General features: G+C 39.5%; 1 protein-coding gene and 1 pseudogene across 2 annotated transcripts; one reads left to right on the forward strand and one right to left on the reverse strand.

Annotated features, from left to right (window-relative positions):
- The first annotated feature begins 37,435 nt into the window (after positions 1-37,435).
- SOAT1 (sterol O-acyltransferase 1) lies at positions 37,436-117,552 on the forward strand. 2 transcript variants are annotated; one of them, XM_036756438.1, is made up of 16 exons: positions 37,436-37,625; positions 49,788-49,920; positions 68,193-68,251; positions 91,691-91,839; positions 91,950-92,009; positions 94,526-94,633; positions 95,544-95,826; positions 96,688-96,766; positions 100,738-100,819; positions 102,834-102,879; positions 104,822-104,951; positions 107,843-107,940; positions 108,973-109,071; positions 110,451-110,586; positions 110,982-111,127; positions 114,932-117,552. In XM_036756438.1, exons 2-16 carry the CDS (start codon positions 49,797-49,799, stop codon positions 114,986-114,988), a joined length of 1,656 nt encoding a protein of 551 aa, XP_036612333.1. In that variant the 5' UTR covers positions 37,436-37,625; positions 49,788-49,796; the 3' UTR covers positions 114,989-117,552. The 2 variants fall into 2 exon arrangements, with proteins under 2 accessions (XP_036612333.1, XP_036612334.1); XM_036756439.1 differs by having other exon boundaries at positions 37,529-37,625; positions 107,906-107,940; positions 114,932-117,543.
- On the reverse strand, positions 72,841-74,294 carry LOC118847810 (annotated as a pseudogene).
- Positions 117,553-121,896: the final 4,344 nt, after the last annotated feature.

Below are 121,896 nucleotides of genomic sequence, written 5' to 3' on the forward strand. Positions count from 1 at the left end.
CTGTATCTCTTGTTTGGTCAATATTGAATAATATTTGTTATAATGGGCATCCTTACTACACCCTGATCTTACTGGGAAGGCTTCTAACTTATCCCCATTATAGATAATGTTTGCTGGTGGTTTTAGATAGATACTACTTGATCATTTTTAAGGAAAGCTCCCTTTATTCCTGTGCTTTCTAATGTGTTCCTTCTTTCTTCCCTCCTTCTCCTTCTCTCTCTCTCTCTCCCTCCCTCCTCTCCCTCTGTCCCCATAGTGAATCATATTCTTTACCTGTGGGTGCTCTGCCCAAAAGAATATAAATTTTGATCACTGAAACCTTGCAAGATATCTTGGAGTTTATGGGCTAGATTTCTTTCTTAAGGACCATTCCTTGATCTCACTCTGGGTAAAACGTGGCAATTGGTTCTAGCCCAGTGGAAATATGTAATGTGAAATCAAATAATGTGACCAGTTTGGGAGAGGAGGTCAGATTCATTATTCACATTAATTGGGACCTAGCTATAAATATAGTTGGTTTATTTTTCAAATGAAGTAGGTTAGAATGACTAATACACAAATACTTATATGCGTCTGTGTTCACATTCATTTGGATGGAACCATTTGGCGATCTTGATCGCAATCCATGCATAGTCATCCATCCTGTATGGCTCCTATCCGTATGTTTGCCATAGAGAGCTATACAACTGGAAGCCTTATTCTTTCTCCCAGCACTCTGAGGTTCCCAATAGAGTACTCAGGCTGTCCAGCTGTTTTCCTCTCTCCATATCATACATTTCCTTGATGATAATTTTTACTTCTCTTTTTCTTAGAAGTTTCTCATTACTTATGCATTGGAGCCTATCCACACCCACTATGCACCTCTCCTTTACCCTCTATGTGATATTAATTGTCATCTCATCATTTCATTGCCATGATAGAATGGTGGTATTAAAAAGATTGACCTTTGTTTCTTGGAGGAGCATGGGGATTATTAAAAGAATTTTCAACCTCTAATACATAATAGGGGGCAAGGATGAACTGAACACTATACTAAGAATTATTACATTATGTTTTTAAATAAGGCCATGTCGGGTAAACAATATTTGGAAAATGAACTGAGTACTCTGGTACATTATGTTATGTACCAACTGCATGGGCATGTTCTTATTCATGCACTGCATGCTTGACTTGAAAGAATGAATTTAAGAGGCTAAACTCCTTTACTAAAATTAATTACAAATGATTCATTACTGATGCTTAGTCATTTTTAATCAGTGCTGTCAAGGTAGTTCAACACACAAAGGATTATCATAAAGAACTGGAAACCAAGAAGGCATCGATCAGTTAGGGAATGACTGAATCAAATTATGGTATAGAATGGAATGGAATATGATTGCTCCATAAGAAATGATCGAAGGGCTGGTTTCAGAGAAGCCTGGAAAGACTTGTGTGAACTGATGCATAGTGAAGTGGAAAAAACCAGAACATTTTATGCCATTAAAACAGCATTGAAAAGAAAAAATAACTTTGAAAGACTTAAGAACTCTGGATCAACCACAGTTCTAGAAGATATGGATGATGAAGTCAGCTCCCCCACCTGACTGACAGAGAAGTATTAATACAGAATGAAACATATATTTTCAGACAGGGACAGTGTGCGAATGTTTTGTTTGACTATGCATATTTGTTACAGAGGTTTTCTTTTTCTTTTTCTTTCCCAGTGTGGATAGATATGGAAAAGGGGGGGGGGGGCCTAGCACTTGGGCTGCCAAGAAAGAAAGAGAGAGAGGGAAGGAGAAAGGAAGGAAAGAAGGAAGGGAGGAAGGAAGGAAGGAAGGAAGGAAGGAAGGAAGGAAGAAAGGAAGGAAAAGTCATTGAAGCATTTAAAAAAAAAATACACAGAAGAGAATAAAAAGAAGGCCATAAGAAAACACAGACAAACAGGATAACTGAAAGTTATATGTTTAACTTACCATATACTTAAAAGAAAAAGCAAACTGCTTTGATTTATAATTTCATGTACAATCTTCTTTTTCTGTTCTACTTCATCCTTGGAAATGTTCATTGGTCCTCATCAAGTTCAGAATATTTAGAAAAGGAGAACTGCTCATAATGATAGTACTGGAAAGGGAGCAAAGGAGGATTTCCGGAACCTTTCATAAAATGTGTGTTCCACCCATCATTTGGATCCTCTGTAGTGTGTAGGAGTCAAAGTTGACCTTAATTTGATAAGTGATGGTGCTTGGTTTTCTGACTTAGAAGGACAGGTGCTGTTAGATTGATCAGACATAAAAATGCTGTGCTCCTAAGTCAAATACAATGATTTTCTCTGGGAGAATAGAGTCTGTTTACAAGTGAAAAATTCCAGCTCTGATTTCAACATCTTGGTATACTTAGTTCTTACATATCTAAGAGATTCGTAGTCTTCTCCCTCACCCTTTGTCTACCAAAAAAAAATGCCTTATAGGCTGTGTTGTCAGAAATATGAGGACATTCTCTTTTAAGACTGTTACTGTGAGAAACACATGCTGTATTGGGACAGGACTGGCCCCATCAGTAGATGAAGTTGGCAGCCATCTCCATAGTGTTATTTTTAGAAGTGATGGTGGCCTGCTTAAGAGGTAGAGTGGTTTAGTAGACAGTGTTGGATGTGAAACCAGGAAGACCTAAGTTCAAATTTTGTCTCAGACGATCATTAGTTGTCTAACCAAGGACAAATAGTTACATCTCTCTGAGCTTCAATTTCCTGTAATACCTGTAAGACCTAACTCTTAAGGTTGTTGCAAAGCTCAAAATAGACATATATTAAATTTCAGAACCACTGATTTAGATGTTTGACCACTAATTTTAAGTGTATAACCACTAATTTAGACATGTGTAGATGGAGGGAAGAGAGTAGATAATTATATCTATCTATCTACCTATCTATCTTTCTGTCTCCTTATCTAGCACCTTGCTAACTTCGAAGCTCCTTATAGGCCAGCCATTTTAAATAAGATTATTATTCATAAATTCCTCCAAAATGGCTGCCATGGTACCTGGAATTTCCATCATTATCACCCCTCCTCTTAGAGTTATAGGAATCATGATTTCAACGTTGCTATGCTTATCTGTGTACAGCCTTCCAAAGGCCCTATTCAAAATGCAATATATTATCGTTCAGTTGTTCAGTCATGTCCAATTCTTCGTGACCCCATGGAAAAAAGCACTCCATGCACTTCTACCCTCCACTGTCTCTCAAAGTCTGCCCAAATTCATGTTTGTCTTTTCCATAACACTATCTATCCATCTCATCCTTTTCTGCCCTCTTCTCCTTTTGCTTTCAATCTTTCTAAACACCGATATTTTCTAGTAAGTGTCATCTTCTCAATATGTAGCCAAATTAGTTAAGCCTCAGCTTCAGTATTTGACCTTCCAGTGAATAGCCTTAATTAATTTCTCTAAGTATTGACTAATTTGACCCCCTTGCTGTTCAATGGACTCTCAAAAGTCTTTTCCAGCAGCACAATTCAAAAGTGTTGATTCTGTGGCATTCAGCTTTCCTTATAGTCCAACTCTCACAATCATACATTGCTACTGGAAAAACCATAGCTTTGATTATATGGCCCTTTGTCAGCAAGGTGATGTTTTGTTTTTTAGTATGCTGTCCAGATTTGACATAGCTTTCCTTCCAAGGAGCAAGCACCTTTTAATTTCATGGCCACAATTGCCATCTGCAGTGATCTTTGAGTTTCCATTTCTACTCCCTCTATTTGCCAGGAAGTGATGGGGCCAGTTGCCAAGATCTTAGTTATTTTGATGTCAAGCTTCAAGGCGTCTTTTACACTCTCCTCTTTCACCCTCATCAAGAGGTTTCTTAATGCCTCTTCTCTTTCTTGCCATCAGATAAATATCACCTGCATATCTGAGATTGTTGATATTTCTCCTGGCAATCTTAATTACAGCTTTCAACTCATACACCCTGGCATTTCATATGATGTACTCTGCACAGACGTTAAATAAATAAGGTGACAATATACAGCCTTGTTGTACTCCTTCACCAATATTAAATCAATCAATTTTTCCATGTTCTGTTCTAACTGCTGCTTCTTGGACTGCATACAGGTTCCTCAGGAGACAAGTAAGATGATCAGGTATTCCCATCCCTTTGAGAACTTGTCACATTTTGTTGTGATAGTGCAGTCAATGAAGCAGAACAAGTGTTTTTCTTGAACTCCCTTGCTTTCCCCATAATCCAGTGCATGTTGCCAATTTGGTCTCATCATATTAATAAATTATAATTCATTACCATATTGGAAGAGGTCCAATATATAGTATTAGGTTCCTCTGGTTTAATAGGTAGTATCAAAGAAGAAGTTTATCAGGTTGCCTAGGAAAAGAACCCAAGACAAACAAATTATAATGGAAGATAATAATAGCTGACTTGTCTATTTAGGAATGGGCAGATAGCTAGTACAGTGGATAGAGTGCTGGGCTTAGAGTCAGGAAGGACTCATCTTTCTGAGTTCAAATCTGACTTCAGATACTTACTAGCTATGTGACCCTAGGTAAGTCACTTAACTCTGTTTCCCTCAGTTTCCCCATCTATAAAATGAGCAGGAGAAGGAAATGTCAGATCAGTCCAGGATCTTTGCCAGGAAAACCCCAAAATGGAGTCATGAAGAGTCAGATGTAACTAAAACAACTGAACAACAAAAATATTCAGTAGCACTTACAAGTTGTCAAAGTGCTTTCCATATATTGTCTCATTTGGCCCTCACCACAATCCTGGCCTGTAGGTTCTATAGGTATTATCATTCCCGTTTTATGGAGTAGGAGCCAAAGCTTAAAGAGGTTAAATGACTTGCCCATGATTATGTAGTGTGAGAGGCAAGATTTGAACTCAGATCTTCCTGATTTCAAGTCCAGCACATTAGCCATATACTATGTAGGAATAGGAAAAGTTTTAAGCAAGAATTCTTCACTTAGAATCAACAAATAATTTCAGGATTGGATGGGGAGAAATTATATCTTTTGTCACAATAGAAATTAAGGTAAACTGAGGCAATAAAGTTCAGGGCATGTTCCCCTTATTAGCAAAGCCAGCATTTGCTAATAAAAGGGGTCAATGGATCCTCAGTAGCCAAAGACCCTGAGTTAGCAACCACTGAATCTTTTATAGTAATTAATAAGACGACAGAACAAAATCTCCAACCACATAGGTGTTTCTTCTTTCGATTGGCTAGATGCTTCAATAAGAAGCAGGGGATAAGTGTCATCTCAGCTCCTCCCCATTACATCATTGGGAGATGATGTAATCTCAGCATATAGAAATAGTCCTCAAGTGATAGGATTAGTCTGTAGGCTATGGGATTAGTCTGAAGGCTTTGGAGTTGTTATAAAAATTTAGACTGATAAGATTGACCTTTAGTCAAGTTTCTCCAGAATGTAGGTGGTAGGTGAACTTACGAGGCACACAGGGGAGCTAGGCTAGTAGGTGGCTCAGTGGATAGAACCTGGAGCCTGGAAGGGGGAAAATCTAAGTTCAAATCCAATCTCAGACACTCACTAGCTATGGGATCCTGGGTAAGTTATAATCCCTATTACTTTCCCCCCAAAATGTAGCATTTCCTTGAATTACTTTAAAACAATATTTTATTCACAGACTTCCATGGATTGCTGAAGGGGTCCATGACACAAAAATCATTAAGAACCCCTCGTTTAGAGAATAGATACATATCTCAAGTGGTTTGCCAAAGTGAAGAACTCAATTGAAGATTAAGGGAGAAAGAAGAAACAAACTACATTCAGCAATTGTTTTGAAAGAAATCAACTTTATAACAGTTAAGAAACAATATATTTCCATTTTAGGCTTAGTATTTTTGTAGTCCTTACAAGGGGTAATTCAGTGAGTGAAAATATATTAGAGGGTAATCTGGGTTTGCATTGACCAAAAGAAATTAGAACTATGGTTTACCAAAAGTGTTTAAACGTACTTTTATATGAAATAAATGATTGATTTTAGTAGCATAGCAGTGGACTTTTTGAAGTCATTCAAAAAATTTAAATGCCTATCTCTATTTTTTGACCTACCAGGCTATAATATGATCTATTGTAAGATATGCAAATTAAACACAGATCTATTAAGATCAATAGTTACTACCAGGAAGAATTCCAAATATTTCATACAAGAGAATATTGTGATGAAAGTCTACTTAATTGGCATGGGTCCAAGGTACTGTTGTAAACATGGATCCCCTAAGAGAGCCCACCCCACTTTTCAGAAATGTACACCCCATATTCTATTTACTCCTCATAGGCAAGAGACAATGAACAACCTTTGGCATTTGACAAAAAGAGAAGCAACAGGTTATAGTGTGGATGGGGAGTGTGTGTGTGTTTGGGTGTGTGTGGGGGGGTAATCTTGTGGTCTGAAAAAACTGGGTTCAAGTTCTGCCTGTAGATACATACTGGCTGGGTGACCATAGTCAAGTGACTTAACCTCTGAGTATCCTAGCAACTTTCTAAGACTAACTTGCCAAGTTAATTGCTTGATACCGTACAGGGAGAGTTTCCAACAGCCCTAAAATCACAGGTCTGGACCAAATAAAATCCTGCAAAATTGGACAAATATCTAATAGGCATATTGTACTGGAAGCCCATGATTATATTCTATAAGTAATAGTTAAATCAATAAACCTATTATGTGCCAGGCACTGTGCTAAATGCACAGACAAAAGCCCCTGACCTTGGAATTTACAATCTGTTAATAATAATATCATACATAACCTATTGTACATTAAAATAATATAACATATAATAATAGTATCCCCATTTTACAGAGGAGGAAACCCAGGCTTAAAGAGATTAAGTGACATATATAGTTAGTATCCTAGACAGAATTTGGACCCAGGTCTTCACAAAGTTAAACTAACTCTCACTGATTTGTAGTGAGATTTCTGAAGTATAAATATTCACACTGAAAATTTAATAATCAGCTCTCTAAAGCTAGTTACAGCTGGCTCCAGCATACTCCCACATATAAGGCAATGGAGAGACACAAGGTGGGTGTGAGCAGTCTGCAACATGTAATTAGCAAACAGCTCTGAAGAGCAAGGGTAAAAGATATCATCAGGGAAAATGTATGATAGGAAGAGCCAGATGGCCTGGGCATGTGGTGAGGGTGAGGAATGTCAGCTGGACATCTGGAATGTCCCATTGATATCCTCCTGATGTCAGGAGAAAAAAAAAGGAACAGCTCCAGAAATATGGGTGGACCCCCTGTGGGGACCTGGGGGGAAGATATGGAGATATATTGCATAGGGAGAGTAGGCATGGATAAGCTGGGGTCTGTGTCATTGGAAGAAATAGAGAAATTTATGAGATGACAGATTCATTTGAATGTCTGAGTACTGAGTGTCATTGCTATCATTATTCGTAGGTATCCTCCATGTACAAAACACTGTACTGGGCCCCAGGGGAGAGACAAAGATCTCATCCCCTCAGTTCTGTGTCCTTAGTGATCTACTCCAAGTCTGATCCACATAGATGACAAGGCTTTGCTGTTCTCTTGTGAGGAATCAGTGGTTCCATAATCCCTCACCATTTCTAACCCTTGGTAAGTTAATAAGCTTCAAGTAATAGCTATATTTTTATTAACCATTACCATCTGTTCATTTGACAGAAGAATCCTGTGGTTTATTGGTAAACTGTGAGCCTATAGTTTAAAAATGTGTACTCATTAATTTATGCATGTAACAGAGAAAGTGAGTTTTTTTCATGGTTAACAAGAACAACATATTTTAATACCTTGAGTACTTTGCCACTGTGGACTTCCCCTCTACCAATACAGATTACATCCTATCTATAACACAGCAGACAGTCTTACTGAATTGCTATGACCAAAGAAATTGATCAGCCTCCAGCTAGCCTCCAGCCTCCAGCTAGCCAGCCTGCTATAATCTGCCTGTGGGTTCCTCTGGTATACTCTTTGAGAACCAAGGGTCACCTCCATGGTACTATGAGGCATCAGAATAGAACTTTAATTAGTTAATTGGTCAATGACCATTTATTAAGCATTACTATGTACCTAGTATGGTGCTGTGCACTGAGAGCGTGCCAAGATAGGAAAATACATGATCCCTGACTTCAAGGTCCTCTTTCTAATGGAAGAGAAAATATGGAAATAACTGCATACAAAGAAGATATGTTAGAGGCAAAATATATAATCTGTGCTCTGAATAGAAACTGTTGTTTCCATGGCAGCAGGAGCACTAAACTTTGATATGTACTAATAGTGTGACCTTAAGCAAATTGCTATATATGTCACTTAATCTCTAACTTCTCCCTTAAAATGAGAGTGTTGGGCTCCAAGATCCTTCAAGGCTCTAAAGCCTATGACTTTGGATAGAAATCTGGAGGCTTGGATTCTTGTCCAGATCTGCAACTGTATATTCTTGGGCAATACTTAACCCTTACAGGCCTCAATTTCCTCATACCTATAAGGAAGGCATTAGGCTAGATGATTCATAACGTCTCTTCCAACTTTAACATTCTATGGCAATTATTACCTTTCCCACCCCAAAGATAACAAAGGTAGGGGAGAGGTATCCAGGATGAATAATAATAACAATATCTAGTATTTGTATTCACCTTATAGTTTTCAAAGGGCTTTCAGGTAATTATTTTATTTGATCCTCACTACTGTGTGAGGTAATGCAGGTCAGCTATTTAGTTTATAGGTGAAGAAATTGAAGTACCACGTGGTTGGGACATGCCCAAAGTCATACAGCTAGTAGTAAGTGGAACAGCCAGGACTGTGTCCCATCTTTTCTGATTCCAAGCCTAATGACACTGTGCCATTCTGCCTGGGAAGAAATACATTGAAATCTCAAGAACTCGTGATTTCCTCCAATGTGAGAACTCCCTCGCCCTATACAACTGCAATCTCTCTTTAACTTCTAGCCTTAGAGGGTTGCCTAAGACTCAGAGAAGTTAAGTGACTTGCCCATGACCACGCAGAAGCATGTACTAGAGGGGAAGTTTGAACCTAAGTGTTCCTGACTCCAAGTCCAGTTGTCTCTCCATTCTATGAAGCTGCCTTTCATTGGAAGAAAGTATGTAATAAAATTAAACTTCTCTGAAGAATCAGAATACTCTTCTTGAAAGTTTTCTGTCATTTAACAGGAATATCTAGGTCATTATGCTTTTCTGTCTCATTCAATTTTGTTTAGGTGTGCATACTTGATTTATCAGCTGGGATATATCAAATATATACCTAAGTTATACCTTATGGTAGAATTGATAGTGATCAAATGTCAGGAAGTTAATTGTAGAAGTCCCTTATGAATTTCATATATTCCCTAGTCAATTCGGTGAGATTATAAAGTAGAGGTCTTTGTCTTGAGGCATCCAAAGGGTGTCTTCTCATGGAATATGAGCATACCAGTTAGTGCCTGAGGGGACACAAGTAACTCCCAGTGACTGGTTTCCTGGGACTTAAAAAGATATCCTTGTTAGAGGAGCTATTCTCTTTTTTCTATAAAATGAACTTATTTGGATTTCCTTTTACCTTCCCTAGTTCAGAAAACAGAGTAGAATGTAACTGAATTCTGGGGTATGGGAAACTATGCTCTCACAGTCATCTTCTTCCATATTGACCACCATGCCTTGAGAAGCCCCACTCACACTGGTCACTTCATGCTCATTCTCCTATTTCCTGCCACCCAGAGGTATGCTGGTAAATGTTTAACAGGTGGCTCTCCAGAAAGAAAAAAAAAAGTATGCATGACATATTTTAATTTGCCTTATTACCATTTTCTCGGTCACTTTCTTAAGTCTAAACAATCAATGAAACAGTAAATCAAGCCCTAATTTATAGCATTTCCTTATTTTCCAGGTGTAAATGTTCTCACTGAAAATTTAACAATCCACTCACAAAAGCTGTTTTGAACTGGCTCCAGTACATCCATGGCTCCACCTGTATACAAGCTACCTTACCTTCCTACCCCAATTAGAATGTAAGATCTTGAGAAGAGGTACTGCCTTTTTGCCTTTTCCCCCCATGTTTTTGTAACACTAGCAGTTAGTTGTTGTTTATCTTTTGGACCAAGGACATAATGATGTTGGGGTAAAATAGTGGATGATGGGTGATATCTTGACTTATGCAAGAATTGGACTTGTAAGGCAGAATTGCACAGTCATCAGTCACACCCTGTTGTTTTCCAGTCATCAAAACCCAGTGGCAAGGCAAAAGTCAAAACAACTGGTGATGGTTCAGGATATAGTGGATGACCTTGGCGTCTGATGTCTGACCAAGCTCTGATCTCTCCATAGTGCCTGCCTCAGCAGCCTTCATGGCTGTTGGAACAAATTGTTTTCATCCACCCATCGGCCAAGGGAAGTCTTCATATGCTTGGGGTAGACACCCCCCTAACTCACCAATGGGTTTGAGGCCTGTCAGATATCCTCAGCCTGGTGTAGCTCACCAGCCAAGATGGTTTTACTGGGTGTGGCTGCTGCACATGCTACAGCTTCTTGGAGCTGCAGAAGAGAGATGGATGGGCACTGAAGGTAGATGAGCAGCCCCAAAGACCTCACACCGGAGGTGCTTGTTCTCCCGGAATACCTCAGCACTTAGTACAGAGTCCAGAGTCATTAGATAAAGATAAGACATTTATTAAGCACTTATTGTGGGCCAGGCATTACGCTAAGCACTAGGAGTACAAATACAAGGGAAAAAAAAGATAGTCCCTGCCCTTAAGGAGTTTACATTCTAAAGGGGAAAGAATACATTCATAAAAAGAAGCTGAAAAGAATAGGAGAAGATGAAAAGGAGTCAAAGTAGAAAAGTTAGGAAGATGTGGAGGTTTTAATATAAATGCTCTATCTATTTTTCTGTTACTGGGCTTTTGTGCATGTCCAGATCACCTAAGTTAGAGGCACTCATGTGGCAGACAGCATGTGGGTAGGAACAGACTCCTTCCATTGGCTGCACAACTGGAACTGTCTAGGTCTTTAAAAATACCAGCCTGGGACAATTTTTCTCTCTTTCCATATATAACCCAAAGTGAAGGCTCTATTCACTCACAGCATGCACACCATGTACTAAGTTGGGTGCTTGGGGAAGGTCTACTTCCCCCCACCCCCTTTTAGGCCCTGTGCCCCCAAGAATCAGATTTGATGTTTTTGGTCTGGTTTTTTTTTCTCTTTTTAGTTCTGGACCTAAGCAGTGGACCTAGGGGATTGAGCCATGGTGATGTTAGGGCCAGAATTTCCAGGCTGGATGACACTGCCAGCCCAGAAGGAAAGCTCTGAGAAACCAGGGTGCTGATACCCAAGCCCAAGGCAGATTTGAACTTTGAACTTGGTGGGACCATACTAAGTAGGAAATGAGTTAAGCTGTAATCATAATCTCTTCCTATTTGGAGAGGCTTAGGGGGCCTAAAGGAGGGATTGTTCTTCCCAGGTGTTTGGGTGGTGGGGGTAAAAAATGTGTGTATTTGTTCTTGCTATATCTTTGAAGAAGATACTTCTTGGTAAAAGTTAGTCCAACTGTTCAATGGTTAAGTGGAACTAGGGCATGGGGACTCCTAAAAATTGTAGGAACACAGTCAGAGGGGGCTTGATTCACTGGCAGAAATGAAATACTCCCAACTTCTCTTAAGGATACCAGAGAAGGGGTGGGGTATTGTAATTTGACTCCTACGTAGTGGGCACCATAGTAGCCACTGTTATGTATCTATCTATCCTTCCTGTTTATTTACCCGTTCATCTATCTGCCTATCCGTCCATCTACCTAGCTATCTCTATGAAATGAATAATGGTTACCTTAGGATTGAAGCATGAGATACAAAAATGAGAGAGAGAGAGAGAGAGAGAGAGAGAGCAAGTGAGAGTGCCTTCCCTCAAGGAGCTTACATTCTACTGGTTGGAGAAACATTTCCACAGATAGATATTTTGTATATAGATAGTTGCTTACATGTTTTCTCCTTCATTAGAATCTGAGCTCCTTGAAGACAGAGTGTTGCCTTTCTCTGTATCCCCAGCTTAGCCCAGTGCCTGACACCCTGTCTTAAAAGTGCTTTATAAAGGCTTACTGACTGACTGATACATTGCAAATATTTAAATATGAATATGTCTGTATAAATGAATGCAAAATAAATACAAACTAATTTAGGAGGAGAAAACTAAGGGGGGTAGGATCAGGAAAGGCCTTTTATTAGAGGGGAAACTTAAGGTAAGCCTTGGAGGAAACTTAGGGATTCCAAGAAATAGAGATGAGGAGAGAGAGAGAGCATTGCAGGCATGGAGACAGACTGCACAAAAACATGGAGTTGGAATATCACAAGTGGGGAATGGAAAGAATGTCAGTTTTCCTGTAACATAGTGTGTGAGGGGGAGTAATGTGAAATCAATGTCTCTAGATGGGAGGAGAGAAATAAAGCAGGAAGGAAAAAGAAAAAGGAGTATGACAAGTTGCTGATGTACATTCTACCCCTTTCTGCCTCTCTCTCTCTCTTACAGTTGAATACTCAAATGGATCTGTGATCTTATTGAATGATTGTTCCCTCCAGTAATGCAGACCTCAGCCCCTTCCTACCTGACCACTCTATATAGCTCTTGTCCTCTTTATCCCATAAGGTCGTCTGAGGGCCTCCCTAGCTTCCTCTTGATATCCATCATGAGGATGTGTCAGGCTATCTTCCTGACATAAATCATCCTTGCCCCATGAACAGTCCATTGTCTTTCTCAACCATAGCAGGGACCCTTTGCCCTGTCCCATGAACCACGATGATTTGTCGATTATGAAAAAGCATTTGATTTGGTAGAGCAAAATGCTGCCTGAAAGGCTCTTTTCCAATAGTGTTTCCCATCCTTACATCAAAATCATTCAAGATGCTTTGAAAAATATAGCAACAGAAATAACCTTGCACAATGACCCTCTGATATAAACAAAGGTGAGGCTTTTAAAGAGAGAGGCATCTAGAGTCACCATTCCTGTTTTGGGCAGCCATGCGGAAACTTAGAAGGAGGCAAGGGTTTGGTCCTGCTTCTGGCCAGCCTGCATGGTGAAGTGGTAAAAAGTCCTGTTATTGGCTGTGGAACTGGAAGAGCTGAAAACTTAGTACATGTATGAAAAGGAACTACAGAGGAGAGCTGCCCACTCCTTCACCCTCTCTTCTTTTGCTGTAGTGACTGTTTTGATCTCCAACCTAAGAGCTGGGTGGGCGAGGAGTGACTGACCCCATTTACCCAACTCAGCCTCCATGTGGCTGCAAACACACAGCCACTAAAGCACGTGTCCTATTCAGGCAAGCCTGATCTTGTTGCATCGTTGGGTTTCTTTTTCTCAATAGGTAACCTAGTATCAACCTTGAAAAAGACATGACCAGCTTTGGAGGTTACCTTATGAGTTCAAGAGGACAGCCACGAACAGGAAGACTAGCTCAAGACTTGTGGCTGTCCTCCCAAACTCTTTCTTCAACCCTCTTTTCTCTCTATGCGAACCCACTTGGTGATCCTATCAGGTTCCATGGGTGTGATTATCTTTGCTATGCAGATCCTTCATTTAGCTACCAAAGTAATTTTCCTAAAAGTTCAATCACGTCTCTCTTAATAACTCCAGTGGCTCTCTACTGCCTCCAGGATCAAATACAAAATCTTCTGTTTGGTGTTCGAAGCCCTTCAAATTTAGTTGGATTCGACAATAAGATAGAGTTGGCTAGGGAGAGTGGAGCCAGATTTTGGAGGGACTTGAATGTCAATATGTTCCAATAATTCAGTGTATTTGTGGTCTCACAGTGTGGGTATTCCATCCAACAATGCAGATCGCAACCCATCCATGACCATCCAAGACTTTCAGCCCTACGGTAACAGAGAAGTAAGATGTCTGGGCCACATTTGTTTCCTACAAGTAGATTCAAGGATACATTTCCCCTCCCTCCTTTACAGGGGTCATGTTTCATGTGTGTGAAACATTGAATTTAATGTCAGGGTTTTTTTTTAATGTGTTAATAATGCTTTGCTGGGTTTTTCCTTCTTTTTCTTTTTCTTTAAAAAATTATAATGGCAGAGGGCTTACAAGGAGGGGTAAGGGAGGGGTACAAGGGGAAATGTAAGCCACATAAAAACAAAAGGTATGGACGAGGTACCATTGATTACTTCTCAACGTTTATGCTACATGGTCTTGTAGAAGCACTAGGTTTTGAGTTAGGAAGATCGTGGTTTGAATTCCAGGTCCCCTGACTACTTGTATACCCTCAAGCAAAAATTTCTCTCCATCTGATTAGAGTGAATCCTAAGGTCCCTTTCATCTCTAAATTCATGATTCTAAGATTCTACATCCTACCTATGTCACCTCAGACAAGCCAATCTTTCTTGGCTTCAGTTTCTCCTTATAAAATGAGAAGATTAAACCAGATCAGGGTATCAAACTCAAATAGAAACAGAGGGCCACTAAACCATAAGAAGGATGGCTGTAAATGCATATTGATTTAGAAAAACATATATTAACATTACCTATGTTTTATTGTATCTTATTTATTGTGTTAAATATTTCCCAATTACATTTTAATCTGGAAGCATTCTTTTTAAGTGCTTGTCCTGGAGGCACTGGGGATGTTGTGGGCCTCCCTACCTCCAGAGGCCAAGTGTTTGCCACCTCTGAGCTAGATGACCACCAAAGGCCCTTTCAGCTCTCAGCCCTTTGATCCTTTGATTTTCTTCATTTTTTATGCAATTTAAACTGCATTGTAGGTGCTATTGTACCCCAACAACCACTGGCCATTTCAACCTGGAGGTATTTTAGTTTCAATGTGACTAAATTTTATTTGTATATTTGAAGATAGCCTTTGTACAAAGTGGTCATAAAATTCTCTGGGAAATTTATCGGATGACATAAATACTGTGAAAAATTGCTTCATGGAATAATTAGGATATGCCTCCAGCTTCTCACTTCTTCCCCTTCTGTTTTTCCTATACATATCTTCCTTATTCTTCCCTATTTCCCTGCCAACAGCTCTTTAAAATTTTTTTTATTTCATTAAATATTTACCAATGACATGTAAAAACTTTTTCTGCATCAATTGAGATATTCGTATGATTTTTGTTGTTATTCTTATTGATATGGTCAATTATGCTCATAGTTTTCCTAATATTGAACCAGCATTGAATTCCTGGTATAAATCTCACCTAGTCATAATATATAATCTTTGTGATATATTGCTAGAATCTCCTTGCTAGTATTTTATTTTAAAATTTTACATCGACATTCATTAAGGGAAATGGCCTGTAGTTTTCTTTCTCTGTTTTTGCTTTCCCTGTTTGGGTATCAAAACCATATTTATGTCATGAAAGGAACTTGGTAAGACTTCTTTTTTACCTATTTTTTTCAAATAGCTTATGTAATATTGAGATGAATTGTTCCTGAAATGTTTGGTAGAATTTACTTCTAAATCCATCTGGTTCTGGGGATTTTTTCTTAGGCAGCTCATTGATGGCTTGTTCCATTTCTTTTTCTAAGAAAGGGTCTTTTAAGTATTCTATTTCCTTTTCTGTTAATCTGGGCAGTTTATATTTTTGTAAATAATCATACATTTCACTTAGATTGTCAACTTTATTGGCATACAGTTGGGCAAAATAACTCCTAATAATTTCTTTAATTTCATCTTCATTTGTGGGACATTTACTCTTTTCATTTTTGATACTGGTAATTTGGTTTTCTTTATTTTTAATCAAATTAACCAGTGGTTTATCTATTTTATTAGGATTTCCTCCCCCCCTCATTAAAACCAGCTCCTACTTTTATTTAGTTCAATGGATTTTTTTTTTTTACTTTCAATTTTATTTTCCCTCCTTTGATTTTCAGGACTTCTATTTTTGTGTATAGTTGTTGTTGAGTCATTTCAGTCATGTATGATTCTCTGTGACTTCATTTGGGGCTTTCTTGACAAAGACTGGAGTGGTTTGCCATTTCCTTCTCCAGCTCATTTTACAGAGGAAGAACTGAGGTAAACAGGATTAAGTGACTTGCCCAGGGTCACACAGTTAATTAGTGTCTGAGACCAGATTTGAACTACTACTACCACTACAACTGCTGTTGCTCCTGCTGCTGCTACTACTACTACGATTACTGTTGCTGCTGCTGCTAATACTACTGCTGAATTTGTAGTCGTAGGAACCAGGTTCATTTTCCTCATCTGTAAAAGGAGGGAATTCTAGATGTCCCCAAAGACCCCTTCTAGCTCTTAATTTATGAACCTATTAAGTACTTACTGATGAGGGTTTGGGGTGAGAGGTGCTCGACACCCCAAAGTACCGACACGCCGGGTCCTGCCGAAAGAATTCGACTCAAGCCTTCTCAGCCAAGGGAAAGGGTAAAGTTTATTAAGAGTTAGCCAAATAAGCCTGCCCCGAGAGATCCCACCCCTTGAGACGCCTGTAAGGAAAAAGGGCCAGACCCATCTGAGCTAGATTGGTTCTGACCATCCTCATGGAGGCAAGATGGAGATTATATACACAAAGGTTGTGGGAGGGATTGAGGGGTGGTCTGGGGTGACCAGAAGAGGGGTCTAGGGAGGGACTTAAGGATGAGGTCAGACTCCAGGGTGGGGGAAAATAGCTGAAGGCTATATGGAAATGACAGACCATAAAGGGCTAGGGTAACAGAGCTAGGGTATAGATATTTTGATCAGGATTAAGGATGGGAAACAGGATTAAGGGTGGGAAACAGCTGGACAATAGAGGACTGGGCAAGGTAGGCATTTGGGCTTAATGGTTATAGCCTCAGGCCAAGGCCAGGTCAAGTGGCAAGATTCAAGGAGAGTTCAAGGGTTCAAGGGGTTCCCAGAGACTGTGCCCTCATCACTTACTATTTACTAGGCATTGTACTAGGCAGTAGAGATATAAACAAGAAAGAAGCTATAGACAACAAGCATCTAATAAGGCAGATAACTTTAGGCTGTTATTAAAGAGGCATCCTGCTGGGTTAGGTCAGGTCATTCCTAAAAGGAATGAACAGCTTTGGAAAGTTGTTTGATATTTTGGCTGGTCTTTCTGTTTCCCTTCTGCCTGCGTGGTCCATTCAAACAATGCTAAGATTTATTTACGATGCTGGAGGGAAGAGTGGGAGGTGGGGAATTGTTTGAGAATTGGAGGAGGGGAGAGGAAACAGAATTTGTGAAGAAATTGTTCAGGAGTCAGCTAAGGAGGCCCTATTGCTCTCTACCCTAGGGCTTCAGGTCAATTCTCAGAGGTTCTGACTTATCCTAACAGATTTAGAGCCTAGGAAAGTTGAGGCCCAGCAAGGTGAAGTGATCTGCCAAAGATTACAGAGAAAGGTAAATATCAGAGCTGAGATTTGAACAAACACCCTTTGCTGTTAAATCCAGCCCTCTTCTCACTGAGGACATATTGTCCTCATTTCTCAATTTGAAGATTAGTTAATGAGCTAACATTAGATTCACTGAAAACACTGAAATTAGTTGAAGAATAACAAAAGTGCTCCTCTGCCCAAATTTTGTTTTTAATTTTTTATTGCAAATTTAAGTAGAACATTGTCTAGAACACTTATCAAACTTAGTGTTAATCTCTCATTTAGAAATTTTATTTTTATTAAAGCACCTAGGTCCCACACAGTCTCTGCTGACTCTTGTTATACAATAACCGAAGTTTTATGCAACTGCATGAGTAAGTTGGGAAAAAGCAATGAAAATATAATCACGAGAACATGTGCCCCATTATCTTCCCATAAAACTGGTGAGGAAACAGACTTCCTAGTTTTACTAGGGCCACAAGGTTCCCCAAACTAATACTCAGGACATATTTTAAAATAAGTAAAGTCTGTCATAAAGTTTGTCTCCCCCTCCCACCTTATTCCCTCTTCTGTAATCTTGACCCCTGGCTGCCTGGTGTTCACTCTTGTCTCCTGATTGCCCCTAGACTGTCCACTCTGACTCTGCATTCAAGCTCTTTACACCTATGCAAAGCCTATGCTTCAAAATGACCTCTATCTTTCCTTTTCAATCCACTCTATGCACCACCTTCACCTGATAATCATAACCCAATTCCCCTTCCTTCAGTATTAAGATCTCACCTGCAAGCTAGGAGGATTAAACTGAGTTGTGAATGAAAGAAGCTTTTTAAACCCAAATGACTCTCTTTTTGTTGGAATTTCTAGCTGAATAATAAAGTGAGATGACTAACATGTTGGTGGTGGCAGGTAGGGAGAGATCTGGGGGCTTAAAGGCCTCAGTAAGTACAGGTATAAGTGTTTTCTCCACTTCCTGTGAGTGAAGGTAGGCCTATGAGAGTTTGCACTCAAATGGAAATCATTTTCGAGTCTCTAACTTTTCTTGCATTTCCACATCTGAAAATTTTATTTTAATTCAGAATATGAGTTTGGAGAGCAAGAAGTACTATAAAGAGTATCCTTTCCCATAGTGCTTAAGGGTAAAGGAGAAACAGACCTGATTTACGAGCCACAAGGTATGGTTTTGAATCCACCTTCTTCCATTTCATCACTATGCAACTCCTTCAATCTTCCCAAGCCTTAATTTCCGTGTCTGGTGAGGGAATTAGACTAAATGATCTCTAAGGACATTCCTCCTTCTGCTAGTTCTAAAAACCTTTGATCTTATTGTAAAGTACAGATGTGTCAATGTAAGATGTGTATGTCCACATAAGTAATTTAAATATGCCTCGCGAGAGGCATTGATGGATATATCTGGAATCTTGCCCACTTTCCTCCATGCGAGACAGAGATTCTTACCTTAAAGGGAATAAGAGAAGGGCCATAAGGCCCTTGAGGATTTTGATTATGTCTTCAGTGAGGTGAGGAGTACTCTTTGCCTGGTACTCTAAAATTTAATAGTAACTCACATTTCCAATAAATGCTTTCTTTCTTTAGGACTTTAACACATCTATTTACAATTTTTGGGAAGCAGATAGTATAGTATAGAATATAGTGTAGCAGATAGGCCCTTACCCTTTCCTTCAGTATGTGAGCAAGGTACTGGACAAGAATTATATCTATCTGTTTCTTTAAATATTTTTGGTCTAGGGGCACATTTTTAAGATTCAAATCAAAAAGCCAATTCCCTGGTCACTAGCCATTAGCTTCTACCTTCTGACTTGCCTCCTTCCCATCAAGTGTTAGTTAAATAAGACCATCACAAATAGTGAGCAAACCCATTTCTTTCAGCAAAACAGAAACAGAAAATGTAATTCTACAGATTACAGTATAACAGAAAATACCCAACAGTGAATAAATTCTTTAGATAGAAAATTGAGAGCTCAAAGGTCAACTAAATGAGAGTCCACGATCTCATCTAAGGGGGAATTCCTGAAAGTTTCTGTGGACAGAAGCTTGAAATCTGGGGCATGCTGAGGAAATGGCTTTTTCTACATGTTTAGAGAATCTGAAGTCTTTTTCTCTCTCTCCATTTGTCTGGAGTTTAATCCCAAAGAGCATATGACACCACATGTGACTTTCTAGAAGAATGAATGTCTCTCACTTCAACTCAGGCACACAACGTCACATCTCTACCAGTCTGTACCACATGTTTATTTGGAAACCTCAGTTATATTCCGATTACAAGATAAAGAAAAGTTTAAGAACTAGAAGCAGAGTCTTAATAACTAAGAAGTTTTCTAGATTGTATTATCTATAGCAAAGGTACAATAGGTGAAGCAGAAACCAACACTTGTAGAGAATCTTAAAGTTGGAATGACCCACTGAAATAATTTAGAGATGAATTGGAAATGAGGCCCATAGAGACGAAATAAATTTCCTATAGTTACATAGCTAGTTACTACCTATTTTTAAGTGTGACAATCTCCCATACTTCTATAGAGGGCAAGCGTAAAACTTATCTTGGTCAGGACTAAAGAAGGTAAAGGATGACAGTTTTCATTAGGATTTTGATTATGTCTTTAATGAGGTGAGGAGTACTCTTTGCCTGGTACTCTAAAGTTTAATAGTAACTTACATTTCCAATAAATGCTTTCTTTCATTCTTTAGAACTTTAACACATCTATTTACAATTTTGGGGAAGCAGATAGTATAAATATTAGATAAGGGAATACCTCAAAGCTTCTCAGAGAATTTAGAATGGCCCTGTCTGCATATGAAAGGGCCAAGAATAGGCAAAGTAGAGTGGAGACTAAGACTTTTTCCCCTAGGTTTGTTAGTGTCTCTCTAGGAAAACTTGGAACTCTAAACCCCTAGAGCTATTAAGTGATTATTAGGCAAATAACCCCTAACTAGTTTATAGTCTAGCCCAGGGGTAGGCAAACTATAAACAAAGGACCAAACCTGGCCTTCAGTTTGTTTGTGTAGGGCCAGGCCTGCAAGCTAAGAAGGGTTTTTAAGATTTTTATAAATAATAAAATGTTTTTTAAAATATAAAAAAATTCTTAACTCTTAGGACTGTAAAAAAAAAAAAAGGCAGAGGATTGGAACATAGTTTGCCAATCCCTGATCTAGCCTTTGGAGAGTAATACTAGGAAATATAGGGGGAGATCTTTGACAGAGGGTCAACCTCCTGGACCAGGAAGAATTCATAGAAAATATTATACCTGGGGGCCTTGGCTAGCTTGGAGGACCCTGCAACATGTTGGTGCCTGGACCTGAGACCCCTTCCTCTGGAAGGGAGAGACTACTAGTCAAGATTCTAAAGGAACAAGACAGCAGAACCCAAATAAAGATCTCAGGTGAGGGTTTCTGCCTTTCCAAAAAAATGTTTTAGTGAGAAAAGGCCTATGGGTTTTTAACTAAAAGAGGAAGAGGTAAACTGTTAAGTAAGAGATAGTCAAACTGGAGGTGTGGGCAGAGTGTCATACAATGACAACTCTAAGTCTGGCTGAGCAACATCTGAGCATCGTTTGAAAGAACCAAGACAGGTGACAAACACAGTTAAGCAGGTCTGGTGGGAGCAGCATTATGACATCACGAGAAGCCATCAGTGATTCTAAGGTACTGGAGACATTAGTAGCTCCCACATGGTTTTATAACCAGCCCTGGTTCCACTTGCTTCTTGTGTGTGCTCCATTTCAAGTATCCACTCTCTGTGTGTCCACTTTTCCCACTGTTGTGTATATTTGTGAGAATGTGTACTCCAAGTGTTTGGATGGGAAATGATCTGTTGCAACTTTCCTTACTAGGACATTTTACCATCACATGGGGAACTGGCTAGGACTGGCCAATAAGGACCCAGACCTTAGATCATGCACAATATGCTCTGTCTGGTATGAACCCACATAGAGACTTAGTGAACCATTTCTAGAAATTCGTCATGTGATGGAGGGGTCCTCTCTAATTTGGATAATAGACAGATTTCCTGTGACTCTTTCCTGTTGCCTTACTGCTACTGGAAGAAAAACCTTTTAATTGGCTGCTGAGTGGGTAACTGAGTGGCATACAAAAGAGCTCTCTCTTCCCTGGTGGCTTTTGAGTGAGGAGGAAGAACTATTGTAAGTTCCTTGGTGGGCAGAGAAAGAGGTAGTGACTGCCTTATGCTCCAACCCCTGCCTGCCATGTGGATATGAACTCATGTCTGCCTCTGTTTCTTTAGTCCTGGTTGGATTTATTTTTCCTAATCTTAGTTGAATAAGTATTAGAGATAGAACAAAGCAGATTATGATACTGTGAGATTTGTTAGAACAGCTACAAAAGGTCCAGCAATGGAGTATAGTGTGGCCACAGCAGCCAGAGCAGGTGAAGGGCCAGCTCTAAGGAAAGACTAACTTGGTGGAACCCAGTAGTGAATCGACCAGGCAACCAAGACACCATGACCTGCAAGCAAAAGAACAATACATCCATTAGTCTTGACTAAATCTAGAAGTGGATATGGTGGGGGGAATGTGAAATAGAAGATACCTCCACAAGCTCTGAATTCAGGCGGGCCCCTACATCACATCACACCTTTCTGGAAGCAGGTTTATCAAGCCTTCACATGGGTTAATACCATGCAGAGAATATTGGATATGTTATAAGGATGGGGGCCTTATTGGCCAGCATCCTGTTACAGTTAAATGCCTTTACTTTGAATGAAGTCACCATGAATACACCTCCTCACTCCCTAACCTCACCTCATTCAATTTCTCTGTTCCTGTTCCCAGGATGCTGAGTGTTACTTGAGAAAGCCACAAATGACATCACAGAATCACAGAATTTGAGAATTCAAAGGGACTTCTGCAGCCATCTAGTCCAACTCATATACAAAAGAAATGCAAAGTCTAACGTGGCTGACAAGGACTCCCACAGCCTCTGCTTTCAGACCTTTCAGGAGTGGGAACCCAATTTGACACAGCTCTAATTAATGGAGAATTCTTACTGTCACTGAGCCTAAACTGGGCTTTTTGCAAGTTCTACTCACTGCTCCTGTCTCACTGTCCTCTGGTGCCAAGCAGAACTTTCATAAGACAACCCTGAAGATAAACGTAATAATAATAATAATAGCTAACTGTTACTATGCATCTGATGCTGGGCTAAGTGCTTTAGAAAGATTACCCCATTTGTTTCTCACCACCACCCTGAGAGGATGTGTACTCTTATAATCTTCATCTTACAGATGGGGAAACTGAGGCACACAGAACTTAAGTGATTTGCTCCAGGTATGCAGCTAGTAAGTGTCTGAGGCCACCATAAACTTGGGTTTTCCTGACTCTAGGCCTAGTGCTCTACCCACTGAGCCACCTGGCTACCCATTTCCTTGAACAGGTCTTTATATATTTTTTATTCAAAGCCCTTGTCAACCTGGTTGCCTTCCTGTGTGCACCCTCTAAATTATCAGTGTTCTTAAACCATGACACCAGAATGGAACATGATGCTTCCGATGAGGTCTGTCAAGGGGACCAACCTTCTTTTTCCTAGAAGCTGGACTTCTTTTGCTGCAACCTAAAATCTCATTAGTTTTTTTTGACCACCGCATCATATGGATGACTCATTTTGACCTTGCAGACCACTGAAAACACCAAGTCTCTTTCAGAACAACTGCTATCTAACTAACTATGTCTCTTCCATCTTAGCCCTGCAACCCAACCTTTACATTTATTCTTATTGAATTTCATCTTATTAGATTCAGCTCAATGCTCTCTAGATCCTTTTGGATCCTGACTTTGTCAATCAAGTATCTTATATATATTGCTACCAGATTACCGTTATCTGCAAATTTAATGAGCATGCCATCTATACCTTTATCTAAGTTACTGACAAAAATGTTAAATAGCTTTGAGGAAAGCATACACCTGTGAGGTGCTCCCCAGGAGACCTCCCAGCCACCGGGATATTGAAGTATTAACAATTAATTATTCTTTGATTCTGCAGATACAAACAGCTCACAATCTTGATTAATTACTATTTTTGTCATCTTTATCAATCTGATGAGTGTGAGGTAGAACCTAAGAATTGTTTTAACTTACATATTCCTTATTATTAATGATTTGGATTAACTTACCTGTTTTTGAAAACTGCCTGTTCACATCTTTCAACTTTTTATCTTCTGGGGAATTTCAATTCTACAAATATTAAGTGTCTACTGAGTGCCAGGCAATGTGCTAAGTGCTGGGGATACAAAAAAGAGGCAAAAGACAGTCCCTGCCCTCAAGAAGCTTACAGTCTAATGGGTGAGACATCATGCAAACAAATATATGCAAAGCAAGCTATATATATATATATATATATATGTATAATATATATAATGTGTGTGTGTGTGTGTGTGATAAATAGAAAATGAAAGAGGAATAGCACTGGAATTAAGAGGGGATGGGGAAGACTTCCTGAAGAAGGTCAGATTTTAGTTGGGACTTAAAGGAAGCCAAGGAGATAAGTGCAGGAGGGAAAGCATTCCCAGTAAGGAGGACAGCCAGAGAAAATGCCTAGAACTGAGAGATGGAGTGTCTTGTTCATGAAACAGCCAGGAGGCCAATGTAAATGAATCTGAGTACAGGTTGGGGAGTAAGGTGTAAGAAGCCTGGAAAGGTAGGAGAGAGCTAGGTTAAAAGGGCTTTGAATACCAAACAGAGCATTTTGTACTTCTTTGGGATTTGGAGTTTATTGAAGTGTGTGTGTGTCTGTGTCTGTGTCTGTGTGTATATGGGGTGGGAGTGGGTGATAAGGGAGAGGGGATGACATGGTCAGACCTTTACTCATATATATTTGAATCATTTTCCTATATATCTGGAATATTAGACCTTTATCAGAGAAATTCTTTGCAATGTTTTTAGTGTTTCTCTTTTGATTTTAACTGTAATGAGTATGTGGAAAAACTTTTAAATGTTATATAATCAAAATGGATAGATAAATGTCAATGAAAAGAGGAGAGAGGACGAAACAGAAGGATGAGTGATGAGTGCCTGGATGATGGCTTTAGCACAAAAGTGTTGGACTAGGAGAAGCAGGTGCCAAAGTGGTGCCAAAAAGAGGTTTGCTAACCTCTTAAAAAACCAACTTTGCTTATGTCATAAATTTGTTTGGATCTTAACCTAGTCAGAAACAAGGATAAAAAGTAAAAGTGGCAAAGAGGCAAAATTGGGCCAAGTGTAAGGGAAAATATCCTAACAACTAGTTAGGATATGGAATGGGCTGCCTTAGGAGGTAGTGCATTCTTCCTCACTAGAGGTCTTCAAAGACTGAGAAGGTTAAGGAAGGGATTTTTCATTATATATGAGTTGATCATTGGCTGTCCATCTCTAAACCATGCCACCTGCATTGTCTGGCCTTTTCTCCCTCCCACTGGAATTTGGACTCCAATCTCTAAGTAGGGCCTTGGTCTTGCTTCCGAATTGTATGGTCCCCAACCCACCTTGCACTTCATGGCCAGTTGCCTCCAAGTCTACACTCTGGCTTTTTCTTCTTCCCACTGGAGCTCAAGCTTTCACCAAGGGCCCTGGGCTCCAATAGTTGAGTTTTCACCTTATTTCACCAGGCCCAGTCCCTTATATACTACTACCTCTGCTCATACCCTCATTTCCACTCACTTTTTCATCCTCTTTAAGTCTTGTCTTTCGCTATTAGAATGAAAACTACTTGAGAGCTAGGTCTGCCTTCCTTGTTTTCATATTCCTAGGCTTAGCACCTTAGTGCCTGCCACATAGTAGTACTTGATAAGTGTTGTCCTTCCTTCCTTCTGTCCTTCCTTCCTTCCTTCCTTTTCTTTCTCCCTTATTTTCTCTTCTGCTTCCTTCTTTTTCCTTTTATTTCTTCCTTCTGACTAGTTTTGTTCTGCTCTTGTTAGAACTGGACACATAATCACCCAGTTGTCTCAGCTACTAAAAGATGCTTTCCAGCTTTAAGGGAGTTGTATTTATATGTGAATGAGTAAAGAGCTTTTCGGTTTCAATGACTTTATGTTAATGAAAATACAGCTGAACCTAATCTTCAGGTCTTATGATTGTAGATAGACACAGAGAGCCCTTGATAGGTGTATCAGGGACCCCAAGGGTGAAAGAATGCAAACCAAGGCAGATTTCTGGAATTGTAGAATCCTCTTACATAGGTTCCCAGAGTTGACCCATACCACCTCCCTGGGGAGTGCTGGAACAATTTGGCCAGGGTGGGGTAGGGGGGTTGGGGAAGGCGGGGTAGGGGGGGTGGGGGGTGGGGAGGTGGGGACAGGGACCGTAGTAACCTCAGGTGCAATTGAGGGGTGTTGAATAAAAATAAGGGGGAGGTGGAAGCATAAGGAAAGAAAAAAAGATAAAATTTTGAAAAAACATTCATACACGTTTCATCTGTTGTGTATGAGTTGAACATTATTTTCCAAATAAACACACAAAATGCAAGTTCTAATTGATCAGTGGTCAAGTGCGCAGACAGTTCTTAACAAGCAAGTGATGGCAGGAGAGTGTGTCGCACATTGTTGGGAAGTCCAGCATGCATCAGCAGGAATATATGAGTGTAATGACTTGTTTACAATATAATACTATATAGTTACGTGGTGCAATATTATGTCATCAAAATTTCAATGCAGGAAAAAACCCACAAATTTACAATAAATTATTAAATTTAAGATGCATCATTTAAAAAAATTGTATGTTTTTGAAATGACACAAATTTCAAAAAAAATATGTTAAAGGGTTAAAGAAAGTAGATTTCCAGGACGGTACTGAGTAATTTTTTTTTTTTAAAGAGGGTGGTAGGCCGAATAAGTTTGGGAACTTCTGGTCTAATAACTATCCTGAAGAAATTCTTTTGTTTATTTTTTGATTTGGCATTTGAGAAGCCAACCAGAATTTTGCTACATGGATTTTGTTGTGATTCTTTGATGCAAGCCATTGGGGAAGACACTTGAATAAACAAGGCTAAATATTCCCCAGGACCCCAGAGACAATTTCTAGAATTGGGGATGTGGACAATTGTGCCAACTGTACCCGATTTAATTAGCTGAGGACAAGCAGAGATGCTATATCTGTTTGAAAAGTTTCTATTCTTGTTCCTAAACTATAAACCATAACTCTGTCTTTCTCTGTTTCTCTGTGTGTGTCTCTGTCTTTCTCTTTGTTTCTCTGTATCTCTCTCTCTGTGTGTCTCTTTCTGACTCTCTGTCTCTGTCTGTCTCTCCCTATCTATTTCTTTCTCTCTGTCTCTGTCTCTCTCTCTCCCTCCCTCTCTTTATCTATCTCTGTCTCTCTGGAACTTTTAGTAAGTAGTCTCTGCAGAGTATAGAGCACATGGCAGATGGAGCACCCATACTGGCTTAGAGGTGTCTTGTTGCCCTGTGTCTTTTCCCCACCACAGGATGGCATAGTCAGGCCCTAAAAGTAGTAGCACCCATAGCATTCCTGCAATGCACAGAAGGCCAGTGGACACCTAGCCCTGCAGAAACCTTCTACATGGATCTGCCATTGTAGGGGCAAAGGTCAGCCTTCACAATAGCAGTGCAGTCATGACCAGGCCTCAACAACACTCTGTCTTCTCACAGAGCAGAAAGGTTCGGGCCCTAGCAGTGGCCATTGTCCTGACCATAACAGGGGTCAGCAGCTGAGTCTGATGGGGGGTGGGGCGGCGGGAAGCAGGCAGAAATGCATGGTCCAGTGGCCAAAGACAGCAATGGACTGTGCAGTGACCAAACAGTGGGCACTGGCATGTGCAGTAGTAGGTAGACCACTGTAACCCACTGCTTACCATAAAGTAAAACTGGTTGGCCCCTTCACATTGCTGCCAATATAATGCCCAGAGATCATCTGAGAAATTCTCCCAGGGGAGGACCTGGAGGTTTAAGGTATGGCATTGTTAGGAGGAGGTTTGATTTCTGGAAACAAAGGAGAGTTGAAAGTGTCTAATCGGTCTCATATCAGAAGGAGATAGCCTTTAAGGACCATAGATTTTGCAATCCCTCCTACTGCCATAGGGCTCCCTGGGAGGAAGAGCTTGTGGGCCAGGGAACATTAAGTGGGTAGTGGAATACGGCAATTCTCCCTGACTTGTGATGAGGATCAGGGATGGTGAAGGAAGTGCCATCATCTGGTTGTAGCCGGAATCTTCTTGGTGTTGCTTCTGCTTATGGCCATCTTTTTACATGGAGAGATACATGGTGAACTACAAACCATCATCAAAGGATGGGATCATTTAGACCTTAGGACCTGGGACTGAGTCCCACTACACATTCTTTTCTGGGACTTTCCTAGATTCAGTCACTCCTTCAGGATGCTGTTTTACTCTTTGGTTTGCCTTTGTTTATTTTTATTTTTTTTCCTATTTTAGTTTTTTACTCCCTCCTATAATGTTGTCTAAAACAGGTTTATATTTCATGCATATGTTATTAAACACTGACTTACTGTTCTCGGTTTGTTGTGTGTCAGTCCTGACCACCTGCATTATGCACTCTTCAAGGTCAGGGAGCACTTCCATCTTTATTTATCCCCACATGGTTTGGCTGAGTATAGTGCACACATTAGGCAATGCTATGTTGAAGCTTTATACTAAAAAACTGACCAAAGTTAACACATAACAGTTCAGAACAAGTAGAGTCTATTTTTGTATCTGAATGCAGAGTACCTTTGTTTGAATCCTGATCCTGCTGCTCTATACCCTGTGTTACCTTAGGAAAGTCATTCAGATTCTATGGACTTTAATTCTCTGCAAGGGGTTGTATTAAATGATCTCTAAGGTTTCATCCTTAGAGATTTCATTTGAATCTACTAAGGTGGGAATCAGGAAGAGAAGAAAATAAGCATTTATGTGGGGCCTGCTCTGTGGCAGGCATTGTGCTAAGCTTTTACAAATGTTATCTCATTTGATCCCAAGGAATTAAATCTGAGGAAGGTAAGAAATCTATGACCAGAAATGAGTTCCCCAACCTACATTCTTTTCTGAAGTTAATGAAAAACTTCTCAATGGAAAAAAAAAAAGATCTTTCCCTTGTAAGCTGTTTTTCTGTAAAATCATTGATTTTATCACTTCTGAGGTGCAGGGACAATAGCTATCCAGGCAGAAAAATACCTAGTGATGGACAAGGAAAGGGTCCTCCCATGCTTACCTGCCATGCCCTTAAATGTATCTGGAGAATGTAGGAGCTGAAGAACCATGTGTACCCTTCTCTGTTACTACTGTGAGAAGGACAAGCATTATCTACCCAACCACATTCCATGTATACAAACAAAAGACTTATTCACTACCCTCTGTGCATTTATGCAAATCTGTCTTTTGACCTGTAAGTCAGAGAACCTGCATTGTTGTTTCATAGTAACATTGCATCAGTTTAAAATTAAACAAAGAATGGATGGTTTTCCAGCTGACAGCTGGCTGGTGAATGAATTGTTGCTTAATATTGTTTATAACATATTTATTGGGCCCCCACAATATGTTAATTTCAGTTCAATTCCTAATGTTTGGTTGATCATTCAGTTTCTCCTTGAAAACATTCAGTGATGTGGAGCCCACTACCTCTGTAGCAGCCAACTTCACTTTGAAGAAGTGCTAATTATTCAAAAGTTTTCCATTATTTTTAGGTGAAATCCATTTCTTTTTTTGCAACTATAACATAATATTTCTATTTCTCCCTGCTGGGACTAAGAAAACTGCATCTAGTCTTTCTCTCTCTTTCTCTCTCTCTTTCTCTCTCTCTTTCTCTCTCATCTCTCTTTTCATCTTTTTTTCTTTTCTTTTTAAAAAATTCTAAACTTAATACCAATTAGTATTTCTATATACATTATAGAAGAGGAAAGGAATGTATATGAAACTATGATTGTTATGTAGACCCTACCTTTTTTGGTAAGTATATAATAAATTCAACTCTTTATCTCTGGAAGCTATCTTGCTTGTCTGTGCTTCCTTTTATAATTTTCTATCACCCTTATCCCTGCTTTCTACTTCCCAAATTTTTTTAAAAAGCACAATAATATTCAATTAATTTATATACCATGGTTTGTTAAGCTATTCCCTAACTGATTGGCACCCTCTTGGTTACCAGTTCTTTGTCACTACACAAAGAGCCGCTGTAAATATTTTTGTAGATATAGATCTTTTTCTTCTTTCTTTGATATCTTTGAGGTATAGGCCTAGTAATGGTATTACAGGGTTAAAGGGTATGCCCCGTTTAGTTACTTTTGGGGGCAAAGTTCTAAATTGCTTTCCAGAATGGTTAATCTTATCACACTTCCACATGATAGCCCTTTAAGTGAAGATAGCTATCATATGCCATCCTTCCCAAGTTTTCTCTTTTCTGTTATCTAGGCAGCTAGGTAGTACAGTGGACAGAGCACCAGCTCAAGTGCTAGACCTGCAGTCAGGAAGACCTGAGTTCAAATCACTTAATTGATCACTCAAAATTGATCTGTGCCGCCAAGGAACTTACATACTATTTAGAGAAGACAATGTACTATCTATCTATCTATCTATCTATCTATCTATCTATCTATCTATCTATCTATCTGTCTATTTATCTATGTATCTATGTGTGTATATATATATAGGTATATATGTATATACATACATACATACATATATATGTATATACAGGTATACATATGTATATATATGCCTGTATGTATATATACACATAGCAAGAGACAGAGAGAGAGAGACATAGAGAGAGAGACAGAGAGAGAGAGAGTAAAGACAAGGTAATTATGAGTGGGGAGGTACTTGTAGCTGAAGGATGGGGAAAGGCCTTGAGTAGGAGGTGTCATTTGAACTGAGCTTCATTTGAAGGAAGCTAGAGGTTCAAAGAACCTCAATCAAGGAAAGAGCACATTCCACAGGGAAAGGAAGCATCCTAGGCATTTGGAACAGAGCCCTGGAGATAACAGAGAACATTGTATATGAGGGATAGAGAGTCATTTTGGTTTGATTTTAGGTTGGGTCAAAGGGAATAATGTCTAATAACCTGGAAAGGTTCGGGCTGAGTGAGATTGGAAGGTCTTTCAATGACATACAAAATAGCCTATAGTTGATGGTCTCTAAAGTTGCCCATTAAGAATATTACTATGGCAGTTCTATGGAAGATGGATCACAAAGTGGGGAGATTTGGGGCAGGGATATGAATTAGGAGGTTAAGTTAAATTGGATGAAGCATTGTTATGTGCCAAGTACTGTGCTAAGCTAGGTGGCTTAGTAGGTAGAGTGTTGGACCTGGAGTCAGGAAAATCTGAGTTCACATCTGGCCTCAGATTTACTAGCTGTGTGACCTTGTTCAAGTCAATTAACCTCTGTTTGCCTTAATCCACTGGAGAAGGAAATGGCACAAAGCACTCCAGTATCTTTTCCAAGGAAACCCCATGGACAGTAGTGGTGTGCTGTGGTCCATGGGTGACTGAAGAGTCGAGATGATTGAACTACTAAAGAACAAGTGTATTGAAGACAAACAAAAAAAGAAAGGCAGTCCCTGATCTCAAGGAACCTACCCTAATGGAGTTTTTCTGATGGGAAAGGGCAACAGGACAGGAGAGAACAGAAAAAAGACCTGAGGAAGAGGCATTAAAGTAGTCAGGAGAGTCAGGAGAAATGGAGGCTAGTGCAGTAATCTGGATAAAGGTGATGGGAGCCTGAACTAGGGGAGTGGCTGTATCGTTTGAGAAAAAGGGCCTGAGGTGAGAGAGATTGTGAAAGAAGGATCAATGAGACTTTAAACTCTTCATAAACTGGCTCCCTCCTGCTTTTCCAGTCCTCTTACACGTTGTTGTTGTTCAGTCACTTTGGTCGTGTCTGACTCTTCATGACCCCATTCAAGGTTTTCTTGGCAAAGACACTAGAACAGTTTGCCATTTACTTCTCCAGCTCATTTTACAGATGAGGAAACTGAGGCAAACAGTGTGAAGTGACTTGCCCAGGGTCACACAGCTAGTAAGTGTCTGAGGTCAGATTTGATCTCATGTCTTCCTGATTCCAGGGCTAGTGCTCTATCTACTATGTCACATTTATCCCCTTCAAAATCTCTATAGTCCAGCCATACTAACTACTTATTGTCCCATATACTTGACATTCCATCTGCTGCCTCTGAGTCTATACCCCGGTTGCTGCCCTTGATTAGAATGTTGTCCGTCCCCCTATAGTCTAATCAGAATTGCTAGCTACCTTCATGTCTTGGCTAAAATGTCATCCTCTACAGGAGGTCCTGGTCCTCCCAGATGCCAGTGTCTTCCCCTCTAAAGGCTGCCTTCTGCTTACTCTGTATGCATTTTGTATGCACCTACTTAAATACATATTTTCTCTTTCACTAGAATGTAAGCTTCTTGAGGTCAGGGGCTACTTTAGCTTTAAAACAAAATTTCTAGAGTTTTGCACAGTTTGGCTTATAGTAAGCACTTAATAAATGCTTGTTGATTGACTTCCGAAGTGTACCAGAATCACCTCAAATCTGTGCTCTCAAGAAGCTTACATTCTATTTAGAGAAGACAACATATAACATATATAAGTATGTATGTAGCAAATGGCTCACAGAGGTGATTGTTAAATTTGCAGTGTGAGTATTTATACCTTGGAAATCCCCAAATGCTACAAATTAGGACTTGATTTATTGATTTGTTAATTGTCTAGATTTAAGAAAGTGATGGAGAAAAATGTTAATGCATATTAAACTGAAAAGTGTGCCTAACAACAGGGAAGAGTCAGTTGTTAAATATTTACAGCATATTGTGGATTGATTGAAGTAGCAATAGATTGGCTATGTAAGGTGAGAGATAGTGAGAAGTTGAGGTTGCAAACCCAGGAGACCAGAAAGACAATAGTTCCTTTGACAAATAGGAAAGTTCGGAAGAGGATCGGGTCTGGGAGGAATGAAAATCAACAAGCAAGTCAACTACCATTTATTAAGTGTATACTATATGCCAGGTACTGTGCTAAGTGCTAAGGATTCAAAGGAAGGCAAAAACAGTCAGTCCCTGCCTTCAACGAGGTCACCATCTTATTGTGGAAAAAGCATGCAAACAACTGTTCACAAGCAAGATATATACAGGATAAATTGGAGGTAATGTCAAAGAGAAGGCATGACATTTCCTTGCATTCCCCCTACTCACCATCCAAGAAGGACCAGGAAAGGCTTCCTGTAGAAAGGTGGGATTTTAGCTGAGACTTGAAGGAAGGTAGGAGGGAGAGGTGAGGAGGGAGAGAATTCCAGGCATGTGGGAACAGCCAGTGAAAATGCAGAGTCAGATTATGCTGTTAGTTGTGGGAAGAACAGCGGGCCAGCCTTTGTCACTGGATTCTAGGGTAGGTGAAGTGGAATAAAGGGCAAGGATGAAGGAGACCAGTTATGAAGCGCTTTAAAGTCAAACAGTAAGTTCTGTTTTGGATCGTCAAGGAAAATCAAATAATCAAATAAACATTTAAAAAGGGAATAACACATAAAACCTTTCATGTATTATACAAACATTTTAACAAAGTAGGTTCAAATTTAAAAATTGATTGTTCTGTGTCTCCAGACTGAGTCTATCAAAAATTACCTGTGGATATGACTTAGCAAAGAGTTTTGGTTCTATAAGATTATCTAAGAGGAACAGAAAGAATGAACATGAACTTGGTGGGGGGGGGTGTGGAGAGTGGTGCAGCGAGGGCAGGGGAAGGCATTTTGCTTCAATGGAGAGAGAAAATGCTTATCCTCTTTTGATGGTGAAGTGCAAACAGTGTGTTTTCCAGGGATCAGTCTTAGTGTAGGGGAACACCAGCTTGATGGCTGATATTTATATTTATAGTAGGTAACATTTATATAGCCTTTTACAAATATATCATTTTAATCCTTGCAATAACCTTGGGAGGTAGGTGCTATTATTCTCTCCATCTTACAGGAAACTGAAGCAGACAGATTGCAAGTGACTTGCCCAGATTTACATGCCTATTAAGCATCTGGGGTAAGATTTGAACTCTATTCTCCTTGATTCCAGAGCCAGTGGTTTATCCACTGTACCACCAAGATGATGGGAAAGAAACTACTGGAAAATCTTAAGAGTTTATGTCTTAAGAGTTTGTTTAGGGGTAGAAAAGGGACAGAGGTGCTTCAGTGTCAAGGGCAAGATAATGCATTTGAAGGAAAGCTATGCATATAGGGCTTTCAGTCAATATTTTTGACCTAAGAAAGGGATCATGGATACATCAAAACTATTCTCAGAAGATATTTATCCTAAAGTCCTAAAAAATCCTGGGCATCATCAGGAACGGCACCTGGAAAACTATGTGGATATTTGTTTGCTGTGTAAAGAAAGATATATAAGACACTGTAGAAAGTCTAGAGAAGTAGTCTGGTCAGCCATAGGGAGTGGATGTAATAGTGGGCTAAGTGAATGAAAAAGCTGATGTAGGCTAGACAGCATCTAAAATGATGAAACCTCTTCAATTTGGAAAGAAGACTAAGAAGGAATATGATTGGAGGTCATAAAATCCCAAAGGGCATATAAATGAATGCAGAATTGCTTATTAAATCTAGGTCTTAAGAACTGGAGGGTAGGGGAGAAGCACTCCTTGAAATGTGACAGAAGTGACTTTAGAACAAATAAAAGGAAATATGACTTTGTTAATCAGGTAGTAAATTTATGAAACTTATTGTTTCATAACGTTATATGGACTTAAAATATCAATAGGTTAAAAATGTTCAGATAACCAGTAATCATTTATTGAGTGCCTACTATGGATATTAAATCTATCCCATGCTACCAAGGAAAATTTATACATCCCTTGTGTAGCTAGGTATAGCCTTGGACAAAACACAGGCCCTGGAATCAGGAAGACCAGAGTTCAAATCCAGCCTCAGACACTTACTACTTGTATTACCCTAGACAAATCTCATTTGGCCTCAGATACTTACCAGCTGTGTGACTCTGGGCAAGTCACTTAACCCCTGTTTGCCTCAGTTTCCTCATCTGTAAAATGAGATGGAGAAGGAAATTGCAAACTACTACAGTATCTTTGCCAGGAAAACTTCAAATGGGGTCATGAAGAGTGGGATGTGACTGAACAACAATAATAGCCCACCTCCCTAACCTATTGAGGAGCAACCAGCTTCTCCCACAAAATGTTATTCAGTGCCTTTGCAGGAAAAATTATGCTGTACTAGTTGACCAAGTATGGTAGTTCCTATGTAGGATAGTTAACCACTAACATTTACTCACTTGGCATAATTAAGTTGGATTTAGAGATGTCTCCTTGTGCCTAAGTCCTTGGGGGTATACTTACGTCTGTGACAATACATATCACATATCTTACTGCCCATATGTGCTTATAGCTAAATAGGGGACAACAGTGACCTGACCTGAGCCTCCAGAACACCACGCTTAAGTGGAATAAATGTCACAGATTGCTGCCTCCCTCATATTTAGAGCAGAGTGTTAGCCCGTGGAGAAACACGTTATGACAAAGCATACTAGTTGACTGAATCACTGAGACTAGAGACAAAAAAAAAAATCACCCTGACTTTCTACTATCTCCGAATTCCACCCACACTTCTCTTGGCACTTACATCCTTATAAATGGATTTGACCATTCGTTTTATTCATCCACTCAGCAAACATTTACTGGGAACTTTACTGTGTACAAGAACTACAACGAAATATAAAAATGAGTAAGTCATGGCTCCTTAAAGAGCTTATAATCCACACTAGTTGTATGCCAGTCTTTTTCTTGGGTTACATGGGTCGTATCTGTAACTCCAACAGCAGCCTGTATAGGACTTTATGTTATCTAAGCAAATCAGATTCCTGTGGTAGGAAAGGCACTCAATTTAAAATTTTGTCTACACATTTTGCTTATGTGATCTTCAGAAATAAATGAGTTCTCCATTCTGAACCTCAATTTCCTCACCTGTAAAATGTGGATAATGATATTTATATCACTGTCTTCCATCTGGCAATATGTAGGATGATACATTTTTTTAACCACAATACCTTTTGAATATCAGATCTGAAATTCCGGAGAAGTTTCAATTTGTGTTGGAAGAGGCAACAACTGAAGGAATAGAAACACTATTAGGTGATGTAGTAAACAGAGGGTACAACTTGGCATCAGGAAGACCTGAGTTCAAAGCTTGTCTCAGATACTATCTGTATGACCCTAGGCATGTCACTTAACCTCTATCTCCCTCTATTTCATTATCTGTAGAGATAATAATAGCCCCTACCTCCAGGGTTGTTGTGAAGATCAAATGAAATATTTGTAAAGCACTTTGTAAACCTTAAGGTACTCTATAAATGCTAGCTTTTATTATTTAAATAGTTAATCAAGAAGTTAAGGGGTATTCTTCAACTAGACCTAAAACACTCTGGTTTTAGGATCCTGGTCAAGTCACTTTATTTCTGTGAGCCTCAGTATCTTCATCTGTAAAATGGATATAATACCTTTACAGCACTACCTATCTTGAAACTTTATTGGAAAGAAAGCTCTCAGCAAGTTAAAACATCCACTATGTACAAGCGTTTAAAAAACTATACTAAGACTTTTGGGACACCCCGTGTATAAGTAAGCAATTATTATTATAGTAAGTTCACCAAGGAGCAGGAAACTTTTTTTAAAACACAAAGCCAGCATCATAAGATCCTAGATTTAGAGCTGAAGGGAACCTCATTTTACCAGTGAGGAAACTAAAATCCAGAGACGTTAGGTGTGTTGTTCAAGGTCACAGAGCTAATAAGTGGTAGAGGGTGAATTCGAAATCAGGTCTTCATTCCAGATTCAAAGCTCTAGTCACTGCACTAGGCTTACACAGCGAGCAAGCAGTGGAGAGGTATCTAGTGGGGCAGGAGTAGCTTTCAACATTTTATTCTGGTCAATCAATCAATAAACAGGCAAAGAGAGATGGGGATACAAAAAGAGACAAAAGACAATTCCCGCCCTTAAGGAGCTTACAATATAGTGGGGAGGACAACATACAAACAAGATATAGACTGAAATTAAGAGAAGTTAGGGATGGCTTCCTGTAGAAGGTCAGATTGTGATTGGGACTTAAAGGAGGCCAGGGAGGTCAGCGGTCTAAAGGAAGTAAGGGAGGTCAGCAGTCTAAAGGAAACCAGGGAGGTCAGTGGTCTAAAGGAAGCCGGGTGGGGGGGGGGAGGGGTCAGTGATCTAAAGGAAGCCAGGGATGTCAGTAGTCTAAGTCGAGGAGAAAGAATATTCCCAATCTGGAGGACAGACAGAGAAACTGGTTGGAGCCAGAGATAGACTGTCTTGTTCATGGAACAGTCAGGAGGCCAGGGTTCACTGGATCTAAGAGTTAAATGGTGAGGCATAAAGTGTAAGAAGAAGGGAAAAATAGGAGGAGGCTAGGTTAGAAAGGGATTTGGGTGCCAAACAGAGCATTTTGTATTTGCTCCTGGTCAAAGGGTAGCCGGTATAAAGATATCATAAGATGGAAGTATGGCCCTAAAAAGTCGCAGGCAGCAGGGAAAGGGGTGGCTCATTGAAGCCCATCCATCCCTTGGATTTCATTGGCATCTACAGAATGGCCAGAGGAAGGCATCCAGCGGGTTGGGCGACCCCTTGTGGAGGACTTGGGTAAGTGCACGAGTCATATGGGAGAACAAGGCACGAGTACTTCTGAGCTGGACTGCGGGATGTAGACGGATGGAAGGAGGAACGCTTGCAGGAGGTCAGCACCGTTTTACAGATGAGGAGACCGGACAGACGTTGTGCCCACGGTCACTAGTGGGCAGATTCACACCGTGTGTACGGGTCACATGAAACCCTGTAATACGTGCTTCGGAGGAAGGGCCTGATGGCCTGGGGTAGTCAGTGCGAGCTGCGGCTCGCGCAGGTGCCAAGAGCTCTCAGCTGGACTGCCCAACAGTGGGGCAGGACGTTGGGAACCTCCAGGGAACCGAAAACACGTCCACACCACGCTCCCAAGGCCAGGACCGCGGGGCGGAGCCCATTCAGAGCCCACTTCCTTTGCCCCGAGGCGCCGACAGCCCGACGCTCACGTGTTCTTGGTAACCCGGCGCAACCACAAGCCGGGGAGAGCCCCGGCATCCGGGGAAACCGAGGGCTCCTATTGGCTGCAGAGGGGAGGGCGGGACCCAGCGGCCTCGGGGGTTCACCAATGGGCAGGGCGGGGCGGGCTGGCGTCACGCGCGTGACGTCAGGAGAGGGACGGCAGCCGGCGTGGGGGGGCGGGGGGCGGGAAGGACCGGGAGTAGTGCTGGGTGCTTTATCTGCTTGGCCTCGGGGCCGGCGGCGCCAGAGTGCGCAGGGGCTTTGGCGGGACTGGACGGCTGAGTGCGGAGCCGCGAAAGCCGCCGCCACCCAGGTGAGAGCCTCCCTTCCCTCACCTTTCCCCCTTTCTCTCCTGGGCAGCCGGCGGTTGTCGGATCCCTGTCCGTTGCCCTGGTCCGGGGAATGGGGGGCGGGGGGCCCGCACCACGGCCACGGTCCCCATCTCCGCCTCCAGTCCTAGGGCATCGGTGGCCCGGGTGTGATGGGCAGCGATCCCCAGCTGGGGCAGGCGGAAAAGTTCGCTCTGCCCCGCAGCGGGACAAATGGGCAGGGATTTAAATTCCGGCCACGTGCCGGGACCCCCACCCCTGGGGTCGCTCCCGGCGTCAGGTGACTGCCCAAAGGAAAGTTGTTTCTGAGCCGGCCGGTTCGTCTTAAAAGGGAAAAAGCCCGAGCCGTACCCAGGCTTGCAAAAGCCCCTTGGTCCCCTACGCGCGCCCGCCGCAAAGTGGGTGAAGGTCGGGAGTCAGGAGGTCTGTTGGTCCGCAGGGGGCTGAGCTCCCCGAGGCATTCAGAGGAGACCCAAATCCTATTTTTGGTTTTTCTCAGTTAAATTTTAATCACATTGGTAGCCGACCGGCTTTTAGAGAGTGTCTTAAAAGTTACGCGTGGATTAAGCGTGTACTGTTGGGCAAAGTAAGTTTCCCCAACTTTTGTCAAGGAACTCAGTCTAAGCGAGAAACTGCATTGGCAAACTATGTAAATAAGCTAAATGTGGCATGAATTGGAGATAATCAATAGAGGGAAACATGAAGGTGCTAGGGAAAAACTTGTTAAAAAAAAAAAGCCGAGATTTTGGCCGAGACTTGAAGGCATTCAGGGAAGCCAGGAGGGATACGTCTATGAAAAACATAAAACTTGGGGAGAGGCTAGGAACGCTCCTATTAAGTAAATATAGACTAAGTACAGTTGGCAGGAGTTAATATTTGACAAACCCCCTCTGTGTATGCTACAGTCGCACCTGTTTTTATTTTTACTTTTCCATTTATGTTCTTTGAGGCTAAAAGAGTTGCTATAAGTTGGAACAAAGTTAGGGGGTGTCTGAATGACGTGGCTATAATGACCAGGATATATTGATTGGGGCCGGGCCGGGGGGGGGGGGGCGGGGAGGTGATGCTAATGTAAATAAGTGAAGACTAAAGGGCTTTAGAAGGGAAAATGCAGTTATTAATGGGTGTTCCTGTCCCAGCGTCCAGGCTTATAAAAAGAATAAGTGTACATTGTTTCTAAAAAGAGGAAATATCCATGGTTGCATTACTTGGATGTATGTCAAAGGTGAGGCCTTTGTTTGCTGTGGAAGGAGTGTTTGCCGTAACAAGATGGGAATACCAACTTTTTGTCAATATGGAAGGTTGGGTTGAAGCATGAAAACCCCCAGAGGAGAGAGTATCCGACCAGAAGATGAGGGTGGTGGATGGCATTACAAATCAGAGAAGGATTGGGACTCAAAAAAAAAAAACCCCATCTTTGATAATTAAGAGATAGTTGGTAGCATTGGAGAGCTGTTTCAATTGAGTGAAGTGGGAAGCCAGATTTTTGAGAAGTTGGAGAAAAGGAAGTGGAGGCAGGATGTGTAGGCAACTTTTTCAGAGTTTGACTGAAAAAGGGAGGAAAGATTTAGGATGGGGAGATCTAGGCATATTTGAAGTCAGTTGGGACAGAGCCAGTTGCTAGAGGCTGAAGAATTGAGAAAGGGAATGATTGAGGATGCAGTCTGCTGGATAAAATGCAAGGGAGTAAGATCAAGTGCACATATAGAAAAGGGTTGACTATAGGCATTTGAGGTGGGGGTGGGGTGGGGAGGAGGATATGATGAAAAGAATAGAAGAGGGTCCTCATGTCAAATGGTTTCAATTTTCTTGTCAAATTAAGAGAGGCAGGGTCTTCAGCTGAGAGGGCAGAGGAAGTATGGGAGGCTTGAGGAGGGAAGGAGTTTTGGAGTAGCCTCTGTGAGGAGCAAGAAAGAACCAATTAAGGAGTAATAAAACAAGCCTTGCTGCTTACAGTGAGGGCCCAGTTGAGGTTGGATGACTTGAATTCCTAATTCCTCTAGCCGCCATGGTTGGGAGACTTCCAGCTGCATTTTTTCCACTCATTTTATTTAAAAATTGTTTTTTTTTAATTCTGTACTTAAAGAGCATTTCCATATACAAAGAATAACAGAAAAAGGCATGAAATCGTGATTTGCTTTATATATAGGTTGGTTTTTTATTTAAAAATGTAAATTGCACATGTTACTTTCAAAGTGTCTTGCTCATCTCATTCCTTCTGAACTTTTCGATTCTGTACATTTTCTTTGAACTGATTGATTGACCTGCTTTTTTTGCCTTCTCTTTGGCACAGTATTGCTAGTTCCCTTTCTCCCTTCCCGCCCCCCCCCCCCCCATTTCTCTAGTGGAAAAAAAGAAAAAGAAGATCCTTGTAACAAGTAAGCATAGTCAAGTGAAACACATTGACCAATACCTAAAATTGTCTCATTCTGTTCTGGTGTGCATCACCTTTAGGTGGTGGGTAGCTTGCTTAATCATTCATCCTCTGGATTTAACAAGTATTTGTGCTCTATGCAAGGCTTTGGAGATAGACACAAAACTACACAGACCCTGCCCTCTAAGAACTTTCATTTTACTAGGTGGATACCACATGTACACTCCAAAGTAAATCCTGTTAATCTGAGGAGGGAAAGGAGACTTAATAACTGAGGGCTTCAAGGACAGTTTCTTGGAGAAGGTAGTAACTGAGTTGAACTTTGAAAGAAGACAGGGATCTCTGAAAGGTAGAGAGGCAAGGAGTTAAGATTACTATATGAGTTGAGTTAGAAAACCATTGAGTTTAGTAAAATGAAATTTGATAGGGTTAAATGTGGTTTTACATTTGGGGCCAAAAAAATCAATTTCCAAATAAGATGGACATGGCACAGTTAGTTTAAAAAAGATTTAAAGTCTTTAATGGTCTAAAAGCGAAACATGATGGGGTGTGTGTGTGTGTGTGTGTGTGTGTGTGTGTGTATACACACACACATATATACATACAAACTAATGTTCTTTAATGCTCTTGGAGAGGCAAAGCATCCCTGAAGGAGGAAGTGACACTACTGTACTCTGCACATGTTTGGAGTACTTGTGTAGGGGCCATTTCCAGTCGGCCCGATCTATATCTTGTCACTGGACCCAGGAGCCTTCCCTCACTTAAATCCAATTCACTTGCAAGTCATGGCATCACCTTCCTGATGTTACGGTCCTTTTCTAGAGCGAAGGACAAACAACTTGTGTAGGATCTTGGGCATCCAGGATAGCAAAAGGGGATGGACCTCATAGCTTGAAGAAACTGAGGATTATTAGCCTGGAGAAGAGAAGGATTGGGGGTGGGGGAAGGAATGACATGATAGTGGTCTTAAATGCAACTGGAAAGACTGTCTTATAGAAGAGGAATTAGATTTCCTTGACCCCTGAGGGTAGAATCAGGATTAGTGAGTGGAAGTTGAAAAGAAGCAAATCATGGTTTTAATATCCAGAAAATTTTATCCACAAGTGGAATGGATTACCTTGAGAAATCATGATTTTCCCTCATTGGAGGTCTCTTCAAGTTTGTCAGACTGTATAATACAGTGGACTCTTTTTTCATGTAGGGGTTGGACTAGATGGCCACTTTCAACTCCTGACTTGTGTTTTTTCTCAGAAGATGATACTTAAAATATTGTACTAAATGGGGTTTTTTCCTCCTTTTTATGCTCTTTAATCCTTTCATATTAGTTTAAAGACTAATCTTTGTTTATATCCAGTCTCTACCCTTATTGTATAAACTTCTAGTTCTAGAAAGCAGAAATTGTAAACAAAAGCTTATATGGAAATAAGGCTTATCAGATTTCTTATCTCCTACTCTCATTAAGTATTCTGTTTTCTCTGGAGAGATAAAACCACTAGACAACTAGTGTTGTCTGCAGATCTTTAGGCCACTCCCCTTCTTCCTCTGTGAGTCTGGTACTCAAAGTTTTTCTCCCCTCCTCAACTCCTGCCCTTAAGTGAGGAGACTTTAGCATACATATTGACTTTCTCTCAAAAAATTTAACCACTTAGTTCCTCAGCCTACTCACTTGCCCTGAACTTCTCCACCCCACCTCAGCCACTGGTATACACCATTCTGAAATCCCCTTATCTGACTACAATCTATTGTCGTTTCACCTCTCCCTTCCCTTACAAAATCCTACTCATCATCCACACCATAATCTCCAGTACCTTGACCTCTCAATTCTCTCCCTGGTCATCTCCCCTGAACTAGACCCTCTTTTCTCTTTTTCCCTGCCTTGACCCCTTGATAAACCAACTTTACGTATTCGTCCAGAAGCAGAAGAGTTTAAGAAGTAGCAAGAATATGCCAAAAAACTATAGAAAGTTCTTAACATCATAGATAACCAAAATGGTGTGGTTACTGATCTAGAGCCAGATATCCTGGAGAATGAAGTCAAGTGGGTCTTAGGAAACATTGCTAAGAATAGTGAAAGTGATGGAATTCCAGCTGACCTATTTTTGGGCTCAAAGATCAATGCAGACAGTGTTTGTGGCCATGAAGTTAAAAGATGCTTCCTCCTTGGAAGGAAAGCTGTGGCAAATCTGGACAGTATACTAAAAAGCAGAGACATCACCTTGTCAGCAAAGGTCCGTATAGTCAAAGCTATAGTTTTTCCAGTAGCAATGTACAGCTGTGAGAGCTGGATTGTGAAGAAAGCTTTGAGCCACAGAATTGACACTTTCAAATTGTGGTGCTATAGAAGACTTTTGAGAGTCCTTTGGACATCAAGGAGGTCAAATCAGTACTTAAAGAAATTAATTCAGGCTATTCGAAGAAAGGTCAGATGCTGAAGCTTACCTATTTTGGCCACATAATGAGAAGATGGGACCCATTGGGAAAGACTGTGATGCTGGGAAAGATTGAAGGCAAAAGGAAAAAGGGACAGCAGAGGATGAGATGGACAGCCATGTAAGCAATGAATATGAACTTGGACAGACTCTGAGATATTTTATAGGTGGACAGAAGAGCCTGGCCTGCTATGGTCTGTGGGATTACAAAGAGTTGGACACAACTGAACAACAACAACAACATCCCCTCTTTGACTCTAACCTCCCTTTCCTACCACTTCCTCCTCCTCTATCCCAGCCCAATCACTTACTTTACTGTATTTCTATTTATTTGATTTTTAAAACCTCCCCTTGTGGAACTCAGTTGATCAAGAGATTCATGAGATCTCCTTTTTTGAATAATCTCTTGTAGAACCCTTGATACAATAAAAAGTAAATTTTTTCCCTCTCACCTACATTTTTCCTTCCTTCCTTCTTCCCTCCCTTCTCCCCTTTGGGGGATATAAACTTTTGATCATAATTTCCCACCTTTTATGTTGATTTTTCTTTCTTTAATTTGTTTTGCCTTTTGAAGATTCTAGCCCATTTTCTCCAGGTGAATGCTTGGAAGTCATTACTTCTGTTATATTTAATTTTTTTTCCTTGTTGAATTACTTTGTAGAATAAATTATTCTTAGGTTCAGCCCCTTTCCTTCACTTTTTGATATATCATTTCTGTCTTTACTTTTAGCAGTTGATGTCCTGATGGGGGTTCCTTGGTATATGATCTGGGTCTGCTTTTGTTTTTGGTACTTCCTCCCCCTAAGATTTAGACTTCCCATTCGGGGTGTGTTATAGATGGGATTTCTCTTTGGTGACCTGTGGGTCTTATCAATCATAGGATTGTAGATTTAGAACCATCAAGTTCAACTCCCTCACTTTACAGATCAGTAAAGTGAGGCACAAAATGGATAAGTGATGAAGGGAGGGTCACACAGTTCTTAGTAAATATTTGAGGCAAGATTTGAATCTTGGAGTAGAGGATGGTTGGAGGCAGAGTGTGGAGCCAGTGTCTTAAGAGGGTAGTATACCAGTACAGGTGATCTTCTGGAATAGACCCCCAACCCCAATCCATGCTTTCCTATTGTATGCAGTTGCTGTATGTGCCCTTCTGTAAGACCTTCATAGCATATCCTTCCAATGTGTTAGTGGGCTGTTACTCTTCCCTCATTCCTACCATTTGACTGGCCCACCTACTTTGGCCAGTCACCGCTCTGATCTCGTTTTGTGTGGATTTAACATAGTCTTACAGAATTGTATGGCCTCTTTACTCCTGAACTTTGATATTCTACTCTTTAACCACAACTGCTTGTCTGTGCACATTTCCTATTCTATCACTCCCTGAATCTGTTCTCTAGCTTTATGTAGATCTGTGGCTCTTTGACCCCAATCCCACTTTGGCTTTACCTCTACCCAGCTAGTATACATGTCAATGACTCACTCTCTGTTCTAAAACTCCTCTGCTCCATATCTTTGGTTATTCTGATTTCCTAATCCCAATCTCCCCCCAACCATCTGATTTCTGTTTCTGGGTTGTTAAGTATTATGGACAGAGTTTATCAAACGATGATTTCATCCAGGAGTATATAACCTTAGAAAGATCCCTCACTGTTGACAGTCTTCTTCCCTACTCTTAACTGGTTCTAGATATTTTCCACAGTTACTGTTCCAAACTCTTTCTCAGCTTCAACCTCCTACATACGTTTCTCTTCCCCTTCTAAAGGTTTGTGGTAGGTGAATTATCTCATTGAAGATTCTTTGCATCATCACCTATCTTCAGTTCTGTCTCTCCAATCAGAGAATAAGGTTCTTCTACTCCTTACTGATCCTCTACCCATGTTTCACCAAGATTAGAGCATATTGTGTTTCTATGTAATGAATAACTTTTGCTTTCTGTGTGGGCTAAAACTGAGTCATCTATCAAATGTGATTTAATTTTTATGGGTTAGGAACAGTTGTAGAAAGTCTCAGATCTACTTCTGCATTTCTGTTCCATTCCATAGATAAGGAAATAGGATAGAGAACTCTCTTCCATCCTGTCATTTGCAAAACTTTCATCATTGGCATAGCCAGCATTTATCTAGTGCTTACACTGTGCTAAGCACTTCCTGTTATTATCTCATTGGGTCTTCACAACAATCCTGGGAGGTAGGTGCTATTTATCTGCATTTTACAGATGAGGAAACTGAGGCGCAAAGAGAGGTGAAGGGACTTGTTCACAGCTAGTGTCTGAGGCCCGGATTTGAACTTGGTTCTCTCCTGACTCCAAGCCTGTCACTTTAACCTAATAACCACTGTATCCTGACTGCCCATATAGTAATAAATGGTTATAGAATAATTTTCCTATGCTGATTGAAATTACAGGATGGTTACCAAAGGGTTTGTGGCTGAATTCTTTGAGCATTTGGAGAACAGGAAAGCATCTGGATTAATTAGGAATATTTTCTTTCTTTTTTTCCTTCAGTATTTTCTTGGGGGCCACACATTTGAAGGTTAAAGTAGAAGTTGTATGATGAAAATACTTCCTATAACATCTTGAAAACCAAACGTTAGTGACTGTTAAGGATCATATGATTTTCATTTAATATTTTACTATATGTAGGCAAGCATATAAACAGTAGGAAATTAATTCAGCAAGCATTTAGAAAGTACCTAGTCTGTGCCTAGGTACTGGGGTTACAAAGACAAAAATGAAATAATCCTAACCTCAAGAAGTTTGCTTACGTTCATATAGATAAGTATACAAAATATATCCCAAATGAGTTTGTTATGTAGTTTTTGGATTTGTTTTTGGTGGGGGTGGGGTGGGAGGGAGAGATAGGGTGGGCGGAGAATCAGGAAATGATTCTTATAGATACTTGAGCAAACCTTGACATGGGAACTAGGGATTCTAAGAAGTAAGGTGAAGGGAGAGCATTCCAAGCATGGGAGGTAGTCTTGATAATCTATACAAAGGTATGAAATTGGGAGATATAATGTCCTCTATATATAGGTACGTTCATCTGGTTGTCATGTAGAGGATGTAGAAGACATTGTTCTATAACTGTCCAGGCTTATTCTTCTGGGGAATTACATTCATATAGATAAGTAAACAAAACAGATACCAAGTGAATATAAAGTTATATGGGTGTGTGTGTTGTTTTTTGTTAGTTTTTGTCTTTTGTGGGAGGCTGCAACCTCTGAGAGAATTGAGGGGGGGAAAGATTCTTATTGGTACTTGAGCAAACCTTGAGTGGGGTCCAAGCTTGGAAAGATAGCCTGGAGCTAGATGGTGAAGGGTTTTAAATGCCAGAGATGTTAAAGACATTAAAGAACCCCAGAACTTTCTTGGGGTGGGCGAAGGGCTATCAGCTTAAGAGCTGTGTGAAAGGTGGCATGGTGGATGGAGAAGAGATGTTGTCAAGGTAGAATTAATTGACAAGACCCTGGGTGGCTGGAAAGATACTGGTACATTTGACAAAGAGAAGTTCAGACTGTTGGGTTGAAGACAAGATAAGCTCTGTTTGGACATAGTGAATTTGAGATGCTTATGGAATGCCCAAGTGGAGATGTGGGGATTGGAACTAGGGAGAGAAATGATAGTTAAGGCCATGGGAATGAATGAGATCACATGGAGAGATGAGAAGATGGTCTAGGACAGAGCCCTGGAGTAGAAGCACACATATGGATGCTCTTCTTTCAGAGGACACCAAGAAGGAGTGGTTAGACAGGAAGAACCAGGTTAATGTCAAATGCTCTAGGGAGGTCAAGACTGAACAAAAACCATGGGATTTATGTAGTTAGGAAATTATTGGTGACTTGAGAGCAATTTCTTACTTCCTATTCACCTCTCAGCTCTTTCTGATCTGACTTCTGTCCATGATAGTGGAAGTAGACACTCCTAGTGTAGCTAGCTTTTCAGGGGAAAGAGGATAGCTCCAGAGGAGGTAAAGGGTCAAGTGAAGGTTTTTTTGTTTTTACTTTTTTTTTAAAGAATAGGTGAGTTCTTAGGCTTCCTTTTGCTTGGGGCACTGAGAAGTGACTTCCCCAGGTCACATGACACTATGTATCAGAAGCAGGAATTGAACCCAGGTGTTCTGACTTGGAGGCCAGCCTTCTACTGCACTGCCTTTCTCTTGTACGGTTTTGCGGACTCTATCCCCTTTCATCTCCTAGGAGTTAAAGCCAGAGCAGTAAATCCCTCTGTGTGGTACTTTGAGAGAGGGAAGAAAATGGGAGCTGGTAGGAACATGAGAGGAGCTGTCTTGTCAGGGCCCCTCCCTGTGTGGGGTGTGCCCTCTACTGATTCTACAAAATCAGATCCACTTTAACCTTGGAGGGGAAGGCACTACTAGCTGGACGGTGGGGAGGTACAGATGGTGGCATGAACTAAATCTTTATGGAAGCCAGGAACTCCTAGACCCAGAGAGTAAAGAGAGAAAGGAGAACATTCTAGACTCGGGGACCAGCCATTTGGGGTGGGGAGAGCAAACCTAAGAAGGAGAAAAGGTAGGTCAGGGAATGAGGAGAGATCACGAAAAATGAGAAAATGAGATTGATAAGCAGTGAATTAGTGAATGAAATCAGAGGACCTGAAACCAGCAGGAGGAAAAGGAGACTTCCTGTTCCCAGTATTACACCCCTACTCCCCCCACTGCCGTTTTTGGTAGCCGATTTAGGAGGGCTTGGAAGGACAAATGTCTTCCTTTAAATAAGAAGAGCTAAAGGGAAATTGCTGCTGAACTTTGGTATTAAGGAACTGCTAAAGTGTAACTGGCTGACATTTTCCCTGTCCAAAGTTGAAACATCTGGTAATGCAGGTAATTCTGTTTGGAAACAACTTGTAGTGTTGTGGCCCCCGGGGCACTCGCTTGGGGTTACACTGCCAGGGTGTGGCAATGGCCATACTTGAGCTCAGTTTTTCCTGAGCCTGGCTCTCTAGCCCCTGCTATCTTAGTGCCTTACTGTCTGACTAGGTCAGTAATTAGGGTAAAGGGAGGGGGAAGCTTGTAGGTAAAGTTGTAAGTCATCTCTTACAGCTCTGAAAACTGGCTTGATTTAAAAGTTAAGTACACCTTCATATTGGGGAAAAGAACATGGGCACCTGCTGTTTGTTGAGCCTTCTTGGAGCTTGTTGTTGCAGCTGTAGCTGGTACAGTGGATAGTCCATTGAACTTGGAGTCAGGAAGGCCTGAATTGAAATCTATCCTCAGGACTCTTACTAGGTTTGTCATGTGGGGCAAGTCACTTAATTTCTATTTCCCCCGTTTCCTCATGTGTAAAATGGGGATGATCATAATATCACACATCTTCCGGGGTTCTCGTGGAAATCTAATGAGGTGGTATTTGTAAAACACTGTAGGAATGCTAGCTCCTCCAACTTAACTTTCCAAGGCCAGAATAACCCATTCATGGTTCCCCTTTCCACCCTCTGTGTCTGCTCTTGTCATTTTTGTCAGCTGTCATGCCTTCATGTCTCCTCAGACAAAATTCAGTCATTGCCCAAAGGCAAACTCAAGTTCTTTATCATTTGTGAGATATTTTTATCTTGGGGATTTTCTTTTGTTCTTGAAACATAACAATCATCTGTACTGCTCATTGCTAACTAATGCTCATCTGTTTTTAAAATTTTAAAAAATTGATGTCTTTTGGTTTTGTTGGGGGAGAAATGAACCCAGGGATGTAGAAATCCTAAACCAACGTTCCCAAGGCAAGGCCCCCTGGAATGAATTCGCAGACCCAAGCATTCTTTAAGTCAAGAAGGCAAAGATTTATTATGCTTTACTTAAATAAAGCGGGCAAGAGTTCTTAGGGAACCTGCAACCATACAAGGCTACAGGGAAAGTTTAAGTACAAGATTTAGGGGTGAAATCTGTCTGTTAGGTGATTTGGGGTGGGATTAGGGAGTGGTTTAGGAGTGGTCAGTTCTTAAAGGAACATTCACTTTTTGTATCTACTACACAGGTATATTACCCAGAGTTCACTGGGAAATAGCCCGTGGGGGGCTACAGGGGATTGGGTGGGGTGGGGGGGTGGGGGAGGTGTGGTTTTGCCTGTGAAATGTCACTAAGTCACCAAAAGTTCATGGCTGAGTAGGAATATCCAGGTGGATTCCATCACGTGTCTTGTGAGACAAGATTAATGTAAGGGAGTATACATTTGACTATGTCTAGGATACATGTTAGACTCAGGGTATAGTCGGTTATCAGCATCCTGAATCATCTATTATTGGGCATAGCTGCTTACTGAGGAAGAAGCAGAAGTAGTTTTGGGGCACACTGCCCTTTAGCTAGAGAGAGGCTGCCTGGGAAAGAATATGTTTGAGAACTAGATGTGTTCTGAAATTGGAATTCTGCCACAGGCACAGGCACCCAGGCAGAGGCTAAGGAGAAATGTGATGTTAGAATTAGGGTCCAAGCACAAGCACCCCATCAGTTTCTTTATTTCTGTCTCTGATGCCTCCTCTTCCCTTACCCGGTGTTTTCTTTAGAAAGATAAAGAAGAAAACAGGTCAGCCAGATTAATACTCCAAAACCCTAGTTTTCCAGCCCTTTAATGAAGGGAGAGAGGTGTGTTTTCTCAACTCCTTTGGCAAGGCCACACTTGTTTATTTTCCACTTATTTCATTTAAGCTATGGTTATTGTGTATTGTTTCCCCAGTTTGGCTTCATTTCACATCAGTCTGTTTTAAATCTTGCCCCATTTCTTTGACTTCTTCATATTGTTTCCTTGTGGCAAAGTAATGTTCTATACATCCATGTGTCACAATTTGTTTAAATATTCTCCAAGTAATAGGCACCTACTTTGTTTCTGTTTCATTGCTATCATCGAATGGTTTGCTAGGAATATTTTAGTGTATATGGAAATTTTTTGGTGTATGTGCCTGCCTGGCAGTGATGGATCTCTGGGACAAAGGATATGGACCTATTCAGTCACTTTTAGCAAATTGTTTTCAGAATTGTTCTGATACTTTCCAATTAGATCTACCAAGAAATGGAGTATTAGCATGTTTGTGTTTTTTTTTTTTTTGCAGTTCCTCCAATATCAACTAGTTCCATAATTTTACTGTCTTGTCTTATGGTTTATTGTTTAACTCTTTTACCATTTAGCTGTTCATGTATTTGATGCCTTGTCTTCCCAACTAGCTACATAAGTTCTTGGCAGGACAATGTTGAATCAAATAAGGGTGCTCAATAAAATGATAGTTGATTAAAAGTAAGAGTATTATGTGTAGATGGAAATGAAAATGTGTAGGAAGATTTCAGCCAAACATCTGGTCTATCCAAATGTCAGACTGAATCTCTTCCTTGTCATTTGCATTCTAGTTACCCAACATGATGGTGGGTGAAGAGAAATCTGTGAGAAATCGCTGGCTCACATCCAAAGAAAAAGAAGAAGAAAAGAGAAGTGCGCATAAAGAAGAGACTCTGCAGGAGACCCTACAGAAGTCAGAAAATGGTGAGTAGACTTCTGTCATTTTGCAGGGATACTTTTGGAATAGAAAATAAAGACATTGTCTTAGGGCAGGTCCGCCTTTTTGGTGAGGAATAATTACCACCATTGGCTGCTTCAGAGGTTACTCTTGTGCCCCAGGTCACTTGCCCTTGCTCTAGAGTCAGCCACGTGAAATTTTGTCAGTTGAATCAGAAACATAGAAGTGAGCAGTCAAAATCAGGTTATGTCTGAGTGATGTAAAAAGGGACTGTGGAGCGTCTTTCCACGGGCATAGAGATTTTCTTTTCCCCCTATTCTTTCCTTTGAAAACGTACTAAGTTCTGTCTTAATGTTTTCAGTCTTCATAGCTTTCCCACTATGGATGTATGAGCATGTTTATTCGTTGGAGGGAGAATACTCTTTTTACAAAAATTTAATTTAATTTTTTTTTTTCAGTTTTCAGCATTCACTTCCATAAGTTTTAAATTTTCTGTCCCCCCTCTCTCCCCTCCCTCCCCAAGAAGGCATGCAATCCGATATGGGCTCTACACATCCATTCCTATTAAACACATTTTCACATTAGTCATGTTATATAGAAGAGTTATAATGAATGGGAGAAACCATGAGTAAGAAAACAGCACAAAATGAGGAAAGAGTCTGCTTTGCTCTGCATTCCGACTCCATAGTTCTTTCTCTGGATGTGGTTTACAAAAATTTAAAATTGGAATTTTGTTTGCTAAATACATAGGGGAAACTCTTGAGAGATTGGTCTTTGACAATCAAATATATTTTATACAGAATTAGTTTTCTTCATCTTAGCTTGCTTATAGGGAAACGCTTGAGAGATTAGTCTTTGACATACAAATATATTTTATACAGAATTAGTTTTCTTCATCTTAGCTTGCTCATAGGGAAACTCTTGAGAGATTGGTCTTTGACATACAAGTATATATTTTATACACAATTAGTTTTCCTCATCTTAGCTTGCTCAAATTGAATTTAAAATTTTGGCAGTTGTTTTACTAGCAATGTAGGTATTGTTTTTGAAGCTTATGTATTGAGAATATTCTCTAATAGTATCTTAATTCACTATGGAATGACTACATACATGTATGTGAATATATATATATATATATATATATATATATATATATATATATATTTGCTTTATATACGCACATATCTTTGAGTCTAGATTTGTAATAGATTGTGGAATTTTGAAAAGGGAAGAGAAGCCCATTATGGGGTGGGGAGAAAAGTTTTATTTCTCTTACTGCATCATAGGCTTCTTGATCACAATTCCCCCCCACCCCTTCAGAGCCTTGGTAGCATTTCTCTTTATAAAATTCCTCAAATTAAAAGTGGCATGTTTTAAAAACAGTTCTTGCAGAGTAACAGGAAACACCTGTCTCTTTAAGCAACTTCTGTTTCTGGTTTCATCTCATCTCTGTGCCTTTGTATCCCTATTCCCCATGCCTAGAACACTCTCCTCCCTCGCCTCCACCCCTTCATATCCTGTGATTCTTTTTTTTTATGTTTATTTTTAATTTATAGAATACAACAAGCATTTATATAACATAGTATAGTAAAAAAAGATGGTCGCATATGAAACTGCAAATCTGTTATGTATAACTTGCTATTCCTTTAAAATATATAGTAAAGGTATCATGGATATCATTTCTCACACTTCTCCTCCCTTCCCCCCTTCCCCCCATTGGGCCATTACACACAAATAGACTTATATTCCCCTGATTCTTTCAAAGATTCAGCTCAGGCACCGTTTGCAGGAGGCCTTGCCAGGTCTCCCTAGTTACTTAGATCACCTTACTTCTACTATGCATCTGTTTTATAGGCACCTTGTGGGGAGCTAGTTGGTGCAGTGGATAGAGTACTGGGCTTGGAGTCAGGAGATTCATCTTCTTGAGTTCAGATCCAACCTTAGACACTTGATGGTAACTCTGGGCAAGTCACTTAACCCTGTGCCTCAGTTTCCTTATCTCTAAAATGAGCTGGAGAAGGAAAGGACAAACTACTCCACTATCTTTGCCAAGAAAACCCCAGATGGGATCATGAATAGTTGGATGTGACTGAAATGATTTAACAATAACAAAATTGTCTCATTAGTATGTAAACTCTTTGAGGACAGAGACTATTTTTGTTTTTGTCTATTTTTGTATCTCTACTGCTAAGCATAGTGCCTATGGCAGAGTAAGCCCTTAATATTTAATAAATACTTGATGATTAATTATAGTAACTTGAAATGTTATGTATATTTTGCTTGAGAGATTTTTCATCTTGAGGCTTCTCTCAGAAGTAATAATATAGAAAACATTAAACAGTTTTGTTTTAAAATCTTAATGTACACTTGATGCATTCATTCAGTAAGTACTTTTTAGTACTAGGGGATGCAGAGTCAAAAAATGAATCAATCCCTGCTATTATCAGTCAGGTTATAAGCATTAATTAATCACCGGCAGTGTGCTAAGTGTTGTACTAGTTAGCATTTGTATAGTCCTCAGGAGGCCAGTTTGCCTGGAGTATATGAACAGGAGTAATATATAATTATTCTGGAAAGATAGAGCTTTAAAAGCCATCTTATCTTAGAGGCAGTAGGGAACCCCTGGAGTTTAAGAAGGGGAATAGCCTGGTCATATCTGCACCTAAGAAAAATCACTTTATCATCGAGGGTGTAGAGTGGGAAGACACTTGAGGCAGGGAGACCAAGTAAGAGGCCATTACAATAGTCTGTGCAGAAGATGATAATTGTTTGTCCTGAGGTTATGTCTCGGAGCAGTGAGAAGATTTGACAACTGATCAGCTATTCAGGGTAAAGGAGATAAGGATGACACTGAGGTTATAAACCTTGGGAGACTGGAAGAAACCTGTTGTCCTTGAGAGAGGTAGGGGAGTTCCAAAGAAAGATGGATTTGGGAGGAAAGATAATGAGCACGTAATAGGAACTTAAGTGCTTATCAATAAATTTTGGACCATGCCATTTGAAATATCCTGTAGGCTGGACAAGCTTGGTCAGTCGATAAGTCAACATTTATTAAGCACCTACTATGTGTCAGACTCTGTACCAAGCATTGAAGATACAGAGAAAAGCAAAAGACGCCCCGGTGTTCAGTGAACTTTTAAGGTTAATAGGGAATAAGATCTTCCCCGCCCATCAATAGGCCTCATGTGGAGCCCATTAAGGGAAGCTTGCTTGCTTGTAGGAGAGCTTACACACTTTTTGTTAATTTCTAATTAGGCTCTGAGTCAGGAGGGTTTTAGCTCTGAGCCTGTCAGCTGAAAGAATATATTCTGAGAAGTGAGCTTTTGCTTTGGGGGCTTGCTTACAGGAAGGATCTTGTGATGCCCTGGTTGAGACTCTGGGTGGTTGTGTGTTCGGAGCTCCTCAACTGCTCAGAGGTAAAGACTCTCTCGATCCAGTGGTGAATATAAAGTATATATAGCAGTATTGTTTTGATTCAGGCAGTAGAGCCCTATCTGTTGGTCTTTATTTCTCTTCTCTGTAGTCTTTCTGTTTAAAGAAGATTGTTGACCTCTGAAGCAGCTGTCTTTTCTAGTAAAGCAGATAAAAGAACGTGCACTAGCAGCCATCCTGAGTATGCCAGCGTGCTTGTTATTACATATGGCATAGTCGGCAGGATCTGCAAATTAAAAGGAAAGCATGGGGACTGGGATACTTGTTCGTTGTTTCTCGGTTTTGGTGGCTATGGTTCTGTGGAGGTCTAGGAGCAGCAACTGCCTGAGGGGAAACAGGCAAGTAGCAGTGATGAGAGTGGTTTCTCCGGTACTCAGAGGAGGGACCCTGGGAGATAACCTCTTCTTTCCCCTCCCCACCCCTGAGGAGAGAGGTCGAAGCAACAGCTGTGGGGGTAAAACTAGCCTGTGGGAGGTGAGAGTGGCCAGAACCAGGGCTCCAGTTGAGTAACCCAGCTCCAGACTATGCTGGGGGGTGAATGCCCTGAGAGTGTATTGTATTTGGAGCCCTGGAGTAGGACCGGCGTGAGAACTTTTCTTTGGAAAGGTGAGAGCAGGAATGGAGAGCTGCCTGCAATAGGGATTCAGGCAGAAGACAGGAGCAGCTGGCTCCTGTCAGAGGAGGACCTGGGGACAAGACAAACACTTTGCAGCAAGGTGTGCTGAGTGTGCTTTTTTGCTGCTTTTCCCTGGGATGGTTTGGGATGACAATGGCAGTTGGGGGGTGGGGGTGGAATTGTCTATGGTGGGTGGGAGAAGTGCTGTGGACCCCTAGGACCCACCCTGTTTGCCCAGCCACCCCTCAGGACTTGGAAGTGGGGGCTGGAGCAGTGTGAGGAGAAGGACACACCCCCAATAAAACTTTTGCTTGGACATTTTTGTTTTGGATTGAGGGAGGAGGAGCTGGTTGCTTATTCCCCAAAGACTTTGACCCCAAAGAATGATGTTATGTTATATATATTTTTGTGTTTGTTTAAGGCTGTGAGGCCACCCTGGTAATGAGTTGTTATGTTATGTATTTTGCTATGTACTTAGCTCATGATGTGTTTATTTTGTGTTTTTCCTTTTATGTTTTCATGGGAATTATGTTGATGCAAATTGCCCCTAAAGATCTTCCCCACCCATCAATAAGCCTCACGTGGAGCCCATTAAAGGAAGCTTGCTTGCTTGTAGGAAGGCCTATACATCCTTTGTTAATTTCTAATTAGGCACTGAGCCTATTAGCTGAAAGAGTATATATTTTGAGAAGTGAACTTTTGCTTTGTGGGCTTGCTTATGAGAAAGATGTTGGGATATCCCTTTTGGAGATTCTGAGTAGCCGTATGTTCAGAGCTCCCTGACTGCTCAGAGGTAAAGGCTCTCTTAATTCAGTGGTGGATGTAAAGCTTTGATTCAGGCAGTAGAGGCCTGTCTGTTGCTCTTTATTTCTCTTCTCTGTATTTTTTCTGTTTAAAGATTGTTGACCCCTGAAATAGTTCTTTCCTAGTAAAGCAGGTAAAAGAACCTGAACTAGCAGCCATGCTGGGTATGCCAGTGTGGTTGCTGTTACAGGGCTCACTGTCTGGTGGAGGAGACATGAAAACAATTATGTGTAAAGAAGTTATATAGGATAAAGTGGAGATAATCACCAGGGGGAAGATCCTAGCATTAAGGGACATCTGGAAAGACTTCTTGCAAATTGCTTATTATAATCACACCATTCACATTCCTTCTTTCCATAGATGTTGTAGTCATGTTGTTTCCTAGCTCTGCTTTCCATGTTTTCTGAATTCTTCATTTTCATTTCTTAATATTCAGTTACACTAATGTACCCCAAATTACTGAGCCATTACCCCATCAGTGATTACCTCCTTTGTTTCCAGGTTTGTTTTTTGATACCTCAAAAAGTGGTGCACTGACTCTTTTGGTTTCTATCGTGTCTCCGTCTTTGAGTTCTGTGGGTTAGATGAGTATATCAGGGTTCTCTCTGGTTTAAAAGGCTGTGGATGGTTGAATCATTTTTTCAAAGCTTAATGACAAACTGCTTTCCAGAATAGTTGGCGCTCCCCCCCATACCTGCACAAATTGTGCATTATTTTTCTGTGCCTATCTTTCTATAGACCCTCCAACATTACCTATTTCTATCTTTGGTCAACTTTGACTTGCTGTCCTTTTAAGGAACTCTTAAGAATCAGCTCATCCTTGACTGGTGTTTCTTTTTTCTTTTTTTTTAATATTTTATTTTCCCCTAATTACATGTTTTTGTTTTTGTTTTTTTTTTGAGGGGAGAAGGGAAGGCAATTGGGATTAAGTGACTTGCCCAAGGTCACACAGCTAGTAAGTGTATCGAGTGTCTGAGGTCACTTTTGAACTCAGGTACTCTTGACGCCAGGGCCTGTGCTCTACTCACTGCGCCACCTAGCTGCCCCGACTGGTGTTTCTTATCTGTGTTTCAAGCATGTTTCATGAGTCTTGGCAGAGTCCTATGAGGGTGTCTCTAATTCCTTGTGGGATAATATATTTTATAATCAAAATCGTTATGCATGTTAGAAGTTAACAAATTTTTCTTTTCCTGTTAGTGGATCATCAGGTCAGATTTATTAGCCTTCAAAGGGATCAGAGTCCAAATTCCTCATTTTACACTTGAGGACACAGAGGCCAAGAGAGATTAAGTTATTTGCCCAGAGCTAAATAATTGGCAACATTTGGACAAGAACTCAAGGAATCCAACTCTAGATTGAGTAATTTATAGATTTTGAGTATACCCTTTAAAAAAAATCAAACTAAAAACAGTAGTACTGTATAAATTAGGTCCACAGAGTGTTTCCTTTTATACTCAAGGTTAGCCAACAGAACAGCATTTGGGATGAGGACGCTGACGCTCTGAGTTGGAAAATATGAAAAGGATCCTTGATAAGTTTCTTGTACCCATTTCAACTCCTATGTGTTGTGGCAAATAGCTCTCCAGTGTGTGATTATGTGGTACTTTAAGTTGGAGGGGGAAAAAAGGAAGCCCACAAGGCTCACATGTCCAAAAGAGATTTTAAATGCTCACCTTACTAACCAACTGGAGATAGAAGTAGAGTGTTGTAGACCTTCAAATCTGTACCCTGAATGGAGAGATGTAGTGGCTACTTGGTGGAGGGCTTTCCAGCTTTCCTTTTTGGTCTAGGAAAAGACCTGCTAGAAATGATCCTGTCCTTTCAGGCCTTCCTGGATGGTGGTTGAATGAATGGAAAAAGCATTGAATGCTTACTAAGTTAACACCAGGCCTGGTGCTAAGTACTAGGGACACAAAAAGACAGTCCTATGCTCAGAGAGTTTAAAAGATAACATAGGGGAAGGATGTCTGTGGAAGAAAATTTGCTTTGGGGAGTCATAGATGAATGAGGCAGTTTGATTGACACACCCTTTCCAAGAGAAATGGGGGTATTTGTTTTTTGCCACCTCTGCTTTGGGATCTGTGAGCACAGTGATTGGTTGAGGGAAAGGAAAGTATAAGATTGGAATATTTTCTTTTATACTCAAGATTAACAAGCAGGATGTGGAGCCATTCTATCTTGGTCCCAAGTGCTCTGGGACTCTATGAGCCCAGGTGAATATTTATTTTTAAGTTATCATTAGGGAAAGAAGGTAAGACTGAATTGGTTTTAGAGTTGAAAGCAAGAAACAATGAACACTTAGACTATATTAGCCAATTGGCAGGAGGACACCTTTGAGATGTTTTCCTCAAGATTTTATGGAGGTCCCTGTAGTTTGTTTTACTTGGGATTCCACACGTGAATACTACTTTAGACTCCGTAGGGGAAAGGAAAATACTGATAACCTAGCTAGAGGAAAAAAGCCTTAATTATTAATGTTATATATGAACGTATGTGTGTGCATGTATGTTCTATAGCAAGGAATAGCAGTTCATTTTCATTCCTCAGAGGGAAGATGACAGTTAAAAATTTTAAGAAACAGACATATACTTCTATGTATAACAAAAACTAGTATTTCTATAGTGCTTCGAGGTTTTCAAGCACTTTAAATAGATTATCTCATTTGATCCTCACAACAACCCTGTGAGACAGGTGTGATTATTATTCCTATCTTATAGATGGAGAACTGAGGCTGAGAGGTTAAGGACCTAGTATCTGAGTTAGGCTTTAAATGCTGGTCTTCTGGACTTCGAGCTGGATCACCTAGCTGCCTCTTATACCAAGAAACGCAAGCTGCTAATTGAGGCAGTCATGGTTTAACGGGCCCTGCAGCTCAGTATTTTTTTTGTTGTTATTTATAGTTCATGGGCTTTCTAAGACTCCTTTCTTGCATCAAGCTATTTTTTTTTTCAGTCTTTGGCAAGAGTTATATGTTGACCCTAGTTTGAGGGCTTTATATAGTCCAGAAAAGTAAATTTGAGTAGGACTTCTTAAACTGTATTTACTTAGAAAAACTTTGGAAAATATGATCCTTTCTGTGTTTTACTGTGGTGGACCTTTTTGAGTTGTTATTGGCATAATCTTCTAAGTGTTTTCAGTTGTACTTAAAGCTGTTTCTTTAAAGTGACTATCACAGGTTATCTATTTGATGTTTTTAATGGAAGAGGCTTTTATAAACAGCAAAGTTTAACAACTCTTTCTCTATTATTTATGGAGTATCTAATATTTATGCTGAAAGGTTTCAAAGTTTAAATCAGTCATAGAGCTGTTTTCTTTAGACTTTAATGATCTTGATTAATTAGAGATTTTAAAGTTGTTTAATCACCTTTTCATTATCATGTATAAAGAACTTCAGTACTAATTGACTAACTTTTCTTTTGTTCATTTGACCCACCTTGGCATTTGTTATCATGGAACTAGGTAGTGTAAATTAGGAAGCACCTACTGGACAATGGCGAGAGCCTAGAAAGGTTTGAAGTTCTGAGCTTAAAATCCATACCATGTCTTTCCTGCCTGAGTGATCTTCAGATAGGTCACTGAATCTCCTTGGGCTTCAGTTTCCTCATTTGCAAAAAGAGGGATGTGGAGCAGATGACTTCTAAGTTCTCTTTACCTCTAAGTTTCAGATCCCCTGATTTTCTTGAATGTTATAATGGTGCAAGTTTTGTGTTCGGGGGTCTTTACTTCCCTGAAAAATTACTAGAATTTTAACAGGAAAACTTCTGTGCATACTAATGAAAAATACAGTGGACAGATTTCTTATTTCTAGCATTAAGATTTTATTTTCCTTTAGGTAGTGGCCATAGCAGTAACTTGCTAAATAGTATCATGTTTTTAGGTACAGTCTCTATATCCCTTGCTATCCTTACAGGCCTACAAGGAACTAAAGACCACTTTAAAACAGGGTGTGAAACTGACTAGAAGTGTCACATTAAGACAGAATTATATGGAGGGGCAGAGCCAAGATGGTAGAACAAAGGCAGGGGACTCATCTGAGCTCTCCCAAATTTCCCTCAAGATGTTAGAATAACACCTAAAAATGAAATCTGGATTGGCAGAACTAATAAAAGACAAGGGGAAATAGTTTTCCAGCCTAAGACAACTTAAAGGTTGGCAGGAAAGGTCTGTCTCACTGGAGTGAGAGTGGAGTGCCATGCCCCAGCAAGCCAACAAGTGGCTGAATCAGTAGCAGCAGCTCCTGGAGCTCTTAGCCCACAAATGGTAAGGGGGTCAGACAACTACTCAGAGGAATATTACAAGGGACCCTTTGGTGGCACTAGGAGCAGGACTCTACTGCATTGCCATATCCAGGTCACAGTCCTAGTTGCAGCATCAGGGCAAGTAGGAGCACTAGCACATCAGAGCTAGCGACAGAAGGAGAAAAAGGGACCCTGGTTACATGGATGGAAAAAAATGCTTGTGGTTGTGCACAGGCTAGAGCACAGACCAGGAGAGCAGTGACGACACCTCTCCTTAGATCATTCTACCTTAGAAGAACTGAAAACTTACAGACTCCCAGAACAACAGCACAAAAAAACCTGAAGCTTGGGACAGTGCCGCCTCCACTCCTAGAATAGAGTGGAATTTTAGCATAAAGTGAAAAGTCAAGAAATAGGCAGGAAAATGAGGAAACAATGAAAAAAGAACCTAACCGTAGAAAGTTACTGTGGTGATGGAGTAGATCAAATCACAACTCAGAAGACAACCAAATCAAAGCAGCTACATTTTCAAGTCTCAGAGGAAAATGTGAATTGTACACAAGGCTAACAAGAATTCCTGGAAGAGCTCAAAAAGAATTTTAAAAATCAAATAAGAGAGGTAGAGGAAAAATTGGGAAAAGAAATGACAGTGAAAGAAAATAATGGAAAAAGAGTCAACAGCTTGGTAAAGGGAGGCTCAAAAAATGCTGAAGAAAAATAGCACCTTAAAAAATAGGATAGGCCAAATGATAAGAGTCACAAAAAATACTGAAGAGAACTCCCAAAAAAACATTATTGGCCAAATGGGAAAAAAAGGTACAAAAATTCAGTGAAGGAAAGAACTCTTTAAGAAGTAGAATTGGCCCAAATGGTAAAGGAGGTACAAAGCTCATTAAAGAAAATAATTCCTTAAAAATTACATTTGGGCAAGTAGAAGCTAATGATTGCATGAGACATCAAGAAACATTCTAATGACTGCATGAGACATCAAGAAACAATAAAACAAAATCAAATGAATGGAAAAATAGAAGAAAGTGTGAAATATCTCATTAGAAAAACAGCTGGCCTGGAAAACACATTGAGAGATCATTTAAGAATTGTTGGACTACCTCAAAACCCTGATTGAAAATAACAGGCTTAGACATCATATTTCAGGAAATTGTCAAGGAAAAATGCCCTGATATCCTAGAACCTGAAGGTAAAATGGAAATTGAAAGAATCCACCCATCACCTCCTGAAAGAGATCCCAAAATGAAAATTCCCAGGAATATTATAGCCAAAATACTGCAAACATCCAGAAAGAAACAATTCATACATCAAAAACCACAGTCAGGATAACACAAAGATTTAGCATCTTCTACGCTAAAGGGGGCTTGGAATATGATGGGGGGAGAGGGGGCCGGGAGCTAGGATTACAACCAAGAATCACCTACCCAGCAAAACTGAGTATATCCTTCAGGGGAAAAAAATGGATATTCAGTGAAAAAGAGGACTTTCAATCATTCCTGATGAAAAAACTAGAGCTGAATAGAAAAACTGACTTTCAAATACAAGATTCAAGAGAGGCCAAAAAAAGGTAACCAGGAAAGAGAAATCTAAAGGGAATCAACAAGGTTAAACTGTTTAGATTCCTACATGGGAATATATGTGTAACTCTTAAGTACTTTATCATTATTAGGACAGTTAGAAGGAGTATAGATAGACAGAGGGCACAGGCCTGAGTTGACTAGGATGGGGTGACATTAAAAAATAAGGGGTGAGAGAGGAATATGTTGGGTAGAATGGGGCAAATTATTTCACATAAAAGAGGTGCAAAAGAGCTTTTACAGTGGAGGAGAAGATGGGGTGGGATAATGCTTGACCCTTACTCATTGTGATTGACTCAAGGAGGGAACAACACACTCAGTTGGGTATAGAAATCTATCTTACCTTGTGATGGAATACTTTTCACTTTCAGAAAAAAAAAAACAAACCCGGACTTAAGTGATGTAAAGTGAAATGAGGAGAACATTGTACACAGTAATGACAACGTTGTGTGATGACCCACTATGATTGACTTAGCTCTTCTCAGCAATACAGTGATCCAAGACAGTTCCGAAGGACTTGGTAAATACTATCCACCTCTAGAGAGAATCTAAGATGGAGTCTAAATGCAGATCAAAGCAGATTTTTCTTTTTTTGTCTGTTTTCTTTCACAACATGACTAATATGAAAATATGTTTTGCATGACTGCACATGTAAAACTTATATCAAATTGCTTGCCTTTTCAAGGAGGGGGGGAGGAAGGAGGGAGAGAATTTGAAACTCAGCATTTTAAAAAATGAATGTTAAATTATTTTTATATATAATTGGAAAAATATTTTTTAAATAAAGACTGAATTATAAGATATTTGTCCAAAAAACTTCTCTCAAAATGATAGAACTGATTTCTGCCTAAATAAATGTCCATGTCCACATTCACTGATTTATTCTAATAACATTTGTTTGCTTCTGTGTAGATACTGTAAATCTACATTATTTAATGTAGATGTAAATTTGACTTCATGGGTATTACTGACACTAGTGATGAAAACATGATTGGATTTTAGATCTGGATGGCTATACTTTATACAAAAGAAACTAGCTGAGTCAAAGCAGGCTGGTATGTGGGTGGGGAGAGAGTAGCATGTATATGAGAAAGTCAGGGAAGGGGTAGAAGACAGGATAGGAAACATTTGAGTGAAGATCTGTGGAGGCAGAGGTAATGATGTCATGAGACAAGTCTATAAACTACCTGGAAAGAAAGAACAATTTGTCTCATTTTTCTTTTCTATCATTCTACCTCCCCCACTCCTCTTCTCCCCACTAACAGAAAACAGAGCAGCTAATAATGTTTTGTTTTATCTTAGTTATCATTTTTATCTCTCGGGATGGGGGAGGGTAGAGAAGAGAATAAACATTTATTATACATAACCTACTCTGTGTGTGTGTGTGTGTGTGTGTGTATGTGTATGTATGTATACACATACCTTTAGAAGAAGAAATGGTTCCAAAAATTTGGATAGTGTTTAGGAGAGTAGTCAGTGTTAGGTCAATGAATCTAGTTGTACTGGTCTCCAGACCATTAGTTGAAAAAAAAAAAAGTTGAAAAAGTACCCGTGATATAGATATATATATGTATATATTTATAAATTATATATTCATGAACTATTGTCCTAATATACAGTGTGTCCTTTAATGGGGATTTAAGCTTTAATAATTCAATAATACTTGGAAGTATAAATAGTACAAACTTTTAAAAACATTTGAAAGCTTAAATTTCTTTTATACTTTTTTTAATTTTGTGAATTTTGAATACTACATTTTAAAAAAAATTTAACAAGACAGAACACCTTGTCATTATGCATTGAGTATGTGACAGATTTTGGATGACTCAAACAAATGAATTGATAGAGGAGATCCTCTTGCTTGCACTTTGGTCACCTGAGTTATCTCCATTTTTTTTTTTTGATGAAGTCATGTCAAATTGTCCTGTGTCTTGTATCCATCAAAACCTCATTTTGGGATGATACTAGGATTACAAATGCAATTCTTTCCACTTAATGGGAGATAAATCACAAGTGCCTTATAGAGAAAAGTCAAAAAATGAGAACTGGTACTGTCTCCAAATTTCATGGAGAGTTCATATGAAAAGGAGAGTTGAATGTGAAAAAGGAGAGTTCACTAGATCAGACAGAAATACCTTGCCTAATGACAGGCACAGGACTAGGTATAAATCATGGTAGAAAACTCCATTGGCCAAAATTAGGGACTTTCTCAGGAGAGGAAGCTTTCCCTCCTGAGGAAAAATCTTGAGAAATCTAGATTACATGGGTGTCAATGACAATAGAATTGGAAAGATTTTGTTTCAGTTGAGAGGACTAGGCAGATAACAGCATCAGTGGAAAAGTTTTTTTTCCCTTTGCCTTTTGTGTGGTTTAATAAATATGTCATGGGAAACTTGTTTACAGAAACTTAAAAAATGTTTTGGGAGTGGCTAAACATCAAAGTAGGCTTATTCTATATTTGTGGGGTCTACATTTCAATGAAGAGGATTGAAGTTTGGTATTTTGGATGGACATAAAATTAAGAAAGCTGGTAGAGATAGGGTAGTAGAGAATGAGATTAAATTGGAATAGTTTGCAAGGGCTTAAAATGCAAGAATCTAAACAGAAAATAGGAAAATTTATGTTTTTGTTTGTGTGTAGGAATAGAGAAATAAGATTTAAGTAGAAAGGAGTTTGAAGGTAAAGATCTTGTGATGACAAATTCTTGACTTGAAAATATGCATTATTCTATGTAGGTCATTTTTTTTTTTCAGCTAGGTGGCACAGTGGATGGGATAGCATGGTAGACCCAGAATCAAGAAGACTTGATTACAGATCTGGCCTCAGTTACCATATTTCCCCATGTTTAAGATGCACCCCTTCTCGAAAAAATTTGGGGTCTAAAAACTGGGTGTGTCTTATACAGTGGTTGTAGTTTCTTTTACTTGCATTTCCTGCTTTTTCCGCACTTGTTTTTGTGCTCATTATTGTAGATTTTTTTTCTTGCACTTCCTGCTTTTTTGCACTTTTTGTCTTTGTGCTCTTTGTTTCACATTTGTTACTGGTATATTAGTTTATGTTTTGCCACGTTCTGCCCAGAAATGGCTCAGAAAAAACTTTTGTACAGTACTGAATTCAGGTTAAAAGTGATCCAGTTTGCAAAAATGAATGGAAATCGTGCTGCTGAACGTAAGTTTGGTCCTCCTCCAACTGAGAAAACAAGGCGAGACTGGCTACGGGAAGAAGAAACCCTACTGAAAATGTGGCAGAAGAAGGCCATGAGAGGCAAGTCAGCAAAATGGCCTGCCTTAGAGAGGGAATGAAGATATGGATTAAAGAGCAAAGGGCGATTGGAATTCCTGTGTCCACAAAGATGGTTCAGCATGAGGGAAGAATTGCTGATGAAAAAGAAGTTACTGGTTTCAAAGGAGGACACAATTGGTGCTTCAGGTTCATGAAACGGAATGGACTAAGCATGCGTACACGCACCAGACTTGGCCAAAGGATGCCTGAAAGCAATGAGCAGATGAATAAAACTTGAGTTCAGTAACTTTATGTAATACTTTTTTTTTTTTTTCAAATTTTGGGCCCCAAAATTAAGGTGCATCTTATACATGGGGAACGGTACTAGCTGTTTCATCCTGCGCAAGTCACTTAGCCCCACCTTACTCATTCTTTTGTAAAATGAGCTTAATTATAGCACCTACCTCCCAGGATTGTTGTGATAAAATGAGATAATTGTAAAGCTCTTCACAAACCTTAAAATGCTATATAAATGCTAGCTCTTATTATTGAAAGAGCAACTCATGGAAGTACTACCTAAGGGCAAAAAGCTTTTTTTCTTGCCTTTTTTTTTTTTTCCAGAGCACTACACTTAGTCAGGAGACATGGGTTCTATCCTTGTCTTTCTTATTAATAGGCTATGTGACCATGAGCTCTTAACTTTTATGGTCTTGATCCCTCCTATAATATGAGGGATGTGAAATTAGATTATTAAGATATTTTCTGGCTCTAAAATTATGTGGCTATTTTATCAAGCTACAAGTGATAACTTGTTACAGCACAGGTTTCTGAGGGCAGAATGTTGGTATGGTTTTTTTTTCTTTTTTTTACATGTGGTTATATTTTGGGGAACTTGATTTTGCCTGTGGTTTATCAAGATCTCACTAGTAAAGAACTATGGCTTCTAGCATATAATAATTAAATATCTATATCTGTTTCTATCTAAGTGTGAAATTATACAATACATATATAGAAGTATTTTATTTCTTAAAATTTTCATCCCTAGAATGAAAATAGTAATACTTTACCCAATGGAAAGAAATGAAGCTAGGCAACATGATTTCATAAGGTCTTTTTAAATTATGAAATCCTTTGTATTATGGTAATGCACCCATTTATCCAATGGTCAGATTTCTGGCAGTCTTGACTGTGTGGAACACAGAATTTTATTTGTGTTAACTGGGAAGGTTGGATGTGGGGGAGGGGAGTCAGGCTTAGCCCAAAGCCTGTTGATTTAGTACTTTCTATAAAATTAAAATTTAATGATTTAAGCAAGCATTACTATTTGTTTTTCTCATGATAGTTCTTTCCTTGTTTACAGCAGCTGATTGATAGATGGTTTGGAGTGTTGGGGAGAGAGGATGTGTGTTCTGTTGGAGCCAACCCACTAAGAGCAGACAAGAAAGAATAAGAAAGAACATTTAGAAAATGTAGCTCTGTGCTGGGGGGGGGGGGGAAGAGAATGAGAATTTATGTGTGTTTAGCCAAATAATAATAATGTAATTAAAGTTAATGATAAATTTAAATGATATTAAATACATTTTGTATATTATATCAGCAAATATTTCCATTAGAAATTTTTAAAATAAAGAGTTAAAGGGAAAGAAAGCTTCAATTATCTAAAAAATTGACATATTCAGAACACCACGTTTTCTAGCAACGTCAGATAGTTGACACGTCATATGTCATTTTTCTTAGCGTGGAGAACTATTGCACTGGTGACATAGGCAGCTTAAAAGCTAAACCTCTTAGGAATTAGATTAATAGGAAGAGGCTCACTGAAAGTCTTAAATGTCCTTTTTTAAAGATTATTTATTGTGGTAACATTATATTTTAGTTAGAAAACAACAAACGAAATCCTAATGTTCTTAGGCAGTGATAATCTGGTCAAGGCAGTTAGATCAAAGATGATACAACCTTCAAAACCGGGGTTATCACTCTTTCAGGGTTGACTGTATTTTTAAGCCTTGGGTTGACTTATGAGTTAAGCATGCACATGGCTCTTTTAAAGTGTTGGATATTATCTCTGGGCATTTGTTTAGCTTTATAGGCTTGCAAGAAATTCAGATAACAAGAAAGGAAAATACTTTCCCCTTGAATCGTATGAGATTATTTTTTTCAAGGTGAAAAATTGAATTTGACTTATTTTGTTTATATTTTTATTTCATGCTTATGACTTTAATATCTTATTTTTAATCAACATTCAGAACATAGACCATTTTAATTCTTAGGTTAAAATTCTCCTGGGACATAGTTCTATAATTTTCATTGTTGTTGTCTTCCTAAAACTTATTGCTTCCAGATGGAGGGTGACCAGGACCATATTGCCTGGTGTCACTTATGGTTGAGTGAGAGTGATGATATTTTTTAAGTCTAAAGCAAAATATTAAAGCCCTTGGCTTGAGTAGCTGAATTAATTCAGGGAACACACTTACTTAAATTACACTTGTATAATATCCACTCTGACATAATCATAGTGAGTGAAACATTGGATTTAGAGGCCTATTTCTAGTTGAAGGAAGGAAGAAACAAGCCTTTATTGGACACATACTATGTGGCAGGCACTGTGCTGGGTGCTGGGGATACAAATACAAGGGGGAAAAATGGTCTAGATCACATGCAGAAAGAGCAGAAATGAGGCAGGGGGGGACTTGGGGGAAAAAAGGTACCCAGGGTTATGGTTTTGAAGTCCAGAGGAATTAGAGAACAGGGCCAAGAGAAGAATGGGGAAAATGGACTACTTTATGAAATTTGACAAGCTATTTTGAAGACATTGAGTTGCATTTTGTAAAGTTGATCAGTGATATCTTTCTGTAAAAGCCATAGCCTTTGTCTGTCTTTCCTGCACTTATAAATGATTTGTAAATGTACTGATGAAAGGGCAAAGAAAAGTACAAAGGGTTTTGTTTTTTTTTATGTCAAGATTACTGGAGGTAGCATTCTATCTCTTTTCCACCCCACCCCCCCATCCCCAGCTCAATTTGTTGAATAACGTAACTTAAGTTTCCGTATCTCTTGGAAAGAGGGAATAGAATATGTCAGTATTAGAAGCAACAATGTATTCAACTAAAAGTTGGATTGAAATACTGAGAATGGAGCTTAATAGACTAATAGGACTTTGCTGCTCGAGTCATAGAACAAAGTTTTTTTGGTTTGTCCTGTGTTTTTTTTGGGGGGGGTGGAGGGCAGGGTAGGAAATGCCTCAGGAAGTTCTGTTATCAGCTTCAGAGTTGATATACTTCTTGAAGTCCCAAGGCCATTTCCATTAGCCTAAAATCTGCAATTCATACTACTTGCTGTAAAATAACTTTACCCACTTCAAAAAAAAAGTGGATGCAATTGAGATGTTTATGCAGTTATGTTTAGGCTACTGTTAATGATTCTCTACTTTAAGATTTAAATAAGAACGGTAAAAACCTGTTTTATGTAGCCCCTTTTTTCAAAGCACTTTCACAGATGACACTTAGAATTTTTATTTTCTTAGATATGACAGGGTAACTAAAAACCATGTAATTAGAAATCACTCCAAAGTCTTGGATTCTAAAACAACTCTGAGGTAATAGTTCACATTTATCAGATTAAGCAATAACATGATAAACGATTGGAGGGGATGTGGGAAAATTGGGACCCTAGTGCACTGTTGGTGGAGTTGTGAATTGATCCAACCATGCTGGAGAGCAATTTGGAACTATACCCAAAAGGCTATAAAACTGCACATACCCTTTGACCCAGTAATACCTTTAATAGTCTGTATCCCAAAGAGATCCAAAAAGGGGGGGGAAAGGACCTCTATGTACAAAAATATTTATAACAGCTCTTTTTGTAGTGGCAAAGAATTGGAAATTGAGGGATTGGCTATTAATTGGGAAGTAGCTGAACAGGTTGTAGTATATAATTGTGAAGGAATACTGTTGTTATAAGAAATGATGAGCAGGATGATTTCATAAACCTGGGAAGACTTATATGAACTAATGCAAAGTGAAGTTAGCCGAACCAGAACATTGTATGCAGTGACAGCAATATTATAAGGATGATCAACTGCAAATGACATAGCTATTTTTAGCAATATAATGATCTAAGACAATTAGAAGTCATGGAGTCTGAGTGCAGAGCAAAGCATACTTTTTTCAACTTTATTTTTCTTCATGTTTTTATGGGAGAGAGGGATCTGTTTTCTTTTGCAATGAGACAAATACAGAAATATATTTTGCATGATTATATATGTATAGCCTATATCAAATTGCTTGCCTTCTCAAGGGTGGGGGAAGGAAGGGAGAGAATTCAGAATGCAAAATTTTTTAAAATGAAAAAAATTTGTTTTTACATGTATGGAAAAAAAAGATTCTTTTTTTTCTCTTTAGGTCAAGTTGACCCTGAACAGCACCTGACACGGAAGATACTGTTAGCAGCAGAAGCAGAAGTAAGTAACTCCTGGCTTCTCCCAGAACCAAAATGTAACAACTTCATGCAAAAATGACTGTATTTGAAGTTACAGGACTTGAGGGTCGAAGTGCGAAGTTGGGTTAGACATTTCTAAGGGTATCGTGCCTAAAGGGAATTGCTAAAATTATTTTCTGGTATCACTTTTGCCTCCTGCAATGGGCAAAACCAAGACTTAACCCTTCTATAAGAAGAAGCAAGTTCCTTTTTTATTTCCTTCCTATCCTAGTTACTTCCTTACAGCTTTTGGTGATGGTTAGTAAAATGTAATTGGATATCCACAGTTGGGCTTTTTAGCCTTTTTTATGTTAGTCTTTGTGCTGTTTGGAAGATTTTTTTGATAGCATCTGGCATTTAGAGCTAGAAGGAACCCTAGAGACCGTGGAGCCCAACACCCTCATCTTATAGGTGAAGGAACTGAGGCATAGAAAGTGACTTTCCTGACATCACACAGCTAGTTAATATCTAAATGAGATTTGAAACTAGGTCTTTCTGGCTCAATCCTGTGTTCTATTCCCTATGTCACTCTTCTTTAAAAAAAAAAAACCCTTTGATTTTCTCTTTTCTGTTAAATTTCTCTCCCTTATAGAAAGGAGACTTCAAACCTGAAGTTGAGTTTAAAAAAAAAAAAAACTCACTTATCTACAATCTAACTTAATCAACTTGAGCCGTATTCATGTCAGCCATGAACAGAGAAATAAACAGAAAAGGTTGTGGATCATTCAGAAAAATAGTGGGGGACACCCCCCCCCCCCGCCCAGACCTGAGTACTTGACCAGAGATAGGTACGTAGACATATATTCAGAATGAAGTCTGTTCACTTATTGTGTATAAAACATTTGCTGATTTCACACGTTTGATCATCAGCTCCTCTGGTGATTCTCCCCGAATTCCAACTGAGAGATTAGAGAAGGAAGGGGTAGAAAAGAATGACTGCTAGGAGCAGACGAGCTGATGTGGATGAGTAGGCAGAGAGCTCTCTGAGGTCCTGTACTCGAGTGGACCCTAAAGACATTGTTACTGTGTTATGCTATGGTCATTGATGAGATTGAGGCTTCAAACAAAGGTCATAAAGATGTCTGGAAATAAAACACAAGTTTAGCATTTGTATGTGTAAATTTCTGGTTATCTGGAAGCTTCACCTATCTGAAATAACCATTCCCTAAAAGTATTTTCTGACTGATTGGCATCCTCTCAGTTTCCAATTCTTTGCTACAACAAAAATGGCTCCTGTAAATATTTTTGCACATATGAGTCCTTTCTCTTCTTTCTTTGATCTCTTTGGGTATATAGAGCTAATGGTGATATCTCTGGGTCACAGGACATATACAGTTTAATAGCTTTTTGGGTGTAGTTCCAAATTGCTTTCTAAAATGTTTAGACTAATTCACAGCTCCACTGACCTTGCCTTAGTGTAACTATTTTCTCACATCCCCTCCAGCATGTTTTTTTTTTTGTTTTGTTTTGTTTTTTGCATCTTGGTCAGTCTCTTGGGTATGAGGTGGTGATACCTCAGTTATTTTAATTTGCATTTCTCTATTAGTGATTTAAAGCATTTTTTCATGATTACTATTAGTTCTTAAAACTGCTTATTCAAATCCTTTGACCATTTATCAGTTGGGAAATGGCCCTTAGTCTCATAAATTTGACTTAGTTCCCTTTATCAGAGAAACTGTCTGCAAAGACTTTTTCCCCCAAAGAATTTTCCTGCTTTTCTTTTAATTGTAGCTGCATTGGTTTTGTTTGTACAAAACCTTTTAAAATTCTATGTAAGCAAATTTATCCATTTTACTTCCTGTGAACCTCCTCTCTATTGCTTGTTTATGAATTCTTCCCCTATCCATATATCTTCGATGTTCCATTAATTTTCTTATGGTATCACCCTTCATGTCTAAATTGTGTCCCCATTTTGAGCTTATCTTGGTAAACAGTATGAAGTAGCTATTTGTGCCTACTTTCTGCCCGATGACCTCTCAGTTTTCCTAGCAATTCTGGTCAAATAATGAGTCTCAACTGAGTAGCTGGGACCTCTGTGTTTACCTAACACTAGGTTATTGTGCATGTTTTATTGGTGTATGTTTATTGTATACCTAATCTGTTCCACTGATCAACCACCCTATTTCCTATCCAGCAACAAATTGTTTCTGTGATTACAGGTTGTTAGTAAAGTTTAAGATCTAGCACTGCTAGGCTCTTTTCCTTCTGTTCTCATATCTTCCCCCTGCCCCCCGCCCCAGTTGATTCCTTTGATATTCTTGACCTTATGTTCTTCCAGGTGAATTTTGTTGTTTTTTTCTAATTCTGTAAAGTAATTCTTTGGTAATTTGATTGGTATGGCACTGAATAGATAAATTAACTTAGGTAGTATGGTCATTTTTATTGTATTGCCTACTCATGAGCAATTAATAGTTCTCCAATTTGTAACTGTGTTCATATAGTTCTTGTGTGTGTCTTGGCAGGTAGACTAGCAAGTATTTCATACTATCTATAGTTATTTTAAAATGGAATTTCTCTTTATATCTCCTCATGTTAGGTTTTGTTGCTAATGATTTGTGTGGATTTATTTTATATCCTGCGACGTTGCTGAAGCTCTTCATTGTTTTGATTAGTGTTTTAGTTGACTCTCTAGGGTTTTCTAAGTAAACTATCAATACTATCATCTGCAAAGAGGAATTTTATTTCCTCAGCTAGGACCTGTGCTTATTCCCAGCTGCTCTTCTCTATCCTAGATCTGTGACCTAGAATTGAGTAGTGGGTGACAGAACTGACAAGATGGCACACAATGCTAGTTTAGGGATCCTTGGGATCTCTTTCTGTCCTGTTGTTGCCACTACCACTGTGTTGTGCTTCTGGTCAGCTTCCACTCCAGTGTCCACAGGACTCTCTGTCTTCCTAAGCTGCCCTGGGCTGGAAAAAAAAAAATCATTCGCTGTGACTTTTTCTTGACTTTCCCCAACAGAATTTGGTCATTCTGCCCTCTTGATGTAGCTCCTCTCCCCACCCACCTGTTTTTTTTTTAAACTGCTTTTTTTGTGAGGTATAAACCAGCTTCATAAAAATTGATGCCTCTCTATCTTACCTGATTTTTCAGAGGCATTAACACTAGATGAACTTTTAGTTTCCTTCTTTCTCTAAAACCATATCAACTCCCGTGGCCTGCTTGTCAACACTTAAAATTAATAAGAAAATCCACTTTTTAGGGATTATTTTAGGGATTATAACAACTAAGCAAAGCCATCTCCATTGGCATTCAAAGATGAAACTGGAAAGTAGATTACATACAGAAGAAACATGGAAAAAATGTGCAAAAACCATTTCAACAAACTTTTCTCTATCAAGAATAGTGCAACTACCACATGTAGACCCTAACATCACAATTCCTGAAATGCTTACAAAGGAAGTAGAAATGCCACTATGGGGAAAGGAAGCAGCCAGAATGGATCATGTATAGAGAGGATATCTGTGCTGCAAAAAGTAAAATTTGAAGGTGTTGAGGGACTGAAAGATAAGATACCTGCAGGAGTGAAGGTGTAGAAAAAAGAATTTCAGTAATTACTGGACATATAGGTCTACTCTACCATCTGTACCAAGAGCTTAATGAAGGTTATCAATAAGCAAATGGAGTGTATCCTTGATCGGGGCAGTAAGTAGTAAGCAATAGAATACAACTTTTCCATCTCATATAAATCAAGATTAATCAGGACTCTTTAGAAGATCAAGGGCAGAAATAGCCCTATTCAGTCAGTGAGTCAATAAACATTTATTAAATGCATATGTGCCAAGACTTGTGCCAAGCCTCTCCAGGAAGAAGGAAGGAGGACCCCCAAGACAGGGAGAACTGAGAAGGTAACCCTCTGATAATATCATATGAGGCATAACACAAGGGGGTATAGGATTGTCAAAAGCATTGTACCTAGTGTATGTATCCCCCTGAACTTTGGAGAAGTTGTGGATCAGAGTTGTATGGGATGAAGAGTCAAGGATGGCTTGCTGCAGTCTGCATTGTTAGAAGAAATTGCTGAACCAGTGAGACATAGATCCATTTGAAAAATGAGTATCTTGATTAAAAAGCCCTGGTAGGCTTATTCTTTTAAGCTATCTGTCTAAAAATAAACAAATATATATATATATATATATATACACACACGCACACACACACGCACATATTTTACATTCCAGGAAACATTGCAATTTAATAAAAATAACAAACAAAAACTGCAGCAAACAGTTTGTGAGGAGAAACAGATGCATTCACATATTAAGCCATTGCAGCTTCTTCAGGCATTCAACAGTACTTACTTAGCAGCAATGATCCGCAATAAATAATGCCCTGTGTTTCTCAGTCCTGCACAAAAATTGCAGCTCCAGTTACATCAACAGTTGTAACTGACTGGCTGTAATGGCAGAGGAGACCTTAAAACCAACTGTACAAGAAATTGTCACACTGTGACAACAAATATAAAAATATAATCTGCAGGTCAGAAATAAAAAGACTCCACTGGGAAGAGGACAGCGTAGACAAGCAGAGATCCCAAGTCTAGATCGGAGTCTTTGCTTGGTAAGAGGCTGGGGCTGGGCTTGAAATCCTGCTATCGAACTTAAAAGAGCATGCTCTGTCTTCTGGTCTTGCCGTGTCCTGTCTCTGGATAGGAAGAATTTTGAAAACCCCAGTCCTTTTGCAACTGAATTTCTTTCAAACTGAATATTGAGACACTTTCAGGTAAAGCATGTATTCTTGTTCCCAGGCTTCAAAAAGTATGGGTGTTTCATGGCTTCCTCTGCTGAAACCCTTTTCTTTGGTTCGTACTGAAGAAATCTTGTTATCAGTTCAATTCCTTCAAAGTCTAGTCTGGGTGCATGATTGATTAGAGGCTGTGGTTTATATTTAGGAAAGTTGTAGTTCTTGAACTCATTTGAAGCAACACCTGGCCAAGTTTCTTGAGATGATGTTCTGAGCAGTCGGAAGATTAGGTGCAGTTCATCCTCCACTGTAGAACCTGGAAAAAGGGGCCTTCCGGAAGCCATTTCAAAAAATATGCAGCCAACACCCCACATATCAATCCATATTGAGTACTCTGAGGAACCCAGGAGAACATTGGGTGGCCGGTACCAAAGTGTGACGACTTCATTTGAGTAGGTCTTTGTGGGAACTGATTTGGCTCTTGCTAGTCCAAAAATCTGCTAGCTTGGATTCTCCTTTCTCGTTAATGAGGAGGCTCTGTGGTTTCAAGTCCCGATGAAGCACCTTCCTCCTGTGGCAGTAGGCCAAACCACGAAGAATCTGGTATAAAAAAAGCTTCACGTTGTGCATGCTCATGATGTTGCCACAGTCATCCACGTACTGCCTTAAGTCTTTGTCCAAGTACTCAAAGACTAGAGTCAAAGATTTATCTGTGTGAACGATGTCATGTAATGTAACAACACTGGCATGCTTTAGATCCTTTAATAATGAAACTTCTCTTATGGCTGTACATGGTGCTCCCTCTTAATGCATCAAGCGGATCTCCTTTAATGCTACCAAGTTCTCCGTCAGTTTGCACCTTCCTTTATATACAGTTGCGTAGGTCCCCTCCCCAAACTTTTCCAATTTAATATAGGTCTCCATTTTCCCAAATCCAATCTCCAACAAGGAAGCTCTCCGAGAGCGCCGGCTCATTGGCTGATCAAATGGAGGGCTATTTATCTGCAGCTTTTCTAAATAACGGTCAGGTATTCTAATGTCTGGAGGAAGTGACAAATGCTTATTTAAATCCTCCATAGAGATTCCTCTGTGTATCCGGTTTCTGAGAAAACACCTGCGGGAGACTGGACTTCATCCGATGCAGTCCCCGAAGCTTGGTCACTTTCACCATCTGATCCCATTTTTAAATTTTCATGAGCAATATCAAGTCTGCTTCCATTTCTGGGCATTGCCATGAAGGAGCCGAGACTTCCCCCATTACACTGTGTGCTTTCCGCAATGGGGGCGTCTTGAAAGAGCCCGCGTACTGATGGAGGAAGGACTGCATACTCTGTGCCGCTGGAGGCCTGCCGTTCTTCACAATGGGCTCATTCTACTTGCTACTGTTTTCTTCAATAGTCATTAGTTCTGCTGCCACGAAGTGTGAGGGATAGTCTTCCCTTGAACTTTCTCCTTCTATCAGTTTATAGTCTGGCTTGGAAAAGCCAGGCAAGCCCGGGCGCTGGGGATGGGCGGCTGTCCGGAAGGGGCGGGGGATCGCGCTCGGGCCCCCGAGTCACGCCGAGTGGTGCCCCCGGCCCAACATGGCCTCGGAGCGGCTGAGCGCGGCCGGGCGGCGGCGGCGGACGCGGACAACGGCTAGGAGCTTGGCTCCCTGGGCCGTGAGGGCGCGGCTGCTGCGGCTTGGTGGCTCCTGTAGGCGGCTCCAGCTTCGGTTCTGGGCTGCGCTCCGCGGTGTTCCCACTGAGCTGATGAACCGACGCCTCCGCCTGGAGTATCTTACTGGTATATTAGCCAGGAAGCCGGTGTCGTTGAATTGAAATGTAGTGGTGAGGAAAGTGTGAGAAGATTGTAAAGTTAGGAAAGGCTCACTTAACAAAGAGCTTTGAACTCTAAATAGAGGATTTTGTGCTTGATCCTGGAGGCAATGGGGAGCCGTTGGAGTTTATTGAGTAGGAGGGTGACATGATTGGACCTGTGCTTTAGGAGAGTCACATAAGTGGCTGAATGGAGGGTGGATTGGAGTGGGGAAAGACTTGACAGCCAGACTCACCGGCAGGCTGCGACAGTAGTTCAGTTAGGAGGTGGTGAAAGCCTGTACAGAAGGCATATGAGATGTTGAGCTATCAGGTGAGGAGGGATGTTGCAGAGGTGAAATCGACAGGTCTTGGCAACAGCTTGGATATGGAAGGATGAGTAGAGCGAGGACTCCAGGAGGATTCCCAGGTTGTGAACCTGAGAGCCGAAAGGATGATGTCACCCTCAGTAATAGGTTGGGGGCAGGGGGAGGGAGAAAGATAGTAAGTTTTGTTTTGGATTTGTTTAAGGTGTCTATGGGACATCTAGTTTGAGATTTCTAAAAGGCATTTGCTGATGTGAGACTGGAGGTCAGCAGAGAGGTTAGGGCAGGATAGGTAGGTTTAAATATCATTAGCATAGAAGTAATCATTAAAGCCATGGGAACTGATGAAATTACCAAGTGAAGTAGTGTAGAGGGAAAAGAGAGGAGGGCCCAGGGTGGAGGCCTGAAGACACCCACAGCTAGTATGTATGACTTGGATGAAGCAAAGGTGACTTAAAAGGTAGTGGTCAGATAAGTAGGAAAACCAGGAGAGAGTGATGTCCCAAAAATGGAGAGAAAAGAGAGTATCAAATAAGAAAGAGTGAGGGCTGCGAAGCACATTTCAAAAGCAAGCAAACAAAAAGCGCAGGTCACAGTCACAGCTCTTAGAAGGCTTACTCTTGGAAACAAGGTTAGATGTTCATGAAGTAAAAAAACAGTATGAAGTGGATTCAGAAGCACCAAATCCTGTTTTAGTAGATAAAATGTTTTGTAATTAACTTTTATCTAGGATATTTTTGCATTCTCCATAGTATTATCTGCTTTGGTGAATATGAAAACTTTCTGGATTAACTCCATGAATCCATCCCCCAGGTTGGGAGTAAATGAGAGGCATTTGGGAGCAGGGGGAAGGGCCCTGGCTTGGGAGTCAGGACCAGGGGTCAGACTCTCCTCCTCTCATTTATTTACGTGACCTTGGGCATCCTTTTCAGTAAAATAAGGGCATTGGACTAGATGGCCTCTGAGCTTCTTCCTACCTCTAGTCTATGATCCTTTGATTACTTCTTTTTGTATCCTGACTTGTTAAAAATATTTCTTTAGAACAAGGAGACAGTTTTTACTCCACTCAGCATTTTAAGTCCACAGTAGCAGAGGATATTACACAATTCAGCAAATGACCACATTGTGAGTAAGAATCAGATGACAGGGAGAGATGCAAATTAACACAGCTCTTTAGTGTTTACATTCTGAGTAATACCTTAAAAAAGGTTTTTTCCCCCCTAGGAGATTGCCTGAAAAAAGTATGCTTATATATACTTATTTTATACTTATTTGGAGTATAGGTCGTATATGAACATAAAGTAACAACGTGTATATTGAAACATAAGGTACTTAAATCTTAACAGAATCCATGTAGTTGAGAGGCAGCTCAGGTGCAGTAGTTCCCAGGTATTTTTTGGCTCGAAACATTTCAGCATCTGTTTCATAATATTCCTCTAACTCTTGTTAGTTGTCTGTTAGCTTCCACCTTTGTCCCATGAAAATGTGGCTTTTCCTTTGCCTCTACTTTCTCTTGCCTGATCTTCATGTTTAACATGAATATTAGGTAAATGAGTAAATCGATAAAATACTTTTATTCTAGAGAAGTCTTTATGGAGAAGATATTGTTTCTGTCCATTGGAGTTGAATTTATCTAATTACAATATTTAGGTAACCAGCATGGCACTAGACCACGAATCTTGTCCATATTTGAGTTTTATTTTTTTGTTGGTTTTTTGGAGGGGAGAAGGCAGGGCAATTGGGGTTAAGTGGCTCGCCCAAGGTCACACAGCTAGCAAGTGTGTTATGGTCAGATTTGAACTCAGGTCCTCCTGACTCCAGGGCCGGTGCTCTGCTCACTGCGCCACCTAGCTGCCCCGTATTTGAGTTTTATTGGTACTCATTTTTCTTACTGGCAGGAGGATCTTGGGAAAGTTCCTTATAACTTTATTCGTTTTTCTTCCCTGTTCCTTCTCTTGTAGTCAGTAGTCAACAGCCTCTTTAGTTCTGAGTGTCCTCATGTGTAAGACAGGGATAGTAATCTTTCTCTTCACAGTAAGTATCAAATAAAATTATGATGGCACTTTGAAAAAGTGTAAAATGACATAAGTGTCATTTGTTAAGTGGATATTGAGAGATTTTTAGAGAGAAATACAAGCTTTCTTTAAGGTTTTAATCAATTTTGGATTTGTGTGTTTCCTAATTTGCGTACTATTATTCTTCTAACATTTTAACAGTAGATGGAGTATTGAAAAAGCTAGGTGAAGAATAAATGATAAGAAAAACACAAACTTGGTCAGAGAAGCTATGGTGCCAGCCAAGTGGAAGATGGTGGTTTTATTAACTGTTGAGATTGATTAAAATGTGACTGAGTATAGAATGTTGTAATCTAGTTCAATTTGGGTGGCAAGCTCTACCATACTTTAAAACAGTGAGCATAGTTCAGATTTCATCGTTGTTAGTTTGTATTCATACTTGTGAAGATCCTTAGCCCATGTAGGGAAGATCTTTTTTGTAACTGATACTAAAATTTATTTCTCAGTAAGTATTAGGTGCCATTCTCTTTCCACTTTTGAACTGAATATCTGATGGAAGGAATGTTCCTTCTTTGCTTCCCTCTCTCCCTGGAGTCTCACACTGCTCAGTGTCTGAGGCCAGATTTGAACTTGGGTCCTCCTCACTCCAAGGATGGTATCACTGTGCCACTGAGCTGCCCTCTCCAGACCAGGAGCTGGACTCTATCTTTCTCTATAAATCCTCCCCCTTGTCAAACATCTCTACCTCTGTCAGAGACACTAGTTCTTTTCAGTGTCCCAGTTGGAATCTTGGCATTGTCTTGAACTCCTCTTCCTCATCCCACATATCTGATCAGTTGCCAAATCTTGCCCTTGCGTCCTCTGCAGTATTTTCATATCTGATCTCTCTCCCACTCCCACTGCTGTCAGCATTGGTTCAGGCCTTCATCACCACTCACCCAGTTTTCTACAGCCGCCTCTTTGTTGGCCTCCTGGCCTCCAGTCTGTCACTGCTCTGGTTCATCCTCCACATGTGGCAACAGCTGAGTGATTTTTAAGTGCAGCTATGTCTCTGTGACTCCCCATACTTAATCAACTCCTGAGGCTTTCCTCTCAGCTCAGGGATAAAATAGAAACTCCATTTAGTTTATAAACTCCTGCTTACATTTTAAAACCCTGTACCACCTGGCCCTAGCCTGTTCTTTTAGCCTTACGCTTTCCATGCTCTGCAACTCAGCCAAATAGACTTTCTCTTTTTTCCTCACACACCACGTTGCATCTCTCACCATGCTTGGAATGGCCTCTCTCTGTTGTTTGGTCATTTTTCAGTTTTGCCCAACTCGTTGTGACTCCATTTGGGGTTTTCTCGGCAAAGATACTGGAGTGGTTAGCCATTTTCTTCTCCAGCTCATTTTACAGATGAGGAAACAGAGGCAAACAGGATTCAGTGGCTTGCCCAGAGTCACACAGCTATTGTCTGGGGCTGTGCTTGAATCCAGGTCTTGTTGCTTCCAGACCTGTTACTCTATCCAGTGTGCCACCTCACTGTCCTCCCTCCTCACCTTTCCCTAATAGCATCCTCTTTTCATTTCAAGTACACTTCCTCCACCATCTTTGTGCGAAACCCTTCCTCTCCAAGCTGTTAGTGTCCTGCTGCCTAAACAGCCTTGTATTACTGTGAATGTATTTGTTTTAGCTTTACAGTTATGCGGCTTGTATTTTCATGTGTACTTTCCCTCATTGGAATGTAACCTCATTGCAAATAGGATTTGTTTCACTCTTGGTACTTGTATCTTATAGTACTTGAGAAGGTGCTGAAAATATTTGTTGATTTTTGATATGATTCAAAACACAGCATTTCCCTTAGCAACAATTGCAGTAATATCTTCAGAGGTAATATTATTGGCCAAAAAGCTTGGCTGAAAGCCAGTTTAATTCTTAACTGGCTTTCCCCCTTTTTTCTATTTAAGGTAGCTTGCATCTAATTAGACTGTTTAATAATACCTTATTCAAAGACTGACATTTGTCTAGACACTTAGAGTACTTGAAGTAATGAATAATTCTTGTAATATCCATTAGGTAGAAAGGAACCAGATGGGTGTTATTATTTTATCATTGAAAGAATTAAGATATTCCTATAATCAGTTATTTATTTCCAAGTTGAGGCAAGGCCCAAGAACTAGGCTGTAGAAACAGACAGGAGATGTGGATAAAAGACTCTGCCCTCCCCGCTATGAGTCTCTCCACCCTCCATCCCTCCTCCTCTCAGCTGTCACTTTAATCTTCTTAAAGCACAAGTCTCACTGTGTCACACCCCTACTCAAACTCCAGTGGCTCCAGGGTCAAATATAAGAACTTGACTCCTCCCCCACTCTCCCTACATACTCTGCCATTCAGTGACACTGGCTTCTTGCTTTTCCTTGTGGGATACCTCCATCACCCACTCTGAGCATTTTCTCTGGCTGTCCCTCATGCCTGGAACACTTTGCCTCCTCATCTCTGCCTCCTGGCTTCCTTCAGGTCTCAGCTCAAGTCCCACCTTTTTCTAGAAGTCTTTCCCAATCCTCCTTAATCTTAGTGCTGCCCTCCCTTCTCCCTGCCCCCATTTGATCCTGTCACTATCCTGTTTCTACTGAGCTCCTCAAGGGCAGGGATTGATTTTGCTTTTCTTTGTATCCCCATCTCTGAGCACAGTGCCTGACACATAGTAGGCATTTAGATAAGTGTTTATTGACTTGGCTTGGCTATGGGGCAGATTTATAGTACTTTAATGCATCAGACTGATTGTGTTTCTTCCCTTTCTCAAAAATCTTTAGCAAAGACCCATTTCTAGTTGGAAAAGTGCTGGATTTGGAATCAGATCTTGGCTGTGTGTCCGTGTACATGAGCTTAAAATGAGTAAAAAATGATTATGTCTCAATTCTGCCACTGAGAAAACAATGGTGTTATAGCTTAGGTGTTTGATTTTTCTTCTTCGTAAAATCAAACAAATAGACCAGTTAGTTTAACAGAACTTGATTAAATAATCAAGTTCTAATGTGGAAAAATTCTGTCCTAAGTATTAGGTATATGAAGATTGAACCTGGACCTTGTTCTCGAGGCGTTTATAATCAAATTGAGCTTGTATGCGGTTTTATTCCAGCCTTAAATCATTCAGCCCCTACTGAAGTACCATGGATATGGTAACATTTATATAAAGGGAATATTGTCACAGAAATTGTTATAGCATTTTAATATGTCAGTTTTGTGAAAATGATTAGCAAGGACAATTTGTTTTGGATAAGGTGAAATAAGACTACAGATAACTTTTGAAAGAGACATGTTCCTGGTTTATGGACCCACATGTTCCTTATGAGATTAATTTTTTCCAAATGGAAATTAGACAATCTAACTGAAAACCATGCACATATAGCGTTCATTCTGTTGTTTTCCAAATGAATGATCCATAGAGCCAAATTTATATATATTTGGGAAGTCTGAAATATTACACTAAGTTTTACAAATTATTGAGATAGGGTGGTACAAGAGGCATAGTTTCATGAAATCAATCAGTAGAATTCTGCCTTCTCAGCTTCTTTCCTTCATATTTCAGTGGAAAACAAAAGAAAAACAAAATGCCTGTCATAGACATATATAATCAAGCAAAGCAAATTTCCATGTGTCGATCAAGATATGGGTAGTATTTTTTATCATTAGTTCTTGGTCATTCATTACATTGATCGGTGTACCCAGTTTTTTTCAGATTTGTTTGTTTTTACCATAGTGTTGTCATTGTTTAAGTTATTCTCCTGGTTCTGTTCAGTTCTTTTTTTTCTGTCCAGTTCTCTTCTTTCTCTATCAGTTTATAGAAGTCTTCTCAGATTCTCTGAAACCCACATCTTTCATCATTTGCTGCAACATGACAGTATTCTTCCACACTTATTTGCTACAGTTTGGTTAGCCATTACTCATTTTATGGAACCTTCTTAGATTCCCATTCTTTGCTACCTCAAAAAGAGCTATAAATATTTTTGTACATCTTTAGAGTTTATTTTGATTAGGACTAACTTAATATACTCTTATATACTCTTCCTCTAATTTCATCTTCCCCCATTCTCCACTTTTCCTCCATTTTCCCTGTTCGGTGAAATGTATTTCTGTATCCAACTCTGTGGACATGTCTTCTCTTCCTCTGACCGGTTCCATGAAATGATTTTGAAGTATTCCCCTCCTTCCCCCCCATCGCATTGTTTATATAGATATCTACTTGCACACCTTCATTATGTGAGATAATTTTCCCTAAAATTTTCCTTTCCGCTCTCCACTGCCCCCGCCCGTTGTATTCTTTTCTCTTTCTGTTCTCTTAAAATCATCAAGACATAACAGACCATTCTCAAGCTTTGTCTAATTAAATTCCCTTTAAGAACCCTGATGATGATAGGGTTCAGAGGGGACACATATGACTTACACATATTTAAACGTAAGCAATTTCTCTATGTTTAGTCATTTATCATTGCTAATTCATGTTTATCGTTTTACATTTCTTTTTATTCCTGTGTTTTTGAACTTCATAATTTTACTCAGCTGTGATCTGTTCATCAAGAATGCGTGAAAGTTCTCTATTTCATTAAAGGTAATTCCCCCCATAGGATTGTACTCAGCTTTGCTGGTTAGTTATTTTTGGCTGTAAGCCCATGTCCTTTGCCTTTTGGAATATCATATTCTCAGCTCTTCACTCCTTTATAATGGTGGTTGCTGAATTGTGTGTGATCCTGGCTGTGTCTCCTTGATACTTGAGTTCTATTTGCAGTATTTTTTCTTTGACCTGAAAGCTCTGGATTTTGGCTATGATGTTCCTGGGACTTTTCACTTACTTATTTCAGGAGGTAGAGAGTGGATTCTTTCTATTTCTGGTTTTAAGAGATTTGGGTGGTTTTTCCTTGAAGATTTCTTGAAACACAAGATGTCTAAACTCTACTTTTGGTCATAGGGTTCAGATAGACCAGTGATTCTAAAATTTGTTTTCTTCAGTCTTTATTCCAGGTTATTAATTTTTGCTTAGATACTTAACATTTTTCTTCTATGTTTTTGGTCTTTTAACTTTGTTTTAACCTTTCTTATATTTAATATTTAGTGTTTAATATTTGTTTAATAAATTTAAACACATTTAATATTAAATGGAATATTTAATAAATTTTTAATATTTCTTGTTGTCTAATTGCCTTCCATTCTAATTTTCAGGGAGTTTTTTACTTGGGCTAGGCTTAGTATCTTGTGCCAAGCTGTTCCCTTTCTAATTATTTCTTCCATTGCCTCTCATTTCTTTTCCTATTTTTTTTCAAGTGCTTTTATTTTGTTGATAAAAACATTTTCTAGCTTTTTTATTTTTTATTTTTAGTTTACAACACTTGGTTCTACATAATTTTGAGTTCCAGATTTTCTTCCCTCCTTCCCCAAGAGGGCATGGAATCCCATATAACTTTCACGTATAACTTCGCATTGAATTAATTTACACACTAGTCAAGTTGTGGAGAAGAATTATGACCAATGGAATGAATCATGAGAAAGAAGAAACAGAACCAAAAAAAACCAAACCCAAAAACAAAAGAGACCAAAAAAGGGGGGTGGGGGGAAGGCGAGCCTGAAGTGTGCCTCAATCTGCATTCATACTTCATAGTTGTTTCTCTGGATGTAGATAATATTCTCCATCGTGAGTCCCTTGGAGTTGTCCTTGCAGCTTGTGTTGCTGAGAAGAGCAAAGTCTGTCAGGGTTAGTCCTCACAGAATCCATATATCTGTGGTTGTGTATAATGTTCTCCTGACTCTGCTCCACTCCCTCAGCATTATGTTGTGTAGGTTTTTCCAGGTTGTTATGAAGTCCATATCATCCCCATTTCTTATAGCGCAATAGTATTCCATTACCTTCATATGCTGCAGCCTGTTCCGCCATTTCCCAATTGATGGGTATCCCTTTGATTTCCAATTCTTAGCTACCACAAAAAGAGCTGCTATAAATATTTTTGTACATATGGGTCCTTTTCCCACTTGTGTGATCTCTTTGGGATACAACCCTGGAAGTGGTATTGCTGGGTCAAAGGGTATGAACATTTTTATAGCCGTTCCGGCATAGTTCCAAATTGTTCTCCAGAATGGCTGGATCAGTTCACAACTCCACCAGCAATGTAACAATGTTTCAATTTTCCCACATCCTCTCCAGCATTTATCATTTTCTTGTTTTGTCATTTTAGCCAATCTGACAGGAGAGATGTGGTACCTAAGAGTTGTTTTGATTTGCATTTCTCTAATCAGTAGTGATTTAGAGCATTTTTTCATATGCCTATAGATATCTTTAATTTCTTCTTCTGAAAAGTACCTGTTCATATCCTTTGACCATTTCTCAATTGGGGAATGACTTGTATTCCTATAAATTTGGCTCAGTTCCCTGTATATTTTAGAAATGAGGCCTTTATCAGAGACACTAGTTGTAAAGATTTTCTCCCAGTTTTCTGCTTCCCTCCTAATCTTTGTTGCATTGGCTTTTTTTGTACAAAAACATTTCAATTTAACATAATCAAAATTATCCATTTTGCATTTTGTAATGCTCTCTATCTCTTGTTGTGTCATGAATTCTTTTCTTTTCCATAGATCTGATAGGTAAACTTCCTTGCTCTCCCAAATTGCTTATAGCATCAGCCTTTATTCCTAAATCGTGAACCCATTTTGACTTTATTTTGGTATATGGTGTGAGATATTGGTCTATGCCCAGTTTCTGCCCTATCATTTTCCAATTTGGCCAGCAGTTTTTGTGAAATAGTGAATTCTTAGCCCAGAAGCTGGATTCTTTGGGTTTATCAAAGGGTAGATTGCTGTAGTCGTTGACTTCTCCATCTTGTGTACCTATCCTATTCCACTGATACACAGCTCTGTTTCTTAGCCAGTACCAGGTAGTTTTGATGACTGCTGCTCTATAGTACAGTTTAATATCTCCTATGGCCAGGCCACCTTCTCTAGCATTTCTTTTCATTAATACCATAAATATTCTAGACCTCTTGTTCTTCCAGATGAATTTTGTTATTGTTTTATCCAGCTCTGTAAAATAATTTTTTGGTAGTTCAATTGGTATGGCACTGAATAGATAGATTAATTTAGGTAAAATTGTCATTTTTATTATATTAGCTCGGCCTAACCATGAGCAACTGATATTTTTCCATTTATTTAGATCTGACTTTATTCGTGTGAAAAGTGTTTCATAATTATGTTCATATAGGCCCTGGGTTTGTCTTGGCAGATAAACTCCCAAATATTTTATAGTGTCTACAGTCACTTTGAATGGAATTTCTCTTTCTATGTCTTGCTGTTGGGCTTTGTTAGTAATGTATAGGGATGTTGAGGATTTATGTGGGTTTATTTTATATCCTGCAACTTTGCAAAAGTTGTTTATTATTTCAAGTAGTTTTTATTTCTTGATTCTCTAGGATTCTCTAAGTAAATCATCATATCATCTGCAAAAAAGTAACAATTTAGTTTCTTCTTTGCCTATTCTAATTCCTTTAATTTCTTTTTCTTATTGCTACAGCTAAGGTGTCTAGTACCAAATTGAATAGTAGGGGTGATAATGGACATCCTTGTTTCACCCTTGATCTTATTGGGAATGCATCTAGCTTATCCCCATTACAAATAATGCTTGTTGATGGTTTTAGGTAGACTAACTTTTTTTTTTTTAAACATTCTTTCTTTTCCAGGAATTCTATTTGAATTTGAGCTTGAGCTGTATTTTTTGCTGAGGCTTTGCTTGTAGATGGTTTGGAGTTAATTTCTCCTGTATGTGTCTTGAGTTTCCCTGCCACCATAATAGCTGTTTATGGTGGTATTCTTTTATTGTTGGCTCATTCTTCCAGCCTACTTCCTTGGACTTTGGACTTGATATTAGGACTGGGTTCAGCACCTTCCTAGAGGGAAGGTCTGAACTAGTCCTCTTACTGCTTCCTTGGGCAAAGTCTGATTACTGTCTTCCAGGTTTGAGCTCTCCAAGTTCCTAGGTTTCAGTCTCAACAACAGCAGGATGCAGCTGAATTTGGGCCCTTGGAAAGTTCATAGTGACAGAACTGTAGGTTTCTTTTGGCCTGGTATTCCTTTCTAGATTATTCTTCTGCAAGTTTTAGATTGGTCTAGAACTGAAGAGCCACTCTGCTCTTGAGGACTGAACCTCAATATTGCTGTTTTCTTTTGAACTTTCTCCTCTCTATACATCCCCCAGGGCTTCCCTACCTGACCTCTCTCCTTCTTAGTCTGCCCTGGAGCTGTGACTCAGATTTAGGTAATTAGCCCTGATGTTGCCATTTGACATCTGTTGTTCCTCCTTTGTTCTTGAAGAGGACCAGTGACATCACAAGATGTTCTCTGGACTTGACTTTTGACCCAATTGGATTTAAGTGAGGCAGAGCTGAGCAATTAAGCCTCATTACCTCCTTCACAGTCTTCGAAGTGCAGTGGCAAGGCAAAAGTCAAAATGACTGGTGATGGCATGGGATGCAGCAGATGACCTTCCTAAATTAAGGTCTTTCCCAGGCCTCAGTTTATCTGAGGCAATACCCATCCAATAACTAAGGATTAGTTAAGAATTAGAGAAAAGATAGCCTAAGTTACCACTACAAAAATATCAGTCTAGAAAGGTAAGACCCTCAAAGTTTCTAGCCAGAACAGAGAACAGTTGCTTTTTACACTCATTTTAAGCCATCAAAACCTAAACAGCAAGCCATAGAGACTTGGGCTGGGGCCACTGTTGGCCATGCAGTGAAAGCCAGAGTGATTAAAGGGTAGTCAGGTAGCTCCATTTGAAACATTATGGACTGGTCCAAATCATTGGACTTCTTTAAAACCATGTTTCAACAATCCAGCTAGCAGCTGCTGTGTGGGTGTAAAGCCAACAACAACCAGCTCACAGAATGCTGCAAGCCCAGGTCCTTTCCATCTGCTTTACTAAGGAAAGCAACGTTAAGGGGTTAACAATCTTACTTTACTCCAGCATACAAATATCATTTACTTAGTTCAGGGAAAAAAACCAGCACCCTGAATTACAGACCAAATACAATTCGTAGTTATCAACATCTGGCTGTTCAGCCGGGAGCTCATTATAAAGGCTGGCTCAGAGGCATGTACCATGCCTGCCGTGGCTCAGAGTTCCCAGAGAGAATGCTAACCTCTGAGCTTATATATCCTGTTCATGGCCTCGACCTCACCCAGGCTGGGGGTGGAGAAGTTCCCCACCCCCAATATGATATCAGATACAAATCAATGGCTCCCAATTGTCTCAGTGCTGAGAAATACAAAAACATTCCACTTTATCTGCCCCATTCAAACAAAGGCCAGAATCATTAAAGGTCAACAGCAAAAAGTCTCACCTTAATTACTATTACAAACCATTATTATAAACATGTTTAATGTGATTGTACATGTATAGCTTATTATCAGATTGCTTGCTGTCTTGCAGAAGGAAGAGAAGGGGAGGGAGGAAAAAATTTCAAACTCAAAATCTTATAAAAGTGAATGTTGAAAACTATCTTTATATGTGACTGGAAAAAATAGAATACTGTTAAGTGGGGGGAAAAACCATTTTTTAAACATGTTTTTTCAGAGTTATATTGAAAGGGATCATGAACATATATCACACAGGACAAAAAGTTAATTGTCCTAGATTTAAAATCTAGTCCTCAAGCGTCAAAATGTAAGTAACCAAAAATTATATTCCTATGGACAGAGCACCCACATGTAAGGATATGCCACCCCAAGTGAAGAGAGGGATCACATGTGGTGAGGCTGTGTGTGGCTGCAAGAGAGGCAGAACAGACATCTGTAGCCTCATCTCCCTGCTACCCTTCTCCAAGAGAGACTTTCATTCCTGCCAGGTGCTTTTTTCAGAGCTAGTTCTGAGGGTCTGTAAGCCCTCAGTTTTTCCAGGTTGGCATGATTGAAGGACAGAAGTGGTCCTGGCCTGTGCTCTGGTCTGTGAGCATTGTTCTCTGGATGCTGGAACCACGACCTAGAACCATGACTAGGATCCCTCTCTTCCACTCATAAAAGGTAGATAATAATAGCAGCTACCTCCCAGGGTCGACTGAATGGGCCGTGGGTATTGGAGCTCTGCTTGAAGATGTCCAAGGTGGGGGAACCCACCACCATTCCACTGTCATTGAACAAACCTTAATTCAGATGATCCTTTGAAAAACTACTGAAGGGCTTTAAATGCCAAACACACAACAGAGGCAGATGAGAGTAAGTTTAACGTGGGACAAAGGACAGAAAACCAAAGGTGGCTATATAGAATTAGTAACAAGTTTGTGACCTTCCCCACAACCATCACTTTACTCTTTGTACCCAGGGTCCTCAGACCTCTCAGTCTGTCTCCCTTTACCCATTGCTGTTTGTTCTGGTTAGTTTTATAGATCTGTTTGGGAAACTTTGGGGGGCACTGGGAGTGAGGGTAGGTTGGGGCTCTCTGTCCTGCTTCCTATAACTCTGCCATCTTGGCTCTACCTCCTTTATTTTGGTTTCTACAATATAGTGTCCCTCTTTTCAGTATTGGTGACTTCTTCCCACTCTGACTTTGGGAAGGAGGAGCGAACAGAAATGAGTAGATTGTATTTGTGACTGTAATGACAATGGCTAAGGTTTTTATAATGATTTAAGGTTTGCAAAGAACTTTACACGCGCTAATTCGTTTGATCCTCTCACCAACTCTGTGAGCTGGGTGTCATCATCATCCCTATTTTATGGATGAGTCAGCGGAGTCTGAGAAAGAGTAAGTGGCTTGCCCAGGGTCCCAGAGTGCATGTCTGAGATAGGTTTCTGATTTCCAGCCTTTTCTCTTCTGTGCCATGGAGCTTCCTGCAGACCTCGAGTATTGTGCATTGAAATTGAAGGGGGGCGGGGGTAAACTCAGATATCTGAGATGTTGAACCCAACCATTGAATTGTGGTAAGTTATGACTTAGAATGCAAGTTTAATTTTCTGGAGATTCCACTGTCTTCTTAGTTACCCAGGCTCAGTCTAAACCTGAAAGATCTCAACTTTTGGCTTGCTCTTCTCCCTTATCTCTTTCCATTCCCATTGCCACTTGCCCTGATTCAGGCCTTCACCAGTCACCTCTCACCTGAACTATTGCAAAAGAGCCTCCTAAACTAGTCTTCCCACCCACGTTCTCTGCCTGTTCCAGGCCATCCTTTACATTGCTCCCTAGGTAATCCTCTTAATCAGAGATGTCAGAGAGAAGGTTCATAACACTCCTGACTGCTGCCCATCCAGTTTAAAATGTAATTGGAAAATATTTAACAATGAAAATACAGTAAAACAGATAATGTTAACATGTTGTTTTCTAAATCAGTATGCAGCCCGTGGAGATTCTTATGTATGGTTTAATGTCTTCCTATTTGCCTTTGGCACCACTCCTCATAATGCACCACTCTGATTATTGCACTTCTGACTAAGAAACCTTCAGCTGCTAATCAATCAACTTTTGCAGGGAGATAATTAGCGCAGAAACTAGCAACCTCTTTAGCAACTTGAGTCACCAGCAGTGTCAGTCAGTGTCTGTGGGTGCTTTTGTCAGTCAGCTAAGCATTTGTTAAGCACCTACTATTTGCCTGACACTCTGCTAAGCCCTGAGGGTACAAAGAAAAGCAAAAGACCATCCCTGCTCTCTAGGAGCTCACAGTCCAATGGGAAAAACCACAGGCAAACACCTACATGCAGGATAAATTGGAAGGAAAGCACTAGTCTTAAGGGGAATGAAGAAAGGTTCCTACAGAAGGTAGAATTTTAGTTGAAACTTGAAGAAAGCCAGGAAAGCTGAGAGGCAGAGATGAATTCCAGGCAGAGGAGCAGCCAATGAAAGTTCCCAAAGTTGGGGGCTAGAGGCCTCCCTCTGGGATGCCGGGAGAAGAGGTAATTCCTTGTCTTCATTCTCCCCTGCTTTCTAACCTGCTGCTTCTGTTTGTGGAATCACCATTCTTCTAGTTACCTAGGATCAAAATCTCAGTCATTGTCATCAGCTTCGTTTCCCTCATCTCCAGACAGCTAATCACTCACCGTGTCCTAGTTTGTTTTTTTTTTTTTAGCCCATCACGTAGCACTCTGTTAGGTGAGAGGGATACAGATACAGGCACCAAATTAATCTCTCAAGTAGTTTACATGCATTTATATTTGCAGAATAAATACAAAATAAACGTAAGGAAGTGTGAAGGAGGGCACCATCTGCAGCTGTGGAGATCAGGAAAGACTTGGCTTAAAAGATGTGGATGACAGAGCTGTGTGCAATGAACAGGGAAGGCCAATTTCCCGGGTTGTAATGTGTAAGAAAAGGAGCAGTAGTGAAACGGAAAAGTAACTTGGGGCCATGTAGTTGTGAGGGGTTTTACAAGTAAACAGAGGAATCCGTGTTTGATCCTAGAGATGGATCAAATCAGTGGAATTTAGTGTGTGTATGGGGAAGGGGCAACATGATCAGATCTATTTATTTTTAATGAAAATCACTTTGACACCTTCGTAGAGGACACTTTGTAGTGAGGGAGGCAGGGAAACCACTGATGGGGGCATTGCAGTGTTCCAGGCAATGGGCTGATGAGGGCCTGAACTGAGTTGAAATATTCATTCTAACCCTCCGTATCTTATGCTTATGTTTCTTCTTTCCTTGAGGGCAAGGGAATGGGCATTATCTCCAGAACTTTGCATGATACCTTGCCCATAGTAGAGACAGCTCCATTCATAGTAATTCTGTACTTTCAGTAACTCCCTATTGCTTTCTGAATTAATTACAAACTCCTTAGCCTCCATTCAAGACCCTCTACAACAAGGCAGTCCAAAATGTGGCCCACAGTGCAATTTATGTGGCCCTCCTACAAGCATAGGAATGGGCATAAATGCTTTAGTAAACGAAGCCGAGCTACCAGAGCTTTCACTAAAATGGCAAATCAAAATATGTTGTCTTTTTCTTTTGGCTTTCACAATAACTTTGGGGTAAGTTAGGGATTTTTTTTTCAGTTGAAATAGAGACACAGCAATGTTCAACGCATCTATTTACATTCAACATTCCACTTTTCCAGTAGTACAAATTATCAAGAACTGGATGAAACTTTTTTGGGGGAAGGGAGGAAAAGGTGGTCTGCATTTGTGATCTCATCTACCTTCAGGAATCTTTTAGTCTAGGAAGAGGAGTGGAATATGTACACAAATATCTTTGTTTCATATTAAGAACGTTATTTTCAGAGTTTTCCTAAGCAGGGTCTTAAAGGTTGTAAATAGATATGAAATGGAAATGAGAGAGAGCAGAATGAGTTTGGGGAACAGGGAAGTGGTCCAGTTTGCCCAGAGTATAGAGTATGTAAAAGGGAATATGAAATAAGGCTGGAAAGCTAGGCTGGATCAAGCTTTTATTTTATTGGGGAGGAAAGGTAATCAGGGTCACTAGAAGTTTTTTTGAGATTTCTTTGGCATCTTGAAGGATGGCTTAGAAATGGGGAGAGACTCATTCAGACCAGGAAGCTATTTAAGACAGTGCGCTCCTTCCAGCCAAGAAGTGGAAGGCTTTAATAAATACTAATGATAATAGCTTTATGTAGTACTTTAACATTACAGAATGAGGCCTGAGAAAGACCTCGGGGCTGGTGTCATTCTAGGCCTCGACTTTTGTTTTGCCACTGGTTTTCAAAGACTTCAGAGGAGGCTTCATTTAGATCCAATTCATGTGGAAATCAAGATATAACCTTCGTGATTGTCTTTGGTCCTCTTCTGAGAATGATGGGCAACAACCCCCACAATTTACGTCTTTCATATAAATTCTGCAGGGCTTTTCTTGGTAAGCTTAATTGCTTGGTGTACTATACCCTGCCTTGATCCATGGCCAGTTAAAGAACCCTTTAGAGTGTAGTCATTGTACCACAAGCACATTGTTAGTCTCTATACTTTTTTCCTTCAGCCAACGTCTGTGTTTCATCATGACATGAAGGTGTGATGATGTGCCAGCAAAGCACCCCTCCTGGCAGGTTCTACTGAATTGGAAAGGCCTTGGTGACTGATTATCTTCTATTTAATTGTCAAGGACACTTGTAGACCTGAGGCAGCTTGAGTTAACCTCCCCAACTCCAGTACCACCAAACAAGGTTGCTGTGAGTCAAGATGATGTGGATAGCCTCTGGGCAGTTTGAGTTGGTTTTGCTCCTGGGAGATCATCCTGAAATCAGGCAGTGGGCTCTTTTGAGTGAAAAATACATACTTACCTTCCACTCTATGGCTTGAGCAGAGAGCTTCTGATCCTCCTGCCACTGCTGCCGCCTCGCCCACCAAACTTCGAGAGCTACTTTGACTTGAGGGTCACTGCATATGGTGTTTTTTAAGTATAGTAATCAATTTTCTCAACCCTCAGTCTCCTGGTGTGCCAGATAAGGGATGCCCCCTCCCCCCCCATATCTGGTTTAGCGAAGTGTGAAGACATGTCACCAGAAGTTTGGCACCAAAATAATCATGCTTTTAGACCATATATGAAGGCATCAAGGAATTTTGATTTGTATTGGCGGAAAGTGTACCTATACTGATAAAATTCAGTATCTTTGAAGCAACTTGTGTTTTCCTTTATTTTCTCTATTTCTGTAGCAGTTGAAGCCATTTTTTATGAAGGAAGTAGGCAATCATTTTGATGAATTTGTGACCAGTCTTATTGATAAATCAGCCTCACTGGATCTCTCTGGGTCTTCAACATCCTTTGCTGTTCTCAGTGGAGGGAAGAATAACCACAGAGCTAAGTATGTTTGCCTTTTCTTTCCTCATTAAAACATTTGCTTTGTTATTCTCTATTATGGCACCGAATTTCTAATAGCCTTTTACATACTTAAAATTTATTGCTCTTTGCCAGGGATCTGAGAAATCGTCCAGAACAAGGAAAGCTTTTTGTTGTAAGAAGATCGATGTTGGAGTGAGTATATCTTGCATTTGTCTATTACCATGGATATGCTAATGACATGTGCATGTCTCAAATTGTATAGAACAGAGCTGTCCAAAATGCAGCCATAATGTGATGCGGCCTGCCTACAAGCATAGAAATTTATGTAAATGCTTTAGTAAATGAAGCCGAGCTACCACAGAGCTCTCACTAAAATGGCAAATCAAAATATATTGTCTGTTTCAATAAAAACCTAAGGTTGGACAGCCCTGGTCATTCCATGTGCAATAGTAAATAATAATACTGTGTTCTGACTTTAAAAATTAGGTTTTCTGGTCAATCATTTATATAGAATATATTACCACTCTCTTAAGAAAACAGAGCACAATTTCAAAAAGGAAATTTTCGTGTCAATATCTTAAAACCCTCAGTATGCTTTAGTCAGTTACTGAAGTTATTCTGTGGGGGATTTATGGTATAACTAAGGAATGAAGTTTCTGATATGACTGGGCCTAAGGAGGACTCCAGCCTGGGGTAAAGCAGTCAGTGTGGATGTAGAACAGTCTGGGAAGTGAGGAAAGTGGCTTAGGCTTCACATGACATCATGGTTCTGGGCAAGAACTCACTGGTCATCTCATTCAGAGATTGGGAGACTAAAGCCTTGGGCCCAGATCTGGCCAGTCACCTGTTTTTTGTATAGCCTGTGAGCAAAAAATGGTTTTTACATTTTTAAATGGTTGGGGGGAAAAATCTCAAAAGAAGAATAACAATTTTTAGCACATGAAAATGATCTGAAATTCAGATTTCACTGTCTATAACTAAAGTTTTATTTTAGAACACAGACACATTCATTCATTTATATTTCATCTCTGGCTGTTTTTGTTTACGAGGGCAGAGTTGAGTAGTTGCAGCAGATTGTGTGGTCAGCACCCTGCTGCTCAGCCTAATACAAATCAGATAGACACCATTCTAGCTCAGTAGCATTTTGAATGCCATGCATGTTGCTGCAGTGTGATTTTTTTTTTAGTTACCACTGCATATACCCATCATGTCAAAGCGAGAAAAGAGATATATTATTTTTTTTGAATTCACAGTAGAGATTTAAATTTTTCTGAATGTGAAGAACTGCCTTCAGCCACTATTACTGAACACTTTGCAAATTACCTTTTGCTGCAGATTCGATAGTGTTTCTTAATGAATTCACCCTAAAATTGCAAGGCAAAACAGTGCTTATGTGCAAAACTTATTCCGAAGTAAAGTCAATTCGATAACCATTAATGTTGTTTTAATCACAAGAAATGTCAAGCTGCTTTATATACTTCCTGTGTTGTCAAAAGTTAAGAAATGAGACCTCCATTCCCACATACATTTGCAGTACATATATTTTCCAAGTTCAAACTGCAGTTTTACCATCATTTTTCAGACCTTAATATAAGTGCAAATGTTCATATTTCAAAATCTGTTTTACTGTAATGGAGCTTTCACCTAGTCAATTGGAAGTGATTAATCTGCAGTGTAATGACATGATAAAAGGCAAATACCAAGAAAAGAATCTAATAGAAATTTATAAATGCCTTTCAGGTAATGAATATACTCAATTAAAATCATCCTTATGGACTGATAGCAGTATTTAGCAGTATTTGGGTGAAAAGTTATTTTCAAAGGTGAAATACATAAAATCTCTATAGATTAGTATTGAGATGAGTATTTTCAACTGATTTTGAGAACACTAACTTTGAACACAATTAAGTGAAATGTTATCCTTCATAAAAGAATTCCATTCTTCTCATTAGTAGATCTGTATTACCAAAAGAAAAATTGTATTCAATTTTATTACTTTTATATTTTGAATTTCATCAGTAAATTTTTGGGGGACATTTTAAGTAACTATGTAATAGGTTTGATTTTGCTTCTTGACCTGAAAAGCCTCTAAAATATTTACTTTCTGGCCGAATAAGTTTGCCAACCCTGATCTACTTGGCCTCAGGGTGGAGTCATTCTTATGGGATGAGGTAGCCTGTTGATGGGGGCTGATTGGAGAGTGAGTAGGGAGGAAATGGAGTACAGGGGCTTGGACTTCTGATGATAAAGGCCAATTTCAAATAGCTTTCCAGAATAGCTGGACCAGTTCATTGCTCCGCTAGCTGTGCATTAATATACCTATTTTCCCAGAGCCCTTCCAGTGTTTGTCATTGTCTTTTTTTGTCATCTTAGCCAATCTGATTTGTGTGTGGGGTAGTGCCTTAGAGTTGTATTAAGTTGCATTTTTCTAATTATTAGTGATTTTGAGCATTTTTTCATATGGCTATTGATAGTTTGAATTCTTCCGCTGCCTATTCAAATCCTTTGACTGTTTCTCAATTTGGGAATGGCTTTTATTCTGGTAAATTTGGCTCAGTACCCTGTATATCTTGATTCTCTAATCTTCAAAGTAGGATAATGATTTCTGCTCTCAAAATGCATTGGATTGTTATAAAGAACATTTTATGAATACAAGGTCGTAGTAATTGGTATTTTAATGACAATTTCACTTTCAACTTTATTTTCAGTGAGCTATTTGAGGTAGACCATATTCGAACAATATATCATATGTTTATTGCCCTCCTCATCCTCTTCATTCTCAGCACACTTGTAGTGGACTACATTGATGAAGGAAGGTAAGATAATATGGAAAAAAGTTGGATTTGGCAGGGGAGCTGTGCTAAGTTTTTATTTCTGTCATTTAAATTTGAGTAATAAGTGCATTTGACAATGGAATGCAAATATCCTATAGACAGAAAAGATGCCTATGATAACTCTCTGTGACCTAAAATTAATCATCAGCTACCTATCTTATAGAGTAGAAAGCACAAATAACTGGAATTTTTTTTCTTTTTTCTTTTTTTTTAGAGGGAGGGGAAGGCAGGGCAATTGGGGCGAAGTGACTTGCCCAAGGTCACGCAGCTAGTAAGTGTGTCACATGTCTTGGGCTGGATTTGAACTCAGGTCCTCCTAACTCTAGGGCCAGTTCTCTACTCACTGCACCATCTAGCTGCCCCCTGGGATATTTTTTTAAGTGCTGACTTTTGAAGTGGAAAATCTGATCTTTTCTTGATGTATAAGTATTTTAAAAAAAAATAAAACTTAGCTTGTATTTCAAATTTTGTGTATTATTTTAAGAATATAAGGCTAGCTAGCCATAGAGAGTTTTCAGAAACACAAAGCCTGGAGATTTAAGTTTCTAATTAGATCCCTACAACAATACAAGCTAAAAAAAATCTAATTTTTAGTGTTTAGTGTTTATAGAGTTAGAGTCATAAATACAAGTAAGTGTGAAAGTAGTTTTTCTATAATCATGTGCCCCTTGGAGTTCTAGGAGCATTATTATTTCTTTTTTGTTATGAATCAGATGTGGTCTCTGTGTAGCAGAAGCATATTGAAATGAGTTGTGGTAGAATTTCCTATTATAGAGTATTTAAATCATCAACAGACCTCAGGTCGGGTAGTAGGTTTTTAATGATGACCTAAACATTTGTGGATAGTTTGTGTAACTTTTGTGTTTTACATATTTTTTTCCTTTCCTTCCAGGCTGGTCCTAGAATTCAGTCTCGTCACTTATGCTTTTGGCAAATTTCCGGTTGTAATTTGCACTTGGTGGACCATGTTCCTGGCCACATTGATCATTCCCTATTTACTGCTTGAACACTGGGCCAGAGGATATACCACAAGTTCCCGTCCAATTGTCCACTCTTTCTTCTATGGGATGCTTTTCATGCTTTTCCAGGTCGTAGGCTTGGGAGGTGGATCAACATATGTTGTATTGGCCTATATGTTGCCACCAGCTTCCCGATTCATTGTTATACTTGAACAGGCAAGTATGCTGGAATTTTCTAAGCAGGTTATGTTTGCATTTCCTAACAAAATAAAAAATGCTTTGGAAATTAAGAAAGCATTCTTTTCAGACTTTTCAGGCCTTAAACTTGCATGCTGATACACTTCATTTTATAGTGGCATCTCTGAAGATAGGGGGAAGTTAAGAGTTCCAGGCCTAAACATCAGACAGTTTTATTGTTTTTTGTGGTTATTCTTTAAAAATAACTTAGGAACAAACAAGTTTTAAAGCAACAAAACCCCCAAATACTTTAGGTTTGTTTTTAAAACTATACTTTTGAAATATATTGCATCTTTCAGTCATTAATTTGACTATATAGTCATCACTTTCTATGTCCTAAGTGTCTCTAATGATATAAGATTTATAAATTTTCAGCTCTGTTTTTGTCTAATTAAAATTTTTAATTATGAAATAATGTACATTTTAAAATGAAGAATACTTGAACAGAAAGATACATAAAAGAAGATTTGCTTCTAAAGTCATCTCAAGTAAAAGATATTTGGAACAGCTATTTTGTTGGCTTTTGTTCTTATTTGTTGACTTAGCTAATGAAACTTCTTTTTTTTTTTTTTTTTGAAACTGAGTTGGTTTCTTAATTTGGTACTGGCCATGGCTAATGCATTTGGGGTAGGAATAATTATGAAAAGTGCCTTGTATTACTGCTACTCATCTTCAGAGATGGCTTTTTTTTTGGTTGTGTTTAGAATGAACTTGCTGCAGTTATGTGCAGAATGAACTAGAAGCATGAGAGGTTTTCATTGTTGTTAGTGTGTCACATTGTCGTAACGGTGTTGGGAGCTAGGAGAACAATGAGGGACGGCTGAATATTTTCCTTCATAGGTTCGCTTCATTATGAAAGCTCATTCATTTATTCGGGAGAATGTTCCTCGGGTATTGGATGCTGCTAAGGAAAACTCACGTAAGTAATCCTCCTACACACAGGTTTGAAGATGGAACTTTTTTGTACCCTACTAAGTATACATCATAAATTCAATAACAGTTTACTCTTAATCTTACACTTTGACTTGAAAGTGGTTGCCTTTGCAGGGTTCCTAAATTTCTTAATTTTGGGTTCCTTATCTGTATTCTCTTAACTAAAATGGGTAGAATACTGTTTATATTCTAATTTCCTAGTTCCTCAGTCTATGAGTTACCTTGCCCTACTCCCCCATTCAACCTTGTATAGAAATTTAGCTATATATAGAGATGGTTATGCCCTTGATCTTGCCATGTGTCTCATAGATTCCAAAATTTCTTAATTTTTCACATTTTACCTTTAATTATGTCTTTCTGTCTCAACCCTATTCTTTGTCCTCTGAGCCCTTCTTCCCTCAATACTCTCCCAGGCTGTCACCTCTGTATGGCTACACTTTCCTCCCTTTGCAGTCTGTCTCTTGGTGAGCCATTTTTAACTTTATGCTCTCTTCTGCTCTCAGATCCCTGGCCCCTTGCCCAGTCACCACTAACACCACTCTAAATCACAAACCTCTGTTGCTTTCATCACCTACTTCCTTCATTCCTATGTATATGGTGCTCAGTAGAGCTGGAGAATGGCATGTGAAAGCATGGTAATTAAGTCCATTATAAATATGTTCTACCCTTCTCTAATTGACTCTAGATCTAAAGACAGCAGCTCTTCCAAACCTTCCTTTCTCTTCAGGTTTCTTTCCATCTTCTTACCTGAAAAGCTTGCCTCATACTTCACAGAAAGAATTGAAGCTATCCACCTCAGATGCCCTTGATATCATCAAGGGATGATCACATCAAGATCACTGTCTTATCCTTCATTCCCTTCTCCTGACCATGGCCAGCCTCTCTAGTAGATATATCCTTGCTCGCATCCTTTCCTGTATTCTCCAGCAGATTGCCTCCACAATTATCTCTGGTGTTTGTCTAATCATCAGTCTCTTTCTGTTTGCTGGGCACAGGGCAAGCACTTAATAAATGTTTGTTGCCTTGCCTGTGGGCCAGTAATTAAGCCATAGATCTCCCATCCCAGAAAAGCTCCCCCCCCTCCCCTTAATCCTACAAGCCCCACTGGTTATCCTCTAGCTCTCCTTTCTTTTGCAGCTAATTTCCTTTAAAAACCCCCCTGTACTTGATGCTTTGACTTGCTTATTTTCCACTCTTTTCTAAGCCCATTGTAGTTGGGCTTCTGATTTTAATAGAACTTAATTAAAACTGCCCTTTCCATAGTTATCAGTGATCTCTTACTCAGCCACTCTAGCCATCTTTTCTCAGTTTTCTCATCCTTCTTCACCACCTTCTACCTCTTTGTAGCATCTGACAGTATTGTTCCCCTTCCCTTCAGATACTCTCTCCTCTCTTAGTTTTAATGACACCGCTCCCTTGCATCTTCTCTTAGCTGGGTGACCACTGCTTCTAGTTTTCCTTTGCCAGAGTTTCGGTCTTGTCATGCCCCAGAATTGTGGAGGTTCCTTAAAGTTCCATCCTCTCTGTACTGTCTGTTTCTCTTGGTGATCTTATCAGTTCCCATGGGTTCAGTTCTCTTTATACACACATTTCCCATATCTGTATATCTGTCCAGCCTTAGTCTCTTTTCTCTGCTCCACTGCTGCCTCTCTAACTTCCTACTGGACATTTCAATGTGACTATCCCATAGGGATCTTGTCCTCAGCCTGTGCATAGCAGAACTCAGTATTTTTCCCCCCCAAAATTGTCCTGTCTTCTGAACTTCTCTATTACTGTTGAAAGTGCCACCATTCTCACAGGCTTTCCAGGTTCATAACCTCATCATCCTCTTCACTCTCACCCCACATATCAGCTGTCAAATCTGGTCATTTCTGCCATCACAACATCTCCTGCATATATCCCCTTCTCTCCACTCACATAACTGCCACTTGCTTCCCTGGGCAATCGCACTAGCCTTTTTTTAATATAATTTTTTCTTAATGTTTTGTTTTTACATAACTGTAGTTTCTTCCAGTATCCCTTCCCAGCCCCATCTAGAGAGTCATCCCATATGACAAATGTTTTTAAGACAAAAAAAAAAAGAGGAAAAAGGTCAGTCTGACTGATGAATACATTGTACAATGTGCAATACTTGTGGACCTCTCACCTCTACGAAGGGGTAGGTTGGGAGTATTTTCTCGTACCTCTTCTTTTGATCCAGACTTAATCTGTATAATTTCGCAACATTCACTTTTGAATTTTTTTGGTGATTTTTAAAATTTACATTGTTGTAATCATTGTGTATATTTATTTTCTTTGCTTACTTCACTCTGCATCAGTTTGTGAAAATCTTTCCATGTGTATCTGTATCCGTCGTTTCTTATCCCATAGTAATCAATTGCTATCACAATGAGTGCTGCTATAATATTTTGGGGCTACATAGAGACTTTCTTATCAGTGGCCTCCTTGAGTGTATAAGCTCAATAATGGAATCTCTTGAGTCAAAGGGTATGGATATTTTAATCACTTTATTTGCGTAATTCCAAATTGCTCTCCAAAATGATCGTACTGATTCACAGCTCCACCAACAATGCACCGGTGTACATTTCTTCTGACAACTCCTCCAACTTTGATTATTGGCGTCTTTTGTCATCTTTAGCCTAGTTTAATGATAATTAAAATTACTATGCATATTATCAAAACCTGAGAGTTGTTTTAACTGGTTTTTCTCTTATTATTAGTGATTTTAAGATTATTTCATGTGGTTATTGATAGCTTGTAATTCTTCTTTTGAGAACTGTTTGTTCATATCCTTTGACCACTTATCTATTGGCTTTTAAGATAGCCTTTTAATTGTTCTCCCTGCCTCAAGCATCTCCTCACTCGAATTCATCCTCTACACAGCTGACAAAAGTGGTTTTCCAGAAGTGTGGATTTGACAACATGGACCTTCTCCTCCCCCCAAACCCTGTTTCAGTAAATGCCAGTGGCTCCCCATTATAACTAGCATTACGGCTTTTCACAGTGTGCCCCCTTCCTGCTTTTTGAGTCTTCTCACCCCTTCCTCTTCCCTTTCTTCAGGGCTGCAGTGACGCCAGTGTGCTTGCTGCTCCTTGCTCGTGACATGCCCGTTCCCCATTTCTCTGTCTTTGCACTGGCAGTCTCCCATGCCGGGAAGTTTCCCCTCCTCACCTTTGCTTCTTGCCATGTCGTCTTCTTTAGGCGACTTCAATGCCACCTTCTGCAGGAGGACTTCTTGGTCCCCTCAGCCATCAGCGCCTTCTCTTCCAACGCTGCTGTTCTTCTGTATGTATCTTGTATCTAGCTCAGCAGTAACATGCCTCCCTCCTTAGTATGTAAGTTCCTTGAGAAGGACACTTAATTGTGTATTTTTGCCTTTCTTTGTATCCCCAGAATTGCCACAAGGTAATTCTTTAACAAGTGCTTGTTGAATGGTTATTGAAATCATCCTTTACACAGATTACCAGCATTTATAATTACTGTTATTGCATTTTAAGTATGTTTCGAATATGATGTATCTTCCATGACTTTTTGAAAAAATTTTTAGGAAAGTTTAGTCCTCCATAAGATCAGTCACTAATCAAGCACATGCTGTCTGTGGGGTACCATAAGTATTATGGTGAGGTGAGGCTGGGGGAGATAGAAAGTGGCCCTGGGGCTAGCTCGCACATCTGTGATAAATAAATCCCAAGTTAGCAGCAGCAGTTTGTACCCTGAGCACTCCAGGGCTCAGGAGGAACAAGAGGGCATCGGGGGACTTCCATCTTTATGGGATGAATGAGCAGGATTCAGGTAAGGAAAGAGGGAAGGAGAGTCGAAGGGAACATTGAGCAGAGGAAAGAATCTTCCTTAGAAGCCGCCCTTCCCTTGTATTGGTCTTCATCTTCCCATCCTTTCTGTCTGGCAGAATCTAAGTGCTCTGACATTAAACACATTTTTTTTTTTTTACCTTTTCAGGCACTATTCCAATTCCCCAAGTCAACCAGTACTTGTACTTTTTGTTTGCTCCTACTCTCATCTATAGAGACAGCTATCCCAGGTAACTGTGGCATGAAGTGTGAATGGGGATCCTTGGATATCTGGAAACAGATACTGATTATTCATCAGCAATTCTTTGTACCAAGTTAAGAGCATTGGAGGCAGGATAATGTTCTGGGAGGGCTCTGAGGCCTAGCAGTTGGCAGAATAAAAACCTTTTATTAACCAAATGTTCTGGTATGGAGTATCTTGGCTAACTGGATTATATGCTCTATTATCACTTTACTAGAAAACCTCTTTTGTCTTAACTCTTTTGAAAATCTTTATGAAATGTATTGTTATTTTTTCTCTATCCTCGTAAGTACTTACATAGTAAGTACGTTGAATTTTTCTTTGAATTGGAATACTTTATTGCTCCAGTGCTCTGAACTTTTGTTTGTGCATGGTACAGAACATGATGGTCATTAAACTAGGTGAGTATGGGATGCAGCGATGTGACATAATTATAAAGACATTACAAGCATACCTTACCTAGCTTCCTTGCTACGCTTTGCCCATGGCATTCCTGCTGTCAGCCTTGAGCATTTTCTCTGGCTATGCCCCCTGCCAGGAGCACTCTCTTTCTTTATGTCCACCTCCAGCCTTCTCTGCTTCTCTGCAGCTCAAGTCCCAGAAGCCTTTCCCCATCCCTCTTAATCTTAGTGTCTTCCCTTTGAGACGAGCCTCAGTCTATCTCCTCTCAAGCTTGTTTGCACATAGTGGTCCATATACTGTTTCCTCTGTTAGGCTGTGAGCTCCTTGGGAACAGAGACTGTCCTTTGCCTCTCTTTGTATCCCCAGTACTTAGCACAGTGTCTGGTACATAGTAGGCACTTGATAATTGCTAGTTAACTGACCCTAATGTTCTGAACTTTGCTGGGGTCTCTGTCTACACTCATCTGTTTTTTAGTAAAACTAACCACCCTTGAACTGTTTTGCCTTGTTATGTTTTTGTGGCATGGGATTTGGACTTTAGGTTAGGTATGCCTATTTGTATCATTCCCAAAAGATCTTAGAGTCAGAGGACCCAGGTTCAAATCCTGGCTATGACATTGACTGCATCGGTAGGTCTCTGGGCTTCAATTTCTTGTCTGCAAAATGAGAGGTTTGGACTAGATGGTCTTTGTGATCCTTTCCAATTCTGAATCTGTGATCCAAGTTTTTCTTTAAAAGATGAAAATCCTAAACTCATATATAAACTTGTACAGAAAATAAATTCCAGTTAACGGACTACTTAGTCCCAGTTCATTGAGGTTTTACTGTGGAAATATATTCAAGTTCTTAAATTTTCATCCTGTTGCCTTTTTTTTCTTTTCTGCTCTGCCCAATTTCTTTCAGTTTGTGGACCTAAAGAGCTAGTTAAAATGCATAATATGACACAATTCACCAGGCAGAGCCTGATTTAAGATCAGAAACTACATTTACAATATGCTGTTATGTGCTCAGCTAGGTGGTGCAGTGGGTAGAGTGCTGGCCCAGGAGTGAGGAAGCTTAATCTTCCTGAGTTCAAAACCAGGCTCAGACAGTTCCTAGCTGTGTGGCCTTGGGCAAGTCACTGAACCCTGCTTGCCTCAGTTTCCTCTTCTGGTAAATGATCTGGAAAAGGAAATGGCAGACTACCCCAGTATCTGGGAAAAAAAAACCAAACCAAAACCCAACCAAACCCAAATGGGGTCAAGAGAAATAGGACACAACTAAAAAATGACTGAACAGCAACAGATTTAAGTGGGAAAGCCAGGGCTCACTCTCTTGAGAGCTGCTTTGTAAACCTCGTATATAAATATGTACCTATAAGCTATTATTGAAGCCCTGGCTTGGCAGAACGAACAAAACTTATCTTTTAGAATTGACGACATAATGTTTTCTTCACAATAATCTGCCAAGGTCAAACTGACCTCATAGAGCATCATCTTGCTCCAATTCTGTCATAATTTAAAAGATTATTTATGGCCAGAGAAGACATCCATATCTAATGATTGTACACACAGTTCATAAAACAGATTCTAACTCTACAATACTTTCTTCTCCCTTTTTAGGACTCCCACTATCAGGTGGAGTTATGTAGCTACTCAGTTTGCACAGGTGAGCAAAAGAGACAGTCGGCTAATACTAAGTTGGATCGGTGGTGGGTAGAAATGAATAGTGAAATCACATATAACATACTCGTTTCTGGAAATGCTAAAACATTGACCCAATATATATGAACTGGAAGGTAATAGTGCAATCTCAGAGAAGAAAAAAGTCATCTACTATTCTTTACGCAGGGAACAATTTTTTTTATTACCTAAATCACGAATGATTCTTTTTTCTAAGATAATTTACTTTTGGAAATCTGATTCAAATTTGATTTCTTCAAAAAGATTGTTATTATTGATATGTCATTGTTAATGTGTGTTGAATGAATTTCCTATCTAGACCTGTTCATTGGTGGCATAGAATAGTGCTGGACTTGGGCGTCAGGAAGAGCTGAGTTCTCACATATTGCCTCAGAAACCTCTTAGCTGTATGACCCTGGTGGGCAAGTCATATAATCTCTCTTGGCCTCAGCTTCCTCAATAAAATTGGGATAGTAAGAGTACCTTCTTCACAGGATAGTTTTGAGGATCCGTTGAGATAATGTATATACGACTGCTTTGCAAACCTTCAGGTAACATACAAATGTTACTATTAATGTTATTATCATTATTATAAAATAAACGTTTATTCAGGACCCCATATTTAGTGCTTATCCACATCAGATTTTCCTTTAATAATCAGAGCATTCACATACTTCAAGCATTCATCATCTCTTTCCTGAACTGTTGTAGCGCCTCCTGGCTGGTTTTTCTGAATTCATTTTCTTCCATTCTCCAGACTATTTACATAGCTGCCGAATTCATCTTGTCAGTACAAAGTCTGATTCTGTTGCTTACCTGCTCAAAAAATTTTCAACACTTTAAAATCAGTACTCACTAGGCTCGTGTTTAAGACTCGTTACTGTCTGGCTCTAAACCACCTTTTCAGCTTGATTTTATCCTTTATTGCTTCCTATACTCTACATTCCAGCCACATTGGATGACTAACTCTTTCCCTGATGTGGTCCAGCCTTCTCCTACTACTATGCCTTACACATGCCAACGTCGAGGCCTGGAACGTACTTCCTTCATTTCTGTATTGTTGAGAGCCTTCTGAGTCTTCGGGATCCGCTGCGGCTGCTAACTTCCAGAATTTGTCTTTAGTTTCTTTCTCCCCCAACCTATATCTAAATTTTCTTTTTGTTCCCTTCTTTATAATTTTACCTTGTAGCTTCCTTGCTAGTGTATGTTGCATTACACACACAAGCACACACACACACACACACACACACAGTTTGTAAATTACCATGTAGCTTTTGCATCTTTGCGTTCCTAGTGCCTAACATAGCAGTACCTCGCTTACAGTTGGTGTTTAATAACATTAGTTGAATTAATGTGAATATTGATCTGTATCAGTGTATTTTGTTCAGTACCCAAAATGGGTGTTAAAATAATCTTATCTTTTAAAATGTCGTTTGGGGAAACAGTTGGAAAAGAACTGTGTCAAAAATGGCCGAGTGATAAAGTGGATAAAATGATGTAAATATTAAAGGATGTTGTTTACATTTTGGTGATAATTTAAATGAGGTCTGTTCACTTTTGTTATAATGGAACATGAACTGGCCAAGGTACTCTGCTCTGCTGGCATCATATGTAACTTTTCAGAGGTTGTATGGCATATTGGACAGAAAGCTGCTTTCAGAGCACAGAAGATTCAATTCTAGCCTTGGTCACATACTGGCTGTGTGGCCCTGGATCAGTCACTTAACATATCAGTTAACCTATCAAACTGTATTTTTCAGAGAAGGGACTGACCTGCTTGCTTTGGTAGGGAGAGTTTCCCTTACCCATGAAATCATAGGTCCAATCTCCATATCCTAATGACTAGATTCATTTCCCTCCATTCCTCCATGGGGGTGGTGGGGTGGGGGGAAAGGTAAAAAAGCCCAGTGATTTTTGTTTCGTTCTAGGTTTTTGGTTGCATGTTTTATGCATATTACATCTTTGAAAGACTCTGTGCTCCCTTGTTTCGGAATATCAAACAAGAGCCCTTCAGTGTTCGGGTTTTGGTCCTGTGCATCTTCAACTCCATTTTGCCGGGTAAGATGGGCCCCACTCAAGGCCTTTAGCTGGTTTGGGTAGGCAGTCCAAAAGAGAACCTGAAGGATCCTTTCACGCTCATGTTTGTGACACAGTTCACTTTTTCACATGCTGTGTTGTGAAATCATTTCTCTATGTCATTTGGGTGTAGCACAGTCTTTAGTCCAAAATGAACATTCTTAAGAAAAGCTTATTCCCTGAAGTTTTATGCACAAAGATTTAAGTGAACACTCAGTCATAGCACTGCAAGGTAACTAGCCTTGAATGGTGACTCAAATAATTTTCTAAAAATGACAGACTTAAAGTGGTGTTCTCAAAAGACCATTGTATAATACCCTTCTGTAAAAATTTATAAGGCAACTAGGTGGATAGAGTGCCAGACCTGGAGTAAGAAAGACTCCTCCTCCTGAGTTCAAATGTGGCTTCAGACACTTACTAGCTGTGTGACCCTGGGCAAGTCACTTAACCCTGTTTGTGTTTGCCTCAGTTTCTTTATTTGTAAAGTAAGCTGGAGAAGGAAATGGCAAACCACTACTGTATCTTTGCCAAGAAAACCTCAAATGGGGTCACAAAGTTTCAGACATGACTAAAATGACCGAACAGAAAAAATTCATAGGCATATGAGAGTAACAAAATATAGGATGTTGTTTTTAAAGTATACGGAGTAGATTCGTGCCTTGTATTAACTATTTCAAGTATATAATTAACAATCTAAGGGAATAATTTTTTCATTAGAATGATGAAGCTTATGCCATATTAGAAATAGAAGTATAAAATCCCTCATTAATGTGCCTGCTGCTTGCCTTTTTAGGGCATGTTGTCAAAAAATCTTAGGAGTTGGGATGAACCTTAGAAAATGGCTATCCAGTTTCCCACCCAGTGGGGACATTCTTGCAGTTGGCCATCCATCCTCTGGTTAGAAGACTTCTTTTGGAAAGGGAGCATATTCTCTTTTAATACAGCTCATTCCATTTTTGAACAGCTATAATTGTTGAGAAGTTCTTTATATTAGGGCAGAGTCGGCCTCCTTGTAACTCTACTCACTTAAGTCTATGACTCACGTGATAACCTTTCCAGTCCTTAACTACTACCAGCTTGTTGTTCTTACCTTTTCTTTCATTAAAACATTCTCAGTTTTCTTTAAATGAACCTCATGCTCCTTCCCCATACTCCCACCCTACATTCACTTATTTTAGGCTTGTCATTAGTGGATGACAGCCATGTGTCGTCAGGCGGGTGATGCAGGGCATAGAACATTGGATTTGTCTTAGCTACACAGCCTTGGGCAAGTCACATAATCTCTGCCTTGATTTTCTCACTTCATTTGTAAAATGGGGATAATAATATTACCTAGCTTATAAGGTTGTTATGAGGATTAAATTACATTATTGTGAAGTGCTTTGTAAACCTTAAGAGTTATATGAATATTAGCTATTATCATAGGAAAAATAATTCAATTCATCAATTTTTTGTATTTATGCAGTTGTTTTTTTGAACTGGAGTAAAATGCTTTTATCATTGCTATCCACTGTCAGTTTCTCCAGCTACTCCAGCCTCCAGGTCTTTTTGAATCTCGATCCTGCCTATAATCCATTATATGAGTTCTTCCTGTTGTTTTCACCGGTAAATTTAAGTTGATTTTTTTGAAAAAAAGTTACACTAATCAAGGCCAAGAAAAGACCCTGCAATTTGCCCGTAGAGATTTGCCTTCAGTGTTGACATCGGGCCACTTTTTGGGTGTGGCTGATCTACAGTCTAAGATTCCCTATATGCGGCCCACATTTCTTTGATTTTGTTCACAAGGATGAAAGACTGTTAGATTCTAACATATACTTTGACTTGTACAACCCTTTCAAAAAGGGAAATGAAATGTCTAAAGATCCTGTCACTCATTAGGGAATTGACTTGAAGCTCACTTATCTGTAGTTTCTAGAATTTATCTTTTTTTTTTTTTTAAACTCAGACATTTATAGGTGTCATCTTTTTAGCATCTTTCCCATTTTCCACAATTTCTCAGAGGTGACCAGCAACCAAGTCTTTTTTTTTTTTTTAAGTTTTTTCAGTACTTTGGGTATCATTCTGCTGGGGTAAGAAACTTAATTTCATTTAAAATGGCTTGGTTTTCTCTTTTGACTGCTTCACCTCTCTTGAAATCTTTTATGTTACAAGGATCTTCTCTTAGATGATGAAAAGCAAAGCAAAGCAACAGTTGAGTTGTTCTACCTTCTTTCTGTCATCTTTCACAGTTTTCTTACAGTCGTGTCATCCTTTTGTTCTTGCTTTCAGTATATAGCTTTAAGAGAAGCATTTTTGGCTGCTTCAGCTTATTTGCTCTCCTGACTGTTCTAGGTTTGTACCTCCTTTTATTTTTGTTTATGTTTAGGTCATCCCTCCATCTTTTGTATCTCATGGGGAGCTGAGCACTCTGTGCAGCCATATAAGTTTTTTTAGTTCTGTCTTCCTAGCCTTCTTCATCAGAATGTATAATTCCCAGACAGTCAAATGACCAAGCTAGACACTTCAGTGTGAGAAAGGGACAACTCTAAATAAAATGGAAGCATAATTAGGTTTTACTTTATATAAGGAAATGTTGATGATGCAGGAAGTTTAATAGTGTTCTTAGGTACCTGTCTGCATTGTACTTAGGAGTAGTTAGAGCTAAAGATTTGCACAAATAACATACTCAGGTGGCTATATAGCTTCTCAGAAAGCCAGTTTATGGAAAATCGATGAATGGCTCTTCAGCAAATACTACCATGAGGATAGTTGAATGGTTAAAGAGGGGTGCTGGGGTTTTTTTTTTGTATGTTTTAAACAAATGATAATGTTTTATTCCATTGTGCAGTATTAGCTCTCAAGAAGGAGTCTTACACTTTATCTACTCTTTCCAGGTGTGCTGATGTTATTTCTTTCCTTTTTTGCCATATTGCACTGTTGGCTTAATGCCTTCGCAGAGATGTTACGCTTTGGGGACAGGATGTTCTATAAGGTAAGAGACTTGACAGAAGCAGATAACATCTCCTTTTCCTTTTTTTATTTGTGTTATTGTTCCCCAGTTGCTAATTGCATATTTCATTAACATCTGTTAGCTTATGTAAACTAATATAAAAACTGAGAACAAACTCACTCTTACAGTCTCGTATTAAACTTATAAAATAGCTCTAACATGCTCCGTATTTTAATCTTGATTTACATAGCTGTAAAGTTTCTTAGTGCATCTTGTGAAACTGGACTGCTGATTAAAACAGGATAAACTTGCTTCATAATGCACGATGGGGCTTTATTAATGATTTCATAACTTTTAAATTGTCACAATCTTTAAAATGATCTTAGCAAATTCCTTTATGAAATGTTTTTAGGGAGGTAACGAGGGGAAAAAAATGTTTGTCTTTATTTTACTTAAAATGGTGCCTCTTGTGTATGTAGTGTCTAGCCTTAACTTACTACCAAGTCTTTGCCTTTTCCAACCCCTTTTCTTAAGGGAGGCAATTCTCTAAGCCCCTGGGCCTTATATACAAAGAAAATTTGTTGTGCATATCAATTGTTATTACTGTTTGTCTTGCATAATAACAGATTTGCATTTAATGTACTCAATAGATCTTAATAATTAAAAAAAAAGAAGTCTAGAGAATGGTTCTGTAGTGTGGAAAAGGCAATTTTCTCTCCACTCTTAGCTCACAGTTTGCTGTCACCCTCCAGTCCCAGATCTTTATTCATAGCTTTATAATTTTAGTCTTCTATGCCCTTAGAATTATTTTACCATATTCTTAGAGAAATAATGTCTTTCCTTTATTTGAGAAAACAGACTAGAAGGAATGATTTCCCTCTTTGAATTACGCTTTTGATTTTCCTGGGAAATCAGTATAATATGGATTAACCAATAATTGACGACCATGTTTGGAGGGGAAAAAATCAATCCCGCTCCGTATATGGGTATGATATATGGGGTAGAGTTTGTAAGAGTCAGTATGGGGTTTTTTCCTCCCTTAATTGTATATGCTTACTTTTTTTTTTTTTAAAGGATTGGTGGAACTCAACGTCATATGCCAACTATTACAGAACCTGGAATGTGGTCGTTCATGATTGGCTCTATTACTATGCTTACAAAGACTTCCTTTGGGTGAGTTGCAAACTTTAGTTCATGCCTTCTTCTTAAGAAGTTAGGATGTTTTCAAAAAAGCTCTTAGGACAGGAAAAGTAGTAGTAGGTACCTCGCCTCACAAAGAAAGGGACTATTCTGTCCTAATTTTCTTGCTTGCTATCTCTTTCCTTGCCCCTCTGTATCTCTCTCTCCTCTCTGCTTTCCTACCTATTAGCCCCTGCCCCTTCCCTGGTCCCTCACTACAATTTGTATTACAATTACATGTTTTCCATGAGGACAGGAACTGTCTTTAATCTTTTTTTTTCTATCTCCCACAGTACCTAGCACAGGGCTGCATGTGACATGTATGAAGTTTGTATTATTCAGTATATAACTGATTAATAGAAACAGTCCAGTGGACCCATATGACTTCGGGTGCTACCCCTAACAAGATGGACGGGCTCATGGCAGTGTCTCTAAAGGGTTAATAGTAACTAGCTGATACCTTAGTTCCCATGTAGCTTAGTTCTGTCATGAAATAGTTGCTTTAGCAAAAAAAGTATGTACTAATCAATAGTTGTAGAAACATAGTCAACTTAATTATAATAGATATGCTCCTGGAAAGTTTTTAATTTTTGTAAATGGAATTATTTTTTGACATTGACTACCATTATAGTTTCACATATGTTTTGTTTTCTGATTAACTCAAGAGGCTATATCTTCTAAAAAAATATATAAGTTTCCATGACTATCCCAGGGATGGGGAACCTCCGGCCTCGAGGCCACATTTGGCCCTCTAGGTCCTCAAGTGTGGCCCTTTGGCCAGATCCAAACTTCACAGAACTGAGAGGCTAGAGTCTAGCCTCTTTGCATTGACTGGGATATTATTTCTGAATAATCCTTTGCAAGTAAATGATCACTGGACTATTTTGTCAGTAGATCTTCATATTGCGACACACCTTCTAGGTCCTTGGGTGCACCCTTTCAACTGAGTCCAAGTTTTATCGAACAAATCCTTTTATTAAGGGGATTTGTTCTGTGAAGTTTGGATTCAGTCAAAGGGCTGCACTTGAGGCCACTGGTTCCCCCCTCTGTTAATGACCAACTCTTGAATAACTTTTTTAGAGAGTAGCTTGTTTAATTTGTGAATCTTAAATCCTTGTACCCTTAATCATGTTCATTTGACGTGCTTTTTTCTTACTCTTCTCCGCTTTCCCCAGACTTGAGTATGGGATCATACTTGTTTCTTAGAGAATAATCCTTTACCTGCAGGGAGCTTTTGACTATGGTAGAAAGATGTACCTGGGTTTTTTTAGCAGAAGGACCCTAAAAGTCTTTTATGGAAAAACCAAGAATCCCTAAGTCTGTGTATGATCTATGTTTGGGTTAATTTTTTAATTTTGTCTTTTTTCCCCAAGTTTTTCAGCAGAAGGTTCAAAACGGCCGCCATGATATCTGTCTTTGCAGTGTCTGCCGTAGTGCACGAGTATGCCCTGGCCCTATGCTTGAGCTTTTTCTACCCAGTCCTCTTTGTACTCTTCATGTTCTTTGGAAGTAAGTTTTTGGTTTTTTTTTTTTTTTTTAACAAGAGCAAAGGGTGCAATGCCGAAAGAGATCATTGGCAAGAATAGAACCAGAACCTCAAGTTCAGTTAGGTGACTCGGTGATTTGGGGGCTTCTGCCCTTCCTTGAGCAGTAAACATTATCAACAGCCCCTGTCCTGTACTGATATTAATGAGACCTTTCCTGATCTGTTTTTAATTATTACTAAATAAATGGATTCATTGTAATGCTTCATTTTTATTTCTTGGACTCTTGACCAGAATGACCGAAGCACCAAATATCCAGTTGATGCTTTATGGGTTTTAGGCAGTCATAAGAAATGTCTTGGACCTTGGAGGAGATATCCTTGATAACTGCATTTTTGTTGTCTTCTTTGCTTCTTCCAGTGATTTTCAATTTCATTGCCAATGACAGTCGGAAAAGGCCTATTTGGAATATCTTGATGTGGACATCTCTCTTCTTGGGACATGGAATTCTACTGTGCTTATACTCTCATGAGTGGTATGCACGTCAGCAATGTCCTTTAAAAAATGTGAGTAATCTAAGGGGCACTACCAGATCTCAAAATGTGCAGAAATTTAAAAAACTGGCACTTGAAAAAGAACGGAGAAGTAGAGGGAAAGAACAAAATGGAGTCTAGAACCCAGAAATAGAATTCAAAATTAGTGCTGAATAAACCCACACACCCATCAAGGAAATAGAATTTCTGTTCAGTTAAAATTGTTGGGAAAGTTGAATAGCTGAATAGAAAAAAACAAATTTGGATCCAAATCCATGGCATTTGCCACAATACATACTTGCTTAATCAGTGATCTAAATCTTAAAAATGACTGGTGCTTGGAAGGAAATAGGCCCAGGGTCCTGTTGCTTCCAAGCAAAATCTTTAGCCTGGCGCTCAAAGCTCTCCATGAAATGACGCTTACCTACCTTCCCGGTCTTATTTCATACTGTTTTTCTGCAGGAATTCTCCATTTCAGTGAAAGTGTTTGCTAGTTTGCCATTCATGTTTCATCCCCTGTGGCTGTGCATTCACATGTATGTTCCCTCCCTCACCCCTGCTATCCTTTGCCTTTTTGTATCTTTAACTTCCTTCCAAGCACTAGTCAGGTGCTACCTGGCTATGTCAGGGACACAAGGCCTTTCACAAAACCCTAGTTGTTGGTGCATGCAAGAATCAAATTACTTGCTATAATTTTGTATATACTTTGCATTTCCTTTATTTCTCTATTTTTATCCTCCCAGCCAAATGTATGTTGCTTAAGGAGAGAAGGTTTCATTTTTTAAAATTTGTATACCCAGCACAGTGCCTTACATGTAGGACACTTTAATTAAATATTTGTTGAAATAAATTGACTTATCTCAAAAACAACCTAAAAAAAGGACTCATTTGTACAGAAGTTTTCATAGCTGCTCTAGTGATATTAAAAATATATGAAATAATCAGTTTGATTAAGAATAGATTACAGTATATTTAATATAATGTTATACCCTAAAAATAACAGATATGCAGCATATAAGGAAATATGAAAAGACCTGTAACAGAATCCTAGAATCTTAATTTAGTCCAGCTCCTGTCTGAAGAAGAATTGTGATTAAGTGGCCATGATCCTGTGCTTGAGGGCTCTTGGTGAGGAGAACTCATCACCTCATGAGGCAGTCCATCTCACTTTTGGAGAGCTCTAATTGTTTACTTTTTTTTGCCTTTGCACCAAGCCTGAACCTTCCTCTCCACGAAATTTCCCTGGTTTTCTGGCTCACATGGAGCTTGTAGCTGTCCAGCTATCCCTAGCCTGTCTTGTACTTGTGAAGTTGATTTTATGAACCCAAGTGCAAGATTCAATTATTAATTTTGTCCTTGTTAGAATCAGCTCGGAGTCTTACCCTGTTGAGATAGTTTTGATTTTTGACTGCTATCTGATGTGTTAGATAACTCTCCCCCCCCCCAACCCCCCCAAAAAAGGCTTGGGATCATCTTCAGGTTTAATAAGCTTGCTATTTTATCAAATGAGATCATATATGTAAAACACTGAAAACTTTAGAGTACTATATGAATGTCAACTATTATTATCATTCTTATTTTTGTATGTGTTCTTTTATCCAAAAAATGTACAACAGCCTCTAAGGCCCAATACAGATCCCAGAGGCATTCCATAACTGAGCTTCTAAGGTCGTAATAGACTGTTGATAACTACTTTGTGGGTTCAGTTGTTTACCCAGTTGTAAATCAAACCCACATTTTTCTCCTCTTTTTCACAAGAATTGCGTAGGAGACTTTTTCCAATACTAGCCTAAAATTTTGTTAACCAGTGTCTACAGCATTGCCATGGCCCACCAGTCTTTTCTTGAGTTTAAAAAGAAAGAGAGAGAGAGAGAGAGAGAAACTATAGAATGAGTGTTGCCTGCTATTGATACCCTGGGTAATCACTGCTGCTCTTTGCAGGTGTCCATTCACCATTCTTTTAATAATACAGTTGAGAATTCTGCCATCAGTTGAAGTCACACTCACCACCCTATAATTTGCAGGCTCCGTTTTCTCTCACTTACAATGACTCAGCAATCATCTCTGCCAGTTCTTTAAGTCTGTTAGGATACTATTCATCTGGCCAGATGACCTGAACTCATTGAAGGCAGCCAAGTGTTCTTACTGTTGCCCTACTCATGTTGGGTATTAACCTGTATTATCTGCTTTTTTGTTCTGTTCTCATTCTCCTTGACAGAGTAAATGAGCAAATTAAGAGTTACGATATTCTCTGTCTTCCATTACCATTATCTTGTCTACTTCAAACAGTGGTTATCTCTTTGATCCTCTTTTACCCCATTGTAACCTTTAAAGAAAACATTTTTTTTTGTTTTCTTTACTTCTTGCTCTCCAGCCTCAGCCTATTCTGGATTTTGGTGCTCCTAACACTCTGGGGCTCTGCTACTCTTCTCTAGTCATTTTTTTTGGCTGCCCTTGCAGCACCATATCTTTGGTGTTTATTTTAACTTTTTCCCATACATCCCCATCATGCCTTCTAAAGAGGTCCCTATTTTCTTTATTAGGACTCTTTGTCTCTTCTTTCCTTCTTGAGAGCGTTAGGTCATTGGATTCCAGCTGTCCTTTTCCTGAAGCCTTTGCAATCTGCCTTACTAAAATCTTAGGAGGAGAGGACATCAAGGACATCCACAGCATAGCAGAGAAATGGCCTTGGGGACAAGAAAACCTGAGTTCATGTTCTGCCTCTGAGAGGAACTAGCTAGGTGACCCAGGATAGGTTATTTAAGTCTCTCAGTGCTCCAGGTAACTCTGCAGAGGAGTCTCTTACTTAATATTGGTAGCAGGAGCTTCCTCACTTGGGAATTCACTATATTGAGGAAATCATGGGTGCAGTTCCTCTCCCTTTTCCCTACAAGAGGTCACATGGAGTGAAATCAGCAGAACCAAAACGGGGCAATGACTGCAACTAGATGGATTACAAGAAAGGAACTGGGACCAAACATGGTAGAATTGGCTTGGATGGGGATACATAGATCAAAAAGGCTTTTTTAAAAACTTGTTAACTTAGTTCCACCTAGTTACAGTTAAATTTTGCATAATTTTGCCCCTTATTTTCTGCATTTACTTGTCTGTGTTGACAATTATTAAACTTATTTTTTTTAAATGAAGAAACAATGTTCCTGGAGTGTAAAATAACCATTCTACAACATTGAATGGGATAGATAGGCAGCTATGGGTAAGGGTAAGCTTATTTAAGATTGAAACAATGATTTGGGGGCAAGATTAAGATCTGAAATTTCAGATAATACATTCTTATAACTTAATCTGCTTTGTGGATCTTTGGCCGTCTAATGCTTTTATCTAATGTCTTCCAATGCCTTTATTTTCCTCCCTCTTCTATTCCCCCTCTCCCACTTCACCAGTCCCAAATTGAATCTCAGCCTGCCAAAAGTAGGGCTGGACTGTTAGGAGCTAGGTTTATAATGAATGTATCTTTTGGGTGTCAGTCTTGATTGGAATTCAGTAAGAGAGAAGGGCATCCAGTACACTTAGTGGATCTGTCACTTTGTATTATCTTCATTCCTTCACTCCTCAAGTAACATGGGTAATCAGGTTGACTACTTCACAATGTAAAATGCCTAGTAAGTTATAACTTATGAATTGGATGAAGCTACTACACATCATTTGAATTGTATCATTTATTTGATTTTTTAAAATTTGAATCTAATCAGTTATTCAGTATGATTTTGCCTAAAACCCATCAAAAATCCTACTGGGTATTTTAGAAATGTGTGATATAGAAATCTGCCTTTTCATGCTTCCCTTGCAAACTAATCCTCCCATCCCATTTCTTTGCAGCCAACATTTCTAGACTATGTAAGACCACGCTCCTGGACGTGTCAATATGTGTTTTAAAAACTTGGACATAAATTTTCTTTCTTGATTAAATATGTGTGCCACTTGATTCTGGAAAAGCAGCTGCTTAAAAAAAAAAGATATGCTGTGTGAAGTAAAATCAGATTGCTACAAGTGACCCCATAAGTGACAAAAGCCAGTTCCATGCCTGTCATCTAAAGCCAAGGTAATGAGTTAAGTCCAGCGGAATCCTGTTAAGGAAGATTTTTTTTCTCATTGGGGGTAGTCTCTTAAGGTACAGACAGATTTTTGGCTGAGTCAGATCTACTCAAAGCTTAGCAGTCACATCCATCCATTATGTGTCTTTCTGTACTCATTTATTAAATACTGTATGTGTTTTCTTAGTTACTGAAATAACCAAAACACACGTAAAGAATTAATGCTTTGAATATCTGTTGTTTGCAACTTATATCTGTGCACATTGTTATGTATTGATTAAAAATGTATTTGAAAAAGAAAATAAGTGTTAATGCGGAATAATATATTTAAAGAGCATGTCACTGGTTTTTTACAAAGATGATTCTTGTATTGTTTTTATTCCAAAATATACTTAAGAATCCACTTATTTGAGTCCAAAAAAAATTATGAATTCAAGCTATTGTTTTACATTGTTTTTCTGTTCTTTAACATAGGCCATGTGATTTATGTGACACAGAAGTAAGCCCTTCTATTAGAAATCCTGTATAGGTTCACATTCCTAAAATTTGCATCTATTCCTGAGCATGCCCACAGGTGGGAAGAGACAATGGAGAGGTTGTCCACCCCCGCCCCCCCCATAACCCTCCTAAGCCATTTGTTTCCTTTGCAGGGGAAGGGGGGATGAACAAGTATTGGAATTATTTATTGTGGAGTTCATTACATAATAGCAAGGCATAGATTTTTAGTGAGCAACTTACAGTCTGAAGACTTGACTATTCACATTAGTAAGAAGATAGCAGGAAATCTAACTTGTAAAACAATTGCTGGTCTGGAAGCCCCTCCATCCCAAACAGTGAAATCACTTGCAGACTAGAAAAATACTTCATTCAATCAACAAGTATTATTGAGTATTTTCTCTGTAATAGGCACTGTGCTAAGCTTTGGGGAGACAAAGACAAAACAAGAAACAGTCCTTGCCCTCGAGGAGCTTACTGCTACTATTATCTAGTCATTTAGTGTATTTGGAAACTAAAGCACACACTTTTATGGCACAAGGAGTGCCACAGTAATTAAAGCAACTCAGATTTCTCTGTTGGAGATGGTATTGTTGCTAAGTCTCCACTATTGATAAAAGTATATTTTGTAACCTGATTCCTCTTCTGTGACATGCTTCCTGTATTCTTAGATGATTGCTATTCAGATACTATGTTAATACTTTTGGGTATCTGGGACAAATCAGCATTGTCTTCCTTTGTGTGTTTTCAGACCTCCTACTTTATGATAGGAGAGTTAGCAGTATAGCCACTAAATGGGTGTATAACAGGTATATAAATCATGGGCTGTTGGTAACATATGTGAGACAGATTGAAAACTGTGAGTTGAAGCTTGTTCTATCAAGTTTTGGATTAGTCTTAGAGACCACCAAAACTTTTTATCACAGGGAATATTAGGCAGCAGGATTAGTCCTGGTATCTAGTGTTAACTTGAGGCATAATTTTCCATGTATGTTTTACTAGATCTTTTATCTCAACTCTGCAGTGGACAAGGAAGCAGCATTTTCTGTGGGAATAGGAAGTTAATTCCAGAAGCAAGAATGTTAAAAAGCAGCCTGTTTTCCATGGTATCTGTACATATGTGCTTTTCCTCCTTTCTAAATTGCGATTCACATGATTCAGAATCAGCTGCCAAAGTGAGAAGGAGGGCCTACTTCCTTTTTCCAAAAGTGTCTTTAATGATTTCTGTGTTTTACTCATTCTTTTTTGCACTGAGTGGACATTTTGTGCTTTTACTAGAACTTCATGGGCAATTTCAGTGTTTTTTCCACTCCACCTTGAGCTGGCCCCCAGGTTCTCAGTGAAGGACTCCCTCACCTTTTAACTGAGCAGCTGCTCTTTGTTGATCTTGATGACCTTATCTTAAGTGGTAGGTGTATGTTTTTGTTGTGTTTCTGTCTTGTTTTAAACACCTCTGTCACAGGGGAACATTGCCCCCAACCAGTGTTGACATTTTAGCAGTAGATGCAGCGTGGAGCTGAAACTCAGTGAGCAGCCGTGCCAAGGAACAAGCTGGTTTTTCCCCAGTGAGGTCCCTGCTGCCTGAGCCATAAGCAGCAGCTTCTCTTGTCTGGGTCATTCACCCGTTGTACATTATCCACAATGTTATTCCAAGGAAAGCTGATGTTATACTTCAAGGCTGAAGTCATTTTTACATATTTATCAGAGTTGTGATCCTTTGTCATCTGATTTTTCTGAGTGCCTAGTTTTTTTCCCTTGAATCCTTTGTTTACTGGTACTACAATTTGTTTAGTATTCATTGTACTAGGATTGACTTTTTAAACAGAAAAGATGCCTTTTTTAAACTTTGAAATATATGAGAAATGGAGAAATACTGCTCACATGAAGAATACACTAAATAAATATATTTGGAAAAATACTGGATTTTGTGTTGTTATTTAAAATATAGCTGAATTCAGTTACGTTCCCTTTATTTTTTCTTAAAAGGAATTCAATGCTTCATTGTAAAAAAGGCAAGAGCCACATATGGTTTTCTTATCCATTTTTGTTTTCAGTTCTTTCACTCAGTATTTTAGATAGAATTATATTTGAAATATGAGAAGGATGCAGTTACAGAACAATATTTTGTGTGTGTGTGTGTGTGTGTGTGTGTGTGTGTGTAAATGTACATAGCATGTGTGTATATACACGTGCACCTTTTGTTTTTTCCTTCTTTACCTGAAATGTATCTCTCTACTAAAAGACATAAATAGCTAATGAAAGTGAGCAAGATTTAAAGGAAAATGAACTATGTAAGCACTGAATGGGCCCCTTAGGAAAACCAAAAGGGTTATTATTAGTTGCTATTTATTCAAAATGCTGAATCTCCCCTAAAACTAGTATACATATGCATGCTTTAAGGTTCATACATCACTTTACCCACAGCATCTTATTTGACTCTCACAACAACCCTGTGCCACAGCTATTGGCCCAATTTTGCAAATGAAGAAACCAAGGCTGAGAGGCTAAAGGACCTGCTGACAGTCACACAGTAAGTGGTAGAGTTAAGACTCAAACCAGGCTTTCTGACTCAGTCTAGTAATCTTTCCACTGTATCATGCCACCTTTCCCACCGAATGTTCCCATCATTAACAAAAGAAGCTTATTAGCAAGTTGAACTGATACGTCAAAAGCCTAGAAAAATAAAGGCATTGAACCAAAAAGAAAGAAAACTGATATGGCTTTAAAAATTGAAATAAAAACCAAGAGGGTGGGGGGCAAAATTAATTAACAAATCTAAGAAAACAAAAGCAGAGCACATGTAAGTAACAAAAGGGAAGATAAGGCCAAAGGAAATATGCTTATTAAAAATAGCTAGCATTTATATAACACTGTAAGATTTGCAAAAGATGACTCTTACGTATTGTTGTGGTAGGTGGTGCATTGGATAGAACGCTGCACCTGGAGTCAGCTTTAATGTTCTCCTAAAATGGGGATAATAATAGCACCTACCTTCCAGGGTGGTTGTAGGGATCCAAGGAGATATTTAAGTGCTTAGCATAGTGCCTAGCACATAGTAGGTGCTACATAAATATTACTATTAGCCAGTGGGAATATTGCAGCTTTTTAGGAAGACTCCCACATATGTACCAGAGACTGCCAAGATTATTAGACTGAAGTAGAACATCTCTTGGTGGGAAATTCAAATTTTGCATGGCCTCCCTGATGGAGGGAGCCTTTCTGTAGATGGGAGGGTGCCTTCAAGGCCAGTGACTCACTGAAACCAGAAAGAGGCCCACAGATATTACAGATACAGAGCTGGGGATGGACCAGTCTGGCTGAGTAGAGAAATTACGAGATGAGGCTGGAAAAGCAGGGCAGCAACAAATTGTAGGGAGCCTTGAGGAGGCAGAGGAAATTAAATGTTAATCAGTGGTCAGTAAGGGAGCATGACTGGAGAAGTGATGTAGGTGCAAGAACAGTTCTTTGCAGTCGTTTAAATGATAGGTTAGTTCTGGAGGAGTGAAACCAGAAGGACATGTAAGGGGGCTACTGTGGTAATTCAGTAAGTGTAGTCCAGTGGCTAGAGACCTAGGTTCTAGTCCATCCTCTGACATACTGGCCAAGTGACTGAGGACAAAACAGCCTTTTAGTGGTCTAGGCAGCCAAGACTGTGTTACTAGTCCTGCGTTGATGAAGGTGGGAGAGGGAATAAACATGTGTCTAGCACCTACTATGTGCCAGGGACTTTGCTAAGTTTTACCTGGGAGGTGTATATTACTGAAATCTCAGATCCAGAATAGAGGAAGAAATGTATATGAGTGATCTAGAAGTGGAATCCATAGGACCATGGTAATTGTTTTGGGATGAGATGAGAAGAAAAGGGAAGATTCAAAGAACCCAAAAGATACTTAGGAAGCCAGGCCATAGGCAGAAATGATCAGACAGGAGGGTTAGTCTTAACAGGAAAGAATAAATTTGGTTTTGAGCATTTGAGTTTGGGGTGCCAGTAGAATATCCGGGCAGACATTTGTTAGTCTTCTGGGAATGTGGGTACAGATAGCAAAAGGATAGATGTAATGATTTCAGTGTCATTTGCTAAGGGGTAATTGTGTGAAGGAAGAAACTGCAAAGGAAAGAAAAAGGATTATGGACATACCTTGAGGGAATACCACCATTAAGTTACCGGGAAAAGGACAGAGAAGTTGTATGAGACAGGACTATGAGGAAAATTCAGAGAGTAGTCTTGGAACCAAGGCATGGAAGAGGGTATCCAATAGGAGGAGAATAATTAACAATTTTGGTAGAGCATTCAAGGAAGATGAGGATTGAGGGAAGGCCATGGCATTTGGTGATGAAGTTATTGTTGACTTTAAGGAGCAGCTAGCTTCACAGAATAGAAGAGGAAGTATTACAGGAATCAGGATTTCAGATCTGAAAGGGACCTATCCCAGCTTCTCTGGGATCAAGGTGCACGAACAGTTTGGGGAGGCCAAATACCAACTTTTAGACAGACAGAGGCCACTCACTGTAAAGGAAAGTCTGTTCTGCAAGTGCTCATTTAATCGATACCAAGCACAATGGAAGATGGCAGGAACTAACCTGCTAAAAATGGTGATACTAGTTATTGACTAGTTTGGATGAAGAGCAGAAGGGCCCCACAAGAATAGTTAAAAATTTTATTGCTACTCATAAAGGGAAGGAGAATTCAATAAATTCAATAAACATTTATTAAGCACTTACTATGTGCCAGATACTGTTAAACTCTGAAGATACAATGGAAAAACAAAAAACAGTTCCTGCCTCTGGGTTTTCTGAATTTTCTCTCTCTCTCTCACCCTTACCCCCTCCCTCCCTTCCTCCCTCTCTCTCTCCCTCTCTCTCTCTCTCTCTCTCACACACACACACACACACACACACACACACACACACACACACACCCCACCCCCATACAATCTGCTGCCAAGTCCTTTTGATTTCATCTCTCAAATATGCCCCTTTCTCTGAAACTGCCACCACTCTAATCACCTCGTCCCTGGATGATTACAATCACCTGTTGGTGGGGCTGCCTGCCTCAAGTCTCCCCCTACTCTTGGTCCATCCTCCAGCTGCCAAAATAATTCTTCCTAAGGCATAGATCTGACTGTGTTAACCCCACTACTCAATAAATTCTAGTGGCTCCTTACTGCCTCCAAGATCGAGTGTAAAGTCCTCTGTTTGATATTCAAAACGCTTCATAACATAAACCCCTTGCTCCTACCTTATCAGTCTAATTACATTTATACCGCCCACCCCAAGTACTCTGGGATCTGATCCAGAGATGCTGGTCTCCTTTTCCCATCTCTTGGCTCCAGGTGTTTTCCACTGGCTGTTCTCCCATGCCTAGAATGCTCTCCATCTCTACTTATTGACTTCCTCAGCTTTCTTCAAGTCCTAACTAAAATCTTATCTTTTACAGGAAGTCTTTCTCAACTCTTAATTCTAGTGCCTTCTCTCTGTTAATTATTTCCTATTTATCTTGTATAAAGCTTGTTTATGTTTGCTTGTTGTCTCCTCCATTAGATTGTGAGCTCCTTGACAAGGAGTGTCTTTTGCCTTTTGTGTATCCCCACTGCTTAGTACAATGCCTTGCACATAAAGGGCACTAAATAAGTGCTTATTGACTGACTGAACCTAGGGATTCTAATATAAGAGGTAAATTTGACCTTGAGATTCTGTAGCATTAGAACAGCACATGTCTCTGGCTGGCTATACCATATGTAAAAGAAACGAGATGGGTAAAAGCTAAGATGCAATAGCATTACATGTTTTTTTTTAATTAACTTATTTATTTTTAGTTTTCAACATTTTGAGTTACAAAATTTTTCCTCCTCCCTCCCCAAGACGGGGTACAATCTGATACAGGCTATAATTATACATTCATATTAAACATACTTTCACATTAGTCATGTTGTAAAGAAGAATTAGAACCAATGGGAGGACCATGAGAAAAAAAAAAAGCAAATAGTCTGCTTCAATCTGCATTCAGACTCCATAGTTCTTTCTCTGGATGTGGATAGCATTTTCCATCCTGAGTTGTATGGAGTTTTCTTAGATCCTTGCATTGCTGAGAAAAGCGATGTCTATCAAAGTTAGTCATTGCACAATGTTACTGTTACTGTGTACAGTGTTCAACTGGTTCTGCTCACTTCACTCAGCATCAGTTCATATGTCTTTCCAGGTTTTTCTGAAGTCCACCTGCTCATCATTTCTTATGGAACAACGGTACTGCATTAC

Source organism: Trichosurus vulpecula, chromosome 4, assembly GCF_011100635.1.
Source record: "Trichosurus vulpecula isolate mTriVul1 chromosome 4, mTriVul1.pri, whole genome shotgun sequence".
Lineage (NCBI taxonomy): Eukaryota > Metazoa > Chordata > Mammalia > Diprotodontia > Phalangeridae > Trichosurus > Trichosurus vulpecula.

What these genes read in the sequence shown, in the direction of transcription:
- SOAT1 (XM_036756438.1), top strand. Translation starts at nt 49,797, where the DNA reads ATGATGGTGGGTGAAGAGAAATCTGTGAGAAATCGCTGGCTCACATCC. An exon ending in GTAAGAAGATCGATGTTGGA is followed by an intron (nt 92,010 to 94,525) that starts GTGAGTATATCT and finishes CTTTATTTTCAG; the next exon opens with TGAGCTATTTGAGGTAGACC. An exon ending in ACTCTTCATGTTCTTTGGAA is followed by an intron (nt 110,587 to 110,981) that starts GTAAGTTTTTGG and finishes TGCTTCTTCCAG; the next exon opens with TGATTTTCAATTTCATTGCC.